Consider the following 116,220-nt stretch of genomic DNA (forward strand, 5'->3'; position numbering starts at 1 on the left):
TGGCTGAAATATCATCAGCAGGAGTTTAGCCTGCTGCACTTTAGAGTTTAATCTGTGGGGTGTTTTAGCTGTCTGCAGGCTTTGTCTCCTCCTGATGACTGGAGATGTCTTTCCCTGGACAGGAAAGTCCTTCCCATTTCCCTACTGCTGTTCTGCTCCTACCTGGAGAGACTGAAACGGAGAGAAATTCAGAGCAAGACGCCTCCAATTTGTTCCCCTGGCGCAGCCCTGTGACTGCAGCCTCAATCAGCTTCACGCTAAACACTTTAGTTAATTGGCAACAAATTGGGAGATATGAGCTGATTGCAATAAATATTTTATTAATTTTCAAAAACAAAAGGTTGCATCCCTTCTCGCCCAGTTTGATTGTGCACAGTCACACATATTAATGTGTAATTGCCACATCAATTGGCAATCGTGGGCTCAGAAGGAGCTCATTATGGGAAATACTTATGCATGTATCCTCAGCAGGTGTCAATCAGCATCGTGCCACCGAGATCAATGGAGCCAGGCTTATTTATAGAGCTAAAGCTCCAGCAGCTCACCTGCAAAATAAACCCTGGAGTATGTTCTCAAATTTAAGCTGGGCAGAGGAAGAACACCTCTTTCCCTGCAATTTTATTTACATAAAAATGCAATTTTATCTATATCTCGCCTGTGTGCAGAAACGAGTTATTTATTTATTTTTTTGCAGCGAACCCCTCGACTGAAATACAAACACTCAAACCCAAGCTCGTTATAGTTCTCCACAAGCCCTGTTTGCCTGCTTGGTTTTGGGATGTTTGCCTGCTTGGTTCTGGGGGATACATTGCAGGTGTCAGCCCTGAGCTGCTGCCAGCAGGGTCAGGCTCATTCCCACTGCACAGGGAATGTTTCTAGCCAGGGAGTGGGAACTTCTGCTCTGTCCCTCTCCATTCGGAGATGAAGGTGGACATTGGAGGTGTCCATGATAAAATGAAATAGTGGCAAAGCAACCACAAGAAGTGGTTGAATCATTCATGGAGAATAAATTAGGGATGAGCAGAGCCCCTTCCTGGCTCAGGAAGACTCTGTGAGGTATCTCCAAGCTGATGGAGCCTTGTGCAGATCAAGGGTATCTTCAGTTAACCCCACAGACCTCTGCTGAGGGGAAACTGGTGCCAGGAACAGGCCCATGACAGGAACAGCCAGTGCCAGAGTGGTATTTCATTAACAAAAGTGGTTTCCCTTTTCATCAAATTGTTGCACAGGAAATCACTGATTTCCATAACATTTTTGATGGGGAAAAGTCAAAATATAGTGCTTCTCTATCATTCTTATAAGGAAAAAAAAATCATCTCCTTAGCTGACTCAATTCAATTCTTTATTTTTCTGCATGGCTCTGATGTTCTCGCACTTTAGAAACAAGGAACTACAATAATATCGAATATTTTATTCTGGTTTTTTTGTAACAGTCTCACTCTGTGGAAAAGGTAAACAATTTTTCTTCTCTTTTTTTTTTTTTTTTTAATTTGAGGGTTTCCTGTAAAACAGAAATTCTCTTTTTCTGACCAATTTGTTGCATGGATGGGATGAATAATTTTTCAGGCTTTATTTTCATCACAAGTTGTTTACTTTGGTTACTTACCAGTGATTCTGTGGGATATCTGAGCTGTCACTGAAGTCATTTTGGCTTTCCTTCTGCTCTTAGTACAGGGGACAAACTGTTTAAACAGAAAAATAACAAATGATGAAGAGCAACTAAAGAAATGAAAATAATTCATAAATCCTGGGGTCTGTGCATGGCTTTTCCTAAACAGCTCCACAAACAGAGACCTGGTGTTGCAATGATGTTCCCAGCCCCTTTTTCCATCCCTATTTGCAAACAGCAGCATAAAAACAAAGCAGATATTTGCAACCAGCTGTACTGAGGGAGGCAAAATCCAGCACAGCAAAAAATATCTTCCCATCCCAAAGAAAAGTGATTAGTCCAATCCCATGAGTATATATGATAGAGAGATCAGTGTGAGGGCTCAGGACTTGCAGGGTGGTAACCTCTCTGTTCAACTCACACATCTCATGAGCTGATGAATTTGGATTCATCAGCTTTCTTCAAAATTTGGGAGATTTCTCTTGCTCTTTTCAGCTCTGCAGGTGGGATTTGTGTTTTATTAGTACAGCCTGCAATGCCAGGTTACCTGAGCCAAAGGTGGGGAGACAATGATATTATTTATAAGGGGCTTGACTGAAGGCAAAAGAGTGGCTGGAGGTGATGAAATAATGAAAAATCTCCAGCTCAGCCATAGAGGTAACAAAAACATCCATTGTGGCATTTAAATAGAGAATGAATAAAACAGTTCCTCGGGGCAGGAGGCTTTGCAGGAGGAGTGGAGCCAGCTGGGTCCATGGATATGTGGCTCCCCAGGGTGTGGGGCAGGAGAGGAGCGAGTTGGATTCATGGCAAGGATCCTGTGGAACTGGGAGCAGTGGTCAGCTTGTGCCAGGGAAAGGCAAGTCAGCTCAACCATCACACTCTCCAGCATGTCTCTGGGAGATTAATGCCAGCAGTGACGGCAAACGCTTCCCAGGGATGCATGTCTCCATCTGAACTTCCAGGAGCGTTGAATTTGCCCAAGAAACGGAGCGAGACATTTCTCTTGGCAGCTGCTCCGCCTTTCTCACGGAGCTTCGGCGCCTCTGAAGCAGAGATAAGTCATTGCACAGCCAAGCAGACAGCACTGCTGCTCCAGGCTCCCAGGACCTCATCCCTGCCTGCTCACACCCAGCTCCGGGCACAAAGCAGGCTCTTCTGATGGTGGGGCCTGTGGGCCACCAAAAAAGTTGCTCCCCACCAGCCCGTGCCAGTGATTGTCTCCAGGAGGTGTGTTTGTGGAGCCTTCATTTAAAGACACACTTGAAAAAACAAATAAGAAAAAAATCAAGTATTTTAGACTTTCCAGTTGGACAAGAGGTTGTTCCTCCTATAATTGCAAACTCAGAAGAAAGTAGGCAATAAAAGTTGGGTGAGAGAGGATAAATTTGGTAACCCACTGGAGCCAGCTCCCCAAATGACCACAGATCAGTCACCTCCTAGAACGTACAAGTTTACTGTTGGCTCCCTCCTGACTCTTTTCTCCCTTCATTTTTTTTGTTTCCACCAGCACAGGCAGTTGCTGTACTTTCCTTCTCCTAAGAAAGAGGCCATAATTTATATAAACAAGAAGGGAAAGAGAAATGGGTGGCAGAAGTGCCAGGACTTTCCCATACTACTAGTCTAACTCTCTGCAGTGTTTTATGGTAGGACAATAAAAAACCACAAAACAAAACAAATCATGAGCAAACATCCTTCTCCCCTTCTTTTCCAGCTGAGGAAATTTCCAGGGTCAAAGCCGTGTGGATGAGCTTTTCCAGCAGCCCCTGACGTCACCTTGCAAGGAGCCGCCAAGTCCCCTCGCTCTTCAATCCCTCTTTGTGTTTCACCCAGCCTAATTAAGTTACTTAATTCCATTTGGTGGATACATTGTGGGAGCAAAGCTCCGTTCCAACAATGTTAACGAGGCTGGGTTAAAAGTTAAAGCTCCCACTAATGTGTGTTTCGGTGGTGGTGGTGGGACAGGGCAGGCTCAGCCCCAGGTTAAGGTCCCTCTTCCCACACCTCAACCCTCCATCTGAGCTCCTCACACAAACCACAGCCTGACAAGACCACCAAAAGGAGCTGAAACTTTCCCACATAACCCTTGAGCTTTGCCCTTTGGAGTGTTTTTTTGAACATTAATGATTAGGTCTTTCCTAAAACGACTCCTCCTGGGACACGTCTCCATCGCGGGGGGAGAAGGCAGCTCAGTGCAGCCGATCCCTCTGCTCCTGCCAAGAAATCCTCCCGGTGCCCAGCAGCTCCTCCATCCCCCAGGATCAATTCTGCAGATATAATTGATGGCTCCTTCATGGAGTCTTTCTTCCCTCAGTAAATTCCCTTCCTCGCAGGCAGCATTAGCATGGTCAAGTGAACTCTTTACGATCAACGGCCGAGGATGAGGAAGTTTTCCTGGGAAAATGATTGTGTTTGCAAACCTGCTGCTGGGGCAGTCAGGGAGGACTGAAAGGAGCAGCACTCGCCTTCTCTCAGGCTGTTTTATTCCTACACTTTTTGTGTACTTTGCATAGTAATGTAATAGAGCCGACAAAAGATTTATTCCTGGCGCCTGTAAAATGACACAATACAATGAGTTTTAAATGGAGAGGGGGAAAAAAATCCAAGAGAAAAGGTAAATAAGCAGGCCCTTCTTAAAGTCTGTAAACGTTACGGACAGAAATTCAATTAGTGCCCAGGAAGCTGCAGAAGCATTCATTTTTCCTTTCTTTTTTTTTTTTTCTTTTTTTTTCCCTTTGAATGTCCAGGCAAGGGGACTTATTTAAAAGATGCCAGTTGTGCCTGTGCACAGGCGTGAAGGCACATACAGGCAACACACATCTGTATGTGCATAATCACTGCCATTCTTCCCTCTCTATGTAGGCACAGCTGTTGTGTTTGATGATGGAGCACCACTTGTTGAAGTAGAAATATTTTTATAGATTATGTGTAATCTTAAACTGGCGGTGCTCAGCCACGGGCTATAGTGGGTGAATATGGTTTATATAAATCAATGACTCTCACAGAGCACACTTTGGTTCCAAGCACATGTTTGGACTGAAAAGGAGTTGCTTAAACGAGCACTGGGCATTCAAGCCTTTTACAGCAGGCCTTGCATTTTAAGACCTTATCAAATTCTCACACTGAATTGTAAGTCCCCAGAGAAGTGTTCACAGAGGTGTCTACCCTTTTGGAAAGCATTTTTGAGGCTTTACCTTGCCTACCTGCTGATAGGTCCTCCCAGGTACAAAGTGTCACAAGTTCCCACACATCCCTTCCTGGAGTGCAGCCTAAACATGGAAACTCTAATTGCTGTGATTTAAAATGTGTGGCTGGACAAAGCAGAGTGGTAGAGCTGCCACTTCCCCCAGAACTGATGGAGATCCCTGTCCTTGCAGGTGCTGCCTGTGCTGGGGATGTGCTGCCTCAGCGGTGGGTGTGTGTTCACCCCCACGTCAAGCTTGCCCAGACCCATCTCTACTGGCTTTCCTCTTCCTGAAAAGAGGGCACATTAAGTCAGAAATCTTTATTTCTTCTTTCTGTTGACAGGATGAACTGCCTGGAGCTGAGGGGGCTTTGCAGAGCTGCAGGCACTCTGCTGCTGGACCCAGGAGAGCTCCTTCACCCATGGGAGCTGCCACACCATCCCCCTGACACAGCCAAGCACTGATGTGCTTTCTTGAGGCTTCTGTTCTGTTTCCAGAGGGACCTTTCCAGGAGGTGGTGCTTGCTAGGATTGCAGGGAGCTGTGGAAGATCTGGCTTGTGGCCTATGTCACAGAATCACAGAATGGTTTGGGTTGGAAGCGACATTAAAGCTCATCTAGTCCAACCCCCTTGCCATGGACAACACCTTCCACTATTCCAGGTTGCTCCAAGCCCTGTCCAACCTCAAACAGTTCTAGGCATGGGGCACCCACAGCTTCTCTGGGTGCTGCCAGAGACTTGGCACCTTCATGAAGGACATGTCAGTGGCCTGCACAAGTGGTGATTTGGGGTCTGTGGCCATCGGGAGACTCATCAAGGCTGATAAAAGGCTCGGGCATCTCCAGAGCCGCTTTCTGCGGGACCCTTTCACCACGAAGAGCCCTAAGAGCAGAGAATCAACTCGTGTTGTGTCTGCAGGCAGCTAATGCAGACCAAGAGCACCATCTACTGTCGAGCTTCTCAGGATTATCTGTTACTGGCACGTCTGGGGCTCAATAAAGGGGCTGTTACTAAAGGCAGGCATCCTGACTGTTGCACTGAATGTTGTTCAATAGCTTATTAGAGTTTACGAAGAAGGAAAGCTCACGGAGGGATGGATTTTTTTCTTTTCTGCACTTACAGCACGAGAAAAAACTCGGCATTTACAGGGGCACAGAGACACCCTCTGAATCACACACGGTGGAACACCACAATAAAGTTAATTTCCTTGCTATGATAATGTACATTATAGACTGTGGGGTTAATTAAAAGGATGATAAAACAAAATATTGGCTTGCATTTTTGTTGCAGCAGCCCATTTGAACAGAATGCAGCACAGAATTTGAACAGCAGCAGAATTTGAACAGAATTTGAACAGCAGCACAGAAGGAAAGAGTTATCCTGTACTGTGTCAGCTCTGGACAAAAGAGCTTGTATAAAAATACTGTATGAATTGCATGGCCCATGGGCTGGGTCTGTCATCACCAGGCTGTGCAGAGTCACCTGCCCTCAGCTCATGAGCAGAAGCCCTTGCTTGCCATAGCTGCTGTTCCTCAGGTATTTTTCCACAGAAAGCCCAATTTTCCAGAAAACCCAACCTTTCTCCAAAGCACAGGAGTAAGATGAAGGCAAGAACAAGTTCTGAAGTTCTCACAGGGTGGGGAGGCCCTGGCACAGGTTGCCCAGAGAAGCTGTGGCTGCCCCATCCCTGAAGTGTCCAAGGCCAGGTTGGACAGGGCTTGGAGCAACCTGGGCTGGTGGGAGGTGTCCCTGCCCATGGCAGGGGGGTGGAATGGGGTCATCTTTAATCTCCCTTTCAACCCAAACCACTCTGTGATTCTCTGACTGTGCTGGCCAGGCAGGGGCAGGATCGTGATCACCAGGACATGGGGGCTGTTCATCCTCCCCCAGTGACAAAGTGACACCAAGCAGAGTCAAGGAGGAAAACCCCTCCTTGCCTTCAAATCCACGAGCAATGACTTTCACTACTTTTGACAATAGTTTCACTTATTTAACAGCTCCTTTGTGGGTCTTTAATGTATGACATCAGCTTTTCAGAGCAGGGGATCTCTAGATTTTTGGGGTGAGGGTAATGAGTAATTATTTGTTAGCTCTGTTATCTGCTATTAGTTTGATTTTTTGCTCTGATCTGCTTGGTGGACAATAGAGCTGTTAATCTATTTATGGGGTGGGGGCTTGTGTCTTTGTTTACACTTGGAGGGATTTTGTTCTTAAATCCAGACTGGTGCTTTTAATTATTCCTGGTGGCTCTCAGGGGGTTTTGCAGCAAGGGGGCAGGGGAGTGTCAGGGCAGCTCCATCACGTAGGGGAGGATGAACAAGGGATGGATAGGGCAAGATCCTTCTCCATTTAACATATTTAATCTTGACCTGAAAAACCCCTGTAACAGCCCTGGTTGGGTGTCCCTGCTGTGGCCACAGAAGCAAATCAAAAGAAGAACTTTTCCCTTTCTTGGTCATCATCAGATACATTTGCAACCCATTTGGGACCCAGCCAGCAGAAGATAAACTTCAGCACAGACATGAGCATCAGGGCACTGATCAGAGGAACTCTCCAGCTGGTAGCAAGTGTTGCCATTTTGAGTCAGTAGCATTTTATACACACTTTGATTTTGTGGAATAAACAGCCAAAGCACAGATCAACTGGCCTCATTTTTGCAGGCAGACTTTTAAACCTTTCCCTGCCAGATCACAAAAGGCATCGTTTGCAGCCAGAGTGATCTCAAATAAATTTGGGCTGATGCAAGCTCTCACAAAGAAGGTGGAGGCTAAACACAAACGTAAAGAGAATAATTTGGTTTATGTTCTGGGGTTTTTTTCCTTTTTCTTTTCCACTTCATCCCAAGTTTCAGCAGTGGGGTGAGTGCTGGGGCCAGGCTGCCATCACAGCCATTTTCCTCTCAGTCCCATGGAATCACAGAATAGTTTGGGTTAGAGTCATAGAAAGACTTGGTTTGGAAGGGACCTTAAAGAGCATCCACCCCCCTGTGAGGCCCTGGCACAGGTTGCCCAGAGAGGCTGTTGCTGCCCCATCCCTGGAAGTGTTCAAGGCCAGGTTGGACGGGGCATGGAGCAGCCTGGGATAGTGGAAGGTGTCCCTGCCCATGGCAGGGATTGGAATTAAATGATTTTTAAGGTCTCTTCCAACACAAACCGTTCTGTAATCCCATGAAGAGTTGCTCCTCTCTCAAGCAGAGAGGCTCAAGTACTGTGATACACAGGAGACAAACTAACCTGACATTCTGAAGTGAACCACTTATCTGTGGGGGTTTTTTGGCAGTGGTTTTTGGAAGAAGGGTGAAATACACTTTTGGCTGTTCCTTTTTTGGATAAAAGCAGTTAACTGAGGCTCATCGGTGTTTGCAGAGGAAGCCTGATCTGGTATCCAGTTTGGAAAACAAGTCACTGCTTCATTCAGCTTTGTAGATTTGTTAAACAGCGCCAGAAAGACCACAAAAACATGCATTTTTTGGAAGAGATCAACAGCCAACCACCTATCCCAGCTGTCAACCTGACAGCAAACAACTCCACGAGCAGCAGCAGTGATGGAACAACTCAGCCCTGGTTTCCTTCCAAATCCCCGCAAAGATTTGCATCCATCCCATTTTAATTGGCCTTTGCCGGGCCTGCCCTTAGTTTCTGTTGGTTGTTCTCGCTTCATCTACACGATTTGCATTTCATAAAGGTGCTCAGTGCTCGTCTGGCATTGCAAAGGCTGCGCCACCAGCCTGCCTCACGTGCAGCTACTGAATCAGCTCGCTATTGTCTCAGAGCACCTCTCTCCTCCTCCCTCTGAAAGCCTTTGAGAGACACATAATACCCTCTTTAAAACGGCTCATCGTGGATGTATCACCTGAGGAGCTATTTCTAACAGCGAATCGCATCACCCTGGGTGGTTTTTCGTGCGCTGGATTGGAAGCAAACACTGATCAATGCCAGTTAGAATAACACCAAGCTACATAAATGTAGAGCTCTGGTTTGTAATTATTTGCAGTGCTCGAGTCTAAGCTTGAAAATAACGTTTGTTTCACTGAGAGTGACCCTCTCCATGTGGTGATCTCAGAAATCCCTGTGAATAGGTAGCCCAGGCAGTCTGGGAGAGTCTGGGAGAGAAAAGTCACTATTTCTAATGTGGGAGGGCAGGCAGAAGGGCAACTGCAGCAATTTGTCCTGATATCCCAACCTTTAAGACATGTGGGTGCACAAAATAAATTTAAAATGGGCTAATACCTAGATTGCTAAATGCCAACAAATAAATTGAGCTTACTCTTAGCTCTGGAAAGGGGCACAGAGCAAGGCAAGATGGGATGTGATCAGAGACTACGGTAAAACAGTATAATTTTAAATCTATTACCTAAAATACATAGCTCACTGTCTTTCAGGCTGTAATTGAGACTTCTCTTTTCCTCTGTGGATTTATTTTGCTCTCTGGTTGGCTCATGGCAATCAGATAGATTGCTTCATCTTCCCAGGAAAACTTCCAGTTCCTTAGAACCTTCCTTTTCTTTTCTTTTCTTTTTTTTTTTCCTTTTCTTTTTCTTTTTCTGTTTGTAATTAATGCGAGTCACAGAATATTTTATATTTGGAATCACGTTATTTGTAGACAGTAGTCAAACATGTTTGGTTAGCAGCCAGATGCTAGGCATATGCAGCAGAGGAGTGAGATGAAAGGCTGGAGGTAAACAGGGAAGACACATGGTGATGGAGAGACCGACCCCCCCAGCCCTTCCTGTGCTGCTGCACTTGCTAGAAAAATAGAAAAATAGAAGCCAGGCAGAAAAGGTAAATGAAAACCAAACTCAGATGGAAACCAGAAGTAATTTGGAGGATACATTTTTAATTAAAAGCAGTGTAGGGTAGCAAGGTTAGAAAGATTGCTCCTAAAACCTTAAGGATCTGTTTCTCTGCCCTCTATCTTTAGCTTTCTTTTATTGATATGGAATGAGCAAAGAGCTTTTTCTTGGTGCATTGTAGGAAAGCACAATTCATGCTACAAGCACCTTCCTCATTTCCATCTGATATTATTGCTGTGCCCCTTGAAATGTTGCAAAAAAAAAAAAAAGCCACCAAATAGAGAAGAAAGGGGCTATCTGCTTCCAAATTATAGATCTCAAGTAGGGGGCACTTGGATCCAGAGCTGTAATAGCTTCTAATTGTCTTGCAAGGATAATTTAAATGACTTCAACTCTTATTTATGAGTGTGACATTTATTTCTTTGTATCACAGCCATTCTTAAATGCCTTATTGTGGGATCAATAGCACTTTGTACCAGCCAGACCTGCAGAACGTGCTGCTCCCCAGAAAGGATTTGTTTTGCTATCCAGGGCTGTTTTCCTGACCCACCTGCCAGCCAACACGTGAAGGATGGGACTCTGCAAGATGATTTTTGCTTCCTGGCTCACAAATCCATCCCTCTGTGGCTCCTGGTGCCCAGCCAGGTATTTGTGCAGCGATGCCACCAACTCACCAAGCACTTTTGGCCTGGATGGAGATAAAAAAAGAGAGGGAACAGCAGTGTTACCAAAATGTCAGCACAGGAAAAATGTGGAGCTGGAAATCCAACTGTTTACAAACTAAAATAATCCCTCTCTACACACTCATTGCAAATTCACAATGTATATGACAGTGAATATGCTTCGAGCCTTTCTTTCCCTGTATCTTGCTGTTCCAGTAATCCAGCCTGGCAGATAAAGTCAGCCAAGAAGGTACTCTCCAGATTTTATCCCTGGAGAGCTGATGGCAGGTCAATGTGCTGCTCCCCAAATCGTATCTCCCTGTGGTTTGGGAAGTTTAAGCTTTTATTTGCTTTCTGTAGCCACAAATGGATGAGTTCAGTAAAATGAATTATTTTTATGCCATCACATGATCACCACAGAGGTCAGAAGAAAGTATTAAGGAATGGTACTGGTAGGAGAACAATCTGAAATCCACTCTTCCCTAAGGTATGTGGTGCTGGAGCCTGGGAACTGTTGTGTGTGAGAGAGATTAACACTGAAAGAATTTTTGGATGAATTTCTCAGATGACAGATCCCTCTGCAAGATGCCATAGTCATAAATCTACAAGGTTTGGTGCAGCCCTGATGTGGTTAAGACATTTTTTAATCACTGACATCTGTCAGAGAGAGGTAAAATAACTGGGGACTACCCACCTTGAAATAAAGAGGGGATGGAGCTCTATCCATTCTCCACTCATTTCATAAGATGCAAAATTCAGTAAATATATCACTATTAACCTTAATTTTCTGGGTCATAGATCCTGGAATGGTTTGGGTTGGCAGGGACCTTAAAGATCATCTCATTCCAACTTGGTCATTTGCCTCTGATTCATCTCATGGAAAGATATCCACATGCACATGAAAGGTTTTGGTCCAAATTCACAGTTCTGCAGGTTAGCAGACAACTTCCTGAATTCCAGAGAATCACAGAATCTCCTGAGTTGAAAGGGATCCACAGGGATCACAGAATTCCAGCCAGGACCCAACTCCAAACAGCACCAGTCACGAAGGCAAGTACAGAGGTAGGAATAAGGCAATTGTGACCTCTTTAAATAAGGAATAGAAATGTTATCACATAAAGCTCATTTACCAATGGGTGACCTGTAACTTTAAAAATATGAATTCTTTACAAACTCAGGGACCAACATTATCTACCCTGGTCTCCTCTCCCAGCACTAATTCCAGTGACACTGATGGAAACTTCTCTGCAATTACACATCTGCCCTGCCTGCAGGAATAGACCTGGTTCTCCTGAAACCCAGGGGCAGAGAAATCAAATGATTCTACCCCTCTGGCATTAGCCTCAAAATCACTGCAGAAACATCCCTCCTGGCACAGGCACAGATATTTGAGATCTAAGTGAATGTGCTTGGCCAACACCAACTGTCTGGTCTTACTATTCCCCCTCACCCCGTGGCCCCAGAGGACAGCTGACAGAGCACATGATTAGGCACAACAAGCTGAGCCTCAGAGATGAACAAGCTTCTTGATAAAGGACAAGCCAGCATTATATTTTAATGATACCAGAAATTTGCATATCAAAATCCTGTTCTTTCTTTCCCTAGCCCGTGTTTTCTGGAGCGGGAGGAAGGAGCTGTGAAACAAAGGGTTCCTTTGCTCTGCAACATATGTTTGTGTCTCAGCTGAAGTTCTTCATCAGAAAACTTTGTTTGAATGCATAAGCAGCTGCAGCAGAAGACTGGGTAACAGTGGTGGGTTTTTTAAGTTTGAAGATGCCAACTTCATACTCTCTTTCCCTTTTAATTGCAAGGCACACACAACAGAGGCCACTCAAATATCAAGATGAAAAAATCCATTAGCAATTCCTCCTCAATATCGCTGTTGGAACACCTCAGGCACCTCTGGCTGTGGCTATTTCAGGAGAGGAGCAATCTCTGCCACTTGAGTCCTGGGACATAAAGCAAAGGCTGCTGGAAACAAACCAAAACCTGCCAGCAAATGTTTTTGCAACTATCACCTTTGTTTTCAAACCCCACATGGAATTAATTATTTGCCCATAAAAATGAGGTGTACAGAAGCAAAGGAGGATTTGCTCTTTGTTTTACGACTCCAGACGGTTTTGCAGCTCAAGGTAAGTTGTAAAGGACAGACAGAAGGAGAAAAATTCTTACTTTTGTGAATTCTGCAAGAGCCTGTATGAAGGGGATGAGTGGGTGGAGAGAAGTTATCATTAACTAATATGCCCCAAACTACCTCTATTAGATGTATTTTTTATCTTCTCACCTACTCAACACACAAAACTACAAAGCCTGGCTGATACAAGCTCGTGTCTCACCAGTCTGCCTTTACAATAAGCAACCTTGACATCCTGCAAGTAATTTTAAAAATTGTTTAGAGCTAAGATTGGTTGCTTGATTTTTTTTTTTAATGTATTTTTAGGTTATCCATTTAAAAGAAAACAACTGTGAATTCATTGTGTTCTCCAGGAAAGAAAGCAATCCATTTCCAAGGTTAGGTTTCTGAGAACTTCTCCTTAGCTGTATCCTAATGATATTTTTTAATAAGAAATGGACACTTCAAAGCTTGAGATAGAGGCATTGTTTGAGTTAAAGCCCAGCAGCTATTGCTCCCAAAATTAATTAATCCCATCCACTTTCAGAAGGAATAGGGATGCCCATCTCAGTAGCAATTTATGAAATTTGCATTATATGCCCCTTTGCTCCCTAAATAAAGGTAACCTGTGATGTTTTAGACCTGTTTGTTTAGAGGAATGTCTAAAGACAGATATTAAGAAAGAGAAACTACACACAGAGCCTGAATGTGACTTGGGCTGCAGTGATACAATAGCACCATTGCTGCCTAAAGAGTGAGGCAATTTTCAGCAAGGTGTAATACATCTTCTGTTAGACAAACCAACACTGATATAAGTGAACCAGAAAGCTGGAGACACATAAATTACAAACCACAATTGCTGTGTGGAAATCATGTCCCTTTCTAGCAAATTTACAAAGACAAATGGATACACAGACGTTTTGGTGTTTTATTCCAACGTGACCCTTTTCTTACTTTCTACAAAGGATCTGCTTATCTACCACTGGTTGCTTTATGCTGCTGCTTGCTCCAGGCAGAGCTGGAGTGTCAGGGACCTGCACTTTAAAGCATTAATATCACTCTCTGATATGCTGATGGAGTTGCAAAAAAAAAAAAAAATCAAAACACCAGAAGGTATTCTGGTGGACACTAAATGCTATCTGCTCAGAATTTAAACGTGGGAATCAAATGCACAGTGGGATGCACCAGCCATAAGAACTACAGACAAATCTTCTAGGTCTTCCCTTAGACATGCTGGGAACATTTTTCCACTCAGCCTTGAAAGGGCCAGGATTGCTCCAAGTCAGCCAAGTAAAGCTAAATTGTTGATCAGCATCCAGAGCAGACCTGCCTGGTCGAGGCTGCAAAAGAAAAATGGCTTTATTAGGGGCTGTCAAGGCATAAACCCAGTCCCATGCTGAAGACACTGCTTGGTGTCTGTGACAAAGAACGTCTGTGCAGTGAAGGTTCAGCCCCAGCAGGGAGATAAATGGGCAGCACAGCCCTGCTGGGTGCCTGTTGCTGTCGGGGCCACTCTGTGTCGGGTGTGTCCTCGTCAGCGAGCTCAAGCTCTCAAAGCAGCACCTCAGCCGGGGTTTTATACTTCCATGGGCAGCTTTAATGTTGCCTTTATACACCCCGCCCATGTCTTACCTGCCTTGCTTTCATGCAGCATCTCCAGGGCATTTCAGCACATGGCAGAGGTGCACCCACAGAGCTGTCCTCACTCAGGAGGAACAGGAGGTTCCTCCAGGGCACAACCTGCAGGATTTGACCATGGTGTGCTCAGGAAAATGGCCAACACTAAGCCAGATTGCTGACAATACATGAGCCTCCATGTAAGGCAGGAATGTCTCCAATTCCTTTGGAGAAAGTTGCCTTTCTCAGAACTTCTGCTTTTTACTTACACTTATTCCTCTCCCAAGTAGCTTTTCTACAATTGAATGAAGTATTTCAGGGCATGGGCAATACTATCCTAGAAATGTATCGACTTCTGCTACTTTTCTACCTCATCAGGAAGGAAAAATTGAAAGAACAGAAACTTAGAGTTGAGAGAAACGCAGAAAAGCTGTCAAAGCCTTGTCTTTCTTTTGCTGGCCACCAAGGCTGGGTAAGGAGAGGTGAGAGCTGTAACATCATGATTATTTCTATTTACCAGGGTGTTTGGATGCCACAGGACATCACAGCTTTAGTCTTCTTATCAGAGTAGAAAGAGAGTTCAGACAACCCTCAGTGCAATTCTGCAAAACTGAGAGGCAGGAATGTTCTGCTCGGTGTCAGGTATGTCCAACACACAACCTGCTTGATGTGTGTCTATCAAAGCCAAAGCAGAGTCAAAATCTGGTCACTGGAAGGCAACCCTGGGCTATATCCTGCACTTTTGGTGCTTCAGCAGGGAGCACTCCCTCGTTTTGGTAGGGGGGAATCATTGAGGAAGGGAACTCAGGACCCAAAGTGGGATCAAGGATGCTGGCACAGCCACAGACAGCTGCCTGTTATCACCATCTCTTCTCCAAAGCAGACAAATATGAGGAACTCTAGACCAGATAATCCCAATAGTCGTGTTAGTGTGGCACAGAGCCCAAACTAACATGCCAAGCCTCTCAGTTTATTCCCTCACTGTTTATACGTGTTTATAATCTTTAAATCATGGCTCTCTCCCATACTGAATGATCCCAAACAGCTCCAACAATAAACTGAAATTCCAGACAAACAGCTTGGGAGGCAGAGCAGATTCATTTGTGGTGAATCACAAATACTGAAACAAAATAAATGAATCAGTTCTAAAGAGTCTAATTAATAAAGGTTAATTTATTTATCATCCTGGCTAACCTGATATATCTGAACTCATCTAAATTAATGCAGGATGAACAAAGCACAAAAAGGGCAGCAGTAATTGGAAAACCTCAGTAGATACATTTTCCAGGAGCTTCTTTTTCTGCTACATAAAAAGCATCCCAGGTTCATTTGGTCAGGTGCACAGAAATGCTGGTTGGCAGCAGAATAATTAAAGGATGTTAATGGATTAACTCTTTCTGAGTCAGAGACAGATCTTTCTTCTCTTCCCTTTATCATTAAAGGCATCAGGGAGAGTCACGAAGAGCAGCTCTTCCCACACATAAAGCCATGCCTCCAGCTCACCCAACACACTCTTCACAGAGAAAGAGTCCATTGCTCCCAGCAAATCCAACCTGGGGCACTGACACATTGCAAAATAATTATTTGATGAGCTTAAGGATAAAGTTATTCACCCCCCAGCTGATAAAATTCAGCAACTGGATTAGTGAAACACTCATTGCATTTGCTGGCTCGCTGTAATTGCCCCTCAACTCTGATGTCTTCTAAAACATCTAAACCCACAAAATTCTTCTTCAAGAAGTGCCCCAGTCCTCCCACCACCCCCTGAGCTGCCCTACATCCAGTTTATGCAACAGAACTAGTTGTCTAATATTTCAATAGCACCAAAAAACCCACTAAGTTCTGTGCTTTCTGTTGCACCATTAAAACACTTCAGTGTGTTCTTGGTAAATTCAAGGTTCCCACAAAGCCATCACTAGTTTTTAATTTGAGGGCTTCACTAGGTTCTCCCTTTCTATTCTGGCTCCTTAGCGTGTGAATTATAAGATTGATTTCTAATACAATTAAGCATGGGAAAAAAATGCCTGGAAGGTCTACAAAGACCATTTCATGTTGCTGATTTCTGAGTTTTTTTGGGGGGATATCCTGATATCAACCTTTTCACTCCCCTTCACATCCACATATGCGGTTGCATCCTCCTGCCTTCCATCAGGAAGGAAAGATGCGTCCACCACTGAAAAGCCTCAGTAACAACCTACAAAACATGGCTTGAAACACAGAGTAAAGAAATCTAACAGGGGTAAAAAGCATTTTATTTTCTTCCTTTTTTTTTTTTATAGAGTCCTTCTGAATGGCTGTGTCCTGCACACTGTCAACGACTGTGTTTCATTTCTGAAGGTGTTAAGTGGCTGTCACTCATAGAAATAGCTGTGGGAAATGGCAGGGGAACATGTCAAAGTATTCAGTTCAGAGGGGCAGGTGTATCTTTCATTACTTCTTTCCTTGACAATCCTGTAGATGTTAAGGAATGAATTCCCCTTTCAGAAGGGGAAAAAAAAAATAAAGGCACTTAGGACTGACTGTATTTTTCTGGTTTGAAAGAGGTAAGTGCAGTTTTTGAAAGTGGAGATGGGTTCCCACTCTGTCTGAGCAGAGCTGGGAGCTCTGATGTGTCACTGGAGGAAGGAGCAGAGCAGTTCTGGGAGGTTTTAAAGGGCACAGCTTAACTGAACTGTGATTGACTTCCACACATTGATCCATTTTTATTAGTGTTTGTTTAAAAATCAAAGCTATTTAATTTGAAGTTATTTTGCTGCTTTTGGGGGTCATGAAACCTGTTTGACTCCACTAAATTTGATCATTCCACCCAAGCAAAGAAACTTTCTGGAAGCTTTTTTTCTAGTAATCCTCTCCCCTTTCCCTCACTGTAGACTTAACTTCTCCATAATCAAATTCCTGTGGAGACTTCCCTAAACTCCAGAGCAGCATCCACTTGGTTTGGCTTCTTCACTAACGTGGGTACTACCCATTAATGCCTTCCAGATTCCAAATGTAGAAGACAACCCTGGTTTCAAGTTCTAGATGTTGTCAGCAAGATCCTTCAGATGTATCTGCAGCTTGAAAACATCCATCTTTCCTCCTACATGGTTCTTAGAGGTAAAACAGCTCATTTTGTTGTTTTCTGTGTTTATGGGCTGTGTCTGTCACCACCAGCAGGTCCCAGGCTTCCATTAAAAAGGTAGAAACTCTTTCCCATTTGATTTCTGCTGGTCCAAATGACTTTATTGCTGACACCTTGAAAGAACAGACACACCACAACCTGAGCACCCAAGTGGGTTAGATAGAATTAATTTTCAGTCTCTTATTCGTTCACTATTGCAGAGGGAAAAGCTCCAGATGTTTCATTTGGTGAAGATCATTTAAAACTTTTTTTCCAATTATAGGGTAAATAAGAAAACAGACAGTTTAAAGATTGTGTATGACTCCATTATTACCAGACCTTCTTGGAACAGAATTGTGATTATTAGTCCCAATTCTCATCTTAGCCTGAGACTGACAAAGTCAATGTCTTCCTAACTAAATCTTATAAAAAATCCATTCAGTTTGCTTGAACCCCTGAGGTCTGAGTCTTCAGGATGTTTAGTTTTCGTAACAAAAATTATAGTGATATAAACCTCAATTTCCTTTTTTAAAAGCAGTGATTTTCATACAAGCACATGACTTCACCTGGGACTTGAAGAAAATGGTCCAGTGCTGCAGAAGAAAAGCTATGAGCCACAAGGATTGACCAGAGGAAGAGTATGAAGCTCCTCAGGCATTACTTTATGAAAATACAGCCAGATATGGAGCATAATTGGTACTAAGGTTTTAGTTCCCAGTGCACAGACTGGGTCTGTTGGATTTTTCATATTAGTCAGCACAAAAAGGCCCTGGACCTAAGGCACAACAGTAGCATAAATAACATAAATAATTTGGGCACTGACCATATGGGACCAGACCCAAAGCTACAGCAAGACAAGTTGATCTGCTGCAGAGGATGGAACTGTTCCAGCTTGTGCTGAGGAAATGGCCCAGGATCTGATCCTGTTTGTGGGAACCATATGGTGGTTTATGGATTTTTTTTCCCATTTAAAGTTCCTCAGACTGGCAAGGGAAAGAGGGAGAGAGGAGTGGTGTGTTGCAGCAGGTTGGTGGGTGGTGATGTGGAAGGGGGGAGGAACCAGGAGCATTTCCCTACATTTGTGGAGAGTGACGTAGAATGAAACAGCACTGCAGACTAACCAAAGTTAGTCTTGGGTATGAATCCATTCCTGCTATTGGATAGGAGTTTTTTCATCTTCTCTTCCACCAAATCCAGCGCAGGATCTGCTTGATTTACTCCAGCTATGGGTCAAGTCCAAGTCTCCTACACATCCCTCCTTTGTCCCTCCTCCTTGGAGCTACAAGGAGAGTGGTAACGAACATGAGAGTCCATCAGCTCTGCTGCATGTGCTCCACTCTACCCACACTTCCCACGTGGAAAGAGTGAGTAAACTACCACACTACTTTACTCCAATCCTTTTTCTTTAGAAGGAATGTTACTTAAGTTGAAATGTTGAAGAGCAACAACTCCACGAAGTGCAATGAGAAGCTGCTTAAGACCTTCAGAGGCAGGAGCACATAGCAGGGAGCTTTCAGAAGAGAAGAGATCAGCAGCAACTCTGCCTTGCTCTGCCAGGCAGGAGCTCCTCTGGAGAGATGGATGACAGGAGCCAGGACAAGTCACTGACAGTCCCAGTGTGAGAGCTCCCACGGGACTGTGCCTTTCTCTCTCTATATATGAGTGTTTGCTGCTCTGTGTGTGTGCATATACAGGCACACAGTTAGAAAATCTCAGCCCATGTGGCGGGTTATGGGTCTTCAAACATTGTATTCAACAGTTTTCCAATAAAATGAAGAACAGTCAATCCAGTCAAGATTTGACAAGTCACCCAGGTGGGTGCTGTGAAGGCACAGATGTGAGAAAAGAAGGCTCTGGGGAGGCTTTGGAGCATCTTCCAGTGCCTAAAGGGCTCCAAGAGAGCTGGAGAGGGACTTTGGACAAGGGCCTCAAGTGACAGGACAAGGGGCAGTGGCTTTAAACAGAGAGAGAGTAGGTTTAGATTAGATGTTAGGAAGAAGCTCTTCCCTGTGAGGGTGGTGAGGCCCTGGCACAGGTTGCCCAGAGAAACTGTGGCTGCCCCATCCCTGGAAGTGTCCCAGGCCAGGTTGGACGGGGCTTGGAGTAACCTGGGATGGTGGAAGGTGTCCCTGCCCATGGCAGGGGGTGGAACAAGATGATCATTTAGATCCCTTTCAACCCAAGCCACTCTAGGATTCTGTATCTCTTGCAGGATAGTTTGTACACACATTGTCATTCCTGACCAAATTTAAACTGGAAAAAGCAGCCAAAGAGGACAGAAGTTACACCAAGACACCCCACACAGTCACACACCCAAAACACTGTGACCATGATCATCCCCTTCCTTATAAGAACCAGATGATCCTGCCAACCATTTGATTTCCAATGCTGGGCTGGGGGAGCTCCCACCACCTCCCTCAGCTGAGGACTGCAGGGAGCAGCCCTGATTTCCCCATGAGCACCCCCAGAGCCCATTTCCAGCTGCAGAGAGATTTGCTGGGTGGTGGAAGCACAGTGGGAGCCACTTACTCAAAGGCAGGGAATGGCATCAACAAATTCACCCAGAGCCTCTCTACTGGTAGGGGGACACTGCAGAGGCAGTGATGAAACCTCTGATACTGCTTCTAATTGCAGCCTTTGCCCCCTGGGAGCTGCTGTCTTTATTAATGCAATTATGATGTAGCCAAAGGCAGCGAATGCTTCTGCTGACCTTGCTTGGGGAACGGAGGCCTTTCGTCTCCACGGGAAATTGCTTCCTCCCCTGGCAAGTGGCACATAACCCAGTGTGTTCCCGTGCCTGCAGAGGCACCATCTTGTCATCTGACCAGACAGGATGTAAATTGCTGTATGATGGCACCTCCCTGGCTCGTGCAAATCAGAAATACAATCCAATCATGTTCAAGTCAGTCTTTTGCAGAAGGAAAATCAACAGTAAAACTGAACAGTCACTCCTATATCATGATTTACAAAAGATAGTAATAATAATCCTTTAAAATTCCTAATTACGGGCACTTTTGAGCTCTGATTTAATTGTAGTTTGCAGCCTCAGTTCAATTAGCCTGAAGGCACTCAACATGGGGACCTGATCTCAAAATAACATGTCCACAAATTGAAATTCTGTATCATGGCAAGAAGCTGCTGTTAACAATAATAATGGGGTGTTGGGGGAACATCTTAATGATTTAAGAATTAGATTTCTAATCACATATTACAGACTTATAGCCAAAGCAGATTCCAAACTCAGAGCAACATCTACATCTGCTCTTAGTCAAAAGAGCATTTCCTAAGGTTATGATATATCCTTTGTCAATACAAATTTAAAAGAGAATTAACAGCTGTACTTGGATTTTAGAGGACCTAAACCCTCTTCTCCAGACCTTAGTCTGGAGAATCATCCAGCCCTTTTTTCCCCAGAAGCTCTAAAATTGCACTGGCTGCCATCAAGATTTGAGGTTCTCCACATATCAATCAGTGAAAGAAGAAAGAACATCCCATGACTGGACTTCTCAGTTTGACTGCTCAGGGCAGAGAGTGAGTGGAAAAATGAGAACTGCTGCTTTACATAAAAATATGCTGAGACCTGGAGGGCTTGGGTGGTTCAGGCAAGGTCATTCATGAAATCATATGCAAAATTATGGAATATTTGGGTGTCATTGGACCTACATTTCCTGGTGGTGGCCCCACGACGGTTGGTGTTCCAGCCACAGGGTCTTTGGCTGGGCTTCACTGCAGAAGAAAGTACATCCTTCCACGTTCAGCATCTGCCATCCTTGAAGACTTTACTGGGGGCTTTTGGGTCACCTAAGTCAAGGAAACCTGCAGGATCATTTTTCAAGGTACCTGCGAAAAGGACAAAAAGACCTACAAGGTCATTTTGCAGAGCAGAGGATTGCGAATCAAGAGAAATAAATGAGTGTGTGGAGAGGCACAGAAGGCGGGTTGGGCAGGTTGCTGGCACCTGCCCTGAGGACTGATACACACTGTGACAAGGCCCTGGGGAGCCCTGTGCCACCAGCCAAAGGCCCAGAGAACTAAAGACCCTCCCACAGGGTGAGGGAATAAGACACGGACAAATGCTTTTAGTCAGATGACTCATCAGGCAAGAAGCCTGAGGGGCCAGAGTTTTAAAAGACATTATAATGCATTAGTCAACCTTAAAGTAAAGGCTTCTGTGGGCCTCAATATCTCAAAATAATTATGCCTTAGAGACATGCCCAAGGTGGCACAGTCACTCTGACAGCCCAGCAGGGGCACAAGACCCCGATCCCAAACTGCTCCTCCCCGGGACAATCCCAGACACCCTTTAAGCAGCAAAGGGGAGATTTGCATGAATTTCCCTGTGCTGCTCACGGCCCCTGATAGCTTCCCATTCTGCATGATGCTGTAGTTTAGTCTCCTACTGTTAAGCATGAAAAACTGCCATAAAGCAGCAGCTGGTGCTCACAGGATCTGCTCAGTCCCCAACACCACCCAGGATGTACTAGTGCTGAATACTGGTGGAACTCAAAGCTTATTACTATGAGCACAATATGTTCCCTGCCTATACATCCCCTTCATTCAGAAGGGAAAAAAAAAACCACAAAATGAGGATCCAGGTCAAAAAAACCCCATTTAAGTCAAGGTTTTGGAAAGCCCTATGGGTTTTGCTTGGCTCTAGGGAGAAGTGCTTCCTGCTGCAGGGGTCTAACCCAGCTGTGAGTGACCCCAAAGCTCTGGGGGTCAGGTCTTGATCCACCTCTACTTAAGAACACACTTGGATCCAATCTGGTGTCACGCTTCTTGAGGATAAAGGCAAATTAACCACTTCAGAGCAGCGTCCACACACAGTGAATTTTGTTCTCTCTCTAGAACCCAAAATAAAAATCTCTGTTTACTAAAATCAGTTTTTCATCTTGATGTATTTCAAGTTCAAAACTGGAAATGAAAAGAAACGTTACATGAGCTGTATCAGTTCAGAAATAGAAACACAAGTGCAAATGATAAGACAAGGCTATTTCAGATATAGATAAATTTTGAAAGAGTTTTACTTCTGGGAATTTAGTGAACTTAGATCTGTGCATCACTGATTCATTCTTTGGTAGTGTTCCAAACTACACAAGATCCACATTATTAACTTTCTGTAGTTGATAAACCACATTATGAATTCCCACATTCACCCCCACAACCAAAGAAATTTGGAGAAACAGCAAAAGCAGTTTTAAATACTCTGGTGGTCTGCAAGATGCTCTGTAAAAAGAAGAAAATATCAGAAAGCCAGGGGCAGGGGAACATGCACATTATTGCCCCCCAGCACCCACACACAGGGCTGGTTCCTGATGGTGGGAGTGATCCCAGACAGCATCCCAGGAACCCTCTCCTGCCTTACAGACCAGAAACAAGGAGGGATGAGACCTCAACAGGCCTGGCCTCTACACTGGGGGAGATTCACTTTCACACAAACCATATCTTCATTTCCTTTTCCTGCATCACGCTTGTGATGAAGCTTTCACAGTGCCCTGAGGCCAGAGATGCCAGTGCTGAATTATCCTTCCTGTTGGGAAGTTCCACTCAATAGTCTAAGAATCCAAACCTAAACCCGTGACTTCTCCTCCCATGAACAGTGGGCACAGAGAGAGCATTTTATTCCTCTCTTTTTTGTTCAAAATTGTTTTATATCCTAATCCTTCTCTGACATATTTGCAGCTGAGACCTTCTGTTTGACCTCATTTGTAAATCAAACAAGAATATCTCATCCTTGAGCTCATTAATGAGAACACTTATGGACAGTAACCCCAGTAACCTTTGCAGAACCCCACTTTGCAAAGTCTTCTCTTTTGATAAGAAACAACTTTCTAGCATTGCTTTCCAACCAGTTTTGCAACTACCAAATGAAAATTTTCTTCTAATGAGGTTTCTCTACCTTGATTGTGAAAACATCACTGGAGAAAATCAAAAAGTTTTATTAATGTCAAGTTATACAATACCCACTGCTTTCCTTTTGCCCATAAAACTGGATTATACTGTCACAGGAGAAAAATCAAAATGTTTTGAAAACCATTTGCTCTAGACAAAGCCCGTGGGACGCTGCTGACCTCCTTGTTATGTGCTAAGGTTTTCATTATTTGCTCCAATATTTTGCTGGCAGAAAAATTTAAACTGCTGGTCTTTGTGTGGAGCTTCCTTAACCCCGTTTGGAAGAGAATTATTTTTTTAATCTTTGCCAGGAGACATTACCCACACTTTGTAATGTCTCAAAACCAGTGGTGAGCAGCTCCAAGTTTGCTCCAGGTTTTTCCCTGTGTCCCCTACGGTGATTTGAGAACGACTTGAGAACAGCAATCCACATTTTTCACTTGCTTTTTCCTCTGTGTGATGGCAGCTGCACATTCTAGTTCAATCTGAAGCAGTTCAGCATGAAACACTGATGAGCTTCTCCACATCATCCCCTTCTCTCCGAGGGCCAGACCAACACTTCCCAACTGCCTCTTGTGCCTCATACACTTGTGCTGAGCGTCTTCCTCTATATCCTGCCTAGTTCCCTCATCTTTTTGTGCCTTGGCCTTTTAGTTCTGCCCTCCCAGGCTCACACACTAGGCTTTTGTGCTCCTCCTTAGCAATGTGACCCAGTTTCCCCAAGTCTGGACTGCTCTGCTTTGCATTTGTGGTGACCAAAGGCATCGTGACTTAGTACCAATAAACAAAGCCTGTGAGCTGCACAGACAAAGCACAGCAGAGAGATCTGGGCCACCATCAGCCCTGTCCAGTGCACTGATTCCTCTCTGCATGCTGATCCCAGAGATTCGAGCCTGCAGAAAAACAGGAGAGACATCCCTGGGGTGCAATCAGCAATTATTTGCGTAAGTGTCTGCACAAACTGGCTATGACTCAGTTGTTCCAGACAGTGTACAGAGCATCCTTAGGTGATGAAGGTATCCCATGTGAAGCTGATGGGACAGCAGAGCTAACTGGGAGCAGATGTCCAGGCCCTGGGCTGGGCAGCAGCGAGAAGCAAAGGGCAGAGAGCTGGTGTGACCTCCTGCACGTCACATGTCATCAACCCATTGCAGTGAGTACAGAGGGGACTCCAAGGTGATCAGAGGGATGGAGCACCTCTGCTCTGAGGAAAGGCTGAGAGAAGTGGGATTGTTCAGCCTGGAGAAGAGAAGGCTTTGGGATGACCTAATTGTGGCCTTCCAGTGACTGAAGGAGCCCGCAAGAAAGATGGAGAGAGAGACTATTTACAAGGGGGCTTGGAGTGACAGGACAAGGGGGAATGGCTTCAAACTGAAAATTAGTAGGGTTAGACTAGATATTAGGAAGAAAGTCTTTACTGTGATGCTCTAGCACAGGTTTGCCCAGAGAAGCTGTGGCTGCCCCATCCCTGGAAGTGTCCAAGGCCAGGTTAGACAGGACTTGAAGCAACCTGGGCTAGTGGAAGGTGTCCCTGCCCATGGCAGGGGGCTGGAATAAGGTGATCTTTAAAGTCACTTCCAACCCAAACCACTCTGTGATTCTACAATCACTCACTGCCCCTGTGGACCTGCTGCTGCCCTCAGTGAGAGGAGGGAAGCAATAACGGAGCAGAGGGGTTACACTGAACATCCCCACAGACAAAAATCCCATGTTTGTCAGCTCCCTGCTGTCAAGGTTTGAAGGTGCAAAACAGACCTCAAAGGAAGAAAGAAAAAGCCCATCATGAGGAATCTGGGAAGCATTTCTAGGCAGTTTGTCCAGCTGTGGGAGACTACTGAGGAGAGGCTGCAAAGATGCTCGTCAAGGTTGGCATCAGGGAAGGAAAACACTGGAGTTTTGCAGACTGAAGACAACAACCCTGCTGGAATGTTGGTGCTGTGACAGAGGAGAGGAGCAGCAGGAGTGCAGGCACAGGAGGGGTGGTCACAGCAAATTCGCTAAAACAAGATTCCCAGAGAGGTTTTAACTGAGCAAGAGTGGGGCAGGATGCATTTGCTGAGGGAAGAACAGGGCAGCAGCAGAGATGACATCACATTCCCAAGTTTCTGGCACGTCTGGGTTTGCCTAGTTGTGGGGATCTTATCCATCTGAGTGAAAATGTCTTGCTGAGGGGAAAAAAACAGGATTCGTGGGATTTCCCCATAACTCTGGAAGTCTGTTAACAGAGATAATTGAAGTTGTCTTAAGGGTATCTACAAACCTACCCAAACACAAAGAAAGTCTCCAAACCTGCAATAAGTTGGTCAAGCCCCAAACCCAGTTTGGCTGTGGAAGTTTTAATACCTCCCTCCCCCTGCACTGCAGCACCAGAAGGAACACATGAGCCCTCAATAAGCTAAGGGGCACACACAACCCCCCTGCACAGGTGGATCAGAAGGGCTGAATTATAGAAATGTTAGGCAGAAAGCCTGCAAAATTTAGAAGTAGCTCCAACATCAGGACCCAGAGGGAAATGTGAGTCTGAGGAAGCAACAGGGAGCTGACCTGAATGATAATCATGGTATGGGCAGCAGATCAAGGAAGGGAAGGGCATGGGGAAGAGGCTGAGGTCTCTCTGCTGCATGGAGACTGATGGTTGTACCTGCAGAGGACATCGGACAGACAGGCTGAGATTTTTGTATGGACAGAGGAGAAAGTAGAGTGACCAGGCAGAGGTACAACAAATCTGCACAAAATCAGGAGCTGAGTATTTCATAGAATCACAGAATGGTTTGGGTTGGAAGGGGCCTTAAAGTTCCTCTCATTCCACCCCTTGCCATGGGCAGGGACACCTTCCACTAGCCCAGGTTGCTCCAAGCCCTGTCCAACCTGACCACCTTTGCAGCAAGAAACAAGTCACTGCAGCCTTAGAGCACAGGTACATTATATCAAAAAACAGTTCATTAAAGAAAGATCTGGGGGAAGATCACCCCTGAGTGACTGGGAGAGATAAATTGATAAGAGGAAATATTTTTTGGTGAAAAGTACAACTGGTTATTTTTCTTACTGGTGTAAAGCAAAGCTTAAAATCATTGTTTGGACAGCAGTGAGGGGTCCTGCTGATCAACAGGAGCAGGAAGAAAACCCCAAACCAGGATTATTTTGGTTTTGTTGTGTTACAGGAATAGGCTGCAATTCCTCAAAGGAAGGCTTTAGGGACCCTGGCACCCTGGCAGTGGCTCAGCTGCTGCTGGACCCAGCCTGGTACTGGAAGCTGAGGGGATCTCTGTATTCATGGGCATCCCAGTGCCCACTTTGGCTCCCAGCATGTTTGGATAGCAAACACACAGCACTGGGAAATCCTGCCAAAAGTATTCAGCCTCTCCCAACCCAGTATTAACTGTTACTGAAGCACTCTGAGGGAAAATCTTCCTTCAACTTCAGAGGCTCCAGATCAAACCCCAGTAATAATACTTTAATTTCTAGATGGAGAGGCTCTCAAATTAAAAAATAAAAAGACAACTTGACATGCAATTCCTGGGGGTTTTTGTATGTTTTGCAATATCTTTGTTCAATTTGGATTACCCAGGTGGTTTGCTTGAAAAGAAAGAAGAAATCCTGTGGCAAATATTTGTCCGTTCTTCCACTTTCTTTCAGTTTCTTTGTAAAATACCAAATCTTCTCAGAACTGTCCACATTTTCCATAGCACTGATCAAAGATATCATTATTAATGAGGAACGTCTTTGGACAGGGCATGTTCAAAAATACATTTTCCCCTAACAAGACCCTCAAAGCAGGAGCTCAGCATCAAAAATGCTCCCAAAAATCCAGCCTGTGTTGTAACTGGAGGGGAAAGGCACCAAAAGGGCTGTGGGGCACAAATCCCACGTGGCCAGGGCAACCACACACCCTGAAATAAATACAGCACTGCCACCACCAGCAGGCCAAAAGCTCTGCACCAAGTTTGATAAGCCCAGGACTACAACAGAGGGTGTGGTGTAAACACAACAGTAAACAGTGCAATAATAGTCAGTTAAAGAAATTCAAACCTGGAGTAGGGCCGGGTTGGGTTTAGGAGTGTCAGAGGAGATAGAATCAGCAAATAATACATGAAAATGCCACAGCATGTGATAAATTTAGACATAACTCAGCTGCAGACCACGGAGAAAGCAGCAGTGCTGTAAAAGCTCAATGAAGGAAGAGCAAAGGGGTGAAGGTATGTTAGTAAACAAAAATAATGAGCCCAGAACAAGCAAACTAAAATCACCACATCATGTTCTTAGCAAAGGATTCAGGCACTGACAACTTGCTGTAACATCCCTCACTGCCACAGAATGAAACCACCAACATCCAGAGCCAGGGGAGCAAGGCAGGGATGAGCACAAGGCTCCCCAAAAAAAGGGGTAAAAGCCAATTGCATGTATAAATATTTTAAGTGCATTATTTTTGGTAACAACCTATCCTGTGTAATAATCATTTAACTCTTAAGATACTGTGTATACCAGCAGTATGTGCTGGGCTTTGCTTTCACATAAGGCACGTTTCACCCCTGCAGAATTTGGGCACAGGAATATTTTCTGAGTGAAAATGGGCTCAGTATGAGGTGTCATTTGCTGCGTTGTTTAACGGGATTTGGTCTCTGCTTTCCCTCTGACTGGGTTTTCCTATGGAAGGGACTCTCCCAGCTGCAGCTGACGTTGCTCACTCCCCATTTTTCTCCCTGAAGAGACCTTTGCAAAGGCATTCTGAGAAATCCTCAGTTTCTTACAAAGCCCCAAATTAATTTTCTGTCATACCCAGGGCCTCGAAGTCTCAGTGAGTGCCCTGCAGTCATGTCTCAGTGGCAGTGTCCCCTATCCCACAGCACCATCTCGTGGGAGACTGCAGGTTGGAAAAATCCACCAGCAAAACCACCGGCTTGGATTAAATCTGCTTCCAAGAACCCCCCCGCTCTTTCCACAGCTCCAAATCCCTGCAGGAAGCTGCCCTGGCACGGCAGGGCCAGCGCTGCAGCCTCACAGGGCTTGCAGTGCCTCCAGAGGGCAACCAAGGCTCAGAGCAGGAGCAGAAGTGTCTTTTCTCCCGAGTAAAAAGTGACAGAACATGAGGACACGGCCTCAAGCTGAGCTAGGGAAGGTTTAGACTGGATATTAGAGAAAATTTCTTCACTGGAAGGGTGGTCAGGCATTGGAACAGGCTGCCCAGGGCAGAGGTGGAATCATCATCTGTGGAAATGTTCAAAAAAATGGGTAGGTGGTGCTCAGGGACATGGTTTAGTAGTGGTTTTGGCAGTGCTGGGTTAATGGCTGGACTCAGAGCGCTTTTCCAACGTAGATTGATTCTACGATTCTAGGAACTGTTTAGCCCACCTTTGAAGTGCCCTGTTACGATTCCATCCTTCACAGAAGACCTTCAAAGGCTGCCTGCTCACTTCTCACAGCTCAGTCAGTGGGAGGAAGAGCCCAGGCAAGCCCCTCTCGTGCTCATGTCCAACAGCTGGCAAAGCCTCCACTTCCCCATCTGCAATGATCTTCCTCAAGATCAATCAAACATCCCCCAAAAGTCTCCCCAGACAAAGCCACGAAGAGGTTTCATAAAACCTCTCTTTGGGCAGTCTGGGAGATCCTACAGTGGGCCCAACAGCATCTCAAGCACACAGGAGAAGCCTAGATCAGAGAAAGTTTTCATCAGCTCAAAAAGATGTCCATATTTGTGGTTCCAATCTTTTGGAGACCATGCCTGAAGTCAGCTGCCCCAGCTACTGCTGGGATGGTTTCATCTGTGTTTACCAGACTTCCTACAACAGGATTTCTGTCTCAACAGTCTGCCTGCAGGGGCAGATTTCCTGGGATGCAGAGAGAACCGGAGGAATCAGTGTTCCCAAGCTTGGGTGCTGCAGGATATCAGGTGGGTGACATCAGCTGGGTCCCACCACGGGTCTCAGACACACCCAGTGCCTTCCACCTTCCAGAAAAGCAACATCTGAGCCAATTTTGATGGTGATGGCACTGCTTTTCTTGGTGGATGTCCACACAAATCTCCCACAGAAACATCTTCTGCTTCCTTTTAAATAAAATTATCGCTATCCTTGGAAACTCTCCCTGCTCTTAGCCAGCACTGCAGCGAGAATAGTGGGAGTAGCAAACAGCTGTTATCTGCTACAAACATTTAACATAAAGCACATCAAATTAGTGCCTCATACCTACACATCCCGCAGTGCTGGGAATCCTGTTTGGGAGCAGCAGCCTGCACACAAAGGCAGGAGCCCCAGATATTTTTCTCCATTTCTCCCTGCCCCCCCCCCCCCCCCCCCATACTCAAAACCAGAGTTTAGCCTCCAGTTTGTAACTGTGGGAGCTCAGTTCTTCCTATTCCTTCAGTCACCAGCCCTGGAGGGTTATTAATGTGCTCGATTTACAGCAGCACGTTGGAAATGTGGTGTGTCAGCCATCCATTAGGCTTCCAGGTATCCTGCTGAGCTAACAGGCAGGATGACTTATTTTCCCAAACAGGGCCAGTGAGATGATGGTGATGGGAAGAGCACTGGGCAGGCTGGTCCCCCAGACAGTGTCAGGCACAGGGAGCAGAGCAAACACCTCTGCCTGCCCGTTCAGACCTCTCTGAAAAGGGAGCCAGGAGGCAGAGGATCCTGCAGTGGTTTTATCCATCCTTCCCTTCCTCACCAGATGCTCTTTGCTCTCAAGCACTGCAAGTCCAGCCCTGCAGAGCTCAGCAGGGCAGAATCCAGGCTTCACCCTGCTCCTTTCTCCTTCCCCTGAATGAACCAGCAGTGAAGTTCTACTATTTCATGTCCTGGAGCCTGTTTTGCACAGATTTTTGTCTCAGCCACGAGCATTTTGTGCTCTCTCCCACCCAGGAAAGGCTGAGCTGCCTGCACAGGGAGTCAGCTGCAAGCTGAAACCACCCAAAACATCCCAAGACTCCACTCCCATGGGCTGTCTCCAACACTTATAAACCCACTTATCTTGCTATCAGCCCATCAGCTCCCCAGTGCTTCTACCCCTAAAATTCAATATAATCATGCCTGGCTCATGCTTTGGGTTTTAGGAAAAGTGGGTAAGAGGCAGAGATGGAAAGGATTTCTGTTGGCATTCAGACATTTGGGAATTCAAGCCCAACATGGACAACCTTCCATTGCATTTCGAAGCCTGCTGGGAGACTGAAGTTCCTACCTGGACTGCAGGACTTGCTTGGAGCTTTATAGCAGAGGCAAGATCAGAGACCAGACCCTCTATTCCAGACACACAAACTCTCAGCAATTAAACTGAAATGGGTTTTCCATTAATGAGCAGTAATTAGGGCTTCTGCTCAGAGCCAAGCAGCTCCAGCTCCATCTGAAGGTGGTGTCTGTGCCCTTGTGCACTGGCCAGCTCATTACAGGGGCTTTATTTGCCATGTCCAGTTCAGGCAGCATTGAAGGACCTTCCCTCAGACTGTCCCTTGTCACCAACATCAACATGGTCCTTCCCACACCGCACAGAGAAGGTGCCAGGTGGACAGGATGGAATAACAGAGCTGAGACAGATAATACAGGGTGTAGGCTATAAATGAGCTGGGAATCTACCTTATACTCGACTACTTGTTTCTTACTCAATAAGATTCTGTTTCACAGCATCCACTGCTCAGAAGCAGGTTTGATTTTACTGATATTACATTCTCTGAAGGCTCCACAATGTCTAAAACTTTTTAAAAATGCACATTTGTTCAAGCTCTTAAGAAAAAGTGATGCCTGCAAAGGTTTTACTTCTACATAGGGACTCCTCCAAAGAAATCCCAACTTCCCTGTTTAATACTGACCTGACACAAAGCTGCTGAGGTTGGGAGAGAAAAGCTGAGAGCACAGGCCAAAGAGGTGTAGCCACATTTCCAACACTTGGTTCAACAGGGATGCAGGACCCAGCTACTATAGAAGGGAGGGAGAAGAGGCACAACTCAAATTGGCAAAGACAGAGCCTTCCTCATACTCTGAATGCAAGCACTTTGGGGCACTGGGACTGGTCAAAACTTGAATTGGGGGCGGTAGGTTGTAAGTATGCCATCCCTTTTTGGCTGGACTGAAGCCCCTTGAACTCTGAGGGTCTCTGCACTGGCTCTCTTCTGGATTGTGCTGTCTGAACTCAGCTCTGCTCAATAGAAATAGTCTTTAAACAGCACATGAGACAGATTTGAAGGATGATGAGGAAATGGTAAATCCAGGGGATAGGGAAAGGAGTGGTTAAAGCCCCCCTAACTTGATCAGAGGCTTTCTAGCTGTATTTAAAATTTAAAACTCAAAGGTGTTGGCTTGCTTTTCACATATGACCAGTCTTCTTCCTCAGACATGGACACCCCTCTCCTCTTCTTCCTTGCAGGAACCTGCTGCCCCAGCCTTCACTGCCAGCCCTTTTCCATTCCCACAAGAGGACAGGAAGTTTCTTCCTTGAGCCTGATCAGCAGCAGCGACTGCTCAGTTCCCACAGGGATGTGTGAGCGGCCAGGCAGAGGTAACACCAGGCTCAAAACCTGCAGAACCACCTGCTGCTTCTTCTGAACCCTTGGCATTTGTAGCCAGATTTTCCCTCAAGGAAGGCCAGGCTGAGCAAGGTCTCTGGTCACACAAGTTAACACCAAGCCAAAGCAGCCAGGATGAGCTGCCCAAGATGTGACCACGGCCACAGGGAACAGACCCAGCCTGTCACAGGGCTCACTGAACAGGGGAGCAGCAGCACAGCAGCCACAAAAATCTCTCCACAAAAACCAGCTGCCAAAGCCGTTGCAACACTCAGGACCTTCTAGGAAAAGAGCAGAGGTAGATAAGGACTGCAGAAAAATTGCCTAACAGCACCATCTTTGAGCAGCTGCAAGAAAAAAGCTGTTCCAAGGAGTGCCATAGGACAAAGCTAAGAGGGAGCCCTGGGTCTCCACTTAAATGTTGCCCCAGGACCAAGTGGAGGACGGGACTGGGATTCCAGGTGAGGTTTGTCTGGGGTTCAGGCTTATCAGTGCACTCAGGTGCACTGCTGGTGTTTAAGCAGAGGGGTTGCTTGTGTGGATTGAGCCCACATGATGTGCTCCTGTTAGTTCAGCTGATGGAGAAGGCTCAGGTGTCTTGGGAGACACAACAAAGTTTAAACAAGGGGGTTTTTTACTTTTATATTCTAGAGACTTGTTGTTTCTATCCAACTACTAAATGTCGATACTGTTCATTTTTAAAGCTACAAAGTGTCGCCTTTGCCTTTCTTAGGAGACCTTCCCTTGGGAAAGAATTAATGGTTTCTGTAACTCTCTTCCTTCTCACTGCTCAAGGCCTGCCCTGGGCATCTGACTGGGCACTTTTCTGAAGGGTGAATGCAAATGTAGCTGGGCTTTTTTTCCCGTTTTTTTTCCCGGGAGCAGCTTGGAGCTGGCTGCGCTCTTCCCCGTGGCCACCGGGTGGCGATGCAGCCCCGCAGCTCCTGCCCGGCAGAAATGGGGCAGAAAACCCCGATTTGGAGGTTTATTGCAGAACTTCGCTGTTAGGGACCTGGGTTCGCTTTGGGCTTTTGGGGTGCTGGTCCAGGAGAAGACTCATGGGTGGGAGGACCCGCCTGGGCAGTGGCGATGCCTTGTCCCTGTCCCAAACAGAGCAGCCCTTGCGAGGCTGAGCTGGAGGAGCTGGCAGCCTGAGAGATGCCCTCAGCATCCCAGAGGGCCACTCTGATGCCCTAAATTCCCGTGGCCATTCCTGGACCAAGGATCTCCATCCTGGGAGAGCCAGGCTGCCCGCGGGGGTGCTGGAAGTGCAGTGGCACTTCCCTGGTGCCCACGGGGTAAAGGTGGGTGGGAGGTGTTGAGTGCCGTGCTGGGTTTCTGGAGCAAATTTCTGCTCATGAACACCCCCGTCCTGCCACACTGCCGTGTCACTGGTGTTGGGGACAGCCAGGCTGGGGGGCTCCTGCACCTGGCCCAGGACCTGAGTTACACTCCTGCACTGCTGCCCCTGCAGAGCCTGAGCACTCAGCATGTGGGACAGGAGAGCTGGGCAGGGGAATACAGTGATCTTATACCCCAAAAGCAAGACCTGCCCCCTCCCCTTCCTCCCCAAACTGGTCCCAGGAGCACTGAGCAGCAGCAAAACAGCCCAGACCCACCCTGGACTGTACCTTAAAGGGAGGGCAGCAGGGGCTGGGGGGGCTCTGTGCACTTTGGGACGTGCACTGAGGGCAGGGTGGGGAACCAAGGATAACACCTGTAAGGACAGGAGATAGTGAGGTGCAAAATCCAAAGTGCTAGGAGGCAGGATTGGCTCGGGGAGGGGCTGTGGGGCTTATGGCCAGGCTCAGCTGGTGCTGGACCATCGGGTACCACAGTTGCAGCAGCCCTGACACCAGCTGGCACAGCCGTGGGTGCAGCTCAGGGCCAGGGAAGGGGAGCCAGGGATGTGTCTTGCTTTGTTCCTCTTTGCATTTTGTAATACCTCACTGCAGGTGAGTGAGATGCTTGTGCTGTGCCATGGATACCAGGTGCTGCTCTGATCCCAGGCTGCCCTCAGCTGCTCTGACATCCTAAATCCCTGAGACTATTCCCAGATCCAGGGAATACTCTCCAAACCCCAGCAGCCATTTCAGTGGGCAATGTCATCGTGCCCTGCTGTACAAGCTGTGTTAGCACTGCTGTCTGCTCACAGGTTGCTGCTGAGCCCAGAGGTGTTGGGGTACTTGGCTCTTCTTCCTCCCTCCTCTGGGATCCAAGCTGTATTGGGGCAGAAAGGCTACAATTCCCACCCTGCTGGAGGAGACAGCCAGGGTTTGGGGTGGTGCTCAGGGGTTCTCTGGAGGCTCAGGCTGGTGGAGCTGGGATTGCCTGGAGCTTCTGGAGCTGCTCACTGGGCCCAACAGCAGAGTCCTCACCTAACAGGGGACAGCAGAGCCTCAACCTGGGGACCTTCCCAGGGGCAGATCAGCCTCTCTCTCCTGCCTGGCCAGAGGTTTTTGCTGCCATCTCTCAGGCAGCAGCAAATTTGGGAGAAATCAGTATCCTTTTTCCTGAGAAGGTGGAAAGCCAAGGCAGACCCGTTGCTATGGATGCCGCAGACCGTCCTTGATGCGACATCATGTCAAGCAGCTCTGCAAGCAGATGTGCCACAGCTGGAAAGCAAAGTGATTCCTGCAGCTGTGAGCATGTCATGGAAGGCCACACATGGTCCCCTCTGCTCCCACAGCCTCCCCTGGGATGCTGGTTGTGCCTGTGGCTGTGTGTCCCTATCCAGGACCCTCCCTGGCAGCAAAAATCCCATCAATGGAAGCAGCACTGGGGAGGGGGAACGTGGCTCTGACAGTAACCAATGCATGTAGGTGTTTAAAAATAACACAGTTGGAGTATTTGTCATTCAGTGTGTGTGTGTGTGTATATAAAGTACTTTATAGCAGATGCAAAAGCTGCTTGAACAAGGGGGATGCTGAACACTGGCTGAGCATGACAACCATTTCTAAATCTTTTGTCCCTGAGATATTGTAGAATCATCAGTTTAAGGGGGTTTTCGGCTTTGCTCAGCACGACTTGGGCCATTTTCACTGGGTCCTGCTGCACCTCTGGAGACAGAGGGCTCAGGCTCTGCCTCCTGCCACTCTCCAGGGCTCACTGCTCTTTGCTAAAAGGTTTTTAGCATCTTATCCTAAAATGCACCTGACAGCCTCATCAGAGGGCTGGAGAGAAGCCAGCACTGCCACTGAGAGCCAGAGGAGGAGCAGAGAGTGTGCAGAGCCCAGGGCCTGACCCAGAAATGTGTTCAGGTGCTAAGACCTGCTGCTGATTCCTGGTGCTCACCTGGGCTCTGCCTTTTGCACTTGGGACACACATTTGGGGATCTGTCCCCTTGAACCCCCTGGAGTGCTTCTGCCCCTGCCCACACCGAGCGTGGTGCCATTGACTGCAGGGCTCTGGAGGTGACAGGTGGCTCTGGGAACCTTTGCAGTGCAGTGGGGTGATGTTCCCTCTGGCCACTTCTCCTTGGTCCCCTTTCTGGGCCCCACTGCCCCCCAGGATGGGCTGAGTGCTGGGGGAACCCTGCTCAGCCCAAGCCCCGTCTCCAGAGGCACAGGCTCTGGTGAACAGACCTTTCCCTCTGTGCTGCTCAGGGATGCTCCAGATCCTGGCTCCAACTGGCTGCCAGCCAGGCCTCCCGAGGGCCCAGGGGGCTGGTTAAGCTCATTGCTTTTCTTTCAGAGGCTTCAGAAAGCCGCCTGCCCGCATTTAATTCAAATTTATTGAATAATTCTCCTGGGAACAACTAGTTCAGGACCAAGCACTACCGCAGACCATCAATGAGATCAGTTGGCACGGCCCTGGCCCTGGAGTGCTCTGTCCCCTCCAGCACATCTCCATGGTGGTGCCAAGGGGATGGGGAGTGCAGGACCAGGCGCCTGGCCCAGGGCAGACTTGGCTCGGCTCTAAACCTGGCTGCCTGCATGGCCTCCAGCCCCAGGGGATGTTTTGAGGTCTGTTAATATCCCTCCCACTTCCACCCCAAACCCGTTTCAGCCTTTTGAGCCGTGGTACCTGGGCAGCAGTCCCAGAACAGAGCTGGCTCAGCCCTCACCTGCCTCCCAAGCCTGTTGCCAGCTGGCTGTGCTGCACAGGTGGGGAGATGCCATATCTCTGTTGGGATGCACAGGTACTGCTGGATGCACCTCCTGCTGTGGTGGGATTCACATCCACCAATGGGTGCAGAAATTTGAGTTCACGTGGACAAGTCAGAGCCAGGCTGGGAGCACAGGGATGAGTCTCCAGCTCCAGCAAGCAGGCAGTGAGCGATGAGACCATCCAGATCCTGGAGATGGGCATCCCAGAGGAAAGCTGCTCTCTAGGAAAGCAATTTTACTTTGCTCACCCTGAGCAATTCTGAGGGTGTGTCATGTGCCACATCCTTATGACATCCTGGGGGCTGTACCCAAAAACAAGGCTGGGGACAGGCTGCCTTCATCCCTGGCTCCCCTGCAGCTGTGTGGCTCCAGGAGGGCAGCCCACGGTGTGCCTTGTGTTATGCAATTAGCCACTGCTCAGAGGAGAACTAATGATCTTCATTAATGAGCGCAGCACTTGTCGGTCAGGGCCTGACGTCCTGCTTGGGGGCATGTGCAGTCATGCAGCAGGACTGAGTCACAGCTCTGGAAATGATGCTGTGGGGAGGGCAGCCTTCGTTAGCTCTGGGCAAGGGTTGCTCTGCAGCACGTACAGAGAGGAAGGTCCTGCCACCCTCCATCCATCCCTTTGTGCCCCAGGATGTTGGGCAGGACCTGTGACTGCTCAACCTGCTTTTTTCCCACAAGGGGTGGGTTCAGGCAACGTGCCAGAGCCTGGAAAATGGCACCTGTGGCTGTGATTCATCCTGAAAAGGGCAGGAGTGCCCAGGGACCTTCCCCTGGTGCAGTGGCTGTGTTGCAGCATGGGGATGGGACACCGAACCTCCCACCTCTTCCTGAGAGGATTCCATCCACACCCCCCTTGTCATGCTCATTGGATGGTGACAGGCTGGAGCCACCACCTCAGGATTCACAGAGCCACAGCAGGGGCTTAATAAACTGTAGCCAGAGTCACCCACCTGATTTGCAGCCCTTGCCCAGGCCACAAGCAGGAGGGAGTGATACCTGCAAGAAAGCCTGGGTTTCTTTTATAGTCTTTATTTTGCTGTGCTGGATGCATGGCTGGTTTAGGGCAGAGAGGGGGTGCAATTCCACCCTGTGTCCCAGAGGGTGCCTGGTGCTTGGGGAGGCTCCCAGGGAGGGCAGGGGGCTGTGTGCTGAGGTGAGAGGGGTGTTGAGCAATGCCCTGATAACCCCCACGTGTCTATTTGTGTTTGTTTTATTTTAATCCAATCAAGATGCGGGGTGGGCTCTGCCCCTCGGCCAGGCTCAGGTTTGCCCCTGGAGGGAAGAAGCCACTTCCTTGGGGTTGTGCTGCCCAGCATTAAAAACCTAATCTGAGCATCCAGGGTGCCCAGGGGGCTGTACGACACGGCAGAGCATCGCTTCCCATGGCGGGGCCACGGCCGGCAGTGCTGCCGCGCGGGAAAGCACAGAGGAGCATTTTACAAACACAGCTGAGGAGCATTTTTCAAACTCAGCCTTCGGATGCTCGCGGAGGGTTTGGGGCCGGTTGGTAACGTATGACAGACGCGGCGGGTGGGTGGGAGCAGACTGGAAGAGGCACTCGCTGCTGCTGCCTTCCCCCGGAGAGGCACTGTGCGCTCTCCGACTGCTCTCAGGGCAGCTGAGCCGGCCCTGGGCAGCGTGGCAGGGGGCCCCAGGGGACCCCCACAGATGGGGGTGCCTCAGGGGATCGGCGCCAGGAGGGGCCCCCGGGACCTCCCATCCATAGAGTACATGGGGAACTTCCATCTCCGAGGATGCCCTGCACTTACAGTGCTGCCCCGGCGGACCCCCACCCCACCGAGCTGGGGACCCTCAGCTCCGAAACTGCCCCGGGGGACCTGCAATTACAGGCACTCTCAGGGAACTCGCTCTCCTGGGGATACCCTGAGGACCTTCTTCCCCAGACCTGTCCTGGGGGACCCTTACTCTCAGGGGAGTCCCAGGAACCCCCACCTCCAGGATTGTCCCGGGGTGACTCTGCTCCGCAGGGGCACACCAGCGACCTGCTCTGCAGAGGACAAGACAGCATCCAGGGATGCTCCAGGGACCTACAGGGGCTCCCTGGGGGCACCTGCCATGACACGGCTCTCCTAAGGACACTCACTGATGAAGATACCCCGGGGGGACCCCTCACGTCGGCGATGCCCTAATCCTCGGGAATGCCCCATCCATGGGGGATGCCCACATCCATCGGGGACGCCCCATCCTTCGAGAATGCCCTCATCTATCGGGGATGCCCTCATGCGTCCCGTTTGTCACCATCCATCACGGGTGCCCCATTCACGAGGGCTGCCCACATCCATAAGGGATGCCGCCGTCCATCGGGAATGCTCTCATCCATCACACATGCCCCAATCGCGTACACCCTATCTGTCGGGCGTGCACGCTCCATCCATCGGGGATGCCCCCATCCACGGGTGACACCCCATCCACGCGGGATGCCGGGGCTCCAGGGTGGCGGTGGCAGGGTGGGATCTCGCAGCGCGGCTCCGGGCGGGCGGAGGGGTCGCTGTTGCCGCCAGCACGGCCAACCATCACCACCACCACCCCCCCCGCTCTCCCCCTCACTCCCTCCGCCGCCTTTTGTTCGCCGCCCGCGCTCGTCCCCGCCCGGCGGCGGCGGCGGGCGGAGCCGGGGCCGAGCCGGGGCCGCAGCCGCAGCCGCAGCCGGGGCCGAGCCCAGCGCAGCGCAGCGGGAGATGGAGGCCGCGCCGGCAGAGCCGGGTCCCCCCGCGCCGCCGCCGCCTCCGCCTCCACCGCCGCTCCCGGAGAGGAAGAAGAAGCCGCAGCGGGCGCCGTCGCCCGCTCGCCCCAAGGAGGTGCCCGGCTGGTCGCTGGCCAAGAGCCGGCGCGGCGGCCCCGGGGGGCACCCAGGCGCGGCCCCGCGGCTGGCGGCGGGCGGAGCGCACCCGCACCTGCGCACCCGCACCCGCGGCGGGCGGGCGGCAAGGACGGGCGACCCGAGAAGCGGGGGCGGCGGGGGCTCGGGCAGGCGGCAAAGGGCCGGCGGGGCGCGGCGCGGTGCGGCCGAAGGGCCGGCGGTACGGAGCCGACACGGCGGCCCCCGGGGCGCGGAGAACGGCGGCGGTGCCCGGCTCGGTGCCGGCGCCCGGGCCGGGCTCCGGGCTGACCGACAGCAGCTCGGAGGTGTCGGACTGCAGCGCCTCGGAGGAGGCGAAGCTGCTCTCGCTGGAGCTGGGGCTGAGCGGCAGCGATGGCGAGTCCCCCGGCAGCGCCCCGCCGCCGCCGCCCTCGGCCGGGGAGGCGTCGCCGCTGCCCGAGGAGCCCTCGGTCGCCTCCGTGGCCAGCAGCCGCCTGCAGCTCAGCACCTCGCTCGCCTTCTCCGACCTCACCGAGGAGCTGCTGGACGCCGGCACCGACGGGCTGCTCCGCGAGCTGGAGGACCTGCGCTCCGAGAACGACTATCTCAAGGTGGGCACGGCGGGACGTCCCCGGGCACGGCTCGGTGTGGCGTGGCATCCCTGGGCAGTACTGTGGCAAAACGTGGCGTGGGTCAGCCAGTGTCAGCATCGCTGTCCACAGCGTGGTTCAACGTTCTAGAGCTTTGCAGGGCATCTGAGGGCACGGCTCAGCATGGCACAGCATCCTTGGACGTAGCATGGTGTGGTATCCGTGTGCACGGCTCAGCACCTCTGGGCAATAGCATGGCACAGCATCCCTGGGAATGGCATGGCATGTCCCTGCATGGCTCGGCATGGCACAGCATCCCACAGTGTAGCTCAGTGTGGCACAGCATCCTTAGGTACAGCATGGTGCAAGGCACCCCAGGGCATGGCTGGGCATAGTTTGTCTCAGCCCAGGGTGCCCTGTCCTAGCCTGGCAGGGCATCATCAAGCACAGCCTGGCCTGACTCTGTTGGGCAGCCCAGCACAGCATGGCTGGGTGCAGGGCTTGGCACTGCTCAGCCCAGCATGACATCACTGGTATGGCACAGCCAGGAATGACCTGGCATGTTGTGGCTGGGCCTGGCTTGGCTCATCTTGGCACAGCGTGGCATGACTGGATGAAGGGCCTGGCTTGCCTAAGCATGGCCCCACTGGACACAGGGCAGAGCTCTATGGCTGTGGCACAGCGTGGCCCAGCTGGGCATGGTCCAGCGTGGTGTGGCATGGCTGGGCACTGCTTGGCTCAGCGTACCATGGCATGATTTGGCACAGGGCAGGCACTGGCACAACATGGGCCAGCTCAGCCTGGCATTACCCAGCTAGGCATGGCTTGCCCTGGCACAGCAGAGATGGGTGTAGTATGGCCAAGCCTAGTATGGCCATAGCTGAGCATGGAGAGGCTCAGCACAGCCTGGGCTGGCACAGCTCAGCATGGCTAGGTTTGGCTCAGCCTGGTTTGGCATCCTGGGACACAATATGGCATAACCTGACCTTGTGCAGCTGGGCAGAACCCAGCCTGGCACGGGGTAGGATGCTCCCTGCTGCTCTCTCTGCCCGCTGATGCTGCCAGACCCTCGGGAGATTATCCAGCTCTCTTCTTCCCACTGATTCCTGTGCTCCCTGGGGCCTTTTTCCAGGCATGCAGAGTGGCTGCCTGGTTCATGGGTGCGTGATAAAGCCAGGGCAGACGTGCTGTGAGGGGACAGGGGCACAAAGCCATTCTGCCTCTGGTCACACATTGGCCTGATGCACTTGGTACACGCTGCCTGCTGCAGGGTGGGCACCAGCACCCACCAGCTGCCACGTCCTTGGGGCTGCAGGCATTTTAAACCCTCTGATCTCCTTCAGGGTGGAGCTGTGGGTGAGATGCTTGTGCAGTTACCTGCTGCAGGGGTCAGGGATGGGTACCTGGCTGCTCTTCGGATGCCACAGGTTGGAAGTCAGGCCAGCTCTCATCTGCTGGTGCCCACGTTTGTAAATGTGTCGGGATTGCAGCCCCGAGGTGGGAGCTGGGCATTGGTGACACGCTCTAAGATGCTCAATCAGGCCCTTTGTCCGTTAGCCAAGCCCCAGTTCACAGCTGGTATCCCAACTCCTGCCAGAATTAGCAGCAACAGCTTAAGGGCTTTGATTTACTGGGAGTTGGAAAAATACAGATGAGGCCCCTCCGTTTCCAAGAACACGCGTGCGAGCGCTGCCATTCCTGTGGACAGAGTGATTGCTTCCTCCATTTCCACAGGATCTCCTTCCTGGCAAGCTGCAGGCATGTGGGGGGTGAGTGTTTTACCTGCCATGAGGAGTGGTAGCTCAAATCCCCTGGCCAGGAGCAGTGGGAAAGCAGAGAGCTGCTGGAGATGTGCACCAAGACTGACCATGGGGATGCTGGTGGCATCCTCCCTCCTCTGCCAGCATGTGTGTCCCCTCTCTGACATGTGCATCCTGCTGACATCCATGTTTCCGTGCTGGAGCTCGTTTCTCCTGATGCTCAAGCAGGAGATTGGGGTAGTACCCTGGCTCCAGCTGGGCAGAAGCCCAGAGCACACTCCCCTTGTGCTCCAAAAAATGCTGGAAGGTTTGCCTAGTTTCTCCAGCGAGGAGCAGTAAACTGGGCTGGGCTGGGCTGCAGCAGAGTGCTGGCTTGTGCTGTCTGTGCTAAAAAGTCAGGGATTGGAGGACTTAGAGCAAAAATAAAGCCCTAACCCAAGCACTGGCATTGCCTGCCTTGCCACGCAGCTCCCTTCCCCTCGAGTGTGGATGAATCAGGCTTATCCAAGGTGACTTATTTCCTAGGACTCACTCGAGTAGCTGCAAATGAATATTTTTTTAATGTATTCACCAGAGCCAGCTAAAACCTAGTGCGTATTGAAAGCGAGATGAGGATTTTTGGGGGTGGGAGGGTGTTGGTGACGTTCTGGCATGAGCCAGACGTGTGTGGTGCTACTACGCCCGTGTGCTGCACGCTGGGGTTTGGGAGCTTCCCAGCAGAGCTCCAGCAGTGCCAGCTCACGTCCCATCTTTCCTCAGCTGCCATAATAAAATGTACGTGTTTAAACACACTTCACCCCTTTCTCTTTGCAGCCCAGATCTGTGCAAGGCTCTGCCTCCTTCCTCCTGCTCTGGGAGTACGAGGAGGACTGGTGTCTCCTCTTGTCCCTGCTCTCAGGGTGGTGCACCTGCTGTAACCCTCCCTCAATGGGTTATTCCAAGTGTTTTCCCAAAAAGGGGCCGTTCCTCACGGGCAGGTTGGCTGCCTGGTGAGGGAGGAGGTGTCTTGGGTGTCCTTGCCCCGTCTCACTGTCGCTGAGCCGTGCACTGGAGAGCAGCTCCCAGCCCTGCTCAGCGGGCTGGAAAATGTGAGATGTGATACGGCAGCAGCTGCGGAGGGACAGGCAGACAAAGAGTGGGCATGGAGGGGGTTTGGAGCGAGGGGAGGGGATGCCTGCAAACCCTTTCCTCTCCTCCCTGCGGGAAGGGGCTTAGGCAAGAGCCATATAACGCTGGGAGCACAGCACTGCCTGCGCCTTCCTGCTGCTTGTCCCCCCCCTGCTCCCTGCCCTGAGTCATCCCACATCCCTCGGGGTTTGCGTGCATTTCCCAGCTCTGGGAGAAACATGCAGAGTGGGTGGGTGCCTTGTTATCCCCCGGGCAGTCAGGGACCAGCACATACCAACATCGAGGGCTCTCTGAGAGCATCTCGAAGGGGCACTGGGGGCTGTGCCTGGGCAGCCTGGTTGACACTGAGCCCCTGCTCTGCTGCTGTTCAGATTATGCCCAGCCACAGGGACAGGGACAATTCCCGGGGATCCCAGTAACCACCTGCAGAGCCAGGGCGCACAGCTTTGCCATGGAAGGTTCTTTGCAGCCTCTTGCCTTTTTGGATGGTACACGACACGGGTTGGGCTGCAGAGAGCCCCCAGCTGTTTGCCTGTGAATTTATGGGGGCAGGTGTAAAGGCGAGAAATGTTGGTTTTTCCCTCACTCCCAGTGCTGATCGGGAGCTGGTGTGCTGGCCAGGGGCAGGGATCAGTGCACAGGCTGCTGCGCTGAGCTCCATCCAGCGTGACATGGAGGGAAGGATGGCTGGTGTTTGCTGTCAGAGCTGGGCTAGAGCTGCTCTTAATGCACCTAAAAAAAGCGTTTTGTGCGATATGGGCGTGCCTTGCCCATCCTTCCACCCACTGCACCCCGGCATGGGCTCGGGGACACGCCTGAGCACCCTGGGCAGTTTCCTTTAAAAATCCCCTCTGATTTTATTTTCTCTCTAGCAAATTCTAGCATAATTCCCTCTCCTGCCTGACGGGCGCTCAGAGTTAATTGAAAGCTGCTGCTTTTGTCCTGTAATCTCGGAGGAAGCCGGTGCTTGTTGCTCCTGCACGGTAATCCCTGTCTTTGCACGAGGGAGCCGCGGGCGCAGCCGCTGCCAGCAGGACCCTGAGATCTGCACAAAGGCACCACTGCAAATCATCCAGGCAGCTTCCAGCCTTTCTCCTCCCCTACATCCCGCTCTGAGGTTTAGGGGTGCTGGTGGGGGGTGCAGGCAGGGCTGTGCCCCACAAAGCGCTGCCCGTCCCCCACGGGCAGGCGGCTGCTGCTTGGCTGTGCCCCAGAGCCTGGGGCTGCCAAAGTGAGGGTGTGTGTGCTGGCAGCGGCTCCAGAGCCAGCCATGGCGGCATTTGCATGATCCTGTTTTGTATCCCTGGCTGCTTTCTGCTTCCCGGAGATAGCGGGTCCTGCTGAGGAGCTGCCGGCGTTGCACGGAGTCCCCTGCTCAGCTCTGAGCTCGCTGCATTCTTGCACTCACTGAAGCCAGCGAGTAACTCCCCTTGGAAAGGAGACCCAAAGGTTTAACTCTCTTCTGCAAGCTTTGGTGGGTCTGGTCTGCATTTTGAGGTGTGCTCTGCTGTTCCCACTGGCCCCCCTCCTGCCCTGGTGCTGCTCAGGGCCATCACCCTAAAGCTCAGCCCTTTCTGGGTCTTGCCCTTCCAGGAAGAGCTGGTGTCCTGCAAGTGGATGTGTGGACACAGCTGTTACCTCCTCCTGCTCTGAAAATGCATGGTTCCTTTTTCCTGAACTGGAACCAGGCAGTTTGCATCCCACCTCTTCGCTTCTTAGTTTCCTTAATAATCTCCCTGGGGAGAGACGATTGTCTCCGAGGTTTGTGCGGAGGAGATTGAAGGAGGGCTGTCTCTTGGGCTCCTCCATCGAGGGTAACCTGGCTCCTGCAGACACAAAATGGACTGTTTGCTTCTGCACACAGTCCTTTGGGCATTCAAATGAGTCTCCCTGGACTGCAGATTCCCAGTGTCTTTTCCAAGACAGGTGATTTCTGGTGTAAAAACACCGTGAAATCTTTGCTGCTGCAGAGGCAGGATGAGCAAGATGCAGAAGTGGGTAATCCTGAAGGATGGAGGGTGTGAGCACCCCAGGAGTGTTTGGAGGCTGTGACTACACACAAGGGTGGGAACCCTTGTTGTTTATAGGACAAGTGGCCGAGCACAGCAATTGTGTTGGAGAGAAGTCATTTATCTCCTCCTCAGTGTTGCCCACCTCGTCTCCATTTCACACTTCATTTAGCATTGCTTACGGTGCACCATGCTTACAATGCCACCCCCCGAATTTGTGGTGTTTCTGTGGGGTTCCTCCCTTCCCCTGGCTCTGCTCACACCTTAATCCAAATGGAATTTTTGCTGAGTTGGGCATCAACTCCAGAAAATGTGCAGATGCACAGGGTGAGGCTCAGTGGCTGTCACAGACTCCTGAAGCCATAAGGAGCCCCCTTTGCACCCCACGTGCTGCCTCCAGACCCCACAGGGCTGCTCTTTTGCCATGGCCTGGCCGTGAAGGAGGTCAGCTCTACCCTCCTAAGGTCTCCTCTAGTTAGCTGGCATTTTTCCACTCTCCAATCCTAATCCCTTTACTATGGCTTAGTGGCGTGGCTTCCTTCCTTGGGGCAAGCTGGGGCTGCTGTGCTGTGGCCACTCCAATGGGTTTATTGGCGTTATAGGATGCGGGTAAATTCCTGCAGCAGGAGTGAAGGGAGGCACCGCTTTCCCAGCCCCCCAGTGCCAACCCTGCTTCAAAATCCCCCAGCCCCATCCACAGGGAAGCAGCCAGTGAAGGAGCAGCTCAGGGCTGTGCCTCCAGGCTTTGCCCAGGCCGTGGATCACGCTGGACACGGCCTGCCCCTAAAATAACGGTTGCTACAACCCGAGGCATAAACAAGCAGGAGCTCTTAGCAGGGCAAGCCCAGGCTTCCTTCCAAGCAAATGCAAGGTTTGGTTGGGTTTTTTCCAAGGTCCCTGATCCCTGCCCTGCTCAGCTGCTGCCTGGGGAAGCCGCATAGCAAACAGGAGCGGGAAGGGTCAGTGCTGGAGTGGGATTGGAATTGTATTCCAGCCACGATTCTCCTGACTTTGGTGGTGAGAGGCTGTTTTCCACCACCCGTTGCACTGCGCCTGCTCACCTGCAATCCATAATGCTTTTTTGTCCTGTGAAAGCTCCCAAGGAATAGATGCCATAAACCAGCTCTCTGGGCTGGTTTGGCTCACGGGGGTTTTGCTGGTGTCCCCAGAGCTGTGGCACTGCCATGGGGGGGGGGTTTCCCTTCGAGTTTGTCACCCCAGGGTGTGTCACAGCCATCGCAGGACTGTCTGCCAGGACATGTGGCTCGTCCCTGGGGGATTTCCTGTGCTGGTGGGGGGGTGTCCCAAAATGTGTCTGCAGTGATGCCCTTTCACAGGACAGTCCCTGGCAGTCCCTGGAACAGCCTGGCTGGGTGTCCATCTCGGAGCCTCGGGGCTGTTTCTGCTCTGCTGTTGTTCTCAGGACCCCCCAGCAGGAAGCAGAGCAGTGGAGGGTGGCTGGACACTGGTGGCCATGGAGCCACCGGGCTCTGCCAGCCCAGGCCAGGAGATAATCCGGGATTGTCTAATTGACGTTCCTTCTTTGTCACAAAGTGTTTAAAGCCAACAGTGAGTGACTGTGACTTGTCCCTGCAGCTGCCACCCCCCTCCCTGAGCTCGGCTTTGCCTTTTGGGGAGTTCTTGCAGCTGGGGCTTTGTCTGGGCCGGGCGAGCGTGGCAGCCGCGGTGCCAGCGCCTGGCAGAGCCGGCACAGAGCTGCGGTCTCGGGCTCTAGGACACTCTCATGGGCAGTGTGGGGAGCAGAGGGGTCCTGTGCCCCCTGCCCAGGGTGAATCAGGGCTGAGCACCCCCACTGCCTGTGCTGGCCCCTCGTGTCCCTCCCCTGGCCGTGCTGTGGTGGAGGGTGGCGGCATGAGCCCCTCACTTCTCAAGTGGCAGTTGTGTTTGGCAGCAATGGGTGGTGTTTAGTGGCGGGGTTTTTGGCAGGAATGCAGGTGCTTGATCCCTTCCCAGGAGCGTGCTGGGTCCACCAGGTCTTGTTGAGGAGAACAACCAGTGTGATGGCTGGAGCGTTTGCTTGGAGGATTTGGGTCGAATCTATGTTCATGGCTACGTGGAAGGAGCTTTGGGCAGTGCAGCCTGTGAGGATCCATAGGGGACAGTCCTTGAGCATTCCCAGTGGCCACAGCCCTGGATGGGGTGGTGGCACTGGGGATTCCACAGCAGTTGTGTGCTGCAGCCCTGGAGGATGCTTTGGGTTGGCACTGGTGCCAGCAACCCCTGGCCCTGCTGTGACAGTGATGCAAAGGCTTCATGCTAGAGGCTGTGCTGGGCTGGGAGAGCTGATGGGACTGGGAAGGGGTGGAAATGGGCACCCAGCTCAATGACTGCTGCTTGGTGGCAAAACAAGGAGCAAACTTTGGTCCCCTGTGCTGGTGGCATCTTGTTCATGTCCCTGCGTTGCCTCCCCTGTCCTCGCCTGCTGTCTTCTCCCTCCCTCCCTTGCCTCCCTGACACATCTTCTCCAAAGATAACCTAATTTTTCTCCCTGTGGCTGCTGCCTGAGCTGCTCCTGCAGCTCCTCTCCCTCCCCCTCCTTCCTCTTTCTTTTACCACAAATACTCTCAGGCACCCATGTTGACTGTTCCCCCCACAACGAGTGTCTGGCTCGCCTGTGGGTGATGGTGCCCAGCTGGCTCTGAGCCCTTTTCCTGCCAGATTTGGGCTTGACCCAAGGAGTTGCAGGTCTGTGAAAATGGCTTATGGGGTGGAGGAGAACAGGAGAGCCACAGTGGTGAGGTGTCCCACAGATCTGCCCCCTCTAACACACGTCTCCCCACAGGATGAGATCGAGGAGCTGCGCGCCGAGATGCTGGAGATGAGGGATGTGTACATGGAGGAGGACGTGTACCAGCTGCAGGAGCTCCGGCAGCAGCTGGACCAGGCCAGCAAGACCTGCCGCATCCTCCAGTACCGGCTGCGCAAGGCCGAGCGCCGCAGCCTGCGCGTGGCACAGACCGGCCAGGTGGACGGAGAGCTCATCCACAGCCTCGAGCAGGACGTCAAGGTGAGCCTGGCAGGGGACGTCCCCACCCAGGCGGGGCCCCCAAAGTGGTTCTTGATGAACTGTGGCCATGGAGGTGGCAGGGGGTGTCAGGCTGTAGGGAGCTCTGTGGGGCTGTGCTGTTTGTGAGGCTGTTGATGGGGACAGCGCGATTCCCCACTATCAGTGGGGATGTGAGAAGTGGGAGCAGTGCTTTGACTGTGCTCAGACCCCAGGTCTGAGGACATCTTGGGGTGGAGATGGCCAGCATGGCCCAAGGATGGGGGTTTCAGTGCCATATGTGAGGTTCATCCTGTACAGACTGGAGGTCCTTTATCCTGCTCTGGTGGGGATGTGATGGGGCCACCACTGAGAGCAGGGAGGGAGTGTGGGGACTGGGACCCTGGGCACCTGGGAGCTGCTCCTCTCAGCCCTTGGGGACACCTTGCAGAGCCCCAGGAATCACAGCACTCCGGGCTGGGGCAGGGACAAGGGGATTTCTGCAGGGTGACGTTGCTTTGCCCTCGAGGAGCCGCTGGTGCCGGTGAGTGTTTGCTGAGGGCTCTTGCTGACACAGCTGCTGCCAGGAGGGGGATATGGTGCCAGTCAGAGACAGCTCTGCATGGATGGGCAGCGGTTCGAGGACTAACTTTGTTTTTTGAGCAGAAAACAGCCAGTCCTGGCGCCAAGACATGCCACAAGTGTAGGGCTGTGAACCCGCCTTGTGCTGCCCATCCCTGCTGGGGCCCTGATCCCCTCCCCAAACCTCCCATCAGCCCCCAGCTTGGGCTGCTGCTGCCAAAAACACCTCCTCCAGCTTCTCCCTTTATGGGAAAGAAAGCACAGCCCATCCTTGGGGGAACAGGAGCCTGACCCCGTGGCCTGAGCCCCTCCAGGCCTACAGAGGGTCTTGCTGCTGCCTCCTCAGCGCTGGTGTCCTGGGCTATGCAGGGAACACGGGCATTGGGGACAATTTTCCCTTCCTATGGATGCAAGAGTAAATCTTTTGTGCTGTTAAGCTCCCTTTATGCCAGGGGCTGCTCGCTTGCAGGGATCTGGAGAAGAGGGGAGGCTCTGGGGTGGGTGTAGGCACCCTTCACCTCGGGGCAGCTGCTGGTTTTTCTGTAATGTGATGCAGCAGCTCGCCTTTCTCCTGACCAGCACAGCTGCTGCCCACAGTGAGAGGCTGCCTGTTCTGATGCTTCCCAACAGATTTTCCAACCGTCTGGGGGCTTTTCCAGCCTCATGGTGTAGGAAGAAGGTAGAAAAAGGCAACAACAGCATGGGGTTAGAGATGGAGAAGGCAGGTTGGCCAGGGGATGGGGGCATGAGGCAGGCTTGCAGCTGGGGAAGGGGGAACAGCAGTCAGCACGTGTTCAAGGAACACACACAGGAGTCAGGGTGTCACCCACCAGTGTCTGCTCCAAAGGATCTCAGTAACAGCCTGAGGTTCTCTGTGTGAGTACTGTAGGTGCCCAGGAGCCACAGTCCCAGCCCCCTGCACAGTGTGGCAGTCTGATGAGACCCCTGTTGTGTCCCCAGGTGGCCAAGGACGTCTCTGTGCGGCTCCACAATGAGCTGGAGGTGGTGGAGAAGAAGAGGATCAGGCTGGAGGAGGAGAACGAGGACCTGCGCCAGCGGCTCATCGAGACCGAGCTGGCCAAGCAGGTGGTGCAGAACGAGATGGACAAGCTCAGAGAGGTGAGGGGGACATGGGAGGAGTCCCCAAGGCTCTGCTCGTAGCAGGTGTCCTGGCCCTGAATCATGGGATCCCCGAACCCTGCTTGAATCACTGAAACCCAAACCGTGCTGCAGATGCTTGTGAAACTTGAGCAGTGCCTGCCCTCGGCACGATTCATCCCACCCTGCGGGCACGGGCTGGCTCTGCCCCGTCTGGGGGGGCTGCAGGGCTTCCCCCCCTGTGCCAGAGACACTTTATATGTCCTCATCCACTTGCTCAGCCTGGCCACCTGGGCCGTGCCCAACTCCCACTGGGCAAAGCCCAGCGTGATGTGTGGGGTCTGTGTGTCCCTGGCACAGTGCCCGGTGCTGGATGTATCCTGACCACGTGCTGCTGGTTCAGACTGGGCTGAGCCGTGGGGCTGCATGGCAGCCGTGTCCCAGTGGTGTCCCAGAGGTGTCCTGGTGGTGCTGCAGAGCTGGGTGGGTGCACCATCCCCTCTGTGTCCTGGGCAGCCACACGTGTACCCATAGGCACAGGTCCAGGGCACTCTTGTGCCACATTTGGGACCAGCTCCTGGCAGGATGTTATCCTTGGTGATAGGAAAGGCATGCTGGTGACAGCATGGACTTGTGATGCATTGCAGCACTTGTAACCCACTTCCCTACTGCCCGGGATGCCTTTGGTCCCCGGGGAGCCTGGGGAAGCACCGCTGGCTGAGCCATCAGGGCGGTGTGGGGGAGAGGGAAGGCTCTCACTTCCCCCACCATGCTTCCTGCGCACAGCTTGGGATCTCTGGGGCCAGCTCCCTTTAATGCCGGGACCAGCTCCTGCGAAGGAGCTGCAGGACCCAGCTGTGGTCACACCCATCCCCTCTCAGCCACTCTCCCACCGGTGACAAGGAGCAGTGTCCCCCACACGGGGTGTCTCGTCCCTGGGCTGTGCAGGCTGCACTGACAGCCATGAAATGGGTTTCCCTGCAGCCGGGAGCGAGGGCTGAATAACAAATGGCAGCAGTGGGAGCTGGGAGGGAGCACTCCCGTGCCTGGAAAGCAGGCAGAGAAAATGGTTTCGTGGTCAGTGTGTGGGGGGTTCCAAGAGGCAGCTGCTGCCTTGCCCTGGCTGAAGAGCCTGGGACAGGACAGGATACAGCCCCTCTCTGCAGCTGCCTGAGCCCAGAGGGGATGCTGCCGGCTGGTACAAGCTCAGAGACGGTCCCCAGGCTCGGGATGGAGTGTCCCCAGGGTAGCAAGGGCGTTGGGGTTACTCACTGATTGCAGAGTGCTAATTAGGCAAGCATTAGACAAAGTGAGCTAACAGCCCTCCTCCACCTCCTCCCTGCTGCTGGAGGGCACAGAGCCTGGCAGAGCTGAGAGCCAAGAGGCTGCACAGGGCTGGGCTCACCCCTCAGGGCTGATTATTTCTCCCTTCCAAGAGGTTTCTCCCATAATTGGGTAATTGTCTGGGGATCATCCCCAAAGGCACAGGCATTTTCCTCTCTACTCTACCCCTCCATGGCATCTCCTGGGGGTGGGCAGGAAAATGGTAGGACCAATCCGTGTACCCCACACCAAACCCACCACGTGGAGCCACGCTGTGACCAGACCCTCAGGTACAGCCACCCCAAGGGATGCTCCCAAGGTGGAGCGATGACATCTGACCCAGGGTGCTGTGCCTGGGGTGCCTGGGGCTGTTTGAGGCTGGTGATGTCCTGTGCCAGCCCCAGTTCCCAGCGCAGTGGGGGTGAGGGCTGTCGACGTGGCACAGCCAGCCCCTGGGAGAGGCTCTGCAGCTCCAGCAGCTCCAGTGATGGTCGTGGCCTTAATAGGAAAGCCTGGAGCCCAGCACCTTGGCACAGGCAGCAGCTTACATTTCACAGCTGCTTTCTTTGGCTGTTGGGCCTCAGCACCAGCTTGGAAATAGGTCCAGGGCAGCTGCATGGATCGTGCTCATGGGGGCTGTGTGGATGTTCTTGAAGGTTTTCCCCCAGCTCCCCTCCCCAGGGAGTTCTGGGCACCCGCTTTTTTCTCACACTTTTAGTCTCCCTTATTGCTCTGTCTGCCTTCCCCATCTCCCAGCTGTCCTCACTAGCCTGGACATTGTCCCTTGTGTCCCCAGGGACCCTGAGAGCAGAGTCAGCACTGTCCTGCTGAGGAGCCCTCCCTATAGCTGAGTGACCAGGACATGTCCCTTGCTTGGGGAAGAGGCGATGGGGAATGTCATCAACTGCTGCTCTCACACTGGAATGCCCTGAGAGCTGTCCCTTGGCCTGGGGGTTGGATTCCCTGCTCCATCCAGCCCTGACAGTGACTGTGACTCAGCCTCTCCACTCTCCATGGCTCATTTCCTGCTCACTCTGCTCTCTCACTGCTCGCTTGCCTGCAGGGGGAATTTCTGGCCAAGGCTCATGATGTGATGCTCGCCAGTCCAGCTCCCTCCAAGCAAAGGGCCTCCCTCAGCCCACCAAGGCTCGGGTCTTCTCCTGGGGTTCACAAGCAGCTGGAAAAGTTGGCGTGGATGTCCATCCATGCTGTGTCTGTCTGTCTGCACTGGGGTGCTGTGGGATTGCTATGGGTAACAGCTCTCTCTGCTCTCTGCAGAATTCCCTGAAGAAGCGGGGCTCTCGCTCCCTTGGGAAGGTGGAGAAGAAGCCGTCAGTGCAGGTATCAGTGCCAGTGCATCCAGGACACACCACAGTGACCCACCAACACCCAGGTCACGGTGCCAGCTGGAGAATACGCTGAGCCCAGGAGTAAATCTGGGCATGGCAGTGCCATCCCCTCCTTGCAGGGCTTTGCAGAGCTTTCCTGCCTCTCAAAGCCCCCGCATAAGGGAGGGATTGATGTGCTGGGCCATCCTCTTTGTCCTCAGCCGCTCCCTTGTCTCATTTATCAATGGAGCAGCAGTGGCCAGGCGGTGGCTTTAACCCTTTCCCTGTGTAAGGAGCTGAAGGACTTTGGCTTTTACATTTCAAAGCTGCCTGTGCCCTTGGGTTGTGGCTGTTGCAGCCTGGGTCTCTCCTGCCTGTCAACAGCTGTGCTTGAGAGTGGCCTGAGAACCTCGAGGGGCCTGGGAGAGCAGAGGGTCCCCACGGGGGGGATGACTGGAGGCCACACGCTGTCCCTGCCCCTCTCAGGCTGCCAGGGCAGAGAAGGGGATGGGGGATTTGTCGGTGGCAGCAGGATTTCAGCTGTCACTTGCTGTTGGGCTGAGCTGCTGTGACTCGCTAATGCTGTTACCAGGGCTCGGAGAGGCAGAGCTGCTGTTGCTGGGATAGAAAGGCAAGAGGAAAAATCCTCTTTCAAAGGCAAAAAGACGTGAAAGGTTTATTTTGGGGAGCAGATCTGTTCCCCCAAAGCTGAAGCAGGGAAGGAGACACAGTAAAGCTACTCCTGACTGAGAGCGTCTCATGGCAGGGACCCCGAGCACCCCAAGGGTTCTGGGTGACCTGTGTCCTTGCTGGCAGCTGCAGGACAGGGATCCCCAGGCCCTCAAAGACTTTCCCCTTCAGTCTTTCATTTGTTATTTCCCTTTAACTCCATCCTTGAGATCCCTTTTCCGGCCAGCCCAGCGTCCTTCCCCCACTTCCCCAGAGAGCAGATTGTGGCTTTGCACCTACAGCCGGCTCTGCTCTGAGCTGAGGGGGCCCCTCCATCACCCCTTTCCCAAGGCTGAAGCCCCTCCTCTGTCTCCTCCTGAGGCAGGAAACAACCCCTAGCTTTTGGCAGCAGTAAAACCCCTTCTGCTCCCCACACCCCTGCAGAGCTGAGACCCCTCAGCGTGGGGATGCAGGGCTGGATGCAGCCCCAGCTCTGTGATACTACAGCAAGGAGCCCTCCCTGGGCTTCCCTGGGTGCAAATGCCCCTGGATATGGCTCCTCCATCTGCTCCCTCTCCAGTGGCAGGGCTGGTGGCCCTGTGGGCACAGATGGTTGTGACTCATCAGCGGCTTCCTGGGCCCCTTTCCTGCCCGGCCGAGCTGGGTGAGCATCAGCACTCACCAAAAATGGAGCTGTGGGGGACAGACTCAAGACCGAGGTCTGCCCAGGCCCCAGGGACACTCGAGGGGGTCCTGGGGATGTGTGTGTCCCTCTGGCAATGCCAAGGGGTAGAGGGACACGCCGGGCCGCTGCTTTTTTTTTTTCCCTGGAAAAACAGGAACTGAGGTCATGTCTGCCCTGGCGGGGAGAGCTGCCCGCCAGCCCTCCCCTAATCTCCACAGCTAATTAGGGGGACGCAGTTTAATGCGCCTTAACGAGGCCACATCTCTGTGCATGAGCACAGAACAGCAATAGGGTGGTTCCTGTGGTCAGGGCAGGACATTTGGGGAATAAAACATCACCCCAAACTCATGGGATCTCCCCCGCTTCCCATCACCCTTGTTATGAGCAGTCCAGGAAGTTTGCAGAGTAAATATCTGCTGCAGGGTTTTAGGGGTGTGAGGGTGGGCATGGCTGGGAGAGCTGGGGTCTGGATCATCCAAAGAGGGGCACAGATTGTTCCTGCCAGCCAAGAAAAGGGGAAAGGAGGTGAGTTCAGCTATGAAAAGGGCTGACAGGGTCACCAGCCACCTGGCCAAAGGGCTTGGCCACCCCCATCACCCACCCATCTCCAGCGGGTGCAGCAGGGTGAGGGTCACGGCCAGGCAGGTCCCCTCCTGGCAGCCACCACACCAGAGCTCAGAGCACTCAAATGACCCCACGGCACGGGAAGCTGCGAGCTGGACGTCAGGAAATCCTGGCCCTCCATCCAAAAACCTTCCCAGAGCAGAGAAACGCTCTGTCTGGGCAAATAGCCAAGGTGCTAACTGCTAAATAATAAAAAAAAAAAACAACACAGTGAGAAACAGTCCTGAGAAGCAAAGGCGTTTGGGAAGGGACTAGAGAGCTGATGCCGAGGCTTTGCTTGGGTTTTCAGTTCCCTGGCAAAGTGGTGGCAGCGAGACCAAGGGCTGGATTTCGGGAGGTTTCCAGCTGAAACTGCTGCTTTTCTGCTCTGTGATGGAGGATTTAGGGCTGAGTGGGAGGAGCAGAGCCCTGCTGAGGGTGCAGTGCAGTGGCAGCAGTGCCAGTTGTTTCAGTGCTTGCTGGCTTTTAGGGGAGGAAACCTTGGTGACTTTTATTTTGCCCTGTGGAGTCTTGACAGCTTTCTGTCCCCCTCTGCCCTGTGGTGGATTGGGCTGGGCTTGGTCTACCCATCCCTGCTGGTGGCTCGATGTCCTTCCTGGGGCCAGAGCCATGGGTCTCCTTGCCCAGGCTCAGTGCTATCCCTGAAAGCCTCCAGGATAGATCTCAAAGCTTCTTCCCCTCCACGAGTGGCTGCAGCTTCCTGGGGATGACTGGGGTGGAAGGGTGGCATGTCCCCAGGGCTCTCTCAGAGCCCCCATGGCCCCTGTGAGCACCTTTCTAATGCCCACACCCTCCGTGTCCCCAGGAGGACAGCGCAGACCTGAAGTGCCAGCTGCATTTTGCCAAGGAGGAGTCGGCCCTGATGTGCAAGAAGCTGACCAAGCTGGCCAAGGAGAACGACGGGATGAAGGAGGAGCTGCTGAAGTACCGGTCCCTGTACGGGGACCTCGACAGCTCCCTCTCCGTGGAGGAGCTGGCCGACTCTCCCCATTCCCGCGAGGCCGAGCTGAAGGTGCACCTCAAGCTGGTGGAGGAGGAAGCCAACATCCTGAGCCGGAGGATAGTGGAGCTGGAGGTGGAGAACCGCGGGCTGCGGGCGGAGATGGACGACATGAAGGGCCAGGGGGACAGAGAGCTGCCGGGGCAGGACGCGCGGTTCCTGGTGGGCGTCTCGAGCTGCGGGGACGGAGGGGACACGGTGGCGGAGCTGCGCCGGCACCTGCAGTTCGTGGAGGAGGAGGCCGAGCTGCTGAGGCGCTCGCTGCTGGAGCTGGAGGACCAGAACAAGCTCCTGCTGAACGAGCTGAGCAAGTACAAGTCGGAGCACGAGCTGGACGTGACGCTGTCGGAGGACAGCTGCTCGGTGGTCAGCGAGCCCTCGCAGGAGGAGCTGGCCACGGCCAAGGTGCAGATCAGCGAGCTGAGCGGGAAGGTGAAGAAGCTGCAGTACGAGAACCGCGTGCTGCTCTCCAACCTCCAGCGCTGCGACCTGGCCTCCTGCCAGACCAACCGGCCCATGCTGGAGACCGACGCCGAGGCCGGGGACTCGGCACAGTGCGTCCCCACCGCCGGCTGGAGGGACGGCACGGGCGGCGGCGAGGCCGATGGGCAGGACAGGGTGCCTGGCAACGGGAAGGTTCTCGATGGCCCCGCCAAGGTGCTCAAGCCCAAGGACCTGGAGACCTTGCTGGGCATCAGGGACCAGGCGACGCTCGTCAGCAAAGCGATCGACGTCTTAATTTCGGATGCCAACGGCTTCACCTCCGGGCTGAAGGCTTGCTTGGACAACGAGTGCGCGGGGGTGCTGCTGGGCGAGGCGGTGGGCAGCGGTGGTGAGAGCCCCAGCGACGCCAAGCTGATGAACGTGCTCCTCATGCGGCTGGGAGTGCTCCAGCAGGACCTGGGCTGCCTCGTGAGGAAGGTGGACCACCTCACCGGCGGCCTCAAGGAGCACACGGACTCTTTCCCCTTCTCCAGCCCCAGCAGCCACGACGTCACCAAAGAGGGGTTGCAGAAGGAGCATTCCTCCGACTTCCAGGTACAGCTTCTTCCCACATCCCTCACAGCAGCTGCTGCTTTATTTGCTGCCCCATTTCCTCCTGCTTTAATGGAGCAAACCCTGATCCCCAGTGTAACCTCCCTCCTGCCTCTCCAGAGCGAAATCCAGACTAACACTTCACTGCATGCCAGTGGCACCGGGGACAAGGTAGGACTCTGCTCCAACAGAGTGTGCCCAGGGCAGGAGGCAGTGGGAATCCTGGCATATCCCAGCACAGGCTGGTCGTGCCGAGACTGCCCTGCCCGTGGCCAGGGGCTCTCAGGTGCAATCCCTCCTTATCAGGGGCTGATGTTTTGGCTGCTCAACCCAATATCCCCAGCTTGGAAGCTCTTTTGTGTTGGGAATGCACTGGGTGAGAGGAGAGCAGCCTGTAGTCCCTGAAAGCATCCCAAATTGTGGGGACCCCGCTTGCAGGAAGCCTCAGCTCCCAGGGGTGCCCAGGCAGGGTAATTTGGAGAGCAAAGGCTTCAGGCCAAATCTGCATCCAATGAGGAGCACCTTTGGAGCAGTGGAGAGCAGCTCATGCCTTGCTATCACCCTCCTCTCAGGGGTCCCAGCTCATGCTGGGGAGCAGGGATGTCAGTGGTGGTTGGGGCTGCGGGCACAACCCCTTTTCTGGAGCACACTCCCTTGTTCAGAGTCCTATTTTTCTGCATGTGGTCCCACCAGTCCCGGGTCGCAGTCTCCCCCAGTCACTGCATGGCACCGTAACTGGTGTTTGCACATTTTTTCCCTCTTTCTCTCTTTCTTTCCCTTTCCCCAAACAATCCAGGCCACGTGTCTCCTCATCCTGTGTTTCCTTTTGGTTTCCGCATTGTCTCCCGCCATGGTGGTGAAGCTCCTTCTCCTCATCATCCTTTTTGTCGTCTTGTAGTTCTTTACCGTTTCGGAGACCCATTGTTTTGTTTTCTGGCTTTTTTTTCTTCCCGCTCTTTTGGTTTGTTCTCATTAACTTGCCCACGCATGCAGCAGCCTGATTTTAGGGACGCCGACCCTTTCCGCATCCCCCACGCCAAGGACACGGACCCCGCACATCCCCGGAGCTACAAAACCTGCCGGCCTGAGGAGAACGACTCCTACGCCACCGAGGTATGACACGGGCAGGGAGCCACGTCACCTTGGCCAGCGCCGCTGGGGACAGGGCTGGGGGACAGGGCTGGGAGCTGGGGACCAGGGAAGCTGCAGGGCCCAGCTGGGGAGGGACACGGGGAGGTGCAGCCAGACACAGCCCACCATCCCTGTGGCCTCTCCGGGCTGTTGCAGATGAAGGAGCTGCAGCTGGTGCTGTCAGAGGCCAACGAGAGCCTGCGGGGGCTGCAGGAGCAGCTCTCGCAGGAGAGGCAGCTGAGGAAGGACGAGGTGGACAACTTCTCACAGAAGATCTGCCAGGTGAGTAGGCAGCAGCCTGTCCCCACACCTGTGGCTGTGTCACCTCCAGCCCCAGCCCAATGTCCTGCTTGGGGACCTGGGTGTCACCTGGGAGCTCACACAGCATGTCCCACCTTCAAGGGACACAGGCTGAGCTCACTCCTCTCACACATGAGTGTGCAGCCATGCAGAGCTTCCCCCGTGGCACTGCCTCAATGGCTCTGGTGTCCCCAGCACACTGCCAGGGCATTGCAGCTCCCCAGAATAGGGACATGGGGGTGACACCAGGTGCAGCCCAGACCCTGGGGTGGAGACACCACCGGGTCCTGGAGCCCACACATCTCCCCACAGCTGAAGGAGGATCACCAGAAGGCGCTGCTGCGGCGGGAGTTCGAGCTGCAGAGCCTGAACCTGCAGAGGCGGCTGGAGCAGAAGTTCTGGAGCCAGGAGAAGAATCTGTTGGTGCAGGAGTCGCAGCAGTTCAGGCAGAGCTTCCTCCTGCTCTTCATGAAGCTCAAGTGGTTCCTCAAGCGCTGGCGCCAGGGCAAGATGGTGCACAGTGAGGGCGAGGACTTTTTGGAGGTACAGTGGGCTGAGGGGCTCCCACCTCAGCTACCTTGGAGGGGGGAACACACCGTGGGGCATCCCCAGGGCTGTCCCTTGTGCCTACACGTCCCACCCAGGGCTGTTTGGGTGTCCCCCGACCCTGGCTGTGGGCTGTGGGTCCCCTCCTCACCCCAGCCGTGGTGTCTCCCACAGGTGAACAGCATGAAGGAGCTGTACCTGCTGCTGGAGGAGGAGGAGCTCGCCCCACAGCAACAGGCAGACAACAAGATGTGTGCTGGGGACACCTGGACCCCCAACACAGTGAGTGGGGTCCCCACAAGCCCAGGGGTGGATCGGGGCAGGATCAGCCCCTGCTGTGGCATATGTGAGGTGCATCCTGTGCAGACTGGAGCCCAGGGGCTGAGCTCCCTTATCCTGCTCTCGATGGAGATGTGATGGGGCCACCACTGAGGGCATGAGTGGGCAGGGAGGGAGTGTGGGGACCAGAACCCTGGGCACCTGGGAGCTGCTCCTCTCAGCCCTTGGGGAAACCTTGCAGAGCCCCAGGCATTGTGGCAGTGCGGGCTGGGGCAGGGACAAGGGGATTTCTGCAGGGTGACGTTGCTTTGCCCTCGAGGAGCTGCTGGTGCCGGTGAGTGTTTGCTGAGGGCTCTTGCTGACACAGCTGCTGCCAAGTGACATGGGATGGTGGTTCCTCTCAGGGTGCATGGCTGGGTGGGGATGCTTACTGCAGACACATCACCCCTAGAGGTTGGTCCCTGCCTTGGGAGCAGGGCTGGGATGCAGAGAGGGCAGCTACCACAGAGCCGCCCTGCCTTGGGTACCCTCTGGGTCCCAGCTCCCCGTGCTCACCCCTGTTCCCTCTGCAGCCCAACGAGTGCATCAAGACTCTGGCAGACATGAAGGTGACCCTGAAGGAGCTGTGCACGGAGCTGCGGGAGGAGCGGCGCGGGGCCAGCGAGCTGCAGCAGCAGTTCACCAAGGCCAAGGCTGCCTGGGAGATGGAGCGCGCCGAGCTCAAGTGCCACATTGCCCAGGTGGGAGCCCTGGGCACCCCGCGGGCTGGCAGAGCCCCCTCCTTGCCTGGTTGGGGGCTGGGGGGCTGCCTGTGCCCCGTGCCAAGCGCTGGCCGTTGGGCAGGGCTGGGAGCAGGGTGGCACTGTGGGAATCTTAATTAGCAGCCGCTCAGGCAGGCAAGTTTCTATAGCAACGGGGCTGGCATGGAAATCTGACTGTGGAGCAGCAGAGGATGCTCTTTATTCCTCTGCTGGATTTGTATGGGGGGGTTGGGCTGGGACAGGGGCTCAGCATCCCTGCCCAGGACAGGCATCTGAGAGTGGCATCACAGCCCTCCTCTCCTCTCCAGAGTTACAGCACAGATGGGGGCTCTGCATTCCCTGTGGATGCTGCGAAAGGAATGCATGGCTGTGGTGGGGGCAGGAGGTGGAGGGAGGGCAGCCTGGGCTCCTGCCTGCAGAATCAGTCCCGTTGGTCCCCCAGCCCTGCCCTCCCAGTGATGAGGGGTTTCTGCTCCATCACACTGTGTTAGCTGCAGCCCACAGCTGTACATCAGCTCTGCTCCCTAGAGCAGGTGCCAGTGCTTTCCAGGCAGGATTTCTCCAGGCAGAGCTCAGCAGTGGTCCCCAAGTCCTCACTCCCCCTCAAAAGAGAGCAGCACCCCAGTGGCAGCAGCATCCTTGGGGTCTGCTCTGCCAGCCCGGCAGGTGATGCTGCCCCTCCCCAGGAGCCAGGTCCCACATGGAGGAGTGTGGGCAGAGCACAGCCAGGCAGGCAGGACATTCAGCCTGTGTCCCACTGGGTGACCATCTGCCAGGCCAGCTGGCACAACATGGCTGCAAGCCAGGGCTGGCCACGGTGCCCACAGCTCACGGCCTGGGGGACACGCTTGTTGCCCGAGCTGGCAGCATGGGGCCAGCACTAGGGAAGCGGGATGCCCACAGCCTTGCCCCTCTGCTGGAGGTGTCCAGCACCACTCTGGAGCCACGGGTCCCCCACAGCCACCAATGTGTGTGTCCCTGCAGCTGGAGTCAAAGGCAGGCAAAGGGATCGCAGAGCGCGCGCTGCCAGACTGGAAGGTGGCACTGAAGAGGGAGCGCGAGGAGCACCAGCATCTCTTGGCAGAGTCCTACAGCGCCGTCATGGACCTCACCAAGCAGCTGCAGATCAGTGAGAAGAACTGGAACCAGGAGAAGGTGGAGCTGCTGGCTCGCTTCAAGGAGGAGCAGCAGCAGGCAGAGCAGCAAGCGAAGGATCTGCAGAACAAACTCAACCAGGTATGATGTCCCCCATCCTGAACGTGCCCTCCAGCCTCTGCCACTTGCCCAGAGGGGCACATATTGCAACTGTTGAGTGACTATCACGTTCTCCAGTTGCAGAAAGGATCCAACCCATGGGCATTGAAGCACTCGGAAATGGAGAAGCATGGCAGCAACTGGAAAGAGGTGGGTTAGAGAGGGTGGAGGGCTCTCAGGGTGCTCCTTAGGTTCAGGTCTATACTAAGGGTTGGGTGGGAGGTTGTGTTTACCTCAGTTAACACCCTCTTAAACAGCAAATGATGCTGCAAGTGGGAGCACCAGGAACTGGGGAGAATGAGAGGGTGGAGGGCATAGCTGAACCCCAAGGGCTTCTGTGGGGTTACAAAAAGCTGATGTAAAAAAGGTGTGGATGCAGTGAGCCCCATGCAACCCTGGGAATGGGATGCTGGGCCTGGGAGTGTGTGGGAAGCTGGTGGTGCTGGAGGGGAGCAGGATGCAGCCCATGCTCCAGCCCGTCTCTGTGCTTTGGTCCTGTGCTGGCTGACCCTGGAGCTTTCTCCTGTGCCCTCCTAGGCTCTCAATGAGAAAATCACAGACAAGGAGACAATCTCTGAAACAGAAGCCAAGGGAACCAACCTTAAAAGGTGAGTGTGCTGGTGCCTGCATTGCTTCCCAGAGCACGGAGAAGGCCCCTGGGCTTGACATCCCTGGCAATCAGGGAGAGATGCAGCCATGGTCCAGGGTAGTCCTAGAGACCAAGGGCTCTCCATGAGGAGTAGAACTGGGCATCCAAGAAGGTCCCACTGTGGTGGGAGCACCATGCCTTCATGTCCCCTTTTGATCCCGATCCTCTCCCCACAGGACCAAGTCGGTTTCCTCCATGTCAGAGTTCGAAAGCTTGCTCGACTGTTCTCCCTACCTCCCTGGAAAGACCGTGCCAGGGCTGAGTGACCATGCCCGGGGCAAAAAGTCATCCTCAGCCACCCAGCTGCTGCCCAACGGGATCCGGGACAGCGCCAGTGTTCCTCCCTCCAACTGTACATATGTGAATATTGAACAGCCTGCCCCTGACAGCCTGGCCAAGGAGAAGCTGGGCGTCTCCTCCTGGGACTACTCGCGGGCAAGCAGCCTCTCCGGGCACGACCCAGCCCACAGACAAATACAAAGGAGCTACACGGCGCCCGACAAGACGGGGATCCGCATCTACTACAGCCCGCCGGTGGTGCGGCGGCTGGAGGCGCCTCTGGTGCACAACAAGGAGGGCAAGATCATGATCGAACCCGGGTTCTTGTTCACCATGGCCAAGCCGAAGGAGCCGGAGGAGTCGGCCAGCACCGAGGGCACCTACAGCCAGTGGCTGTGCAACTTCTCCAAGCAGCAGCGGGAGCTGCTGGACGGCGGCGCGGTGGAGGGCGCGGTGCCGCCGGTGCCGCGCTTCCCGCCGGCGCTGCACGACCTGGAGATCTCGGGCAACATGAGCGACGACATGAAGGAGATCACCAACTGCGTGCGGCAGGCCATCCGCTCCAGCTCCCTCGAGAGGAAGGTGAAAAGCACCTCCAGCCAGACGGTGGGGCTGGCCCACGTGGGGACACAGACCATCCAGACGGTGAGCGTCGGCCTCCAGACCGACCTCCCGCGCGGCGCCGGCGTGCACGGCAAGAGCTGGTCCCCGCGCAGCTCCTCCCTCGTGTCCGTGCGCAGCAAGCAGATCTCCTCCTCCCTGGATAAGGTCCATTCCAGGATCGAGCGGCCATGCTGCTCCCCAAAATACGGCTCTCCGAAGCTTCAGAGGAGGTCTTCCTCCAAGCTGGACGCCTCCAAGGACAGAAGCCTGTGGAACTTGCACCAGGGCAAGCAGAACGGCTCTGCCTGGGCCCGCTCCACCACCACCCGCGACAGCCCCGTGCTCAGCAACATCAACGACGGCTTGTCCAGCTTGTTCAGCGTGGTGGAGCACGCGGGCAGCACCGAGTCCATCTGGAAGCCGGGCTGCCCTGAGAGCAGCCGGGCCAAGCCCGAAGCACCCAAGTATGGCCTCGTGCAGGAGTTCTTCAGGAATGTCTGCGGGCGGGCGCAGAGCCCCACCACCCCCCAGGAGAAGAAGGAGGCCACTGGGGAGGAGGGCAGCAAGAGAGCCGAGCACCCCAGCGCCGTCACCCACCACCCAGCCGAAAACATCTCCCGCGTCCTGAACAAGAAGGTCCTCAAGCAGAGCAGCTGCGAGGACCCCAAGCCCTTGTCCCCCGGGCAGGGCAGTAAGGACACAGCCCTGCGGGACCCCGACCTCATCTCGGCCTTAGCCAGCGAGGTAACGAGGCACGGTGCCCCCCGGGCTGTCCCGCCGTGGCGGGGGTCAGGGTGCCCGGCCCCTCTAACCCGGCTGTGCCCTGTCTATTTTTGCAGGACACGGCGTGTGACTGCAGCTCCCAGTCCCTCACGTCCTGCTTCGCCCGGCCGTCCCGCTCCGCCGTCCGCCATTCCCCCTCCAAGTGCAAACTGCACCCCGCGGACCCCCCCAGGGCGGAGGAGAAGCCGGGGGCCTCGAGTGAGTGAGGACGGGGGGCCGGGGGACGCAGCTATCCAGTGCCTGCTATCCAGAGTCCTGCCGGAAGAGCGCCCGCGCTGACGCCCGCGGGGGCCCCTCTCGGAGGCGGCGCGGGCGCATCTGTCTCCTAAACGTCCCCTCGCCCCCGGCGGGGACGCTTACGAAGCAGATGTGGGGTCGGAGGCTGCCGGTAGCCCTGGGGGCGCGGGGACATCCCGGCCAGGGTGGTCACTTCACCTCCCGCTGCCGGCACTGGGGGGTCCTCGCCGGTGCCCACCGCCCCGGGAATGTCAGCTGAGACCCCGCCACGCCGAGGGCTCGCCGGGCCCTGAGAAGGGGAGAGCGGCCGGGGGAGGCTGCTCGTGTGGACAGGGGGGGCTGGGGGGAAGCGTTGCCCTATAGAAGCACTGGCTGGAGGTGCAGTGCTGTGACGGCCCCGGGGACGGAGGGTGTTGACTCTGGTGCTGCCTGCCCTGCGCGGGCTCCAGCTCATCCTGCCAGCCCCGATTGCGGTGCTGCCTCTGGTGCTGCCAGCGCTGTCCGCCCTTTTCGGGCTCCAGCTCATCCTGCCAGCCCCGATTGCGGGCGGTTGCATCAGCCGCACGTGCTTCCCCGGGCAGGAAGGAGGAGGGAGGGAGGCTCCCTGCGGTCACCCGGGCTGCGCTGGCTGGGAGGGCCCTCCCTGGCCATCCTTCTGCTCTGGGGGTGCTGCTGAGGCCCCTTTGCTGCTGGGAAGGGTACTGGTGGTCCCCGGGGCTCCTCCAGCTGCAGGGATGGGGTCGCTGGGTGCACAGTGTGGGGAGAGGCAGTGTGTGCCTCTGTGTGTGTGTGTGCCCCCCTCAAGGGGCCACAGCCATGGTGCCCCTGCCTTGCACCCACCTCCTTGCTTGGGGCCACTTGTAATTATTTTTCCTCCAAGTGCTGAATATACATATTTCTCTTTTTTTTTTTTTTTTCCCCCTCTCCTTTCTTGTTTTGTTGTTTGTTTTTTTTCCCCTCCACTTCTGGCTCTGGCCAACTCCGGACAGCCTGCAATGTAAAACCAAGTGCATTTTAAAAATACTGAAATGAGCTACATTGGAGAGGCACCAATTGGATTAAGAGATTGTGGGTTGGGAGGCTGCAGCGTGGCCCATGGCCTGTGCTGCACATCCCTCTGTCACCACCAGAAAAAGCCTTACCTGAGGAGGGAGGGGGCAGCAGTCTCGGCCACCACGGCAGTGCAGAGCTCCTGGGGCTGGGGGGCTGTGACCCAGCCCCACACAGAGCAGCATTGGTGCCTCTGTGCAGCTCCAGGAGAGAGCAGAGATTTCTGAGGTAGCTGCCTGACCTATTTTCGAGCTGCCTGCCAGGGGCCAGGCAGGGATTCACCCAGATGGAGCTGCCTGCAGGTGCCTATGGATCCTGGGGCTCTGTGCATTGCTCTAGGGCTGTGTACACTGCTCCAAGGGCTCTGGGCACTGGGCACTGCTCCAAGGGGCTGTGTACCCTGCTCCAGGGGCTCCATGTGCTGCCTCAAGGGCTCTGCATTGCTCTGGAGCTCTGTACACTGCTTTTGGGGCTCCATACACTGCCCCAAGGGCTCTGGGTGTTGCTCTGGGGCCGTGCATGCTGCTCCAGGGGCTTTGTACGCTGCCCCAGGACCTCTGTACGCTGCTCCAAGGGCTCCGTGCATTGCTCTGGGGGTGTTTACACTGCTCCCAGCGCCTCTGCACATTGTCATCCTGCAGTTCCACTTACAAACTGCTGGTGCTGCCGAGGCTGCTGCCCTCTCCCGTCCAGCCCAGCCGCTCTGCCTGCAGCAGCAGCAGCAGGGCTGCATCACTGCCACGTCGCAGCCTCCGTCAGCACCTCCGCGACGGCCACTCACTGCCTGTGTCTCCAGACACAAACCAGCATCAGCCAGGGCTCTTCAGGCCCAGCACCGATGGCCTTTTGCTCCTGGCTCCACGGGGACCCTCGCCACGCGGGTGGGGGGCACACAGGGCAGGTGCCACCCACCCTCACCAGCAGCCGGGGCCGGGCACTGTCCCTGCCTTGCCAGGGAGCAGTCGGGTCTCTGTCCCACAGCACTGCCACGGGCGATCTCCTGCTGTACATAGATCCTTTCGGGGTGGTTTTTAGCCTTTTCATTGATAAATCGGGGTTTTGGTTTTGTTTGTTTGTTGGTTGTTTTGTTGTTTGTTTTGTTTTTTTTTTCAAAGACTTCTCTACTTTTGGAATGTGGTTTCTCATTTTTACAACTGCCTTTTAATTATTTGTAATATTGGTCGGTTCTGTCTTACTCTGTAAATAGCAGTGCTGGGCATTTCCCGGGGGGGCCGAGCCGAGGCTGGTGAGGGATTTGTGGGGAAAATCTGAGGTGTGGAGGTGGCTGATTCTACCCCAGCCCCTGCATGGACTCTGCCCTGTCCTCCCCACATGCCAGTGCCCGGCCTGGGGTGAAGCCTGAGGTGTTTTTGGGCAAAGCCATGCTTGCCCCTGCCCCGTCCTCCTGCCTCCTCTCACCAGCCCATGCCAAGGTCGCATGAAGGGCACCTTGTGCTCCGATGACAGGCTCCCTGCCCACCCTGTCCTGCACCCCTGTACCATGCCTGCTTGTTGTGTGATGAATAAAGGTCCTGCAACCCCTCACCCCACACCCTTGGTGCTGCATTCCTGTGCTGTGGTGGGGGGACCATGCTGCTACAGAGGGAGGTGTGGGGTGATGCATCCTGTCCCTCTGTCCCCACCATCCTGCCTGCTGCCCAGCCCACACACGGTGTCTCATCCTCTCCTCACCCGCACCTCTCTCCCTGACACCATCCCCATGTGCTGACCCCACCTGTGCCACACCACCAGCACTTCTTGTCACCACCCGTGGGTCCTCCATGGCCTCACTGCCAGTGCTGTCACCCCACACCAGGCTCCTCTCAGCTTTGCATTGTTTGTGTGATTCTGGTGTTTCTCATGCCCTCCTGTCCCATCCCAGCCTACCCAGCTCATCCCAGCCTGCACCCACAGCCCCTTTCCCATCACTGCCCGTGGCTTCTTGTCCTTGTGCCCCTCAGTTGGACTCTATGATCTCAGAGGTCTTTTCCAACCTTCATGATTTTGTGATTCTCTGATCACCTGCAGGTCCCAGCCTCCTCCAAGGCTCACTCCATTAAACTGTCCCTCCCTGAGGTCCTCCAACACCCACCATGAGCCACCTCTCCTCCTTCTGCTCCTCTACCACCTTTCATGCCCCATCCCTTTCATCTCTGCTCTTTGACCCCCTATGTCCCATCCCTCTTTATTCCGCTCTTTCATCACCCACCTAACCCAACCCAGCCCTCCTTTGTCATCCTCCATCACCCCCCACCCCATTCCTCCTTCCCATGCTCCATCACCCACCCTATCCCATTCCTTCTCCTCTGCACCTCCTTTTATGTCCCAGCCCTCCTTCTGCTGCTCCTCCATTGTCCACCCATCCCTCCTTCCTGTGCTGTCACCCACTGTGTCCCATCCCGCCCTGCCACCCTCCTCCATCACCCACCAGGTCCCATCTTTCCTTTCTGTGCTCCTCCAGCAGCCACCATGTCCTGTCTCTCCTTCCTGTCCTGCTGCATCCTCCATCGTGTCCTATCCCTTCTTGTGCTCCACTGTCACCCATGACCTCCTATCCCTCCCTGTTCTCCCTCACCCCGTCCATATCCCACCCCTCCTTCCACACGTTCCAGAGTGTGCTATCAGCTGTGTCCCATCCCTCCCTGACATGCTGTGCTCCTCCATTACCCACCATGTCCCCTCCCACTCTCTCCTCCTGCATCCTATCCTACATCTTCTCCCTCCCTGTTCTTCTCCACCACCCACCATCTCCAACCCCTGCTCCTCTATTGCCCTCCATATCCACCTTCCAGTCTTCCTGTCACATTTGCATCCCATCCCTCTCACCTGCTCCTCCTTCATTCACCACACCCCGTTCCTTGTTATCCTCATTCACCTCCACCATCTCCTCATGTCTTCCTTCTTCACCCTGTGCTATCCATCCTCATCCTGCTTTGCCTCCAGCTTTTCATATTCATGTCAACATCTCACCATCTCTTCTTCAGCTCCCACCACCAGTCCTCTACATCTTACCATCATCTTATCCCTGCTCACCCTTCATTAGCTCCCACCTCCACCCCTACATGTTCAACTTCCTCCACTCTTCATTTTCTCCACATCTTTCTTCGTCTTCTTCTCTCTTCCTGTCTCCTCACTCAACTTCCTCCACTTTCCTGTCCCAAAGTCCACCCTCACCCCCCACCATTTCTCCATCCCTTCAACTGTCAGTGTCATCCAAATTTGGCTTCTCCATCTTCACATATCCAATCCCACCCTTGTACTTTTCCATTTACCATGATCTCCTCATCCATCCTACTCCATTACCCTCCAGTCTTTATCTTCTTCTATCCCTTAGATGTCTCATCACTCCTGTCATCCTCATCTGTATCCCACTGTCTCCTCATCCTTCCTGTTGTCTATCTCCCCTCCCTCCTTTCCTCCACCACCTGCCATATGTCCAGTCTCTTCATCTTCCCCAACCTCTCTTTTCCTCTTCATTGTCCTTTCCACCATCTCCCATACCTTCTCCCTCATCCTCCATCTCATACTTTTTATTCCTCCACCTCAATCTCTCTGAGTCTCTCCTTCCTGTAGCACTCCACCTCCTGAATGTCCTTTTTCCTGCTGTTTCACCTCTTGCCCTGTCCCGCTCTTACTTTGCCTCTGGCTATCTCACCATTCCTTGTCCTTTGCCTTCTATAGTCTCTGTTTTTCCTCGTGCTCCTTCACCTCCCCTATCTTCCCATCCCTCCTTATCCTCTAAGTGTCCTGCCTACCTCACAGATTTCCCCTCCACCCCATCCCTGATCTCCAACCATCCTTAGCTCACAGCTTCCTCTCTCTGTCCTTTCATTCTCCTTCATCTCCCACTCCATCCTTACCTCCAATTTTCTCCCAGCCTGGCCTCTTCCATTTGTCCTCTCCTTCATCCTCCCTGCATTTTTTCACTCCCAGCACATCTGACTGCAGCTGCAATTTTCTGCTTCCCTTCCTCCTTCCCCTGCCTTGTATCCCATTCCTTCCTGACCTGGGAAAGCCACCACCAGCTCAGCCACCCCTGATGCAAGCAAGAAGGGCCCTTCCTGACATCAGGAAACACTTCTCCCTAGGGCTAGTGAAGCTGGAGCTGGTCACTGGGGAAAGGGGAGGATCTCTGCCTTTGGAAGGTTTCAATTACTCAGCTAGATAAAGTCACCACTGTCCTGGTTTAGCATTAGCAATAACTATTTTGAAACGTGAAGCTCAACCAGATTCCCCTGGGATCCCTTCATGCACGCACATCTTTGGGAGATTTCCCCCAGCAGTGAAGGATTTCCAAGAGGGGCAAGACATGGCTTTGAATGCATTGCTTGGGATGCTGCAGGACATGAACTATCCCCGCTACTTGCAGTGGCTCCATGGTGCTCAAGCAGAACCACCACTCACTGCTCAAGCAGGAATATCCCATCCTGCCTGAGCAGGACCATCCCACACTGCCATCCTGTGCATCTTGAGCAGGATTACACCAGCCTGCTTGAGCAGGACCATCCCACCTTGCTTGAGCAGGAACACCCCAGCAGGACTATTCCATGCTGTTCTACCAGGACCACTCTAATGCTGCTCCAGCAGAACCATCCCATGCTGATTGAGCAGGACCATCCCACGCTGCTTGAGCAGCAGCACCCTGTGCTTCTTGAGCAGGACCTATTCCAGCTGCTTGAGCAGGATCATCCCATGTGGTGGAGCAGAATCTTCCCATATTGCCCAAACAGGACCACCCCAATATCATTTGAGCAGAACCATTCCAGGCTGTTCAAGTAGAACTATCCCAAGGCTGCTTGAGCACCATGAGCCAGGCCAAAGTGGCTTCCTGAAAGACTGCCAGCTCCCAGGTCAGTGAGCTATCCCTGAGATGTTCCCTCAGACCCTGGAGCCAGGGATCCTTGCATCATCTTTGGTTTCCTTGCCTCGGGCTGGTCCATGACCATCCCCTTCCAATGGCTTTATGGCTGCTCTAGGGCACAGGGCTGCTGGCACTGCTGCCAAGGGAAGGACAGGTCTCCTCTGCATCCCAAGGGAGCCCCATACCCTGAGGGCCCTGCACACAGGGCCTCTTCAGAGCATCCCATGTCACTCACGCACAAGGGCCAACCAGCCTTGCTCCTCTGCAGACTTTGCCTTCCAACATTGGAGGCTCCCAGCCATCCCATGGAGGGGACCCTGCCCTTTCCAAGGTGATGTGTCTGAGGGACTGTCCCACTGCAATACAGGCAGGGACAGGGCAGCCAGTGTCTTGATGGGGTGGGGGTGACATTCCTGCCCAAATGCCTTCTTGGCTGGGAAATCTAGGGGAGGGAATTTGCTACCTGTGTTAGGAACTAGCTGAACTTAACGTGTCTCCCCAAGCTGGATTTCTTACTCCAAATGTTCAAACTGTTGTATATTGTACTGGGATTTTTACATTGAATTATTGTAGAAAACAAAAATTTAAACCAAGTCTGTTAAAAAATAAACATTAAAAATCTCTATGAAAAACATAAATGCGAGTTTGTCTCGAAGTCCTCTCCTTACAAATGTGTCAGAGCAGGGACACAGCGGTGGCTTTCCTGCATGAGACCACACCACCCTCTGGTGTCGGCACCGACCTCAGCTCCGTGCTGGCCCTGCTCCAGGCGTGTCCCTTTGCTCCCAGCTCTGCCTGGCTGGGATCCTCGCAGATCCTTGCACCTTGCATCCTTGCACTCCCCCAGTCCTGCTCACTTGAAGCAGGTCCCATCCCAGCACGTGGACACCCCTGTATGGTGTGGGGCAGGACATGGCCAGGCCAGAAGGAAGCAAAGCAAGAGCAGAGCAGACCCTCTTCGTTGAGTGCTGTCCCCATCCCTGTGTGGGGCTGGGCAACAGCTTCAGGCACCCCTGTGCAGGTAGGTAATGGCTTTCTTGCAGTTGGGTGCTGGAGAACCATCTGATACAGCTCAGCTTCCACCTGCTCCAGGCTCCGGGCAGGGCAGATGGAGGTGGTGCCAGGGGACAGTGTGAGGACATGTGTGCCCAGTACCAATGACCGGGCTGAGACCCATGAGACCTGGCTGCAGGAAATTCATGCCTGGATCCTGCATCCCTGGCACTTCACAGCTGACATTGCTGGCAGCTCAGACCCTGAACCACTGTCACCACAGGCCGTGCACTGGTGCCACCTCAGTACCCCACATCACTGGCACTGCAGACCCACTGAGTGCCCTGCATTGCTGGCACTGGGGGCCCTGCATGGTTGGCAGCTCATCATCTGAGGGCACAGCCACTGCCACCTGCCAGCCCACGGGCCTGTGCCACCTAGGCAGGACATGGCTGCTCCATGGGCCACAGTCACTGAGCTCCCCAGAGCTCCAACTATCCCTTCCTGCTCAATAAATCAGGGACAAAGGGAGGCAGCCACACTTCAGGGTGTGCTCTGACACCTGGGGACAGCTCACAGGGGGAAGCTGGTTATTAAACCCACCCTCCTCTACGTGCTGCTGCTTGAAGGCACCACCTCTCCCGAGCTGAGTTTCCTTTCCTCCATCCAATCTCTTACCGTCCTGGCCCCCTCTTCCAGAATGAAAACAGCAGCAGCTGGCAGAGCCCAAGTAAACAAATGAGCCACTGTGAGAGGAGAGAGCATCTTTATAAGTTAATTGGCCCCATCTAAGAGACAGACAGACATTTTCTCGTGGATAGATCGCTCAAGAAGCTCAGGCAAACAGCACTAACATGTCTCCTGGGTTTGATTTATAAGCCTGATTGCATTACTAGCTCATCTCCATATAAAATGATTGTGAATATATTGTCTGTACTCCGCAGAGGGCTAAATTACCAGGCTCTGATAATCATCAGCTAGTCTTTGAATCTTAAACAGCCTGAAATTCAGAGGTCTCTCTCTCCCCCAGTGACAGCAGAGGTAGAAAGGAATCACAGCTCAGGCTTGATCCTTGTGTTCAGCACAACCTGGGCTGTTTTAACACCCCGGTTAACATCCCACTACCCCCAGTGCTGGAGCAGGAGGCTGGAGGGAGGGAGGCAGTTTGAGCCCAAGGGCTGTGGAGGAGGCATGTGCTGGAACCCAGAGCCAAGCCTACGGTACTGAGCAGTTACATTTACAAACAAAGGAGCTGATAACTCCCAGCAGGACTGAAGGGCTGTTATCACGGTGCTGATTAAAATTTCCTCTGCAGCCAGCCTACTGAGGAGGAGTGTCATCAGTGGAGAGACAGTGCAACACGGTGCTTAACCCTGTGCTGATTCATTCAGCTCAAGTGAAGGGCTGCCCAGTCTAGCCATGTGCTGAAAATTAGCCCAAAAAAACCCAGAAGGCAGATCCACTCCCTGATCATACCCTCCCACTCCATCTTCTGTGCCTCCCACCCCATCTCACCCCTGCTCTTCAGGTCCCAGGAGCTTTTGCTTGTGTCACTTGTGATTCCTTCCAGATCCTTTGCTCTTTTGTTCTGTCCCTCAATTCTCTACCTTTGCCTTTGGTTAAAGAAAACTTTCCCATTGCAGGATATTCTGATAAAGCCTCTCATTGCCTGTGGCACGTCCATGCAAGGCATAAGCTTGTTTGTGTGCTGTGACATGTTCACCATGTCCATGCTAGAAAGATGCCTTCTCTGATTACCCTCACCAAGCTGCTGAAACTGCATAGCCAGCCCCTGGTCCAGGCTGTCCTGTTCAGGAGATGGTCTGGGATGAGTGGGCAGGCAGTAGGAGAGCAGGTGGTTTGCTGTCCTTCTCCTCCATGCAAGGACATGAGCCTCAGCCATCACACTGACCTTGGTGTTGCTCTCACACCTCTGTGCCTTCCTGTGCCTTCCTGGGTTTCATCCTTCCTGCAGTGTTGCCTCCTGCACATCCAGATTTTGGCAAAGAAGACAAGACACTCAACTGCAGAATGATCAGAGGAGCAAAAGAGCCCCAGAATGAGCAGAGGAGCAGAAGAACCCGTTCCACAGGTTCCACTCAGAGCTTGTCCCAAAAGCAGCTGACAGTGACAGCACCCAGAGCTGACCCAAACCATCTCCCACACAGAGCCCATCCCAGACAAACTGAATGCATGTGCTCCCATGGGTGGGCTCTCCCACAGGACACCTGGGACGGGTCTCAGCAGGATCCCTGTGGTGGCAGAGATGGTGAGAAGTGTGGAGAGACCCCTTGGAGGTGCTTTGGCAGCATGTCCTCAGCAGGGCACAGAGGCTTTAACCACTCGTAACTCTCATGTATTTTCGAGTGGAAGGGGGTTTGGATCAAGTGCTCAGGGTGAGGGGGAGCAGGTGGAGGGAGCTCTGCTTGTTTCAAGCTACCAGCTGGCTGATATGCTCAGTGATTTGCATGAACAGGGATGTGATTCCCACACATTTATTGGCAATAAGGCCAGTCAGAAGGCAATGCCCAGTCGGGGCCCCAGGTAAGTCAGCTCCTCTCCTGGAGCAGTGCTTTGTCCAAATTAACACAGGTTTCCCACGTGAGGCTGCCTCACGCTCACCCCACTGGGATCAGAAGGTCTGAGATGCACAGACCATTTCACACTTTCCAGTTTCTTTCCCTCATCCCCAGCATTCCCAGGACTGAGGTCTTTCATGTCAGGGAAGGTGCAGTGAAGAGTCCCACCACAGCCACTGAGCTGCTGCAGGAGCTGCACTGAAAGGCTGTTTCCAGAGTACCCAAGTAAGACTCCACATATCCTGGCCATTGACCCTCTGAGTATCTACAAGAGATCTTAATATGCATTAACATGTACCCTTTATGTACTTTTATTTCTTTACAGGAAGAGGCAATAAAGGGCCCAAAATGCAGCTAATTTTCCTGAACTGCCTGGTGAGTCAGAACAGCTGGGAGTCAAGCTCAGAGCAAACCCTGCAGCATCCAAGTCCACCACACACCAGCTTCCAGGGCAGGAGCCCATCTGGATGCAAGATGCCCTGGGGTGGAGGGAGCTGGACCAGCAAGGCATGGACATGCAGCAGGAGCCCTTTCCCTAAAGCCCATAAAAACACAGAGGGAAGCTTGGACACTGTGTTCAAGGCCAGGTTGGACGGGGCTTGGAACAACCTGGTCTAATGGAAGGTGTTGGAACAAGATGGTCTTTAAGGTCCCTTCCAACCCAAACCATTCTATGATTCTATTATTCTGTGGTATTTCAGCTGTGGAGCACTGAAATGAAAGTGTCTTTGTGCCATGGGGGATCTGACTGATGGTACCAACTCTGCAGATCACAGTCCTGTACATTTGGTGCTTGCAGAGCTACTGGAAGAGGAGAGAGCTTGGGAAAATGCCTCTGGGAGGCTATTTGGAATTTTCTGCTTTGGAGGTTCTTTTTGAGAGATGCACCCTCTCCCCATCAGGCAGCTTCCTGGGCCCCAGCTGTGGGCAGCTGCAGCACAACCACAAAATTCTCTGGCTGCAGCAGCCAAACTGGACAATGCTGGATGAGGGACAGCTGTAGGGCTGATGGGACATGGTGTTGTCCTGGCCTCGTGGCTTGGAATGTGCTGCACACAGAGGCAACAGTTGCTGGAGAGAAATCATGCTGTCACTGAGCCTGGTGGAGGATTTCAGCTGGATAAATCACTGAAAGCAAAAGGCCAATGAGAAGGGAAGCAGAGGGTGCCTCCCAGATCTGCAAACCACCTCTTCACTGGCTCTGGGACAGTCCCATGATGGGGAGAGTGACAAAGCCCTTTCCCAAAGGTGAGGTGAACAGCAGACCTGGCACGCAGGGGGACAAGGGTTTGTTAGAAAGCTGCTGGGCCCTGCTGGCAAATGCGAAATCCCTGAGACAGAGGCTGCTAAAAGTAAAGGCTGGCAACTAGTAACAGAAAATTTTCAGCTTGAGGTAGCTTCTGAAGGACTTTAGGGTTGGGTTAGTGCTTAAAAGTGTTGTGTTCATCCTGCTTCTCAGGAGAGGATCAGTGTGATTTCCAGTTGGTTTGTTAAATGATGTGCCATCTGTACCCTGAAACTCATGGGGCTGTGTCCAGACTGTCAATCCAAAAGCAGTACTGGAGCAGTGCAATTCCCATAGCTCCCAGGAAGCTTCAAAAATACCCATGTCAGAGAGCCCAGGCTGTGTAGCCAAGATCACTTTTTCTTAGGAAACCCTCTTTTTTTGTAATAGGGAACTTGGAGGTAACAAAAATGCTGGCTGGTGGAGGGAAATACTTTGCAGGGTTTGACTGTGGTCATGCTATGTCCACCAGGCAAGCCTGGGCTCAGAGACTGGTGATTCCAGGCTGAAACTCCAACAAGAAATATGCTAAAATTGGGCATTTGGATACATGTGGACTTGTGTTGGAGACTTCACCTTCAGGTGCTTTTTTTCCTGTTACTAACAATGAAATCAATAATCTGAGGCCACTCTGTAGCTTTCCAGAGCAGCGATTTGATACCACATGGCTGAGGAATCTTTGTTACAGCGCTGCAGTGTGATGTGAGGGTGGCTGACCCATTTGGGGTGTAAAGCCTGCTGAGGTCATGTTGGAGGGGTGTAGAGAGTATCTCTGGAGTGATACTGTCCACAGAGTACAGCCCATGGCAGGAGGTATCACCTGAACTACTCCTGGGTTTCACCTTGGAGGAACCAGCTGTGTCCTCCTACATGGAGTCACAGAAGAATCTCTGCCCCCAAACAGTGTAGGCAAGGCAGCAGACTGAGCCCAGAGCAGGGAGCTGCAGGATAAAACATATCCTTCAAAACTGGGGAGCATCCTCAATGGGAAATACACACCACCACCGCTGCTTTTGTCTATAGAACTGTTTCTGGCCTCTTTGCTGATGAGAACACTGCTTGAAGAGCAGACAGTGCTGACCAGCCCACAGGTTTGCAACTCCTCCCATGTACAACAAGGCAATGATCCCTGGGTATGCACTAAACCATGGAATACACCAAGGATCCTTGCATAGGCTGTACCTGCTCACTGACACCAGACCACTGGAATACTGTGCCAAGTTCAAGTTTATGGACTTTCATCTCTTGAGTGCTTCTTGGCCCTGACCCAAACCACCACAGAATTCCCTGACTCCAAGGCAAGTGGCTCCCTGGGCACAGCAGTGATTTGCTCCAAGGGGTCATATTCCCCAGTGTAGAAGTGGAATTTGAGGTTTCGGCAGGTATTTCGTGCCATGGGGGCAGTCTGGCTGAACTCAGGGAATGTTTAGGATTGGGATGACAATGGAGTGGCTGCAGGAGGTACAACCACAGATGACTCATGGAATCACACTGGTCTCTGGGAGACCCCAGGTCCAGCCCCCTGCTCCAATGGGGCTGGTTGCTCAGGGGCTTTGGTTGAACTTTTCTGTGTCTGAGGACTGAGACCCTGCTGCTACTCTGAGCCCTCATTCCAGTGTTTGACTGCCTTCTTGATTAAAAATTTGTTTAATTTCTCACTAGCTGCACAAGGTCTGTACAATTCTTGCAGGGGGAGGGTGCTCGGTAAACTGCCACAGCTTACTGTGCTCACACAGCTCAGTGGAGGCGAAATGGAGGGTCGTGAATCCAAAGGACGATTGTTTTCTGCAGAGGGACCAGGCACAGGGTATGGCCATGGCCTCTGGCTTGTGTTGGGGCTGGTGAAGGAGGATCTCTGATGGAGCTCTGGGTTGCTCCCCTGTGCCTTGCAAAGCGGCAGGAACTGGCACTGAGGGGACACTGCTGATGAGGGAGATGAGGCTGATGGGGCAGCTCTGCTAATGGGGACGCAGTGCTGGCACAGGGGCTGATGGTGGGGGGACATGGTCTGACAGGGAACACCACTGACAAGGGGGGAGACACCTCTAATGGAGGGGACGTGGCTCAGAGGGGACACCACTGACACAAGGACACAGCTGATGGAGGGGCATGGCTGACAGGAGGAGGCAGCAGTGACAGAGGGGACAGGCCTGACAAGGGGAGACGCCACAAATGAGGATGATGGGTGTGACACGGCTGGTAGGGGGACACGCTGGCAAAGGGGACACTGCTGGGAGGGGGTCACCAGTGATGGGGACGACATGGCTGGCAGGGGTCACCACTGGCAGGAACACACGGCTGACAGCAGCGACACGGCAGTGGGGAGGGGATCCATGCCTGTTGTGGTGACAGGAGGTCACCACCGATGGGGGGGACGCGGCTGGCAGAAGGGACACAGCTGATGGGGCATCACCGCTGACACACGGGACACTACTGAGAGCAGGGACACGCTGTTTGGGGGGTACATATGGCTGCAGGGGGACACTGCTGACAGAAGGGACACGGCTGCCAAGGGGGACACGGCACTTAGGGGGCTCACGGCTGCGGGGTGCCGTGGCTGCCGTGGGGACAGCACTGACAGGACAGGGGACAGCACTGACAGCAGTACACGGCCGCAGGGGTGCCATGTCCACCCTCCCGCAGCGCCTCGCAGCCGCCCCTCCCGCCGCGGGGCCCTGCGGGCGGGCTCTGTGCTGCGGGGCGGTGCCGCCGCTGTCCCCGCCGTGAGGGCGGGCCGTGCCCGCCGTGCCCGCCCCGGCTCGGCTCGGCGCGGCGCGGCGGAGCGGAGCGGGCTGGGCGGCCCCCGCCCGGCAGAGCCCCGGCGCCCGGCCATGGTGCTGCCGGGGGAGCAGGCCCGGCTGTACCGGCCGCGGCCCGAGCTGCTGCCCGCGGCCCACGTCCCCTCCTTGCCCGACTACCAGCGCCTCTACCAGCGCTCCGTGGAGGAGCCGCACGGTGAGCGGGGCCGGGCGGCAGCGGGGCGGCGGGGCAGCGGCTCCCCGGGCCCTCCCGGGGCTGCCCGCGGGGCTTGGGGGTGTGTGGGGACCGCGGGGAGCCCCCCGCGACTGAGCTTTGCAGAGGGTGCTCCTCGTGTCCGTAGAATGTCATCTGCCTCATCCCTGCCAGTTTCCTCTCATCGTTTCTTTCATGTCTGTTTCCCTCATCCCTGTTTGTTTCCCCTCATCCCTGTTTGTTTCCTCTCATCCCTGTTTGTTTCCTCTCATCCCTGTTTGTTTCCCCTCATCCCTGTTTGTTTCCTCTCATCCCTGTTTGTTTCCCCTCATCCCTGTTTGTTTCCCCTCATCCCTGTTTGTTTCCCCTCATCCCCGTTTCTCCCTCACGAGCTCCGGCCTCCGCCTGCCTTTGCAGAGTTTTGGGGTGACATCGCTAAGGAGTTCTACTGGAAGAGCCAGCACACGGGACCCTTCCTGAAGTACAACTTCGACGTGACCAAGGGGAAGATCTTCGTGGAGTGGATGAAAGGGGCGACCACCAACATCTGCTACAACCTCCTGGACAGAAATGTCTACGAGAAGAAGCTCGGGGACAAAGTCGCGTTTTACTGGTAAGTTTCTGTTTTTGTTGTGGTGTAGAAGGTGTAGAAATTCCACGCGAAAGGGGATAAACAGTGTCAGTTTCTTCTGAGGTGAATGAGAGGCTGAGAACCTGAGAGGCTTTAACCTTTAGGTGGGTACAGCAGGTGTTTGCTTCCAGTGTCCTTGGGAAGAGCTGTGCCGTGGAGCTTCTCTGCCCTTTCTGGGATGCACTGGAGTGCCCAGCATAGCAGTGGGGGAGCACCTGACTTCCAGCTCTGCCTTTGCAGTTGTACCTGCTGAGAGGTCAGAGATGGGAGTGAGGCGGGTGCTACAACTCCCTGGTAAAGGAGGTAGGTGTGGATGGAGACCTGGGGTGAGGAACAGCTAATATCTGACAGCTAAAAGCTCATAAACCCCATATCTCCCGTGTTTCTGTTTCATGGGTCTGGCAAGTTTCCACTCCTGTGGCAGAAAGGTTCTCCAAGTACCTGAGCTTATATATCGATTTATTGTATTTGAACTCATGTTAACACTGGTGCTTTCAGAAAGACTGACTTATCTACCTTTTCAAAGAAAAGTTCCTTCCAGCCCTATCTGAAGTATGTTTGTACTTTTTACCAGAGTAGTTACTGGTGTTAAAATCCGTGTGAAACTTAATTTTCATGTTGATGCAAAGTAGGTTTCACTGGCGATATCTGAGCTCCAGAATTAACGATCCCTGCTGAATTAGCTCAGCTGGCACCTCAGCTGTGTCCCCAAACAGAGCCATACTGGCTCTCCTGTGCATTTTGCTTTTTCCCTTGAAATAGCATTTATGCTGCATGGATATGACTGCATGTGGCAGTGCAGAAGCACAATTAAATGTACCCTGTGTTAGGGATGCACTCACTGGGATGTGGGGAGTCCCTTCAGCAGAGCAGCTGGAGAAGTCTTACTGTCATCGCAATAAAAATATCAGCATCTCTAAGTGATTTGTGCAGTTGAAGGTTTGCCTTGGTGTAAAGGTGACAGGAGCTACCCTGTTGCAGAAAAGGACAGGGGTAGCTCTGGCTGTGGCTGTAAAATTGGGCTCACACTGGAGTTTCTATCCGTAGCACTCCTGCCTGCCTCAGTAGAGGAATTACATGCACTGCCTAGCAAATAATCCCATTGATAAGGCACAGGTGAAATGCTGGAAGTGTTTACTTCCCTGCTAGTTAAATACATTCTCAGACTCGCTCAGATGCAAAATGACTGTGGTTTCTGAGTGAAAACTGTGTAAACTCATTCAGGTAAAGGGTGTGCCAGCAAACAGAGCCATTTGGCAGCCGGTGCTGGGCTTTGTGGAGGGACTGGGTACATCCTTCTTGCACATAAATCTTTGGGTGAGAGCAAGGCAGCAGCCTACTGCTTTAATTTGGGCTTGGTGAAGATTTTTCTTAGTTATTCTGGCAGCCTGTGTGTGGGTATTTATGGTGCTGAGCAAAACTTGGAGTGGATATGAAAATGGTGGGTGACTGTCAGTCGTGGTGTTCACAGTGCTGAAAAATAAGGTCTCTCCTCCTCCTCCTCAGCAGACAGTTTTCCCTGACTGTTTTGGGATAAATTCTCCTAGCATGGTTCTGTCACAGGTGACCTGGCACTGCTGTGTGGAGCTAGGAATGTTGTGTCAGGTGGGAATGCCAGTGGGAGGGATGGAAGAGGCACACTGGACATGACATGTGTGGTGCTGATCTGCAGACCCGTGGCACTGATGCCTTGAGGAAGTGGGGCTGAGGGCTGTGACTCGTAAAATTACTCCTCTCTGGGCAGATGCTTTTCTTCAAAACAATAATTCATTGCTGTCATCTTGTCCTCTCACATTTTGTGTTTAACACTCTGGAATGAGCCTGGCTCTCTAAAACACTTGGGGTTTGTCGTGCTGTAGGAAAGGTCAAAAAAGAAATAAAAGCCTCTGGAAGCGAAATAAGGGTTTTTTTTGTTTTTGAATACCTGAGCCACTTCCTTCTAAGAAGTCTGTAGCCTGCTAGACGGGAAAATGTGCTGACATTATACCAAGGTATGGGTGACTGCCCAGCTCTGGGAACTCTGAAAAGATACAGGACCATGGTCTCTGCTTTCAGAGAGGAGAAATTAGGGAAAAGGTGAATAAATGTTTGGAGGCATTGCTGAGTGTCTCTGAGAAGTGATGTGTCCTGACAAAACTCAGCTGCTGACTGGCTGTCTCCAGCCTTGCATGGAGTGCAGCAGTTCATCTGCATTTGTTATGGCCAAGCTGCTCTGGAGGTTCCTGCACCACCAGCAGTCCAGGACTGCCCAAATTGGCTCCACTCAGGGGGTTTAATCCCAAGCCACATGGAATTGCATTTTCAGCACAAAGGGCAGTACAAGGGATTGCTTCATGCACCAGAACTCGTACATAGGTGACATTTGCTGTCGTGGTGGTGTCCTCACAGTGCTGCTAGGAGGACTGTGTAGTTCAAAATGCCCATCCTGAGTTACAAGAAACACTCAGATTTTCCCTGTGGCCTCTTTCACTCTGGTATCTCACACTGCTCACGAACGTTACAAGTATTTCTCTTTCTGCTGCTTTTGATTCCTCTTTCTCTGCTTGGCGTTGCTGATGTGGCCTGAAAAAAAGGAACAGGAGCTCCAGGAAATGCTTCTGATAAAGTGCTGCTCTCAAAAGTGAAATCTCTTTCACAACTGTGTGGGAAGGCTGAGGTCAGTCACAGTGGTTACTGTGGAGGTGGGTACCTGTGGTGGCTTCTGTGGGACACTGAGGGGCCTTGCTGAGGACTTTGTGATGGGTGTTTGGTTAGGGTAGGAGCACAGCAGTCCTTCAGTAGACGTGCCCATGGCACGGGGACAGCCCTTAGTTCTGTGCTGAAGTGTCTGTCAGAGATCTCAGCTAAACTTCAGCCTGGGCAGCTGTGGAGGAAAAAGTATAACCAGGTGGGAATTCAAAAAGAACAACACCTATTGCAAAACTCTCTCTAATTAGACCCCAGGGTGTGAAGGCACTTGGATGCAGCCTGTTCTTTGCATAACCTGTGCCTCTGTTTCTCAAACCAGTCACTCCAGCTGCAGTGCTGGTGGTGCTTGGTGGGACCAGGGGACAGGGGCAGGAGGTGCAGCTTTGCACAGTGTTTTTAGAGTCCCTGTAGCCAAGGTGGAGGGCTTAACAGGGGGCTGCTGGCTTCTGCCAGCTCTGGGAGTGTATTCATTTTCTGCTTTCTTATATTGGCATATGATGTAACACACCTAGAGAAGAGCAATAAAGATAGTAAAGGCTGCCAGAGGTCTCTGGAGCTTTATTTAAACAAGAGAATAACTGCATATGCTGCCCTAGAACAAGCAGGACATGCAAATATGAGATGAAAAGGTGTAGTTTGTTTGTTTTGGGTTTCTTTATTTTATTTTATTTTAAAATGTAGTAAAGGATTTAGGGGCTTGTAGCTCTGAGATTTCTTCCAATAAAACTTTCTGTAAGAAAAAAACCCCACAACTATAGAGCATTTTTAAAACAACAAAAAGAAAAAAACCAGCCAAATCAACCCACACGTCTGTCATATGCACTGAGGCTGTGACTGAGGATGCTGGCTGTTCATATCCAGCCTCTTGAAGTACTTAATTGTAGCCAGTTTCTCCATGATGCACTTGGCTCTGCTGCTCCCACTGGCTTCAGGGCTTTGGAGTGTCCCCGTGTCAAACAGATTCTTTGTTTCTTTGGTAACTTCCTGGATGACTTTTTATACTTCCAGTGATGAAACCTCTTTCAATGCTCTCCTGGTGGTGAAAGCACATCCCTAAATCACACAGTGTGTTTGAAGAACAAAATTCACCCCTGGGAAGGTTTTTACTGATCCACACTTGCAGGTCTGTGCCTGGTTTGGTTCATGCTCACAGCACTACCAAGGCTCAGCACAGCTCATTTCCTCCTGGGGATTTCCATGGGAAAAGGGGTGGCCCCCTCAGCATCCTCGGCAATCCATGTCCTCTCTCTGTTGTGCTGAGTGATAGATTGGTGAGTTTGGTGGATCTTAATTCTTTTAGAAGCATTTCTGGACTGTGCAATGCTCCTCTTCTGGAAATCAAGGAGATAAGGTGTGCCTGAAATAGGTAAGAAATTACACTGAATTTATTAGTATTTTATTGAGCTGTAAATCTTGTACTCTCTTCAAGGGCAATGACAGTTGTAGTTTCCATGCCAGAAAGTGTAACTCTCTCCTCTCTTTTGTGAAATCTGCCAGCCTGAGAGGGGGTTACAAAACTGGCTGCATGTGCCTGAAGGCTCCAGACAGCATTTCTCATCCCTCCAAACGAGAACATCTCTGACTGAGCTGTGTGGGTAGTGCAGGAGTGGGAGTGGTGGGAGCATCAACAGAAACACAGGATTGAAACGTGGAGTAAAGGGAGTAGTGTAGTAGTAGCTCAGACACATCCAAGTCATGTGCTTTCCTGACTTCTTTGGGATTCTTGCTCTCCCAGTTCTGGGAGCAGTCACCAAGCAGTGTGGTTAGTGCTGTGGCAGTAGTGCAAGCGGCTGCTGTGTTTGGATAGTTAATATATAAGTGCAAACTGGGACAGGAGGGACTCATAGCTCATCCTCAGGTGTAGCTCCCTGGCATTTCTCCATAGCTGGATGGATTCTCCAGCTATGGGCTGTTGGCTGTTACGGAGCAAGGCCATGCTGGGCTGAAAATTAACCAGTTCCGTGTAACTACTCTGACTGTCCTTCTGTGGGTTTGGTCACAGATGAGATATTAAGACAGTGCTGCCTCAGGGCAGCATGGTGATGTCTGCTTAAAGCTTTGGAGCTTCTTGGTTTGGCCTGAGAGGCTGGAAAACACAGGGATCATGGTCTAAAACTTGTTTCCAAGGGCTGTGTGTGTGCACTGAGACCTGGCACCCGCCAGTTTTCTCCTGTCATTTGCTGAGGTTCTTCGTTCCCAAGTGCTTTTGTTAATGGGTTGTACTCATGGGCTGCATCCTCCATCCTCTTCATTACTAGAGAAATCCCTGAGGTAGTTCCCAGGTGAGGGATGAACTAAATATTTGAGAGCAGCAACGTACCCCCTTCAGGCAGGTCCTGTCCCATGGGTTTCCCACGTGTGGGTGTGCTTTCTGGATGCTCTGAGTCAGGGGGTTGAGCACTGTGGTACTCAGGCAGTTGGCATGTGCCGACTCACTGGAAATGGTTTTCCCATTCCAGGGGCTGACTCGGGAGCAGAACTTGACTCATCCATGTCAGGTACACTTGCTGGTTTTCAGGGAGATGCTGGAAAGGGTGATAAGTTTGATGTTTTGGGGATCCCAAGCCCTGTTACTGCTCTGCAGAGCCTTTTCCATCACAGGATGCAGCCCTGTTCTCCCAGCCTTGAGCTGTTCTGCTCTGCAGTGTAACAAGGGCAAGGGACAGCTGTGAAAGGTTGGTGACCACTTGATTACACAGTGCCTGTGCTTTCCCATGGTTTTGCCCATTCAGAAGCACCCCTGGACTTGTGCCTCCATGGGAGGGTGCTCTGCATTACTGAAGATTTTCTTTGGAAGTAGCTTTTACTGAGCTCAAATAACCTGTAATCCTGCTCCTGTAGGCAGAATGGGACCTTTCTCCTCTGTTAAGTCAAATCTGTTAAGAAAGAAGGCACTCAGGCAGCACTTGTGTGGTTGCTCCGAGGCAGAGCAGTGAGGAGAGGGGTTGTTTAAGCTCTCCTGCTTGGGAGAGCAGCTCAGCTGCTTTGAATCAGGGGAGCAGCTTTCCTTTGGGCTTTGTTGGATCTGTTTGTTCCCAGCCTTTTTGCTCAGAAACCTTTGGTAGCTGCTGCTGGCAGGGATACAGCATCCATCTATATAAATACAAGGGAGTATCCAGGAAGTATTTGACCAGATAAACAAGTGGGATGTCCCTGCGTGCCCAGGATTAGATGGCATGTGCCCCAGAGGAGAGCAGGAACTTGGATGTGGAATTGCAGAGCTGCTGGCCAGGCTATGCTGGTGGTGTTTGCAAAGGGCTGCCGAGCCAAGGGCTGGGAGGTTGCCAGCCCCTCTTTGCTTGGAGAGGGCAATGAAGGGGGTCCTGGGAAACAGTAGATCTGACTTGCATCCCCAGTGGAACAGGGTGTGTGTGTGCATGGAGCAGTGCAGGCTGCTGGGAGAGGTGGTGGAGCTGCTGGCAGTGCTGGAGCGCGAGGCAGGCAGCACTGAACACATGGACACGGCTGTTGTCCTTCTGGGGGTTTCCCACAAAAGGTTGTTCGAGAAAGTAACCTAACTGTGAATGGAAGAAGAGTGTTTCTATGGAGCTGGTTTACCCTTGCCCTTTGCTTCCTCACTTTCAGAGGTCACTTTTCGGGACCAGCAGCAGGTCCCCCGAGGGCAGTGTTGAAACCAAACTGCTGATGGGGGCTCATGTGCCCTCCAGAAACAGCATCTCCTGCTGCTGGTCCTGGAGACAAAACACCAGATGCTGGTTCTGCCCCAACATGACATTTTGGTTTAGTCTGAGAGGCTCTTGGCTGAGCTGCTGTGAACACCCCAGTGATGAAGTGCAGTGCTGAGGCCTAAATGACATCCATGGCACCTTTTATGTTCTTATTTAGTACTTTTTCCTTGTGCTGCTCATTGCTCTGAGAGAGGGTCTTGCTCTGGTGATTCAGCACAAGGGATTTAATAATTTTTTATAAGTTTCTGTTTACACCCCTGTCCAAAATTGTTGGTTTATACCCTGTCCAGAGCTGCATTTCTGCACAGCTCTGGGTATGTGTAGCACAATAACTACCTGGGTTAATTAATGAGGGGGGTGTGTGCACAGACAACAGCACCTGGATTTTCTCATGTCTGTGAAAGTTTTATCTTGTTGTGCTGGCAGGTATTACAGGCAACTTGATACGTTTTAAGAATACTTGGTTACTGTTAGGAGGGGCACCACAGTTGTGTAGTGATGGCATATTGCAGATATTGGCAAGCAGAGTTGAAACTGGGGGTGGATAAATGGAGTTCATGGACAGAGGGAATGGTGAGCTCCTGTACAAATTCAGGACATGGAAGATCAGAGCCTTCAGTTTGCTTATTGGACTAGAAAACCTGATTATTTTAGCTGTGTGAAAGGCCTGTGTGTTCTTCCCTGGCACCCTGGTGTGAATGGAGCAGCAGTGGACAAGGCTCAGGCTCCATGTGGGTGCTCCAAGTAGGGGATGAATTGATCAGGCTTTGCCAAAAGAGGTGTGAGTGGCGCTTGTTCCAAGCGTGGCCTCTTTCCTGTTGCCTTGGGTAGTTGCCTTGGCTGTGCCTGGTGGGCTCTCTGTACCCAGATCTCTTGGGCTGTAATACCTGTTGTGAAACCAGCAGACCTCTTGCCTCCTCCCAGCACAGGGAGCTCGGGCCTGTTGGAGCAGGTTTCAGTTCTCTGTTTGCATTTCTGCACATCACTTGTTGTAGGTGTCGAAATGTGGTGTGATAGGAAGTCGTGAGCCCTGGCAGTTGGCCATGAATTCAAAAGCTCATCATTTTCTTAGGTGTCACCTCCCTTCTTTAGGGGAATCCCTCAAGGAAATGGAGGGCCTTCCTGGTTGTTTTTTCACACCCAGCTACCTCATAGTGCCCAGAGAAGCTGTGGCTGCCCCGTCCCTGGAAGTGTTCAAGGGCAGGTTGGACAGGGCTTGGAGCAACCTGGTCTATGGAAGGTGTCCCTGATCGTGGAACCAGACCGGTTTTAAGGTCTCTTCCAACCCAAACCATTCATTCCTCTTGCCACTGACCATCTTCTGAGAGATGTTCTTTAGATGACAGTCCAGCAGGTGACATCTGGTCATCACCTGTGGAGGTTTATGAAGCATGAAGGTGAAATGTCCACCATAAAATCTGATTAAAAGTTTAAATTTCCTATAATGACTTTCATGGATGTTGTTTGAGCCTCCACTGAAATCAAGTTGCCTGGCTTTCTGTGTTTCTAGAAGGTCTTCAAAATTTGGCAGGATGCTCCATCCAGAGATGCCAAAATGGGGCATCTCCCAACTGCAAACGACTTGTTGGTTATTTTACTTACAGAAACTTCATCCAGGATCTGTAAAAAATAGTCCTTGCTCCTCTGAAAAACTTACTGCTGGTAAACATCTAAAATGTTTCCTCTCATGTCAGACTCTCACAGTTTTCCACAGCATTCCGTGGGTTTGGCTTGCAGGGTTACAAGTGCTGGCCGAGGGCAGCCAAACTCAGTGATGTACTGCATGAGTCCTGCACATGACCTCTGTTGCAATGCTATGTAATCATTCTGTTTCCAAAAAAAAAAAAAAAAAGTAATTAAAGTTGCTTAAAAAAAACTTCCCTCTAAATAAAATAGGCAAAAAGCTGGCATTTTTCTTCGTTGGCTGCTCTCTTGTGCTGCAAAACAACATCAGAAAGTAAGAACGTGATTAGAGTTACTGCATATCCCCTTGACTGATGGTTCCTTTATGTCTGAGCATCCAGCTGCCTAAAGAAAGGGGCTTGAAGTAGATTTTAAGGCGTAGCCTGGCACGAGTGGGAAAATTGGAGGGAATTCTGGCAGGTCAGTAAATAAAGGAGTGATTTTGGAGCAGTGTCCACCTCCAGCTGGGCTCTGTGCTCTAGGATCGCTCAGGGCATGGCAAAGTGAACAGTGGTTGGGCTGCACAAGATAAATATTATTTCTCTAGATGCTTCTGGTATTTGTTCAGGTTCTGAAAGGCTGCAAATACAGACAGTAGCTGAGAGTGTATTTAATGAGAAGGAAGGACAGAAAGATGGATGTGGTTTTCCTGTGGGACCCTAGCAACCATGCAGGGTGTTGGGTGTTTGCTTTGTAGGCTGCATTTCCATATGGCTATTTTTGAAGGTGATTGGAAGGCTGATTCCTTGATCAAAGAGCAGATGGTGGCCCAGTGTCCCTGTAGAAATAAACTCTGTTTTAGCTGTTTTGTAAAATACAGGCACAGTAATGCCTGTGTTGAGCTGGGGCTGGACTTGGTGCATCGTGCTCTGTAGAGCACAGGGCTCCTGATTGCCAGCCTGCTTTGGGTTTCTCTATGGAATAGGAACCTGTTCATCCCAGATACATGATCAACTTTTAAGTTGTGATGGTTTGGCTCAGAGGTGGATTTGAAGAAGAGCCTTGTTAGGCCCTACCTATGTGTATGGGGGGCACTGGAGGGGAAAATCATCAGGTGGTTTTAATGCAGTTCTCAGATTTAACCATGTGGTTTTAGGAGATGATGCTGTTAAATTGGTTAGATTTTTCTTTTTCCCTGGGATTTTTGTTCCCAGGTTTACTCAACAGTGTTCTCTCATTGCTGCCAAATATTTCTGAACTCGCTGGGGAGACCTTTTCACCAGCCCCTCCCAAGCTGCGCTCTGTCATTACGCAACTTCTTCTTTCGTGATCCTTGTCATGATGCAATGGGATTCGAGTGTGGCTACAGGGATGGTAGAGCCTGAGCTTTCTGGTAAACCTGCTGCTCAAAAACCCTCTCAGCCTTCCCAGAACTCCTTTGGGAAATACCCTGCTGTGCATTACTGTGGTGGGAGATGGGTGACATTAAGCATGGGCAGGGCTGGGCTGGCTGCCCCGTTATTGTGAAATGTTCTCGTGAAGGTTTTTTGCAAACCTGGAGCCAGAGGTGCAGACCTGCTGCAGACCCATCTGCTTGGGCAGTCTGTTCAGGAGTATTTCCACACTGAAAAATCCATGAAAATACCAGCATTTTTTTCTGATGAAATGGTGTCTTTTTCTGATTGTCTTGCTCAGCTGATCTCCCCAAACTCTGCTTTTCACCGTAATCTGTTTTGTCAAGGACAGCTTTTTAAGGTGTCTCTACTCAAGTGCCGTTCCTGTGTCAAATGGGCATAAGCAAGGCTGGGGTGGAGGGGGAAATCCTATTTTTATCAGGTTTGGCTGCTCATGTTCCCAAAGGACCAGGCTGTCCCCAGGCAGACCCTTTCCAGGCTGCAGGTTTGGGGAGTGTCCTGAAAACAGGAGGTGTGTGAGCAGCTGGCGCTGGGCAGGCGCCAGAAGGGCCTGGGGCTCCCACTGCCCACGGGGCACACACGTGAACCCATTCCACACATGGCAGGAGCTTGGCTGGGCCCAGCTCTCCCTGGCATTTTGGCTGCTCTAATTCTGGACGTGGAATGAATCAGGGAGCCATGAGCCCGTCTGGCTGCCCCCAGTGACCTTGCACGTGAGGAGCTGTCACCGCAGCAGGGAAATTCCTTCCTTTACCTTGTACCCTGCTCTGGGGACAAGCTGCTCCTGGAGCAGGAGCTGGAGATCATGCTGTCTCCATCCTGTGCCTCTCATGCAGCACTTGGTCCCACACTCAGGAGGGATTTTGGGCTCTGAGCATGTTTTTGGTTCAGATGGCAACAGAGATGTCCTAGGGCGGACATTCTCACTGTCCCCATCTCTGCCCTACTGGAGACTCTCTGTGGTTCCCCACTGTGCAAATTCTTCCTGTGATGTTGCATCATCTTCTGTTGCTTCTTTCCCTCTTCCAAAACCTTTCTCAAACTGGGAATCCGTGTTTTCTTATGGGTGCTTTCCAGTAGGTAAAATATGGAGCCTTTTTCCTGCATTAAGCAAAGTTGCCCTGTGGGCTGCTGTCACCTCTCTGTTGGCTGGGGAATGAAACCTGGTGGCTTTGAGGTGATTTGCTGTTCTCTGAAACTTACCTTCCAGATGCCCCACACCCCAGCTGTGCTTGGTCACCTTGGGTTAATGCTTTTATTTAATCAGAGAGTCATGGAATGGTTCAGTTTGGAGGGACCTGAAAAACCACCTCGTTTCACCCCCTGCCGTGGGCAAGGACACCTTCCACTAGACCAAGTTGCTCAAAGTCCTATCAACCAGGCCTTGAACACTTCCAGGAAGTGGCAACCTGAGTCAGGGCCTCACCACCCTAACAGGGAAGAATTTTTTTTCTAATATGCAATCTAAACCTACTCTCTTTCAGTTGAAGCCACTCCTGCTTAACCTGTCACTACATGCCCTTGTAAAAAGAGAATAATGTACCACAGGAGTTTAGAGGAGAAGCCTGAATGATCTGCAGCCCCTTTGGTCCTCGGTGGGAGCATTTCCAGGGATCAGAAAGGCTTTGGCTTTGTCCCTAGTTTGCTTTGGTCTGTGATTTTCCTGTTTGTGACCGTGTGGGTCTGCAGATGGTCTGGCAGATCTTGAAAACTTCTAACACTTCACTTGCTTGCCTTCATTTCATCCTTTTCTCCTCTATGCCAACATCTCTTAGTGGTGTTATAACCCTTGTAAAACACAATTACCAGCAGCAATTACCTTGAAAACCGTAATTCCCTCTGATGCAACCTGTGCTTCCTGCTGCTCCATGCAAATGCAGAGGGAAGCAGTAGTCATCTGTTACTCAAACAGGTTATGCAAATAATTCTTCTTTGGAAATCCGGTGAAAAGGAAAATCCAAATCAGCGCTGCTGATTCGTTTTTGGGCCAGCTTTGCTTGGTCCATTTGGTCCATTGCTCTGGGCAATGTGTGTCCCCTTGGCCCCTGAGCTGTAGCAGGTTAAGAAGTCCCTGCCCCTTGCTGCTGCTGGTCATCCTACAGCTGAGATGGGCTCAGCTTGCTTGGGTATGTGATGAGTGGTTGAAGCAGACCAGTGCTTGGAAAGTCCTGTAGTCAGCCCTGATGCCTGGCAGAGCATGGTAACTTCTTAACCTGCTGTGGTGCAGACATCCAGGAGGACATCTGGGCACAGCTTCCCTCTCCCACACTGCTGCTCCTGACCCCTGACTGCTCCACGGGGTCAGTGCTTGAGCTAATGGGGCTCTCAGAAACGCTTGCCTGCTCCTACAGACCACTTCCCTCCTCCTCAGGGTGCCTACAGCACTAAATCATTTGCTAACCTATGTGGCCGCTCTCCCAGGGAAGCTCAGCCTTGATTTACTACCTGGGCACCAGGTGAAACAGCTCTGGGGCTCTGCATCTCCAGGGTCAAACTCCCAGCTGAGCAGGCAGTCAGAGCCCCCACGGAGGTGACAAGTGTTCAGGTTCCCCACCTGGTGTTTTCCTGCTCCCCTGCCTGGGTTGATTTCTCCACAGGGTCATTCTTTGCTCAGACCCTGGCAGGACCACTGGAGACCTGTGCTGTGGGGCTTGTGTGTGTCGTGGTGCCTGTTCTGCAGTGGGGAGCCCCTTATTTTAACTGCTGGCAGAAGGGAGTTGTATGATAAGAGCTCTGCAGAGCCTTTCCTATGTTGACAGGGATCTGTTTTGTGCAGAGCTGGGCCCTGCTGTCCTGCACACTGTGGTGGTGGTGGGCTCTGGTGCCCTTGGGCTGTCTGGCCCTGGCAGTGAATGGCTGCAAGCTGCTAGAAAACTGTCCTCTGGGCATGAAACCCACCTTTTCCAACAAATCAGGATTTCTAGGAGAAGGTCTGCCTTGGAAGGTCCCCAGTTGTGCATCTGTGCGTTTAGTTTAAAGGACTTGCATTTACTTGGTTGGTGGGTGGTTCAGTGGAGACCACAGAATCCTAGAATAGTTTGGGTTGGAGATCATCCAGTTCCTCCCCCTGCCATGGGCAGGGACACCTTCCACTAGGCCAGCTTGCTCCAAGCCCCATCCAAGCTAGCCTTGGACACTTCCAGAGACGGGGCAGCCACAGCTTCTCTGGGAATTCCATTCTAGCCCCTCACCACCCTGACAGGGAAAAGTTTCTTCCATATATATATATATTCCATCTGGCCAAAAATTGCCTTTCTCCAGCTGAGCATGCACGCAACACACAGCAGGCAAAGCACGGGCTTCTCAAGTGCTAAAAAACTCAGATGCTTTCCTGCTGTGACCCAGATGATACTGTAAAATTTTGAATTACAGTTGCTGAATGTAGGACCGGGTTGGAGGAAGATGAGAAAAAACATCAAACTGAAACTATGTTTTGCTGTGAATTTCACCTGATGGTGTATCTGGGAAGTTTGGGGAGCTGAGAATTGGGTTTTCCTCTCAGAAGAAGCCTTGCTGTCAGAGCAGAGATCGCACACGAGCAATCACAGCAGTGCTGCTGCCAACTATTTTCACCAGCAGTTCCTAAAAGAAGGATATATTTGGAGGATGTTGGGTTCTGTGAGGTCAGAACTGCACGCTGTAGGTGTGGAGGTGAGCCCTGCAGTACTGCTTGCAGAAGAGTGAGGTTTTCTATTATATTTTTATTTCTTTTTCAGTTTAATTTGGAGAAGTGAATCCTTTTGTGAGAGGTTGGGGACTGAGAGCTCTCGCTCACGTCCAGTGGGTGCTGCAGGGAAGATGCTGCTGGCAGAACGTCGATGCCAGGAGTTTACAGGCCCTTGTACTTGGTAGCGTGTGAGTGGACAATGCTTTCAATTCCCTGTCTAAAATCCATCATTCTCTGGGCCTTTGTGCCAGAGCAGAGGGGACAGCACAGTCTGGGTGTTGCTGTAGCCCAGTGAGTGTAGCTGTGGGCACTCCAGACTATTTTCAGACATGGGGAGACTCAAAGCAATGGCCTGCTCTTAAGAGACTGCTCCAGGCCTTGACTGTGGATGCAGTGAGAGGAGGTGTTTTGTCCTGTAGAAACAAGGATGTGACTTGTTTCCCATTAAGCACAAGATCATTTTAGAATCTGCAGCCTGAGGTTTCCCCCGCTGGTGTTTGTGGAGCTCTTTTGCAGTCACGCGAATGAACGGGAAGGACTTCTGAAAGCCCCCTGAAAATCCTTGCACAAGTTTTAACTTTTGTCTGACTTTGCTCTGCACTTCTCCTGTGGGCAGGCTTTGAGGACAGGCCTGGCTTTGTTCCATGGCCTGAATTTCCCTCCCCAAGCCCGATGAAGAAGGACTTGATGTATTTGAGATGCGCTTCTCCCGTGCCTCACACGAGGTCTGTGTCCCTTGTGGGTGCTGTGTGTGAGGGGCAGCATGGCCCTGCCCAGAGGGGTCTGCAGGGCTGCTCACCTGAGAACCCACAGTTTGGGTGACCTGGCTGCCCCCAAGTAGCACCCAGGGCTGTGGGCTGCCAACCTGCCTCTCGTGGGGAGCCTTCCAGATGGGACAGCCTGTGCTGGTCTTTCCTCCTGACGTGTTTCTCTTTTAGTAAAGGCTGTAATTAGATCCTTTACTGCAGCTGAGCACAGGCAAAGGGATGTCCCTCCTCCCTGCCCTGTTCTGTTGGGCCAACAATGCCCAGTAGACCACAATGCAGAGATCTTCAGGTGAAAGATTAGTGGGCTGGAACACTCCAGTTTGTATTTGGAAGCATCATAATGTCTTTAAGAGCCATTCTATAGCGAGGCTTGTGGCTGAGGGCAGAGCTGCTGGACCCAAGCAGGTTTGCAGAGCACCAGCCTTGATGTTGCTGGAGCTGCAGTGTAGAAAACCAAACCTGGATGGTGAGGGAAGGCAGCCAGCATGCAGCCACACACAGCAGAAGCAGGTGCTCTTCCTTTGAGCCAGATCCGTTACAGCTGCTCAGCCCAGCACTGAAATCAGCTCTTGGATCTTTGATTTCAAGTAATGAAATCAAAAGGGAAACACTCTTGATTGCCTGGTTTCTCTTTCCTAGCTGAGAGTTCTGTTGTAAGGGACTTTGTCTAATGGTTTCATGTCTCACTTAGCTCAAAGTGATGCTCATGGCTGTGATGGGGAAAGGAGAGGGAACTGCTTGGTGCCAGGGCTGAGCCTGCCCTGGGCACTGGTTCGTGTTACCACACTTTGCTTTATCTTTGTGCTCTTGTCTCTCCTCTTTGCACTTAGAAGGGGTCAAACTTGCATGAAGGATCAAGCAGGGAATCGCCCTTCCAGGAGCCAGTGGTGGGAAGATTCCCTGTCCAGTGTCAGTGCAGGTATCCATGGGCCCAATTGCTGCAGAGCTGCAGGAAGCCAGGAATGTAACTGGGTGTCAGGAGGGATAAGTGTGTAAGCATCAGATCCATGAGTAGCTTTTGAATGGGATGATCCAAGTGTAACCACCAGTTCTGAAGCCCCTGTTCTCTGTGGGGCAGGAGGAGCAGAGCTTGTGTCAGCAGGGCTCTCCCAACTCTTGTGTTGTTTCCACTAGAACCACGTCTGCCACTGGAGCATGTGGTCACTGTTGTGCTGGCACAGAAGGGCACAGAATTACATGAGAAATGAGGGTGTTGCTTTATGCATTTCTTCACCCCAGAAACCTTCCTGCCCTCTGTGTTGCTGGGGGAAGTGGTTTTCACTAGAATTCAGTATGTGTTTCTGGTATGCTCTGACGTGTTGGAGGGTGAGGTGTCTGTTTCGGAGTGAGGTGGAGCCTGGCTCCAGTCCCAAGGGAGCACACGGCACAGAGGTGCTTCCTGGCTTCTCCACAGCACCAGTGTTGCTTTCCATTTGGCTGCACATCCTCGAGGGGACACTTTTCCGGGGAGACTTGCAGCTGAGGGTGATGTGATAAGTCTGTTGTCCCATTAGGTCGTTGGTGTTTCTGTTCTGGCTGCCTTGAGGAGACCTGGGGAAGTGCCTGACTGCTTCCTGGGTGTGGGAGACCACTGCTTCTCTGAGTGTGAGGTTTCAGAGCAGATTCTTTAGTCATCTCCTGATGCTCTGGGAGTGCCACCTCATTTGCATGGCTGAAGCATTGTGTCCCATTAATATTAGCTGGTTTTCATTTTGGTACCACACCATTTCCCTGGGGATATAACATTCCAGTCCCATCTCCAGGTGCAGCCCTTGGCTCTTCTTCCCATCAGTGTTTTTAATGGCCTTGTCCCACTGAGCCATCACCTGGGCTGCAGGAGCCCGGAGTTGGTTCATGGAAGAGCACAGGGAGAATGAGGCAGAGCAGGCACTGAACAAACAGACATGGGGGTATTTATATATGACCTTGGAAAACAAGACAGCCCTTGGCATCCCATCCCAGTCCCTCAGATGTCAGGTATTTTGGGGGCTGGGTGTTTCATGCAGACATATCCACAGAGGAGCGAGGGAGCCGTGCCATAAATCCCACAGTGCCCTTGAGCTCTTAGCTTTGCTTCTCCTGGACCCTTCTTGCCTCTCTGAAAGTGCCACATATTTCCACGTCCCACATTCGGTTGCTTTCAGTAGTGACCTACACAGGGATGGGGCTTTGGGCTAAACTTTCCTGCCGTTGGAGAACTTTAGTCCAAAAGTGGATCTCTGGGGCTTGGTTACTCTGTGCTCGGAAGGGCAGCTGAGGACATGCATGTTGTCCAAAGCGGTTCTCAGTGTCACTCTTACCTTGTGATGCCTGTACAACAACAAATATTACCTTGTTTTCCAGGGAAGGGAATGAACCTGGGGATTCTACGAAGATCACCTACCGTGAGCTGCTGCACAAAGTCTGTCAGTTTGCCAACGTCCTCCGCAGCCAAGGTACGGATGAAGCAACAGGAGCAGTGGATACTGGGAAGGCATTTGACCAGGAGTTTGGAGATTGGGTTCACTTTTTGTGTGGTTGCCAGTCTGTTGAGTAATTCTCATCAATTTGCTCTGCAATGCAGTTGCAACTCTGGCTCTGTTGGTGAAAACGGATCAATGCCGGTCATGTCAGCTGTACAAGGAAGAAATCCATGCTCAAAACTTCCTGCTCTGGGCTTTTCCAACAGGCAGTGGGCACTGGTCAGTTCCCTGCTTCCTTCAAGGAGGCAGATGAGAAACATGGAGTGTTCATTGCCGTCATCTCTCAAGAGCCATAGGGCTTGAAAGGCAAAACCTGAGGCTGGTGCAGCTCTAGCTCCAGTAGCAGTTTTATTGTGTGCATGTAAACGTGGAATTAAAATCATGAATTTCTCTCTAAATCCTGTTCTTTTGACATGTGATGTGTTCATTTTGACAAATGCCACGTTCTTTTTCCCTCCGTAGGCGTGAAAAAAGGAGACCGGGTTTCCATCTACATGCCAATGATCCTGGAGCTGGTCATAGCCATGCTTGCCTGTGCCAGGATTGGAGCTCTGCACTCTGTTGTGGTAGGAACAAGCTCTTGGTGCTGAGCTCTGGGGGAAGCAGCTCTTGTTTTTGGGAGAGAAGCTGGAAAGACGAGTTTGATCCATGAGATGAATGGAAACTAAATTAAAATGCTGCTGTTTCCTTGCATGAACTGTGGAATGAGCTCCTTTAGCTTTCTCCATCAGCACCTGGTGGTTCTGTTTGCTTTGGAGTGAACTGCACCAGCAGCAGTTGGGTTTTTGGGGTGGGTTTTTGTGCGTCCTTGCTGACTTTGCTGTGTGGTCCCTGTCAGTTCGCAGGTTTCTCCGCAGAGTCTCTTTGCGAGCGGATCCTCGACTGTGGTTGTTCTCTCCTCATCACGGCAGGTAAAACAGCCATCTGTGCATCTGCAGCACTGTTCCCTGTCTGAAAGGGCTTTATCTAAAAGCCAGTTGCACTTGGAAATGGAAAAGGCAGGGCAGTGCCTCAGCTGAGCCTCTCAGGGTGAATTACTGCTTCCCACTCTGAACACCCAGTGAAGCCTCTAAACAGCCCTCCCAGTTGGTCCTGTAAAGCCTGATGTCACCAGCTGCTAATAGCTTGTTTCCAAACACTCCTCCTCCATGCTCCTCCTCAAAATAAGCCAGATGTTTGCAAGATGTATCATGAGGCAATCCTGATATAAAAATTCCCACCCTTCGCAATTTTAAGGACATTTCTGCTCCCACTCCCAACCTTGTAAAGCAAGGCAGTGGTTGCAAGTAAGGCCACAGCATTTCCCCAGCTGTTTTTTGCAACAGTGCAGAAAAATAGTGGTTTTATTAATTTCCATGATGTGGAAAGGACCCATGAAGCTGCAATCCATGTTCTGACTGCATTGGATTATTTCCCACAGAACATTCCCAAGAGATTTGTTGGGTCAAACTGGGACCTCTCCCAGGGAAGGGATTTCACCGTTTCTTTTGGCCTCTGTTTCTCTGGGCTAAAAGGGTGCATTGGGAAAGCTTTCCCAGCAGCTGCCTGTCAGCTTTCCCTCCCTCCAGTGCAGGAGCTCTACTCTGCCCTCCTGAAACTGCTTGTTGCTCCAGCTGTTCCCTTGGCTGGGAAAGCCCCTCTGATGTTTCCCTCACCACCTTGCAGATGCCTTTTATCGAGGGGACAAACTGGTCAACCTGAAGCAGATTGCAGATGAAGCCATCAGGAAATGCAAAGACAAGTAAGTTTGGATCCCCTTGTGAGAAAGGCATTGCTGCTGGAATCTGCTCCTGCACAAATGGAGGTGGAAGTTTTCAGGTTCAGACACAAAATGTCATCAGATGTTAGGGAAATAATCAGGGTGAAATGACTTTGCCAAGCTCACGGGCACAGCACCTGAGACTGAATGTGGGTTTGTGTGCTAGATCAGACATGAAAATTCAGGGCAGATAGTCTGCATGTTAGAAATTCAAACTCTTTAAAAGCCTTTTAAAACTCTAAAACTTGAAAACATAAGTTTATATGTCTGTAAAAGTAGGTTCTTGGGAGGACAGAAGTGATCTTGAAGCTGGGAATTAATCAGTGGAGGCTGTGTTGATGCCCTGACAGGGCTGAAGGGAAATAAGATCATTCTGTTAGTATTTTGTAGGCTGTGTTGGCCCTCATGAGGGGACAAACACCCACTCTTTTCCTCTCTGAGCTCTGTTTCTGTGGCTGGTGTCCTTGGAATTCCGTGGAGTTTGCATGGCAGCACATGCTGTAGCTCAGCCCAAGCAGCTCCAGGCCCCTGCTCTGCTCCAGTGCTGCCTGTGAATCCCAGGAAGGGCTGGCTCAGTCCCTGAACAGCCTGATCTCACAGCTCCTGCCTTTTACAGGGGATCCCCTTTGAAAAAGTGCATCGTGGTGAAGCACCTGGGGAGGGAAGAGGTAGCGGTGGATGGGACCTGCAGCAAGTCTCCCCCTCTCAAGAGGCTGTGTCAGGATGTACAGGTATGTTCCTGAGGGAATGAGAGGGGAAGTTGGATTGCTGTGGGCCTGACCCAGCAAATCAGTTGGTGCAGAACCACTGCAGTGATTCCCTGGATGCTCCTGTTCTGACTCCTGTCCCTGTTTCCTCCCCTCCTTGCTGTCATTGCGTTGTGAGTGGTCTGAAAAATGGTTCCTTTGCCTTACCAAGGTCCTCTCCCTGCTGCTTCCTTTAACACCATCACAAGCTGCCAGCCCACAGGACCCCTGAGCACAGGGGTACATGCTTCAAAGGACAAGAACAAGATGCCTGTTTTCCTCTGCCCAGTAAAGGACTTTCCTTCCCAGCCCTGTATCTGTCTCCCCTTTTGTGCAAAGACCAGGTGCTGTCCTGCACTGGAGCTGAGACAGTGGAAGCAGGAGAGGAAAAACCAGGAGATCTGTGCTCATGGTGTGGGTTCAGCACAGCCCCCTGCCACGACAACAGTCCTGCTCTGACAGTGCAGTGTGTGCAGGGCACAGTGACTGTGTCAGCTCTGGGGCTTTCCCTTCACACTGAATCCAGATGGAAGCATGTGGGCCAGAGGAATGTGGGGAGGAAGGTGGTGGTGTGGAGCTGTGGCTGCCTACTGAGCTCCTGAGGCTGCCTGGAAGAAGTCCAGCAGATTCTCTGTCTTTGAGTTAGTTTTCCTTGTTCAGGTGTGTTAATTTTCTTGGAGTGTTGCTTGGTGTTTGCCAGCCTGGCTGTGTGCCTTGGCCTCCTCTGCCCCTTCTCCTGTGAGGGCAGGGTAGCTGTGAAGGAATGGAAGATCTGGACCAGCCCAGCCTTCCTGTGTGAGGTTTCCCTGGTTGGGTGGTGGCAGGGAAGCTACCCCTGTGCTGGTTCCTCTAGGTGAGTTTGAGGTTCTTGTGCAGAATGTCCCAGGAGAGACTGAAGGAGGTTCTTTTACCCTTTGGCTCTTGCTGCTCTACTTGTTCAGGCACTTTCTTAAACATTATTTCCCTTGTGGATGCCTCTTTACCGTGTCCTTGGCTTGTGTAAGGATATTGGATGCTGGCTCTGTGCCTCTGTTCCCAGCTGTGCAGGGGGTGGTCTCAGGGACCTGCCCTGGAGGCAGCAGCTACCCAGGGAAAGTGGTGGAAGCGGGCAGGCTTTTGCTCCAGAGAGCATCTCCTGGCCTGGCCATGGATCTGAGCATTTTCCAGCCTGCCAGGATGGTTTCCCAGCATCCAGGCCTGTGGGCTTCCAGCTCCCTGCCTGCAAAGCCCCGTGTGGATCCTCCACTTCCCATCTTTCACTCCTTCTTTGTGGATTTTTAACAGGAAAAAAAGGCTGAGAGTTCACAGAGACTCCATCCCAAGGTATTTACACACAGCACTGCCTTCCTCTTTTTGGCACCTCCCCTCTGCTTCCCCTCCAGCTCCCCACCTCCCTAACTGCTCCGGCTGCACGGCCACACGTGCCCTCCTAACCCGGGGTAGCAGGTGCATGTTAGTGACAGATCCCACCGCTGCTTGCTGGAGCTGCCCACGGTGTGGGGGTGAATGCAGTGCCACCAACTGCTGCCAGGAACAAATCCACACCCAGAACCCCCCAAGTGCAGGGCCACTGGGATGTGCTGTCCCAGTGAGGGTGGAGGACACTCTGCCTTTCCAAAGCAGCTCTCGGAACACACTTCTGGGGCGAGGCTGGCAGGGATCACCTGCAGCTTCCTGGCCACAGGCAGCAAACCTGGAGCTCCAGAGCCAGCGTGTGGGCTCTGCCTCCCTCATCCAAGGAGCTGTGGCCTCAGGACCCCAGAGCAGGCAGGCAGAGGCAGGCCTGGCCTCAGGGGCTGTGCCGTGGGTCTGACCTCCTCGTGGGGCAGAGGAAGCTGAGTGCTCCTCTCCTTGAAGAGGCAACTGTTGGATGGGCTGGTGTGAGCCTGTCTTGGGCTCGTTTACCTGGTGCCTTGCTGGTGGGACAGACTTTACTCCAGGTAAAGCCAGGAGCCCTGGGGGTCCGTGAAAGCTTTCCAGGTGGGCTCAGCTGTGCCGAGCCGTCGAGCTGCTGGTGTTCCTGCACCACGTGTGCAGGAGCTGCGTGCTGGGCTGGGGGGTCCCAGTGCCCAAATGGCACATGAACTTCTTCAGGGCTGCAGAGAGACCCCCTGGCTGCTCTTTGTGCCTCTGTGCACCCAGCTGAGGGAGCTGTGGGAGCTCCAGCTCTGCAAGGAGGGCGTGTGCAGGTACCTGCTCTCACAGAGGTGTGGGAAGTGGAGGCCTGAGCTCAGGCTGGGGAGTGTTGCCTGCTCAGTTGCCCCCCAGGCTGCTCTGAGGAAAGGTGAGAAGGCCAGAGGGAGTTGAGTCTTGGCCTGAACTGTGCTACCCTGCAGAGGTGGGCAGGCAGCACAACCCTCAGGGTGACCTCTGCCCGTCAACCACAAGCACTGGTGGCTCTGTCACCTTCAGGCAGCCAGTACTGGGTGGCTCTGCATTGGAGCAGTCGCTTCTTATCAGGGTAATTACCTTAAAATGCAGAGAACAGGCTGTTTTGGGTCAGCAGGGCCAGGCAATGTGAGCCCACCGTGTCCCTGTTTGTCTCGGGCCGTGCTGCTGTGGGGGTCCCTGCAGGGTGTGTGGGACAGGTGGCTGTGTGGCTGTGCTTGCTGCTTTGCTGTGGGGCTGGGGCAGCCCCAGAGAGCAGGAGGAGCCTGGTTTTGGGGAGAGCCCAGAGCAGCTGCTGCTGCAGGGCCTCTCCTGGTGCTGCCGCTGCCCAGAGGGATCCGTTGCCGTGACCTGTGGTTTGGACACTCTGCTTCAGGTCTTGCAGCCAGACCGTGTTTAAAGGTTTTCCTCGTGGCTGTGTGCTGAGAAAAGGAGCTTGTGGAGTGGGAGCTGTGGCCCTGATGCATGGTTTGCATCGGGCTGTGCTGTGAACATCCCTCTCGATGGCCCATGAGCGGGGCAAGGTTGGGGCTGCACTCCTTGTCCTCCCTCTCTGGCTTTTGGGCAAGCCTGTTTCTAATCTCCTGCTCTCCTCAGACCCCCTGGGACCCAGCTGTGGACACGTGGTGGCACGAGCTGATGGGCAGTGCCAGCACTGAGTGTGAGCCCGAGTGGTGCGACGCCGAGGACGAGCTCTTCATCCTCTACACCAGCGGCTCCACTGGAAAACCCAAGGTGTGTTCCCAGCTCCCTGCCATGGGACAGGCTGGGCCACAGTAACACCAGAGCTGGGGAAATGGCGAGGGTCACAGTGGGAGGCCCCAGTAGGAGGAGGAACCTCTTGGGAAAGAGGCTGTGCTGGCCATTCCTGCTCAGCTGCTGTTGGAGCCCAGTGATGCTCAGCTTGGCCTGGGAGGGCTCAGACTCAGGTGGGAGCTCTCCCTGACTCTTATGTGCCTTCTCCTCACAGGGTGTGCTGCACACTGTGGGTGGATACATGATTTTTGTGGCCACCTCCTTCAAGTACGTGTTTGATTACCAGCCCGAGGATGTGTACTGGTGCACGGCCGACATTGGGTGGATAACGGGCCATTCCTACCTCACCTATGGACCCCTGGCAAACGGGGCAACCAGTGTGTTAGTAAGTGCTGGGTGCTGCCTCTCCAGCAGAGTGCAGATGGTGGTGCTGAGCTGCATCCCTGCACTGCTCTGTGGTGGTGGGCAATGCCCTGTGCTCTGTGAGGGAGCTTGGTCGCTGCTCAGTTTGTGTGTTGCTTTTGGGTGATTAATTTTTCAAATGCTCCCCTGCTTCTTTCCCTTAAAAGTACAAGCCGGTGGAGCCAGGGCTGCTGGGGGGTAATGCAAAAGCTGGATCAGGGAGTGATGCTTTCCCTGCTGATGCTGATTTGACAACCTGCTGTTTAACTCCTGTGTCTGCTTCTCCCTTAGCAGTGGAACTTCTTACATAAAGATCAGGGAGCCAGAGACCTGGCCCAGGGAAATGCAAGCAGCAAAACCACTGTTGTTTTGGTGGAAGGCCTTTTTGGGGTTCTTGGTACTTTGGGTTGTGGTTCTGTCACTGTGATTGGACCTCTCACCTTTCCCATGTGGGCATTTGTGCTGGTGGGACTGTGTCACTGTGGTGGCCCTCCAAGTGTTGCAAGGGGGTGTCAGGGGACATCTGGGGCTGGGGTGATGCCAGATCCATCCTAAGGAAGCAGTAAGGGGTGTCCCCGAGCTTGGCTGGTTTCAGTGTGTGGTGCCCCTGCCATTCCTATGGGCATTCCTGCCAGGGTCCAGCTGCACTGTGGCTCCTCCTGCTTGGGCAGGTGCTGCAGGTGGGGAGCAGTGAGGAACAGCTGTGTCACTGCCCCGTGCCCTCTCAGTTTGAAGGTGTCCCCACCTACCCGGACGTCGGGCGAATGTGGAGCGTGGTTGACAAGTACAAGGTGACCAAGTTCTACACAGCACCCACGGCCATCCGGCTGCTGATGAAGTACGGGGAGGAGCCAGTCAAAAAGTGAGTCCCCGTGGCACAGGGATACCTGGCTCTGGCTGTGCCACAGCAGAGCTGACTGGGAGATGCCAGAATAACCAAGGTCTCCGTTTGTCCCCTGTGGAAAAGAGCTGAGAAGGCTCTGAACTGTGCCTGGAAGGCCCCCGTACATTTTGGGTAGCCCAGGGGTTCCTGCAGGCTCTGCTGTGCAGTGGGCTCACCGCTGCTGCTCTCCATGGCCTGCTGAGCCCCTGCCAGCCCCTCCTCTCTGCAGGCACAGCAGGAAGTCCCTGAAGGTGCTGGGGACCGTGGGCGAGCCCATCAACCCCGAGGCCTGGCTGTGGTACTACCGCGTGGTGGGAGAGGAGAGGTGTCCCATCGTGGACACCTTCTGGCAGACAGAGACGGTGAGTCCTCACTGGGGGGTCCCTGCCACCTCTCCCTCCCTCATGCTCCCCGCAGGGTCTCTTTGCAGGTGTTGCCATAGTGTGTTTTTGGGTCTGTGGGGACCACTTGTTTGGCTTGCCCGGGAGACTCTGGTATGGCCTGCGAGTGGTGGCTCTGCTTCTCTTCCTTTCCTGGACCTCAAACAGGCTCCAAGGGGAGACCTTTCCCTCCAAAGAGTCTCTTCCAAGGTCTACTTGGACCCTGCTCTCCTCCCTCTCTCTTTCTTCCATAGCACCTCTGAAGTTTTGCGCCCAGAAAAAGGCTCTGTGTCCCCTGCCATATCCCTCCCAAGGCCCCATCTCCACCCCTGCCAAGCAGCCTGTGCCTGACTGGGATGTGATGTGACCAAGCTGATGCTGACAGCTGTGGGACGGGCTGGCAGTGCCCACTCTCACTTGGTTTTGCCTCTCTTTGCAGGGAGGCCACATGCTGACACCCCTTCCTGCTGCCACCCCCATGAAGCCAGGCTCTGCTGTGAGTACTTGTGTTCTCCTCCCCAGGGGCAGGGAGGGCTCCCCAGGAGCCTCAGCAAGGCCCTGTCTGTACCATGGCTGGGTGGTTGCAGCCTGCCAAGTGGGTGGTGGGACTGTGGTACTTCTGGGGAGGTAACCACAACCCAAAATCCCAGGCCTGTCCCCCTGCACACACAGGTTCCATGTATCACAGCCTCTCCAAAGCTGCCCTTGCCCTACCTCCTGCTCCCTCTGGTTCACAGGGGTTTGATGTGTGGGCTCACCTCCATGTCTCCTTGCTCCTCCATTGCAGACATTCCCCTTCTTTGGTGTGGTTCCTGCCATCTTGAGCGAGTCAGGGGAAGAGCTGGAAGGAGAGGCAGAAGGTTACCTGGTAAGGAAGGGCTGACCTTCCCACCCTCCCTTTGTGCTTTCCCCATCAGCTCTGGGACACTCCTGGTAGCACACACGCATCTTTTTGCCCAGGGAAGGGGTAGAGTCACCGTCCCTGGAAGTGTCCAAAAAACGTGTGGATGTGGCACTTGAGGGTGTGGTTTAGTGGTGAATGTGGAGGTGGTGGGTTGACAGTTGGACTTGATGATCCTAAAGGTCTTTTCAAACCTTAATGATTATCCACTAGTTCTGTGTCCACACAAGGGGCTCCAGTGGGTGGTGGAAACACTCTCCCCAGTGCCATAAGTGGATGGGAGCTTTTACAAACTGTTCAGCTGATCACTAAATGCACTTGTGGGCAAGGCAGGAGGACGGGAACACCTCAGCCAAGCTCCTTCCCCCTTGCCAAGCCTGGCAAGACTTTCCCAGTGGATTTGCCGTGGGCAGCAGGTGTCTGAGTGCTGCTCTCCGGCATCTCTGTCACCGTGGTGCAAACCTGGGTGGTTGGTTTGGCTCTCTGTGCCCCAGGTGTGTGTTTTCCCCACCAGGTGTTCAAGCAGCCCTGGCCGGGGATCATGCGCTCGCTGTACGGGAAGCACCAGCAGTTCGAAACCGTCTACTTCAAGAAGTTCCCTGGGTACTACGTGACAGGAGATGGTGAGATGGTCCACATGTGTTGAGACCTTGCCATGTGCTGCCCTCAGAGTCCCTTATCAATTGCTCCAGGGGCTGGCACTGCTGCCTCACGCTGTTGTTTCTGCCTATTCTTAGGTTGCAGGAGAGATAAAGATGGTTATTACTGGATCACGGGGCGAATTGATGACATGTTGAATGTTTCTGGTAAGCAGTTGTGCTTTCTGACACCTTGCTGTGTGTGGGGGACACTTGTGCATCTGTTTGTGACACTGGTTACAGAAGGTACCTGGTTTATGGGGGATGGTCCTGCGTCCGTGTCTCTGCCCAGCAGTGTGTCCTCAAGGTGGTTGGAATTGCTGGGTCAGGGTTATTCCAGGGACAGATGAGGCTGTGACTTGGTGAATTTCTGCGTCACTTCCCCTGGAGACAACCCACTGGAGGGAAGGAACCTTCTGTAACCAGCCACAGTACCTCTGTGCTGAAGGATTTAGGATCACAGGGGTTGGGCAGGACCACATGGTTCCTAATCCAGCCTGCTGCTCCATGGAGGGCTAATCTCAAAGCTGGATCAGGCTGCTTGGAGCTCTGTCCACAGAGGTGGAGATTCTCCCACCTCCTTTGACTGAGTCTTTGAGATTCAGCTGCTTCTCAGCCCATCATTTTCCATACACTGTATTTAATGGCTCCCTCCCTCCTTCCCTGGAGGCTGTAGCTTGCAGGTGTGTCCTGCCAGCTCTGAGATGCTGCTGTCCTTGTCCCTGGATCAAACCAGATCCTTTCATCTGACCAGCAGTGCTTGATCCTGCACCAGCTGATCGCTCTGGGAGTTGACCACCTTCCTGTGACAGCAGTGCCAGGGTGGGATCTCAGAGCACAGGAACAGGAGCAGAGTGTACAGGAGTGAGTCGTGGCCCTATCCCAAAATGTGGAGTGTCATCCAACCTCCCCACAGCAATGAGCTGGAACCCGGACTCTGCAGATCCAGACTCTGCACCTCCCAGCTGATCAGATCTCCTCTTGCCCAGTCCAGCTCCTCCTCATCTTGTGCTCTGTTTAATCCCACGGCTGGGGCCTGTCCATGATCTGTTAAAAGCCTAAAGGTGTGGTGGGAGCAGCCAGGGGGCGTGTCCTCGCTCTGCGGGCGAGTGATACCTGGCAGCTTTCCGAGCACGGCTGGAAGGAGTTTCTCCCTCCAGCTGTTACCTCTTCTCAAGCAAATCAAGCTGATGCTCTCAAACCTGTAGTTCAGGGCCTTTTCCACCCGCGGACCTCTTCCTGCCGATCAGTAAAGCGCTGCCTCCCCTTGCTTCCAGGCCACTTGCTGAGCACGGCGGAGGTGGAGTCGGCCCTGCTGGAGCACGGGGCCGTGGCAGAGGCTGCGGTGGTCAGTCACCCCCACCCCCTGAAGGGAGAGTGCCTCTACTGCTTCGTGACCCTGAGGGAGGGCCACGAGTTCACCCAGAACCTGATGGATGAGCTGAAAAAACAAGGTAGCGGCAGCCAAATATTTGGGAGGCTGGGCAGGGGGTGGAGGGGTTACGGGCTTGGGTGCTGCACGAGGTTCGTGTGGTCTGGGGAATGCAGCGGGGACAACTGTGACAAGGTGCCCCCTTGATTAGAGAGCACGGCTGGCCAAGACTAAAATTAGTTCTGCCAGCCTTTGGCTGCTCATGTGATGCCTTCTGTGCCTCGTGGGAGCCGGCAGCCCTGGGAGGGACTGGGGTGCTCAGCAGGCTTTTGTTTGCAGCAGAGCTCCCTCTGGCACACTGGGGCTTGCTGTGGGGATCCTTGGGCTGCTCTGGGTGTTTGTGCTCCAGTCTCAAGGGACCTCTTGCATTGCCACAGCAAACTGGAGCATTTAATACACAAAACGGACCCGTGGCAGCTTCTCTGTGGGAACCCAACAGCGAATCACTCGCTGCTCTGTTAAAATACTCACAGTGGTTGGTGTAACCATTGTAGAGGTTTCTGGGAGATGAAAGTGTGTGCTTTTGCCACTGGGAAGATGTGCTTATGGCCCTGCTGGCATTGCAGGTCTTGCAGCCCCCTCCCACAGGGCAGAGGCTCCGGTGCAGCAGCCCTAAGCACTGCCCTGCCAGGTGCCCCCAGAGCTGGGCTCGCTGTGCCTTAAGCTGGCCTTCCTGACTGGAGAGGATGTGTGGTATCTCCTCATCCCTACAATGAAAATATCTCCTTTCTTGCAGTCAGAGAAAAAATCGGACCGATAGCAACACCTGATTACATCCAATATGCCCCCAGCCTGCCCAAAACCCGCTCAGGTAAGGGGCCAGTGGTGCTGCTGGGGGGGACTGGACGGTTCCTGCCAGTGGAGGGACATCAGCCCTTCATTGCTTGTCCAGGGCCACTCAAATTAGTGGGTAGCAACCTCAGTGCGGGTCTTTGTACTCCCCACTCCTGCTAAGGATGCTGGAGAGATCCTGACTTCTAGGGAAAAGGGACTTGTTATATGGGCAGATAGTGACAGGACAAGGTTTTACACTGGTGGAAGGCAGATGGGATGGATATAAGGAAGAAGCTCTTCCCTGTGAGGGTGGGCAGGCCCTGGCACAGGTTGCCCAGAGAAGCTGTGGCTGCCCCATCCCTGCAAGTGTCCAAGGCCAGGTTGGACAGGGCTTGGAGCAACCTGGGCTAGGGGAAGGTGTCCCTGCCTGTGGCAGGGAGTGGAACTGGATGATCTTTAAGGCCCCTTCCAACCCAAACTGTTCAATGACTCTGATCCCTGCTTCCCTCTCACGGCTGTCGTTCCAGGGAAGATCACCAGACGGATATTAAGGAAGATTGCCAAAAACGACCAAGACCTGGGGGACATCTCCACCTTGGCAGACCCGGGCATCATAAAACACCTCTTCAACAGCAGGTGTGACACGAAGCAGTAGCAGCAGGGCCTGTCCCTGCTGAGCAGGACTGTGGCAGCAGCAGCAGTGTCCTGACGAGCAGGTCCCTCAAACAACCACTGCCTGCCCGGGAAGGGAACCTGCACCTGCTGAATTGAATGTACCGATGTTCGGGATGAGGAGATCTGGCTCTGGAGAGGCCGTGTCCATGCCCTGCAGGAGGGTGTCCCTCGTGTTCCAGATGGATATCAGACATCTGAGGTTCAGCACAGAGGGATTCACCCTCCTCCCTTTTTGCAGCACCTCGTTTTTGATTTTAATTTAATTTTTTGGGGGCGGTAGAGGGTGTTAATTAACTTTATGTAATTGAGGGGTCCTGGCACCTTGTGCACAGTGGGGAGGAACTTTGGGGGCTGGAGGGGAAGTGGTGCTGGAGTTGCTCAGTGCAGGTAGGCCAGGGAGGTGCATCCACCACTGCCCACACACCTGATAAGCTTCCCCTTCTCCTTGGGGTGCTGCAAACTGTAGGAGCACTGAAAACACTCTCACATCATCACTGCACAGCTCAGCTTGTCTTGCACCCACTGTCCAAGCCTGCTGCCAACAGCGGTCCTGGAGCCTGGAGTGGGGCAAGGCTTAAGGGAGCTCTGGGCTTTAAACAGGTTTTAGAGCAATTGGATAACAAGATCTGCTGCTTCCTACCTGTGTTGTGGGTCTTGCACTGGCCATGGGCACTACAGGGAGCCATGGAGGGGAAAAACCTTGGGGAAAAGCTCCATGGAGCACAATTTCCACCTGCCCTGCTGCCACCACCTCACAGCTGGATGCTCCCTTTGCTTCCTGGGGGAGGACTGGGGGTTGTTACACCAAAGGATGGTGGGGAAGCAGCCAGGCAGAGGCACCTTTCCCATGGCAGGTGACCCAGGCAGGCACCACGACCGCTGATACAGCAGAGAAGCCAAGGCAGGCAGGGCTGTGCGAGTCCCACATTTCCTCACCAGGACAAAACGGTGGGAGATGTTCAAAGTTAGTGTTTGCTCACATCTGACACGGCTGTATGATGCTGAGAGCTAAAGAAAGACCCCCAACCATCTTTCCCTGAGCCTGAACACCACCAGGGTCCTGCCAAAGCCATCCTTCCTCCAGTGAAGGACACTGAACTCCGGCCGCGGCTGAGCTGGGGCCGATACCTCCTTTGCAATGTCTGTATGAAAACTGCATGTGAACCACTTGATTTTGCACTTAAACCAAAGGAGAAATGGGCTTTAAAACTTGCTGCAGCAACTGTTTTGGTGAGAGCCAGTGTAACAGGCTTTACCTGCAACCTGAGCTGCCTTTGGGCTGGGGAGGAGAAGGAGGCAGCTGCCTCTGGGGTGGGGGGCTCAGGGCAGGTGTTGCTGGGCTGTCAGCCAAGTCCCAAATCTCACTCCCTCCCTGCTGCTCTCACTGGCACAGCACTTGTGTCACCTGTACCCTGGGTGCCTGCCGGTGTCCCACCTGCCCTCAGCTCTGTACCTCTGGATTGTGCCACCTTGGTGACAAGGATTCCCACATCCTCGCTGCTCCTCTGTTACTTTTTTTTTGTCAGCTGTGTAATTTTTGGCTGGAAACAGCGAGAATTTCATGCAAAATGAAATAAAATTCAAGAAAACAAAATGGAAACAGGCTTAGAGGGTGTGTGGGTTGAGTCTGGGGGAGACAGGGGTGCTCAGTGCTGTTGGAGCAGCCGTGCCATAACCAGGGTTGGCTTTTGGGGATGGGGAGAGGCAGGTTCCTGCCAGCAGGATGTTTTTCCATGACTGGGATTTACAGGCTGTTAATGTCAGCTGGGGCAAGGGCAGAAACTCTGGTCCCCACCCAGGCACAGCCATGGGGATATCTGCACACCTGGGCTCACACAAACCTGGCACAAGCAGCGTGGTCAGATTGCACATTCCTTTTAATCTCTGGCTGGGAGTAATCAATCCCCCAAAAAGCCTCCAGGAATCCCAGGATCAGTCACACAGGCACAAGAGGGCTTGTTCCCCAGGTGACTGATGGGTGGTTGATGCCATGAGCCAGCACATCCATTCTCCAGGAATTCTGGCTCTGTGCTGCTTCTCTGTCACTGACAGGGTCGGGCTGAGGCTGCCTGGGCTCTTCACTGCCAGAAAGGTGCAGCTTTTAGGGCTGAGGAGGAAGAGGAGCTGAAGGAAGAGGCAAAACACTTTGAGCAGGAGCCCACGCTCCTCCCTGTCCCTCCACTGCTGAGCTGTTCCCATTGATCCATGAAACCTGGAGGGAGATATCTGTCTGCTGGTGCTGGTCCCACAATAAGGTGCTGCAGCTGTGCCTGCCCAGCCTCTCCTGCAATTCCTTGGCTTCCTTGCCACAGAACTCCCAGTCTCAGCCTGCCCTACATCCCAGCAGGACTATTTCCAAGGTCAGGGCTCCCTGGGAAGATGATCTTGCAGTGGGATGCGCTGGCACAAGCCTGGGGGGATTCAGGGTTTAATAACGTGCTGGTCGTGACACAAAGCTCCAATTCACCATCCCCTTGGGATCTGCCCCCATTGTTGAGGGATCCTTATGCCAGCCTGTGAGATCTGCTGGACAGAGCTGTGGGAGGCAGTGGGAGCAGATGCAGCCCTGGACTCTGCACTGCTGCCTGCCTTGTGGGGCACAGAGGCACTGCTTGAGATGAGCACCCACTCCAACAAAACTGGAGTTGGGCAAAGCAAAAGCAAACAAAAGCAAGGAAAGACCATTGGGCAAATTGCCCAGGGCAGCTGTCTCTTGTGCAGGAACAATGAGGATCCTCAGGCACAGGGAAAAGTAAGAATCAGAGCAGCAGCAGCAGCATGGCAAGGGCTGGAGGGGCCATGGCATGTGGAGCTGGGCTCTCCTGTCTAACCTGGAAAGCACTGAGGCACTGTGTGAAGATGAAGGCTGTTACTCGCACATCCACCCTTCTCCTCTCCTTCCCTAGGCTTTGTGTGTCTCCAGAAATGCTGCAGCATCAAGGAGCACAGAAGTGGGAGCAGCACAAAGGCCTGCTGTGGCACCTCACCCTTTGCTGTACACGCCCCTGCCCCCAGGGGACACTCAGACCCAGGCAGGCCCAGTCACAGCTGGGATGTGCATGGGGCAGGGCCCCTGGGCAGGCAGAGCAAGGGAACCCCTTATCCCTGGAGCTGGAATCACAGAGGAGAAGCAGGCGCTGGCACACAGGACCTTGGAGCAGTTGCGTCCACGCAGTCCTTCCTCACAGCTCCCGGCACAACAGACCTTGGCAAGTGCACCCCACGGAGAAACCCCTGTGGCAGATGAGCTCTTCAGGCAGCGGGTGAGGAGGGTGGGTGGGACACAGCTCCTCACACCAGGTAGGGAGTGTCCAGCACGGCCACCCCGGCGGCCACGCCGCCGTCCGCGTGCTGGATGGCCTTGGTGCGCAGGAGGTGCCCGGCGGCCTTGTTCAGCACCATCTCCTGGCCCTGCCTGCAAAGGAAAGGGGGACTCAGTCCCTGCAGAGCACAGAGCCCCTGGCATTTATCCTGGACAGGGCCTGGGCTCCACTGGCAGTTCTGGTTGGATCTGCACACAGACAGTGTCAGGGTCTGAACGCTGCCAGAGCGCCTTTGTTCCTAAAACTGTACGAGAAGGACTTGAGCGCTATGGGAACGTTTCTCTGGGTCTGTGAGGGTTTCACAGAAAAGCAGCAGCTATTTAGGGTTGAACACGACCCAGTTCAGACATTTCAGAGATCACCAGGGCTTCATGTGGCTGCATCCAGAACCTGGGAAGTGCTCCCAGGGATGAGACACGCTGGTTCCACGTGGCCGTTACACCAGTGACTGCCAGCACAGGCTCTCTGGTTTTTCAACAACTCGTTTGGCAGCAGGTTCAGAGCAGCAGTTCAGTGTTTGAACACGTGCTCAGAGAGCTCTGCCAGGGGCACAGACTGAACAGTCATGCCTGTCCCCTGTACCTACAGCTCCCCAGATATCTGTCCCGCTGCTGTGCTCGGGCAGCACAGAGGGGAAAACCAGGGAAGCGCCCCCAGAACACGAGCAGGTTCCTCACCTGACATAGACACCGAAGATACCGAGCTCGGAGATGCACTCAGACACTTGCAGGGGACTGTGGGCCCTCAGCAAGTAATTCAGTGCTGGCTGGGGTTTGATCTTATCCATCAAGATGTAGGAGGTTCTCTCAGGGCTGTCTTTGATCTTCTGCAGAACCTCCCTGAGCTCTTCACCGTAGAGGTTGTTCCCTGACAACAAAACCAGCACCTCAAGTACTTCCCAGCCCAGCAGAAGCCACTGCCCCCAGTTTTGTGGCCCAGCAGCCCAAATGACCCAGCCTTTGCCTCCCCAGGTGCTGCCTGGGCTCCCCACACCCAGCACTGGGGCCTCAGGAGCTGCTCCGGGAGCGGCACTACCTTACTGCCATGACTAATCCCCATGGCTACGAGTAACCACAAGCCACTCCACCTTTCATCCCTCAGCCCAGGACCAGGAGCCAGCACAGAGCTCCTGCCTCTCCTGGGTACAGCAGAAACCACAATGCAGACCATCCAGGGCCCCAGCCCAGCTCGTACCTCCACCTTCTCGCTGCGGCTTCAGCACAAACCGTTCGGGGTCGGCGATGGCTGTGGCAGCTATCTTGTCACCCTCTTCACCCTGGAAAGAAAGGATGGAAACAGGGTGGACTTCAGGAAGAATTTCTTCATGGAAAGTGGCTGCTAAACATTGGAAGGGGCTGCCCAGGCAGGTGGTGGAGTCCCCACCCCTGGAGGTGTCCAAGTAATGACTGGACATGGCACTCAGTGCTCTGGGCTGGGTGACAAGGTGGGGATTGGGCACAGGGTGGACTTGATGACCTTGGAGGTCTTTTCCAACCTGAATAATTCTGGGATTTTTGAACAGCAAAGCACCAGGGAGCAGCAGGGGCTCCTTGAGAGGCCCCTCTCAGCAGGATCAACAGGGACCTAACAGGACCACAGCAAAGCCCCCTCACCTCCTGAACCAAAGAGCAACACCACACAGGCCAAGCACACGTCTGCACGCCCATTCCCGATGCAGCCCCACTCCTCCTCACCTCGTCCAGGGAATAGAGTCCAGCAAAGGTGGCTCTCAGCCGAGCCACAGCCTCGGGGCGGCCGGGCAGCAGCTTCTCCAGCGTCCCCGGGCGGCTCAGCTCCTGCTGCACCTTCTTGGTGCCCGCCAGCTGGGTGGCAATGTCAGGGCACTTCACCGCCCGCGACCGCTCCAGCAGCAGCCGCGCCTCCCAGTTCTGGGGCACAACCAGAGCAACACCCCCGTCAGGAAAAAAAACAGCACTCGAGGTTTTCTCTGCTCTTTTCTGTTCAGTTATCCACAGGGGATTTGTCTCCTCCCTCCCCGCTGGCAGGGGTGGGCGGGTGGGAGCAGCGCTCTGCAGACAAGCGGACATGGATTTCATCCCACCTCTGGGAACAGCACAGCCAGGCTAATCCACTGCCTCTGCCAGCTCTCCCTCCCCAGCTTGTCCAGTGCTGCCACCTCCAGACAACAGCGAGATCTGCTTTGTATCATTATTACCTGCAGCCTCATAGTGCTGAGAGAGCACAGAGAGTGATCTGTAATCCAGTCTAAACCCTTTAAAGCAGGTGCCAACATCCATATTGTGCAGCATCAATTCAGTGCTGCACTAAGAGGCCACCCTGTGGGTGGTGACTGGAAAAGAAGACACCCATTTTTCTTACTGCCTGGGTCACCCAGTGCTCCCTGGAATCACAGCTCCCCAGTGCTCTCAGCCATGCTGGGCAGGACTGACCCTTCCCTGGACAGGCCCCTGGGACCAGGGGGCATTTCAAACTCCCAGTGGGTGATTCCCCGAGCAGGATGGTGGGCACTGACCTGCTGGTCGTAGGTCTGTGGCACGTAGCCCTCCCTGTAGTACACCACTGCGACCTCCTGGTTGTCTCTGGAACAGAAACCACAAGTGTTCACAGAGCCAGGCCAGGCCCTGCCCGATCCCCAGCACCACGGGGTCAGACACGCAAAATGTTAAAGCTTTTGCCCCTTTTCCTCAGCCCCCAGGCTGTTCTGCTCCTGGCTGAGGACTGCAGGCCCTGCCACCTCTGCACTGAGCCCCAGCTGGGCTGGCCTGTCCTGAGACACGGGGAGCTGACACCTGGCCTGTGCTCTAACCAAAGGCTCAGTAATTCTGACACCCAGCCCAGCAGGGAGGTAAGAACATTTTCTAGCAGTTTTTGCCACTCATAACCAGGCTTGGGAGACTCAGCCTGGAGAAAAGGAGGCTCGGGGGGACCTTCTTGCTCTCTGCAACTCCCTGACGCGAGGGGGGATTGGGGGGAACGTCAGGCTCTGCTCCCAGGGAACAAGGGACAGGATCAGAGGAGATGGCCCAAGTTTTGCCAGGGGAGGTTTAGGTTGGACATTATGGAAAATTTCTTCACTGAAAAGGTGGCCAAGCAGTGGCTCAGGTTGCCCAGGGCAGTGATGGAGTCACCATCCCTGGAGGGATTTAAAGTGTGGAAGTGGCACTTGGGGTCATGGTTTGGTGGTGCTGGGTTAAGAGACTGGACTCGATCTTAGAGGCCTTTTCCTTCACTCTGTGACTGTGATTCTTGATGCTGGGAGGCAACAGGGTCCTTCTCTGGTGGCACAGGCAGGACCTCAACAACCTAAGAGGCACAAAAGCACCTTGTCAGGGCTGGGCTGTCAGCACAGCTGGAGCACCACAGACCCAGCTTTGGCCACACCAACTGTGCATGGGGTCAGGAAGCTGCTGGGGAACTGCAGAGGAATCCAGCACTGAGAGGGGAGGGTGCCTGGGAGGAAGTACAGGGAATACACTTTCCCCTCAACTATCCAGCCCCGACAAATGTATTCATTAATCAAACCCAGCACAGACACCAAAGGTCAAACCAACCTAACTACAGAAAAAAAACATTTGCATGAAACCGTGTCTTCCTTCAGGCTTGCACAGCTCCAAGCACATTACCTGGAAACAGGACAAATGTCACACTTGGGACCAGCTACCAGCACTCAAAGAGTCTGTGATCTGCATGTCCTGGTCTCCACAGGGAGCGGGCAAGACACCGAGTTCAAACCCAAGAGATCCCAAAAGGACATGGAATGCTTCCTCCTCCAGCACTAACAACCCCACCCAGCTCCTTCTGGCAGAGCATCACATGAGCAGTAAACAGGAAATGGCTCTGAATGGCTCTGTGGAAGCCTCTGAATCAGCCAGGGCTGTTCACAGCAGGTGTATGTGGAGGAGGTAAAGGTCCCACAGAGCAATGAAGGCTGTGGCCTGAGGGAGGGAAATTAAGCTTTGTGTATGCAAAATCTCACCACTCTGAAAACAAAACCACGTCAGCTCCAAGAGGAAACAGCACCCTGGAGCACGGGGGAGAACTGGTGCCTCAGACAGTCACTATTTGTACTCAAAACACACACCCAGGCTCGGTGGAGGATTCCCCCTGGCAGCCCCACGTGCTGGGCACGGGGCAGGAATGCGCACCTTGGCTCATACTCACATATACAGCCTCCTGCTGCCATCCAGGGACCCCTTCTCAAACACATCCCTGAAGCGCCTCCGGATCACGCGGATGTTCCTGCCAACAGAGCAGTGGGACAGTCAGCACGATGGGCACAGTTACTTGAGCTGGAAATCACAGATGGACAAGGAGGATCTGTAGGTTCTTTCACAAATAATGCCAGACTATACTATGGAGCCACAGGAATCCTGCAGCCCAGGACAGTCCCTGTTTAGGGACCCACCATATGTTTCCTGCCTTGAGGGAAACACCAAGATCAAGCAGCAATTTTCTCTGCTTCCTAAAACTTTCCTAAAACTGAACCTTTTCCATCCCAGGGAAATTCAATCCTTACCTGTTCCACAGCTCATTTTCTACACATCGCTGATCAAAGATGTTCCTCTGGATTTCCTCCACCAGAAACATCACCACAGCACTGCAAGAGACACCAGGGGCACCTTTAAACCCAGAAACCCTGCACATGCATCCAGGATCACCAGCTTTTCATCTCTGTGATCCAGGCTTCCTGCACTGCTCCTGCTCTCTCCTTACCTTTGGGAACCATAGAGCTCCCAGGCTTTGGCAATTGCCAAGGCCAGTCCCTTCGCTGGGTTGTTGGGCAGCAGCTGTGACGCCTCCTTAGACTTTCCCAGCACTTTCAACACCAGCCTTCGGAACAAAAAAAGCTGTAAATGCCACGACAGCCCCATCTGGACCAAGGGAGCAGAGCGTGGAGAGCACATGAGGACAGAGAGTGCAGCAGTGCCAGAGGGGTCCCTTACCTGTGGACATCGGCCGTGCGGGAGGTGAGGCCCCCAAAACTGGCAGCAATGGTGTTTATTTCTATCTGCTTCAGAGCTGCTGTGCCATCCAGCCCACAGTCAAACATGTAATCAGAGCGGTTGATGCCTAAAAACACAGTCTGAAACAGAAGGAAGGGGTGGTGGGGTCTCCTGTTGCCTTTAACTGCAAATCCCTTTGATGACCTCACTTCAAAATCCTCCCAGGGCAGATTCAGTCATAGATCCAAAGAATGGTTTGGGTTGGAAAGGACCTTGAAAACCACCTAATTCCAACAACCCTGCCACACCTTCCACTAGCCCAGGTTGCTCCAAGTCCTGTTCAACCTGGCCTTGGACACTTTCAGGGATGGGGCAGCCACAGTTTCTCTGGGCAACCTGTGCCAGGGCCTCCCCACCCTCACAGGGAAGAGTTTTTTCCTAACACCTCATCTAAACCTACTCTCTGTCAGTTTGAATCCATTCCCCCTTGTCCTGTCACCTTCATTTTGATAAAATCCTCTGCAAGTCATGCCTGTGGGTGCTCTGCCACTCGCCCAGGGCCCAGAGCCCTCCCAGTGCTCCAGAGGAGTTCCCAACACTCGGGAGAGTAAAGGAGCTTCTGGTGCAGTTCCTAACAGGACACACGTCCCTGCACACTCCCAAGGCTCCCAGAGGACAAACCACATCAAATCCTCCCACTCCAGGCCTAACTGTTTCCATCAGCAGCAACCAAAGGGCACAGGTCAAACAGGGCAAGGTCCTGAGCTGGCAGGCTGTGACAAGACACGGCAGCGCAGGGAGTGACCAGCCTGGCTCAGAGCCCAGCAGTGCCACCTCAGTGCCCAGGGGCACAGACCACCAGGATCCCCTGCCAGGGTACCTGAGCCAAGCCCTCCTCCAGAACTTGCATGTAGATTCTGAAGAGTCGAGCTGTGAAGTCATCGACCTTGATGGTGCTGGAGGGAAACACAGACCAGATCAGTTCCCTGATGCTGCCACAGAGGAACAAGAAAATGAACTCTTCCCCAGGAAAAGACCCTTAGCAGGGACATTCTCCAGCACAAGGAGCAGGGCTGGGGCTCAAGCAAAGTGCCACAGCACTGTGAAACATCTCCCCATGAATGCACAGTGCAAAACCACACACAACCCAACCCCAGCGTGCCCAGCACAGCCACTCCACAGAAGGCCTCACCCCACAAAAGGCAGAGGTGACTCACTGGCAGGGCAGAGATGGGACAAGCAAAGGCAAAGAAACAGCAGAATTCTGCAGCCAGAGGAAGAAACCACAAGTCTCCCTGTGCCTGCACACAAGAGTTCAGAGAAGCTTCACAAGCTTCATCCAATTCTCCCTGTCCTGTCAGGCTACAAATCCCTGCCCTGCTGGAGTAGGTCTGGCTTTTCCTCGGGGTCCCAAACCCCTGAGCTACCTGAGCAGCACCTCCAGGGAGCACCTGAGCACACACAACCCCAGGTGCTGCATTCCTTAAGCACAGGCACAAACCTGCCCCCCAGCAAGCTCTGGCTGCAGCCAGCTCTGGAACAGGCACGAGCACTGAAACAGCTTCAAAGGCTTTAACAAAACAAAAGGATGCTGGAAAACAGCCTTCTTTGCTCTGTCCTGGTGCCAGAGAGCCTGCAGCACCCATGGACAGGCAGCAAGGCAGCAGGACGGGGAGACCCAAAGATTCCAGTGAGCTGCATTTAAGGCCCAGGGGCCAACAAGCTCACATGTAAGAATTCACAAGCCTGAAACACTGGTAACATTGAAGATCATTGCAGGGAGTCAGCTCTGGGCCAGATTTCCCAATTTCTGAGGCCCAAGGAGACCTCCGAGCACACAGACCTGATGGGGATTCATCTTAGGAAAAATAATGCAGCAAAGGAGGCAATTGCTGCTGAGGACAGGACTGCCCACCTCAGCCTGTGGGACACGAACCGATGGAAGGCAGGAATGCCCAAAGGGTGGTAAATCCTTGGCATTTAAAATATTCCCTTAAGATGCAACACGCAGAAACGTTACCTGGCCAGAGTCTGCTCCAGGAATTCTTTGTTTTGACTGATGGCATCCACCAGCAGGTTGAAATCCTGCTGAACAGCATAGGCCTGTTCAAACAAGGCTTGTGGCACCGCAGAGGGGAGCAGCGTGAAGGGCGCGTAATTCACCACCTGCACATGGGGAGGGAGCAGAGCACTCAGGTCTGGGCAGCTGGAGAGGGGATAAAGAGCTGCCTCTTGTGCTCGTCTGAAAGCAGCTTCTCCAGGGCTTCTCAGGCTCCCTTTTTGCACAGGGATACTTCCAACAGACCCCTCCAACAGACAGAGCCTCCCACCCCAGCCAGCCGCCAGGGATTCCCCACAGGCAAATCCCACACATCAGCCACCTCCATCCCTGTCACCTTGTCCCAGGTATGGGACAAAGGCTGACTGCAGCTGGGAACACGCCAAAAGCAGAGGCCCCTCCGTGAGCCTCTCCCGTGGTTCAAAGGTCCATATGGGCGGTGAGAGGCTGGGAGAGGGACGGGCTCCCAGCACCACAACCGGCAGCTTCTCAAGCCTTCCCAGATCTGTCCCTCTCCCTGGAAAAGGGGAGCTGTACTAGAAAAGGGGAGCAGGGTCGTCTCACGAGCGGGATGGGCGGTGAGCTGTGACCCTGTGAAAGGCTCGGGGACCCCCGGCACTCACATCCGAGCTGAGGGGCTGCTCCCCGGTCCGCATCAGCACCCCCGCCAGCAGCGCCGCGTCCACCGCCACCGCCGCCGCGTCCCGCACGGCCGCCGCGTCCCGCACCACGTCCTGCCAGGGCGCGGCCATGGCAGCGCTGCGGGGAGAGCGCGGTCACCGCCCGGCCGCCCCCCCGCGGCCCCCGAGCCCCTCTACCCTCGCTGTGCCCCGGCTCCCCCACCCCCCGTGCCTGTCCCCTCGCCGGCCTCCGGTCCCCACACCCCGCACTGTGCCCCGATCCCCCGCCGTCCCGGTCCCTGCCCTCCGGTCCCCACACCCCGCACTGTGCCCCGATCCCCCGCCGTCCCGGTCCCTGCCCTCCGGTCCCCACACTGTGCCCCGACCCCCGTCCCGGTCCCTGCCCTCCGGCCGCCAGACCCCTCCTGTGCCCTGACCCACGACCGCCCGGAACCCTCGCCCCTCCCGGCGCCCCCGCTCCAGTCCCCGGCCCCTCACTGTGCCCCGACCCCCGATCCCGACGGGTCCCTCCCCGGCTCCAGGTCCCTGATCTCCCGTCCCCAGAGCCCTGCTGTCCCCTGAGCTCTCCCGTCCTCAGAGCCCCCCTGACCCCCTGCCCGTCCCTCACAGACCCCGGTCCAGCCCCGCTCGCCGCCGGCCCCGCGGACCGCCACGTGATTGGACACCCCGCCCCCTCCGCCCCGCCCCGCTGCTAGATTGACAGCGCAGTGGCCCAATCAGCGCAGGGGAGGAGAGCCCGCCCCGTGCCCCGACGTGAGTGACGCGAGCGGAAGGAGGGGCCACGGAACGCGCATGCGCGGAGGGAGATGCCAAGGCTGG

At 53.2% G+C, this 116,220-nt stretch overlaps 3 protein-coding genes across 5 annotated transcripts; 2 read left to right on the top strand and 1 right to left on the bottom strand.

Annotated features, from left to right (window-relative positions):
- Positions 1-38,614: 38,614 nt before the first annotated feature.
- Positions 38,615-63,525, top strand: SOGA1 (suppressor of glucose, autophagy associated 1). Of its 2 annotated transcripts, none has more exons than XM_050313537.1 (16): positions 38,615-39,011; positions 46,691-46,915; positions 48,434-48,592; positions 51,173-51,235; positions 54,006-55,238; positions 56,232-56,348; positions 56,523-56,648; positions 56,979-57,209; positions 57,387-57,494; positions 58,064-58,231; positions 59,237-59,488; positions 59,585-59,656; positions 60,044-60,114; positions 60,332-61,781; positions 61,877-62,018; positions 63,047-63,525. In XM_050313537.1, exons 2-16 carry the CDS (start codon positions 46,718-46,720, stop codon positions 63,073-63,075), a joined length of 4,419 nt encoding a protein of 1,472 aa, XP_050169494.1. In that variant the 5' UTR covers positions 38,615-39,011; positions 46,691-46,717; the 3' UTR covers positions 63,076-63,525. The 2 variants fall into 2 exon arrangements, with proteins under 2 accessions (XP_050169494.1, XP_050169493.1); XM_050313536.1 differs by having other exon boundaries at positions 38,617-39,011; positions 56,229-56,348.
- A 12,088-nt stretch (positions 63,526-75,613) lies between these two features.
- ACSS2 (acyl-CoA synthetase short chain family member 2) lies at positions 75,614-106,053 on the top strand. 2 transcript variants are annotated; one of them, XM_050313573.1, is made up of 19 exons: positions 75,614-75,780; positions 76,195-76,390; positions 92,601-92,692; positions 93,182-93,285; positions 93,558-93,630; positions 94,385-94,460; positions 95,095-95,209; positions 96,509-96,547; positions 98,210-98,347; positions 98,583-98,753; positions 99,499-99,632; positions 99,883-100,015; positions 100,473-100,529; positions 100,821-100,901; positions 101,449-101,557; positions 101,672-101,740; positions 102,850-103,026; positions 103,741-103,815; positions 104,306-106,053. In XM_050313573.1, the coding sequence occupies exons 1-19, from the start codon at positions 75,657-75,659 to the stop codon at positions 104,431-104,433; spliced, it is 2,091 nt and encodes a 696-aa protein (XP_050169530.1). In that variant the 5' UTR covers positions 75,614-75,656; the 3' UTR covers positions 104,434-106,053. The 2 variants fall into 2 exon arrangements, with proteins under 2 accessions (XP_050169530.1, XP_050169531.1); XM_050313574.1 differs by lacking the exon at positions 96,509-96,547 and having other exon boundaries at positions 75,615-75,780.
- A 259-nt stretch (positions 106,054-106,312) lies between these two features.
- On the bottom strand, positions 106,313-115,534 carry GSS (glutathione synthetase). Its single transcript, XM_050313577.1, has 12 exons — positions 115,384-115,534; positions 114,722-114,867; positions 113,582-113,657; positions 112,702-112,841; positions 112,472-112,588; positions 112,275-112,355; positions 111,920-111,997; positions 110,271-110,337; positions 109,471-109,665; positions 108,971-109,052; positions 108,454-108,643; positions 106,313-107,868 (listed from the first exon to the last, which is right to left on the bottom strand). Exons 1-12 carry the CDS (start codon positions 115,510-115,512, stop codon positions 107,745-107,747), a joined length of 1,425 nt encoding a protein of 474 aa, XP_050169534.1. The 5' UTR covers positions 115,513-115,534; the 3' UTR covers positions 106,313-107,744.
- Between the last annotated feature and the right edge of the window lie 686 nt (positions 115,535-116,220).

The sequence above is a fragment of the Myiozetetes cayanensis genome, unplaced genomic scaffold (assembly GCF_022539395.1).
Source record: "Myiozetetes cayanensis isolate MyiCay16 unplaced genomic scaffold, myiCay2020 scf19, whole genome shotgun sequence".
Classification (NCBI taxonomy): Eukaryota; Metazoa; Chordata; class Aves; order Passeriformes; family Tyrannidae; genus Myiozetetes; species Myiozetetes cayanensis.

Bases quoted from the DNA above. Each gene is read 5' to 3' on its own strand.
- SOGA1 (XM_050313536.1), top strand. From the start codon at position 46,718: ATGCTGGAGATGAGGGATGTGTACATGGAGGAGGACGTGTACCAGCTG. The intron at 51,236-54,005 runs GTATCAGTGCCA...CCGTGTCCCCAG, and splicing joins AGAAGAAGCCGTCAGTGCAG to GAGGACAGCGCAGACCTGAA. The intron at 61,782-61,876 runs GTAACGAGGCAC...CTATTTTTGCAG, and splicing joins TCTCGGCCTTAGCCAGCGAG to GACACGGCGTGTGACTGCAG.
- ACSS2 (XM_050313573.1), top strand. From the start codon at position 75,657: ATGGTGCTGCCGGGGGAGCAGGCCCGGCTGTACCGGCCGCGGCCCGAG. The intron at 93,286-93,557 runs GTAGGAACAAGC...GGTCCCTGTCAG, and splicing joins GAGCTCTGCACTCTGTTGTG to TTCGCAGGTTTCTCCGCAGA. The intron at 100,016-100,472 runs GTGAGTCCTCAC...CTCTCTTTGCAG, and splicing joins CCTTCTGGCAGACAGAGACG to GGAGGCCACATGCTGACACC.
- GSS (XM_050313577.1), bottom strand. From the start codon at position 115,512: ATGGCCGCGCCCTGGCAGGACGTGGTGCGGGACGCGGCGGCCGTGCGG. The intron at 114,868-115,383 runs GTGAGTGCCGGG...CCCCATGTGCAG, and splicing joins AGCAGCCCCTCAGCTCGGAT to GTGGTGAATTACGCGCCCTT. The intron at 109,666-110,270 runs GTCAGTGCCCAC...GTTGTGCCCCAG, and splicing joins CACAGACCTACGACCAGCAG to AACTGGGAGGCGCGGCTGCT.